The sequence below is a fragment of the Pelobates fuscus genome, chromosome 1, assembly GCF_036172605.1.
Source record: "Pelobates fuscus isolate aPelFus1 chromosome 1, aPelFus1.pri, whole genome shotgun sequence".
Lineage (NCBI taxonomy): Eukaryota > Metazoa > Chordata > Amphibia > Anura > Pelobatidae > Pelobates > Pelobates fuscus.
In genome coordinates this window covers 437040133-437184311 of record NC_086317.1, presented here as the reverse complement: position 1 = coordinate 437184311, position 144179 = coordinate 437040133, and the positions used below count along the sequence as shown (strand labels likewise).

General features: G+C 41.3%; 1 protein-coding gene across 1 annotated transcript; it reads right to left on the bottom strand.

Annotated features, from left to right (window-relative positions):
• Positions 1 to 23608: 23608 nt before the first annotated feature.
• Positions 23609 to 135472, bottom strand: LNX2 (ligand of numb-protein X 2). Its single transcript, XM_063429547.1, has 10 exons — positions 135286 to 135472; positions 60278 to 60758; positions 58129 to 58376; positions 49244 to 49443; positions 41816 to 42184; positions 37291 to 37428; positions 36208 to 36385; positions 34877 to 35105; positions 30289 to 30447; positions 23609 to 24732 (listed from the first exon to the last, which is right to left on the bottom strand). Exons 2-10 carry the CDS (start codon positions 60676 to 60678, stop codon positions 24597 to 24599), a joined length of 2058 nt encoding a protein of 685 aa, XP_063285617.1. The 5' UTR covers positions 60679 to 60758; positions 135286 to 135472; the 3' UTR covers positions 23609 to 24596.
• Positions 135473 to 144179: the final 8707 nt, after the last annotated feature.

The following is a 144179-nucleotide window of genomic DNA, read 5'->3' as shown; positions in this document are numbered from 1 at the left end:
TTTAACTGCATAGAGGTGCCAACAAGTGCCAACTTAAAGACTTTGCGGTTATGTAATTCATTAACGGTTTAACCCCTTCAGGTTAGCCGGCACGCAGGATCTACTTGCACCATTAAAACTCCATTGTAATTAAGTTGTTATGGTGCCCAGAGACTCCCTGCACCCTAAACTTTATACATATCACTGCCTCTGCTATTTATTTTTCTAACGAATGTGTCCGTCAGAAAACAAAACAAAAAAAATATTTACAGAGGCAGCAAACATTACACTATTTAATGTAAAATGTTTCCCCATCTCTCTTAAGGCCAAACAAACCTACCCGAAAACTGTATCCTAATTGGCCAATTAGCGCTAATGCTACATAGTGTTTTCTGTTTCGTTACTGCATATTATGTACAGAACTAATTGTAATGTAAGTAAATGAATGGACAAGAGACAAACAGGCTACTAGAAAGTTATTATCTGGAGTGTTTCTTTCTAGTGCCCGCACTGTCTATTTTATTTTAGTCAACAGCCTCTAAAGCATGTACAAAAAGTGGTATTTGTCATTTTCATAGAAACTTGATAATGACATTAATTTATCTTAATGGCCCGTTCTATTGTTATAAATAGTAAAATTAGCTCAAATTGTCTTGCTTTTGCTGGTTGTGGATGGCTCCAGAGGGCCCCACAACAGCAGATGAGTAGATAATTTGGTGTGCTTGACAAATTTCCAATAATTTGTTATGTGGAACATGAGTAATGAGAGTGCTATTAATGTTCATTTTCCTCTAAATTCATTACTGCCCTTTTCCCTTTTATCTTTGCAATGCTCTGGGCCATTTTTCTGTGTTTCAAGTGGAGCCACAAATCCTATTCATTCATTCAGCCAGCTATTAACATTATGCACACAGAGAACATCTTATGGAAAAACAAGTCTTTATGCTATGATTAGGTTGGTGGCTGTTTATGATGGACAGTGAACGGGATGGATTGTTTACAGGTATCATAGCACGTAGTTAGCATTAAATAGCCAAATAAAACCAGAAATAAATGTAAATGTTTATACAGAAGACATGGTTGATCACATCAGAATTCAATCCAGAAAATATTTTCACTGATAAACATTCTAGAATTGCACAATGACTTAATTATGTCCATCATGACACACCGATAGATTGCATTACATTAATGCAGTTGGCGGTGAACGGAATACTGCAGATGTTACTGAACTACATATCCCATGATGCTCAGTCATCTTACATGGACATAGAGAGTATAAGAAACAAATCACTAATTTACTGCACTGACTAAATAGAATGCTTAATACGTTTTGTAAAATGAAACACACACAGGGAGGGACTGGGGTGAAATTTTAGTTGACTTACTTATAACAATTTGTGCAACGGAAAAGTAATTTAGAACAAGAACTATGTATCTCATTTACACAGACTGATTTCTAAACACATTTATTGTAGTTTAAAGACACATTACTGTGAGTATTCTTGCAGTGGAGCTCTGCTATAACCTCAGACACACCAGCAATGTGGAGCTCCTAGAAACCAGAGACATAAGGGTAGAAAAGTGGGACAGAGGGATTGGGACCCAACATAGGAACTGTTCCTCCTAAATAGGTACTCTTGGGAGGTATGTAATGATTGGTTGGGAGCACTCAGCTGGAATTCTCAGCCAATCACTGCCTGCTATCTCTGGGGTGGTGTGAAGTTAAGCATAATGTATATTTAAGTGATTCTTTAAGCTAAGTTACCTTTTTCAAGCTGTTTTTATGAACGGGTAGTCACTGATTGGTTGAGACCATCAGCTAACCGCTCTCAGCCAATCAGCGGTACCGCTGCTCAAAGCTGCAAGAGCCATCCAGTTTACAGATTTTTTTGAGCAAATGGAAGGACAGAGGGGCATAGAGATCATGCATGGCTTAACCCCCAAAGATGAGCCAGAGTCAGAGTCCTCCTGGCACCATTACAACGCCATTTATATGAAGTAGTTAAGGTACCAAAACTTGTCCCTTAAGTCTCATCACACATAGAAACATAGAAACATAGAATGTGACGACAGATAAGAACCATTCGGCCCATTTAGTTTGCCCAATTTTTAAAATACTTTTATTAGTCCCTGGCCTTATCTTATAGTTAGGATAGCCTTATGCCTATACCACGCATGCTTAAACTAACATATATAAAACTTAATCACACACTTACAGTGTACATTACTATTGTAACTCACATCATGCACATGCAGCCTCAACCACAGATACGCAGATCCTTATACTGCTTTCATCACAGACAGGCAATTCTCAAAACACAAAATATAGCACATGGGATGCAATGAGCAAGGATATATCTAAAATGGGACTTCGGATATAGGAAACGAGGGAGAATATAAAACTTACAACATTGTCCAAATAAAAAAATAAATAAAAAAACACTATTTAGTAAATATAATCTATTAATGAAAACATGTATGCATTTATTACTGCATTTTTCATCAGGGTTTTATCTAAAAACAGCTTTAAAAAAACAACAGACGTTTTGTTTGCAGCCTTTTCAAGCCCTCCTCTCCATACCCAGCCCAGACTTTATGTGGCTGTCCAATGAGAGACTTGACAGCTCAATGAGAAGTCTTTGCAAGGCAGGTGCTCTGAGTAATTGCTACCTCTTGAGTTTAGGTAAACTGAGATAACCAAACCAGGAAGTAACAAGACCTGTTGTCTGATTGACAGCCAGGGGGTGTAACAAGGTCAAAGTGAACCTGTAGTGAAAAAAAAAGTTCCCTGAAATTGCTCCCATATATATTAAATGCACCATATATCACAAACATACATGGAGTATTCAATGTAAAATATAAATTTATTCACCCTTCCTCCATTCCAGCGCCGGTTCGTGGGTGTTACTCTATTCATCAGGGGTCTTCAACCTCCGGCCCCAGAACTACAACTCCCATATTTCTCTGGCTATCTATATAATTCAAAGAATCATGGGAGTTGTAGTTCAGCAACATCTGGGGGGCCGTAGTTTGAGGACCCCTGCTCTAAAACATGAGTTCTTTTGTGCTCCCCTTGTCAGTCAATGATGAGGCATTGATTGACAGCTGGGAGAAAAGCCTATTTTTAAATAGATTTTTCTCTTAGAAACATAGAAACATAGAAACATAGAATGTGACGGCAGATAAGAACCATTCGGCCCATCTAGTCTGCCCAGTTTTCTAAATGCTTTCATTAGTCCCTGGCATTATCTTATAGTTAGGATAGCCTTATGCCTATCCCACGCATGCTTAAACTCCTTTACTGTGTTAACCTCTACCACTTCAGCTGGAAGGCTATTCCATGCATCCACTACCCTCTCAGTAAAGTAATACTTCCTGATATTATTTTTAAACCTTTGTCCCTCTAATTTAAGACTATATCCTCTGGTTGTGGTAGTTTTTCTTCTTTTAAATATAGTCTCCTCCTTTACTGTGTTGATTCCCTTTATGTATTTAAATGTTTCTATCATATCCCCCCTGTCTCGTCTTTCCTCCAAGCTATACATGTTAAGATCCTTTAACCTTTCCTGGTAAGTTTTATCCTGCAATCCATGAACCAGTTTAGTAGCCCTTCTTTGAACTCTCTCTAAGGTATCAATATCCTTCTGAAGATATGGTCTCCAGTACTGTGTACAGTACTCCAAGTGAGGTCTCACCAGTGTTCTGTACAATGGCATGAGCACTTCCCTCTTTCTACTGCTAATACCTCTCCCTATACAACCAAGCATTCTGCTAGCATTTCCTGCTGCTCTATTACATTGTCTGCCTACCTTTAAGTCCTCAGAAATAATCACCCCTAAATCCCTTTCCTCAGATGTTGAGGTTAGGACTCTATCAAATATTCTGTACTCTGCCCTTGGGTTTTTACGTCCAAGATGCATTATCTTGCACTTATCCCCATTAAATGTCAGTTGCCACAACTCTGACCATTTTTCTAGTTTACCTAAATCATTTGCCATTTGGCTTATCCCTCCTGGAACATCAACCCTGTTACATATCTTAGTATCATCCGCAAAAAGACACACCTTACCATCAAGACCTTCTGCAATATCACTAATAAAAATATTAAAGAGAATGGGTCCAAGTACAGATCCCTGAGGTACCCCACTGGTGACAAGCCCAAGCTTCGAATATACTCCATTGACTACAACCCTCTGCTGCCTGTCACTCAGCCACTGCCTTACCCATTCAACAATATTGGAATCCAAACTCAAAGATTGCAGTTTATTGATAAGCCTTCTATGTGCAACAGTGTCAAAAGCCTTACTGAAATCTAGGTAAGCAATGTCTACTGCACCACCCTGATCTATAATTTTAGTTACCCAATCAAAAAAATCAATAAGATTAGTTTGGCATGATCTCCCTGAAGTAAACCCATGTTGTCTCTGATCTTGAAATCCATGTGTTTTTAGATGTTCAACAATCCTATCCTTTAACATGGTTTCCATCACTTTCCCCACTACTGAAGTAAGGCTTACTGGCCTATAGTTGCCCGACTCCTCCTTATTACCTTTCTTGTGAATGGGCACAACATTCGCTAACTTCCAATCTTCTGGGACTACTCCTGTTAACAATGATTGGTTAAATAAATCTGTTAATGGTTTTGCTAGTACACCACTAAGCTCTTTTAATAGCTTTGGGTGTATTCCATCAGGTCCCATTGACTTATTTGTCTTTACTTTTGACAGTTGAAATAGAACCTCTTCCTCTGTAAACTCACATGTAATAAATGACTCATTTATCCTTTTTTTTAACAGAGGTCCCTTTCCTTCATTTTCAGCTGTAAATACCGAACAAAAATATTCATTGAGGCAGTCAGCTAGACCTTTATCCTCATCTACATACCTTCCTTCTTTTGTTTTTAATCTAACTAATCCTTGTTTTACTTTTCTTTTCTCATTTATGTATCTAAAAAAAGTTTTGTCCCCCTTTTTTTACTGACTGTGCTATTTTCTCTTCTGTGTGTGATTTGGAAGCTCTTAATCTATACATTTGCTAGTAAAACTACTAGAACAATGTATAGATGGAATTTTATGCTCGATATAATTAGAATTGTAAGGGGAATGACAGGTCTATAAAAATTATCACAGAGAACACAGTCTTCACACATAAAGCACAAGTTAAAGTATTATTAGGTGTTTGAAGTGTTCCTTTAAAAGACTATATATGAAATTAGGTATTATAGATGCAAAATGAAGACTGATGTGTCAAATGAGCAATTGCATATGGAATATGGGGAATAAAATGTGCTATGGAATGAAAAATGTAAATAAAATTATCTATGGCGTATAAAGAATAAATGTGACATATGGTGATATGCAATGGATAAATATGGCATTATGAAATGAAATATGGCAAATGAGGTTAAAAACATATTTTGGGGCATAAAATATGGCATATGGAATTAAATACGGCAGAATACAAAATGGTTGCCACAGGCATAAGTTAAAATTGTAGGCAATCTGTTTTATAATGTCTGTGTTGGGAAAAGTTACTGTTTGCTGATTACTGGAATTTGACTTTTTAACAAAATTAATATATGAAGCTGAATATAGAATGTAGATTACAACATTAAATAAAGATTTAAGAAAAACACTATATCTGAATTATTAGGTTTTATTAATACAAATGCTGATTTACTTCTTTTAAATAAAAGAAAAAACAATAATTTAGCAACCATATTCATTTATATATTGCTTAAAAAAATTATATATTTCAGCAAAGGCCTACTTTAACTCGACATTTTCAGATTTTGAATTTTTATTTTTTTATAAGGTTCATGTTTTTAATTGTACATTTTTCATGAAGTCAAGTCTCTCAACAGTCCCGATTTTGGAGGGTCAGTCCATAATTTGGGATCCTGCCCCACTGTCCCGATTTGTTTACCAGTATCCCGCATCCAGGGACATCAAGTGTCCTTCGACACCATAGCGTCAGTGCATCATTAAACATACTTGAGCTGTGAATGGGCACTAGGTCTAGAGCAGTTCATGGTCCTTTATGTTGGGGGCCGGCCCGGCAGACTGTCACTCAAGCACGCCAGGCTGACATCCTAGTGGTGCCCCTTTCCCTTCCTGATCTCATACCTCCCAGTGTCGGGAGATATGGAATGCATCTACAAATTCCCATAAACCTCAGTGGTGATTTCTGTAGATAAATAATTTTGAAAGTTTTTCTAACAGCATTGAATTATTTGGAAACCTTGATTACACCCTGCTGAGCCCTACTCAAGCTGCAACTCAAAAGCTGTATCATGTGCATTTCCTTGGCTTGTGTATAAGAGAACATGGATCCTATCAGTCTCTGCAGGGAGTGTGGCAATTCTTTAAGGCCTAAAGTTCCAATAACCCCTCTTCCATGGATGTTCTGGCTCCTATGTCTCTGTCCTTCACGATACTCAGTTAGTTTGCGCTTTCTGTAGTGCTGTTTCTGTCACTGCCATTTCATTATGGGCTGTCAGTAGACTGCGTACATCTTCCTCTGGTAGTTGTGGTAGTTCTGCCTCAGACTGTAGTTAACTCTTCTCTCTTTGATGTCTGTTTTTGTGGCTCAGGTAGTTTTAAGGCCTGATGAAGGGCGATACAATCTTCTAGGGGTCAGAAAACCATCAAAGCTACTCATAAGCTACTCATCTGAGTAGGGCGCCATCTTGCTGTTTGGACCTGGCTTAGAACTTTGCAAACACTCCCCAAAACTTCTGGATGTAGAAGCCACAGCAACATGAGATTTCTTCACAAATTGTCTCAATGATGTTCTGCAGAAGGTGAAGGTGCCAACAAATTTTAGTATGAAGTGCCTTTCAGATGCTGAACCCACTCTACACGCGTCTGCGCAAGCGTTGGCGCCAACCCCTTTGCAATAAACGTTACTCGCCAGTTGGAGTAAACATATGGAATTAATAATAAAATTAATAACTCAAAATAATAACTTTAAAACCGAGTGTAAAGTCAGAGTCCACACTCTGATTTTGGCAATTCAATAAAATGTATTAATATAGGCTGATCAAACAAATAAACAATACATATATATTTGAAATAGGCTAGTAAATGTTGCTACCAAAACTAGTCATTGATTGAATGGAGAGTTAACTAAATTTACATAGTGAAACAGGCATAGACACGTGATACAGTTACCACTCCACTGATCATCAGCTGAGAGTACGATTTGAAAAGATGCTGTTGTTACCTTGTGCCATACTTGACTATATATCCTATATAGTGTTTATAGCTCATAATGAATTGCATGTTTTATGCTTTCTGTTTCTATAAAAATATTTAAAACCAAAAAATTTCCCTTAAAGGGACACTATAGGCACCAATACAACTTTATATTAATTAGACAGTTTTGGTGTATAGATTATGCCCATGCAGTCTCACTGCTCAATACTCTGCCATTTAGGAGTTAAATCACGTTGTCTATACAGCCCTAGTCACATGTCCCTGCATGTGCCCCTACAAAGCCTTACTATACACTTCCTGTAAAGAAAGATCTAATGTTTACAACTTCCTTAACTGCACATTCTGTTTAATTTAAAATGTATTATTTTGTGATGTGTTGATAGCCTTCCAGACCCTGCAGGAGCCTCATGTGTGTGTGATTAAAGTTCGATTTACAGAGCAGTAGATGCAAACTTCTAAAGCAAGTAAACATCTGATTGAAAATTAAACCATTTTTTTTTCATAAAGGCTGTGTGATTAACAGTAAAAGGAGGCATAAACAGAAACAAAGGTGTTTTAACTCCTAAATGGCAGAGAATTGACCAGTGAGACTGCAGGGCACAATGTATACACCAAAACCTCTTCATTAAGCTAAAGTTGTTTTGATACATATAGTGTCCCATGATGTGTCTGTTTTACAGGTGTCAGATACATAGCCCATTCTATGACTGCATTCTACAATAATTTGTTAAGCCTTGACTGTCCCTTATCCATCCTTTTTTTTTTTACCAAGAGATCACGTTTTCTCACAGAAGAATAAAAAACAAGAAACTGATTAATAAACTGATTTAAATGTATAAGCAAATGTTATGTCACTCTGCAAAATGAAATGGAAAAAGGAGCCTTCACATCAGTCCTATTATTTTTATATTTGAAACATAGATTATCTCTCATAGTGCTCTAAAACCCTGCATTACACTGAAGTATCCTGTTTTGGTCAATTAACTACACTGAGTCAACTTAGATATGGCTGTTATTAATTTCAATGACAAAATGAAATGCGGTTCATCAGCTGTAATTGCAGGGTGACTATCTAAAGAACCCGTAGAAGCTTTTAATCTGTGCTGTGCTATGATGGATATTATCAGAAATACATTTAACTTTTTATGAAGATGTACTATTACTGAAAGGTACAAAGCATGTAAAAACTTATCAACGAACATGGTATCTCAATGCTTGGAATCATTTCTCGGTGTACAGATATAACTCATTGTCGTTTGCTGGCCTTACTCTTAAAGGCAATTTATATGCATTTATATAATATATCGCTATTCCTATTTCAGACAGTGGATACTTTTTTGTAGTTTTATACATTGGCTTAGTTAGGGTTTTTGCTTGTGACACAGCAAGTACACAAACACCAGCCCATTTATAGATGGCATGTAAGGGCTGTAATTATAAAACAGGGGGAGCTAGTGCCCATCATGCCCCCACCAGTGGGCGGTGGGGGTTTCTAATTATAAAACAGAGGGGTATTACTTACCATCAGATGTCTTCCTTCTTTTGAAATCTTCTTTTCTTCAGCTCCAATAAAGGCTAAGTTAAAATTCATACTAATAGTATAGCATAAAATCAGTGCAAACAATTAAAATTCAGAAACACCCGATCAGGGCCGGCCTTAGGTCTGTCATATGCACACAGTTACAGACAGTCACAAACACAGTTACAGGCAGACAGTCACGCAGTTAAAGGCAGACAGTCACACACACACACACACACTTACAGGCAGTCATTTAGACACACAAAGTTACAGACAGTCACACACATACACACACAGTTAAAACAGTCACACACATTTACAGTCAGACCGACAGACAGACAGACAGACACACACACACACAATCACAGGCAGTCACACACACAGTTACAGGCAGACATTCAGTCATACACAGGGCCGGCCTTGGGTCTTTAGGTGACATGTGCAAAACATTTTCACTGCGCCCCTCCCTGGTCAAATCCACTCATCTATGTATCGTAAATGTATAAGGATGTAGTGTTTGTATAGGGGTATTTAATTTTACATTTCAGATTTTAAAAATGCATGTGGGCCCATGTGTGAATGCTAGTGTGTATTTTTGCAGTGTCACATGCACACAGTCCCACAGCCAGACAAACAGTTAGATGCACACAGTTATACACATATACTTTCAAATATAGCCACATGTACATAGTCCCAGGTGCATAGCCACTCGTTGCAGTCTTAAAGTCGCATGCATACAGCCAAACACGGTCAGAAGCAGACAGTAAGAGGTAGTAACATACAAAAACAGTTACAGGCAGACAGTCAGTCATACACACAGTTACAGGCAGTTACACACACAGTCAAATGCAGTCTCACACACACACAGTTACAGGCAGCCACAGGCAGACAGTCACACACAGTTACAGGCAGACAGTCACACGCACGCAGTTAAAGACAGTCACACACCCACAGTTACAGTCACACACACAGTTACAGGCAGTCATTCACACACACACACACACACACACACACACACACACACACACACACACAGTTACAAGCAGACAGTCCCATACACAGTCAAGGAGGACAGTTTCACACACAGTTACAGGCAGACAGCCACACACACTGTGACAGACAAACTGTCATATGCACACAGTAACAGACAGTCACAAACACAGTTACAGGCAGACAGTCACACAGTTTCAGGCAGACAGTCACACACACATACACACACAAACACACACACAGTTACAGGCAGTCATTTACACACACACACACACACACACACACACACACACGCACGCACGCACACACACACACACACACGGTTACAGGCAGACAGTCACATGCAGTTACAGACACAGTCCCACACACTGTCACAGACAGACTGTCAAATGCACACAGTTACATACATAGTTAAAGACAGAGTCACACACACACACACACACACACACACAGTTACAGACAGTCACAGGCAGACAGTCACACACAGTTACAGACAGACAGACAGACACACACAGTTACACACACACACACACACACACACACAGAGGTACCTTTCTCCATTACGCTCTGGAGGGGAAGGAGTGGGAGCACTGCAGTCTCTATCTAGCAGTTGTGAAAGCAGGAACTCCTCCCTGCTTCCCTCTCAGTGTGCAGCAAAAAATAGGGGCTTCAATTAGAGCAGTCTGACATGAAAGTCTCACTTCTCTCATTTCGTTGTGTATTTTGTGAATTGATTGTTTTTTATTTTCTTTTTTTTTTTAAATTCTTTATTTTTCATTCAATAGCACATGCAGGCGCACATCAGTTTACGGGCTTACGCAGAAGCCAACATTATCGACATTACGGAAATATACAGCTTTACAATCACAGTATTATAAGCCTCAGTTTTCTTATCAAAACCGATGGTGCCTGCCGGCCATTGAGGTGTTTTGTAAATTTTAACTTCACAGTACCCCTTGTTAGTATATACATATTTTAGCTCGACAAGGAAAACAAACTCTGTTAGGCTAAGGAAGAGGCCAAGGAAAGTACAGACCCTCCTTCGTAGATCTTAGTTCTCTGTATCATTGTATACGTGGGTCTGAACCCAGTCTTGGCACTCGCCATTTATAGGGGAAAATTATGTTAGGTACTTATGCAGGCCAGAGGGGTGAAAAAAACAGCTAACGTATGTGCCAGTTAAAGCCCTAACTGTACTACCTAGTTCCTCCGTTCGCTAGATCTAGCCTGAGGAAACAGTGCGATGCGTAAAGAAGAAAGAGGAGAGAAAGAGAAATGAAGAAGAAGATACCTGAAAAAGTATATAGCCAGGTCGGAGAAAGGGGGAAAAGGGGGCAAGAAGTGGGGGGGGAGGGGAAGGGGGGAGGGCGGCCGGTCCATAATCTCTCAATGTGAAGAGGGGCCCCGTCTAGCGAGGCCTCGCTGCGGTCCAAAACCATCAAGGTGCGACTCCGGAGCCACTCGAGCCTATTGTGCTGTCGTCCCAAGGCTCCCAGAGTTTCCGAAAAGTCCCGGACGTCCCCCTCACCCTTGCCGTAAGATCATCCATAATTCTACATTCTTTAATTCTAGATATAACTCCTGCGAACTATGGGCCCTCTGGAGTGAGCCACGCCATCGCTATCGCTCTGCGTGCACACATAGTCACCTTGTGTACCAGTCTCTGTTCCCGCGTTGTCCACCCTTCCACCGATCTGTTTAAAAGGTATATCCACGGATCCAATCTCAGTGGTCTACCAAATAACTGCAGTAATAGGTCTTCCACTGCCTTCCAAAATCCGCGTATCTTAACGCATTCCCACCACATGTGGAGATACGTACCTTGGGTCCCGCATCCCCTCCAGCAATCGTCGCTCTCTAGTTTGTGCATCCTATGCAATTGTATCGGGGTAGTATACCAGCGGAACATAGTTTTCCAGGCCTGTTCTTGTAAAGTGACGCACATTGAAACCTTAGAGTTAGCCTCCCATATCTCCCGCCACTCTATCCCCTCCAGTGTCTCCCCTAGGTCTCTCTCCCATTGAGTAGTATACGTCAATCCCCCCCATTCTCTGTTTTCTTCACTAATATGTGCATACAATAGCGTGATCAATCCCCTGGGGGCAGCTCCGTCCGAACATAATCTCTCGTAGAAGGTAAACGTCTCCAGGGCAGCTTTTTTAATGTGTGGCAATTGAGCGAAACCCCTCAATTGGAGATACCGGAAGAAGTCCGCTGGAGTGAGGTGGGTACTCGACTGCAGATCCGCAAATTGGACGATCTCTCCATTGCGAAACAGCTGATGTAGCCGTCGCAATCCGGTTCGTTCAATGTTGCGAAAGTCCCGGGGGGTCGTACCTGGCGGGAATTCCATGTTACCATACAGAGGGGTCAGGGGGGACGGGGACGATGCCAGCTTATATTTGGTGTTACAAAAGTCCCATATCCTAAATGAATTGAGCATCGTTGGGCTTGCACTCCGTATCGTTGGTCTGTGTTCCCTGGGGACCCACATTGTGAACTGGGGAAGGACGCCGTCCACCATCTGGGATTCGATGTCCACCCAACGCCTCTCCTCTGGGGCGGAGTGCCACATGGCCACCTGTGACAATTGCGCCGCTACATAGTAAAAGAAGAGGTTTGGCAGGCCCAAACCCCCCCTATCCCTACGTCTGTATAAAATCTGTCTAGAAGTTCTGTGCCTCTTGTTCTGCCAGACAAAATTCCCTATTGACCTTTGCAAGGGGAGCAATTGCGTCTTTGTGACTCTGATGGGTAACGCCTGGAAAAGGAATAAAAGGCGCGGGAGGACATTCATTTTCACCGAATGTATCCTCCCGATCCAGGATATGGGAGTATCGGTCCATCGCTCCATATCCCTCATCAGTACTCTAAGCATAGGGGCGTAGTTAGCATCATATAATCGCTCTGGTTCAGCCGTTATAGTAATCCCTAAGTATTTCAGGGAGTCCGATTCCATTCGAATGTGGTATACCTCGTGTAACCTGTCCGTGTCCTCTTGTGACTTTTGAATGTTCGCTTTATATCCTGATAACCCGCCGTATTCTGAAATAACTCCTTGAAGCGCCGACATTGTTGCGAGCGGATTTGTGACCGTTAAAAGCACGTCATCTGCGTAAGCTGACACTGTAAAGCTTTTGTCTCCCACTCTGACTCCCGTAATATTCGGATGTTGGCGTATCGCGTGTAGCAGGGGTTCCAATGCCAAGACAAACAATAAGGGCGAGAGCGGGCAGCCTTGCCTCGTTCCATTATAAAGCTGGAAAGGGTGCAATGGCGCACCCGATATCCTTATCTGCGCACGCATGTTGTGATACATTGCTTTCGTTGTAGTTATGTATTCGTTAGGGAAGCCCATGCACTTGAGCACAGGAAACAGAAATTGCCACCGGACACGGTCGAAAGCTTTTTCCGCGTCCAAGGATACAACCAATGTTGGAATCTTTGATGTCACCTGTTTCCATATTAAATCCACATTCCTCCTGGTATTTTCGAATAGTTGTCTAGTAGGGATAAACCCAACTTGATCCGCATGAATGAGAGAAGTCAGCAGTGGGTTGAGTCTGTCAGCCTGTATTTTCGCCAAGATCTTCAGGTCATGGTTGATCAGCGAGATAGGCCTGTAATTTTCAGGGTGAAGAGGGTCTTTTCCGGGTTTTGGTAAGAGTACTATAGTCGCCAGTGACATATCGGGTTCCAGTTGTCCGCCCTGCCGTAAGCTATCAAAAAGTCGGACCAGTTGTGGTGTGAGTTCTTCCCTAAAAGCTTTGTAATAAGAGCCGTCGAAACCATCTGGTCCCGGAGCTTTATTGCCATGTAGATTTGTAATGGCCCTGTCCACCTCCTCTTCTGAGATGTTGGCGGCCAGTGTGCGTTCTGCCTCTCCACTCAGTTTAGCCAACCCTAGTCCGTCCAGGTAACGTAAAATATGGTCCTCCTCATGCTCTCCGTGCGGACTTCCCTCCGGAGAGTGGTTGTATAGCCGCTCATAGAACTCCTCAAAAATCTTTGCAATTTCCGCTGGTGCCGTTCTCGTCGTGCCATCTGCATGTTTCAATGCTGTTATGTGGGTCCTTCCTTGTCGTGGCCTAAGAGTCCTCGCCAAGAGGGTGTCCATTTTATTTGCCTTTTCGAAGAAGGCCCGTTTTGACCACGTCATGGCTTTCGCCGCATCATCCAACATTAAGGTGCGGATGTCCCTTCTCACTGCTTCCAGTTTTGTAAAGATGCTAGCCGATGGTGTCATTTGATGTTTGTGTTCAAGGGTCCTAAGTTGATCCAACAGAGATTCAAGCGCCTGGTGTTTCACTTTCTTTTTTCTGGTGGCTAATTTAATTAAGGTCCCTCTTATAACCACCTTATGTGCCGCCCAAACTGTACTTGCACTGACATCTGGAGTGGTGTTCAATGCAAAGTATTCAACGATTCCTTGTCTGGTCTGCTCTAGAATCACCGGGTCCTGAAGTAGGGACGTGTTTAGTTTCCACGTCCACGGTGAAGCCACGCATAGGTTTCCCAACGTGATGGAAACGTCTGCGTGGTCCGACCAGGAGATGTTGCCCACCTGTGATCCGGTCGTTCGGGACATTCCAGCCGCATTAGTCAGAAAAAGGTCTATCCTGGAGTACGTCCCATGGGGGGCCGAGTAAAAGGTGTAGTCCTTGACCCCTGGATGTTGAGCTCTCCATATATCCACTAAACCCGTGTCTGCCATGAAGGCCTGAAGCAGACGATCCTGCCCGCCCCTACCCTGTGACCTAGGGGCACCCGTCTGCGAGCTCCTATCTATGGCCGGGCATGGCGCCGCGTTGAAGTCACCTCCCATAAAGACCATTCCGTGCGGTAGTGCCAATATTTTCTCCCTGATCCCTGCCCAGAACTCTTTATCTGGCTGGTTTGGTGCGTAAATGTTTATCAAGTGTATGTTATGGGAATGTAGGACGCCAGAGACGATAACGAACCATTCAGGCCCTTAACGTTCAAAGATAAAATCTTAAGCTCCATCATACCATCCAGTGAGAGCCTCATGGAGACCCTCGTAGCCTCTCGTCGTGGCACGTCCCCCGTCGGGGCTCCGTGAGAGATTTCTAGGTGGACCCCCGCCCTCGCCGCCCCCCCGGGGAAGAAAACAACTAAGAGGGATAGAAAGAGGGGTAGAAAGAAAGTAAAGTGTGAGAGGAAGAAAAAAACTGCATCTGGACACAGTCCGATGCGAAGAGGTTCTGGTCTTATCCAATGCCAGAACAATATGGGGAACGTCGTCCCATTTCCCTGCCACGATCAACGATGGGAGGAACAATGGATTCCCTAGCCCCACCACCTATGCACCGCGTTCGTGATATTTGGACCTCTAGAACAGCGGTAAATGCGATCGTCTTGATCAGGCTGTAAGAAGTCCCCCCTCCCCCTCCACCATCTTTAGCTCTAGCCTGATGTCTCAGCGTTGTTTCGTCGCCCACTTGGAGCCCAAGAACGGTTCAATATGTAGCTATTCCCGCTACCCTGCGGTATTTGGATCACTGCCCCCTTGGGCACACCCCGCTGTCCCCTCTGTCACACGTGGATACCGATTAATAAGACATAACATTTCTCTAACAGGTAATAGCTATGTAGCAGTAGGGCTCAGCCCCCAAAAACATTCAGAATGGAACTCTCTGGAAAAGGCAAGTGACAGTTAGTCGAAAATTGTTGCAGCTGTATACAGTGAACAGTACATTTAGGAACGTATGCTTTCAACAATAATATTCGCAGGATTTTATGTGTATAACTATCAGAAGCCTGAGATTTGGCATGTGAAGTCCCGGACAACCACCCTAACCCCTTTGATGAGCTTTATTGGGACTGGATTCAGTTTCTATTATCTGTATCATTTTTCTGGGGGCAGTTTTTAGTAGTTTGGGGCACGTCATTGCGCTCCTCAGTCATACCATTAGGAGGTTCCACCCCTGCTCGCTCAAGATTACTTATTTTATGTATATAGACATTGAGATATTTTTCGTTACGTGTTTTTTCTCTTCGTTTTCATTATTTTTGTATTTTTTTTTTATAAAATGTTTTTGTTTTTTGTTGGTTTTTGTTTTTAAACATTTTCACAATATTATGAAATAACGAACTACTTTTGCAGCAAAGTTTTAACCCTTGAAACGTGCAGTAATACCGTACATGTTTGATTATAGCTAATTTCACTCCGGCTAAAGTCATAGATATACGGCCCCGCCCACGACCCCAATCCCCCCCCACAGTGCCCCCACAGTATAATCCTACCTAAATCTCAGGGCTGCTCATCATCCCCAGCAGGGGCAGTCTAACCCCCCGTGGAACCTGGCCCTCTCCGACCACCACCCACCATCTTTGGTTCTGCGGGGGGGGGGGAAGGGCTGACAGGTCCGCAAAGAGAAATTCGCCGAACCCTCCTACGCCTCCCGTTGTGGCGCCCAGAATGTAAAGAAAGCTCCATGTAAACCACAGATGTACGAGTCCACTTGCGCCGCTCACTCACGGCCGAGCCCCCCGGGTATACCCCGTCCCCCTCTCTCCAAAGAGGCCGCCCACCCGAGCGGGCAGTCACCCCCACCGCCCGGCCCCGGACATTAGATACCCCAGACCGGCCGGCGGGGGCAAGCATCCGCACAGGGGGCTACCCCGCGGAAACCGAGCCACCCGGGGATGGCCCCGCCCACGGTCCCCCACTCGGATACGTGGGGAAGCACGCATGGAGAACATTGTACCATGCTGAATGCTCTCTCTCTGTAAACTACATCTACTGTAAATCTGCATGCGACCTGCTTCCCCTCACAAACTGACCACATTAGCGTGGGTTACACAACAGGGGTATTTTAGTGACAGTATCTAATGTGGGCCGTACATGTCAACCCCTCCAATGGCCGTCGCCACTCCCCCTATGAAAGCCTAAACAAGCTGTCCCGCCACCCTCTTATTGTCACTGTACCTCCCAAGATTCTCATTGAGGGTTGGCAATTTAACATTATACAATTTACGTTGTTAACATTATAAATTCTTGGTCGGTTAAACTCAATGTCACACTTTAGATTACATGTAACTACCCGTTATGGCGTCACGGGCTCGTCAAAACATGAGCCACAGTACCTTGAATACGGAAATTGGGAAATATTTGTGCTCACGGTTAAATCACAATTTGGGGAACGTGATTATTTATATACGGGGATGCGATTTGCTATACATATGGCGATTCTATTTACATTTTCGTTGTTATGCTTGTTATTTGTTCACTTTACCTATTCAAGTGCATTATTTAAATATCATCTGTTAATTTTCGTCAATATTTAATTTTACTCACTTTGTACCTTTTTTTTGCTTTTTTTTTGGGTTATTTGTGTTTTGTATTTTTTTATTTTTTTGGGAATGTTTTGTTTGGCATTTTCGCAACAAAGATTATCCCCTAAGGGAAGGGCAAACAGGTGAAATTCCCTGGTATCCCAACGAGGTAACAAAAACACATGGTACATACATCATAACGAGAAGTCTAACAAAAAAAAAACAGTAGTCCGGTAGTATCAAATGACGTTCCGGGCAACCATTGTTCCACAGGTCGACCCCCCAAACCCACCCCACTTGTGGGAAACCCCGGGGGGCTAAGGCCTCGATCCGGGCGTAGGGGTCTCGTCACCCGTAGGTGGGAGCTGCCGACCATCTGGGCAGTTCAAATGTAAAAAGGGGGGGTGTACTAGCGCTAATTAGTGGATGTGATAGAAGTGAATAAGCTGCTTCAAAACCAAATTCTTATCTTTAACAATAGTGAAACTGTGGATACAAGGTGAAGCGCTGTATATTTTAAACAATGTGAAATATAAAAAAATAGGCTGATACCTTAATTTCATACACAAAAGTCCGTATGTGACATATAGTACCTTGAAATAAAACACAAATAAAGACAAAAATAGTGTATCCTGTGATATAAATAAATAGATATAGGGTGAAATAAATTTCCCACTCACACTTTTAAGAGCTAATGGATATAGCTCAATAAAATCGCTTGTAGGATCCGTAAAGGCGATCCTAATCCCTTCTTTTTGGTGGGAATTCTTCCTCTTCCGTGGTCTCTAAAATCAGGAGAGGTATATGGTGCAGTACCTTAGATATAAAATCTATAAAAGGATAAAGTAAAAGGGGTACTTACAAACCCAGAGCCATCCAAATCGGCTCTGATCAGGAGTGTATGTGGTTAAGGACCACAATCCTTCTTTGTGCAAATGAAAGTAGCAGGAACAATGCCAGTAGTGTTAAAAAATATATATAAATACTTTATTTACATAAAAAAATATATAACATTATAAAAACACTTTACTAGGCATTAAAAAAGTCCAATTTCATGAAGACAAATGATCTCCAAAGTTCCCAGGACGCGTTTCGCTCTGTCAGCTTCCTCAACTGGGCAGTTCAGCTGAAAGGAAACGGGGGCCTCCGGAGGGCCCCCCCGCGGCAAGAGCCAGGGAGCCGAGGCATAGGGAACAGCCGCAAGTGGGGACACTAATCCCAGTGGGGGCGCCCACAAAGTGGCCGTTTAGGGGAGGAGTGGCCCCGTGTGGAACCCCGAGATCCCGGACCCCCGCCCACCCAAAACCTGGGGCCCTGCATGGAGAAAAAAGGGAACCCATTTCACATGCTCGATGGCAGTGAGCCTTCCAAGTGGGTGATAAAGTACATAGTTAGCGGTATGTTAAAGAAAAACCCTTGTGTACCACAGGCCCGTACCCCCTCCCAAGTTAAAGAAACAACCCTTGCGTAGCCTAGACCCGTATCCCCCTCCCAAATTAAAGAAACAACCCTTGTGTAGCATAGTCCCGTACCCCCCTCACAACCAACTGCAGGACCTTTCACCAGCCGCGGAACGGAGGAAAGATGCGTAGAGACATGGAGGCATACGATACCATATGGAATCATCGCTGGCTCCTGGGACCCGCAACACGCCATTCCGCCAGAAGGTGTGGAAGCTCCTCCGGCCCCATTGCCAGATCTGGTAGGTCTGAGGGCGGTGATATTCCCAGGCCCTGGAACAGGCGCTTCGGGTCGCCTCCCGGTGTCAGGATGTGGGTCCTGCCGTCACGGAAGACCATGAGTTTAAAAGGGAAGCCCCAGGCATACTTTAGGCCTGCACCTCGCAGAGCCCCTGTGATGGGCCGCCAATCCCTCCTCCTCTGGAGCGTTGAGGGTGCCAGGTCCTGATATAGGGAGATTGTGGCTCCGTTGTGCCGGATAGGCCCGTCCTTGCCCTTCTTCATTAACGCTTCCTTCGTCCCGAAGTATAGGAAGTGTATTATAACATCCCTCGGGGTGTTGGCGTCGGACCTTTGGGTTTTCAGCGGCCTATGAGCCCTCTCGATGTGCCACTGTTCCTCCGGGATATCGGGAAGGAGAGGCTTAAGTATTGTGAGTATGAGCTCTAGCAGGTTTTCGTCCGGGCCTTCCGGTAAACCCCTTAAACGGAGGTTGTTCCTCCTCGATCGGTTAGTGATGTCTTCCAGGGCGAGGTCCATGTCGACCACGTGTGAGGTTAGGCGGTTGACTCTGTCGGTGACCCCGTTGTGGGCCTGAGTGGTCGCCTCCATGCGGTCTTCCAATTTGGCTGTCCGCTCCCCCAGGGCGCTTATGTCGGCCTGCAGTATGGCTGTGGATCTGGTGATTTCCCCAGCGAGGAAAGTCTTCACCTCCGCCAGCTTGGCTAAGACAGATTGCAGGTCTGTAGATGAGGGGGCCCTGTCGACACCGGGTGAGGAGTGCGTAGATCCCCCGTCGCCATCTTGGCTGCCAGCTCTACCATGCCGGGGCGCGGTAAGGAGGGCCAAAACGGAGCCCCCAGGGTCCGTAGCCCTCTTAATTTGTTTTTTGGTAGGTCTCCTCTCCATAATTCCGTGTTAGGGGAGAGGTATTTGGCTGAATAAAGGTCGCTTTTGTAGTTTAAAGGTGCCGGTGGAGCGGAGCTCTAGCAAAGCACGACCGGTCTCATCGGCTGTCAGGCCACGCCCCCGATTGTTTTTTATTTTCAATAGTTTTATTGCATTATTATGAATATTAGTGTGCCCTTTTTTTGGGGGGGGGGGAGGGGGGAGGGGGTTGAAGATAAGAAGATTTATAAGAAAGCAATTTTACATGGGATGGTGCCTTTCCAGTTACTTGGTAGGGGCAAATAGTATTTAAAGTTATGTTTCTCTTCCAAAAAGCAAGTGAATGATAAATTGTGAACTTGCATCCTATGGGGTTTGGATGTGAAAGCACTGATTTTAATTCGGACCCCAAATGCATTCAGCCATTTGCTAAATTGGACTGACCAAATTCCGTCCGTATTAGGCTTTAGCAGATAAGAGTATATTACCATTCTGTTCTCTATTCACCCATTTTCAATGGATTTTGTCCATGCAGTGTTTAGTGAAATACCCTGTATCCTATTTGGGACAATTCTCCCATCTCCCCGGGTTAGTTCCCTGATGTCTGGCTGACCAGAATGTCCCCAGTAAGCATAGTGAAAGCACATCATTAAACACACTTGTACTTTGCACACGGAGCTTATGACATTGAATCAATATGAGAGAACTTCAGCAGTACCCTGCTCATGTGCAACTCATAGTGGGTCTGGCCAAGAGACTGGCCAAGAGACAGGGAAAGAAATCATCCAAATAGATTTGACAAATAAAATAAAAATGGTTCAGATAAACCAAGTTTTATTTATGTGGCATTTCGGTTCGGTCAAATTTCATCCATACAATCGCTTCAGGAGAAACACCATAGCAGAGCAAGGGTGAATTATATGGTGGCTTGTCAACACTTTCTAGCTAGCCACCACATACATTTTTTTAAAAAAAGCCTAAGGGGGTCAAAATGTACCCCAAGTTAGTGTAAGGGTGGTATAATACTTCCCTAATGCCCCCACCCGCCATGCCATGTGTGCATGTGTGGGGGCATGTCTAGACTCTGGCTGTGTTAACTGTACTTAAAAACTCCATCTGTGGCCATTGGATGGGGGTCCTATAATACAATAAGGGGGAGTGGAAAGGTTACTGTACTGGCTTCAAATGCAGGCCAATAAACATAATTAGAAGCTTCATGGTTGAAGAGTATAAGCACCCTTTTTACCCTCCCATGAAATTATCTGGGTCTTCTCTGCCTACTGCTGACACCCAAGATATTTCTAAATTACATTTCCCAGAATGTTCAGTCAGTTAATGGTTGTAATGAGGCCTTTGTCCGCTCATCGAGTGGATGAAGGTGTCATAAAAGGTTGATTTCTGTACCTAGTCCGCTCATTACCAATACTGAGGTATAACTACAAACTGCCTCTGGAGCGGATTCCTCTTCTTCTCATGTCCAGTTAAATATGTTTCTCAAAATTTTCAGGTGTGAGGTATAGTTGGCACTGAATAGTTAACTACAAAGACTCTTTTTCTCCCGTAGCTCCAGACAAGAGGACCTTCTCTAATAATGGCTTCTCCAGCTAGTCTTCCAGAGTTCCCTCAATGGACCACTAGTGCATTTGGGAATTCATTGGACAAATAACTGTAGATAGATATGTAATGGGCATAGAAGTTCTTCTAAGCAGATGGAAAATACCTTTAAAAATGCAAGTGTGTATATTTGTTTTTTTATTTAGACAGATAACCTCCCAGTAACTTCTAATATGGTCCCTGTGTTGAATAAGTCTCTTATTGATGCATGATGGCTGCTGTCATTTTCACAGACCTATATTGGGATGGAATTCCAGAAGGTTCTTTTCCACTTTCAAATGACAACTACTCCTCATCAGTAATAGCAGGTATTTCCAGTGGGTACATATAGAAACATAGAAACATAGAATGTGATGGCAGATAAGAACCATTCGGCCCATCTAGTCTGCCCAATTTTCTAAATACTTTCATTAGTCCCTGATATTATTTTTAAACCTTTGTCCCTCTAATTTGAGACTATGTCCTCTTGTTGTGGTAGTTTTTCTTCTTTTAAATATAGTCTCCTCCTTTACTGTGTTACATAGTTACATAGTTAGATAGCTGAAAAGAGACTTGCGTCCATCAAGTTCAGCCTTCCTCACACCTGTTTTTTGCTGTTGATCCAAAAGAAAAGAAAAAAACCCAGTTTGAAGCACAATTTTGCAACAAGCTAGGACAAAAAATTCCTTCTTGACCCCAGAATGGCAGTCAGATTTATCCTTGAATCAAGCAGTTATTACCCTACATTGAAAGATTATATCCTTGAATATTCTGTCTTTGCAAGTATGCATCTAGTAGCTGTTTGAACATCTGTATGGACTCTGATAAAACCACTTCTTCAGGCAGAGAATTCCACATCCTGATTGTTCTTACAGTAAAAAAACCTTTCCTTTGCCTTAGACGAAATCTTCTGTTGATTCGCTTTATGTATTTTAATGCTTCTATCATATCCCCCCTGTCTCATCTTTCCTCCAAGCTATACATGTTAAGATCCTTTAACTATATATAGATCGTTCTCCCTTGATTTGGGGTTATAAGGCGTATGGTCAGTGAATGAGGTGTTTCAACAGTGTCACAATCTTCAACACGGTTAACCTTCCATGTATACAGTATTCATCGATTAGAGGCATTCATTTAGCAGGCCTATTTAATAAACAGTAAACTAATATATTTCATCTGAAATGAAAAAATGAGGCTAAAACAACTTGAAATTTTCTCCAACCCAGCTATAGGCTCTGCGGAGTCAGCTAATTTAGCTACAATTTTGCTATTTGGATTTTGTCACCTTCTTCAATTTGAAGTGCAAAGGATAATAGTGGCTCAAGCCACTGCCCAGCATGGGTTTTATTTCTGTAGCAGAATATTATAGAGGCACAGACTATGGGGTCTATTCAAAGAAGGAACGGAGACAAGATTAGCAAATCAAAGGCAAAACTAGCTAAATTGGAAAAAATATCTAATGCTATATCTAGCAGACTATTTTGGCGTAAAATCTTCGATTTTCAATTTCCTTGTCATTTCACCATATTATATAATTTCTATATCAGAATATAAACCAAAAGATTTCTGATAACTTTGTGGAGCATGGCATATAATCCGGTTTATTAATAATTTAGAATCTGAGAAAGATTTTTTCTGACTTTTATTTGCAGCACTGAAAGTGCTTACAGGTTACTATGCAGGTCCCACATGCTGTAGGTAGGAAAAAGGGCATGGTGTATAGAGGATACTCAGTGTTGTACTCTCGTGCATTCACAAGAGTTAAAGCACTGACGTGGGCTTCTGGCAGAAAAGCACTAAGAGCTGAAGATGACTGTCAGGAAGACCATGACCGCGATTGGACAGGTTCATGTAAGTAGTGTCTGGTCCCCTTCCCCTGCACACTATGGCCACCAGACACCACAAGTGGAGCAGTCACTGTCTGGGGTCCTTAAAAAAATATGCAAAAAAACAGGTAGTGACAAATACACTTTAAGAATTTTACTGATAAACACTCTTCATCTGCTTTTTTTTTTTTTTTTTATTTTTTATCATTATAAGAAATAATATATCCCTACTTAATAAACAAGCTACAGGTGAATAATTTAGCTTTGTGTGATTTGTTTAATGATGAACAATGGATCTGAAGATCACATGGCAAAAATAGATTGTCTGTGTTATATTTTATTATTTTTCTGAATTTCGGTAAAATATGTAAGCTTTTATGCTTTGTAAAAAAAGCCAACTAACCTGAAAACCAAAAAATTATTTTTTCAATATTATGAATAAAATAAATTTCAAAAAATTAAAAAAACAAACAAACACAAAACTTTGTTGGATGTGCAAAAATATTTTTTGTTTTTTTATGTTTCAAGGTTAATATTATTTATGGTAATGATTATAAATATATGATTATAAAGAACACATTGCAAATATTTTATCATTAACAATTTATTCCACAAACTCTTACTATTACAGATCTGTAAGAAATTTTAGAACCACTTAACACGATTCAACATCAGAAGCATCAATGTTTTGCAGGAAAAGTACCAAAAAGTTGCTCATACTAAGAAAACGAACATTCATGAGGAAGGTATGCCTGCGTCACGCTGCCCACAGATCCTCATCTTTATATTGTTTATTAAATCATTATCTGACACACACATGAAAAAAAAATAATACTGTACAAGTACAAAATCCATTTATTAACAGTTGGCTTTGGCCCCTCGTATTGTGTGGAATTCTCAGCGCTAACATAAGTTTGTGTTGGGTATTATTTCCATGGATATCAGGTATCAACATTGTTCTTGTAAAGTATACCAACTCAAGCCTTACAGCAGCCCAATACTCAGATAACTGCAGCTATGGAAGAATTCACATTGTTTTTTTCAGAATAATATGGCGTCGGTAAGCATTTCAGGATAGTCGGAGATGGAATGGCATTTTGCTATCTTCTATGGTTGGTACCCAAAACCAATTACAATATGGCTTAACACAATCTCCTAACAGTGATACTTCGGGCAAAAGCTGACATTTCCAGCGCTGCCCAAGGTATAGTTCACAGATTTATGGACAATGTTAGAAAGTGAGCAGCAGTGGTTAGAGGCTAGATAACGGAAGGCGGAAGAGATGTATTGTATCAGCTCTTCTGATTCTCATATCACAGGCTGGGGGACACGTATTGTTCCATTCTTGCTCCATTCGTGTTGACAAAGATCATTCCAGTGGGAGTTGTAGGGTGCAACTTGCTCTACACCCCGGGTCCAACTACTGTCTTCAAAGAGTCTGTTGCATTGAAATCAGTGAATTGCAAGCAATAGCTGCACAATGAAATTCTTGACCCAGTCGGAATATCATTTAAATCGTAGTTGCAGTGATTTGGCCCAGCTTTTAACCAGCTATTTTGAGCAGCTATTTTTAAAAATATCAAGAAGGACATAATGAAGATGGTATCTATACCAGACTTCCAGGCCAGGAGATAACACTCAAAGTTACTTTGTTCCTTTGCTCTTTTAGCATTGGTACTAATGCCGAGTGGCTCATGCCCACTGTAGACAACGCATTCACAGCAACGATCATATCCCCACACCTAGGAAAGAAATAAAATTTACAACAGTTAAAATATTTAGATACAAATTTTACTCTATTCAGTGCAGGAGACACAAGGATTCCTGAAACTACTAAGCCGTTGTAATTATGTAAAAAGCCATTTCCAATACCCCAAAGCATAGCAAAATGGTAGTGGTAAAGATCAACTAAATATCACTGTCTTATAATAAAATCTATTTTAAATGTCATGGTGGGTGGAACTTGCTTTTAGGAAATTTCATTAAAAGAACTTTTTTACTTTTACTTCCTGTAACTATGTGAATTCAGTGACTTTAGAGCATACAGTCCTGTTGAGAAAACTATTTTCAAGCTATGTAGTTCAGCCTATTAAGGGGACACTCCAGGTACCCAGACCACTTCTGCCCATTGGAGTGGTCTGGGTGCCAACTCCCACTACCCTTAACCCTGCAAGTGTAATTATTGCAGTTTTTATAAACTGCAATAATTACCTTGCAGGGTTAAGTCCTCCTCTAGTGGCTTTCTATCAAGAACACGAAAAGTGTTTTAAGCGATGCTGGATGTCCTCACGCTATGTGAGGACCTCCAGCGTCGCTGAAATCCCCATAGGAAAGCATTGAGTAATGCTTTTTTACGGGGAGGTCTAATGTGCGTGCCAACCGACAATGGCGGGGGAGGAGAGTAGGCGGAGCCTGACCCAGCGCCGAGAGTCCCTCTGCGCTGGACTCCGGTAAGTCACTGAAGGGGTTTTAACTATTATGTTTTCCTGGCACTGGAGAGTTCCTTTAAGCAGGACTTGTCATGCTTTGGGATAAATAGAATAGTGGCCCATTAAACCTTGCTGGGTAAGGATTAACAGACCCAATATCCGAATTAGAGGATCCTGATTGGTCAAGTATCTTCATGGTCTGTAATAGGACTGTCTGATGTCATCTTGTCTGTGCAAGCCCTTTGGGAGCCTTACAGTTATTGTTTTTTTTTACTTTATGTACTTTTTTCATGGTCTTGCATTATATAAAATACATTAATAAAAAAGTCCATTTAATTACAGCATCTTCTACATAGCTAAGAACTATTGGGTATAGGTATTAGGAGTTACGTATCTTCATATCTTCATTATTTCTTATCACTGATCTGGATCTACTATCTATGTGAAAATATGTCACATACATGTGTTATTTATTTATTTTTTTAAAACTTTTGAACAGTTACGATAAAATAAATTCACAGAAGCACGTATGGATAAGCCCATAAAGCATTATAAAAAAAAAAAAAAAAAATCACCCATCAGTGTTTTATTCCACTAATTAGATGCCTTGAGATGTAGGGTAAAAGTGACAGGTGTACGAATTTACATACATTGAAAGAGTGATGACGGGGTGGAGGAATCACATTAGTAAAGTATTCATTAAGATTAATGGTGTATATAGAAAAACATAAATTCAGGCATTATTTGGACTGCAAAGCTTCAATGTGTTATACCGGATACAGGATTACTTGTTCAGCAGTGTTAACTAAATGGATACTCCTAGATGTATTAGACCAGGGGTTCCCAACCCAGTCCTCAATTACCCCCTACCAGTCCAGGATTTAGGGATTACTCTGTTATAAAAACACCTTCAACACAACAGGGTAATCTCTAAATCCTGGACTGTTAGGGGGTGCCTGAGGACTGAGTTGGGAACCACTGTATTAGACCCATTCTTTTTACAGTGTATAAAAATATGCAAATTCAAACATGAAAAAGGATAATCAAATATCACTTTAAGTATTTTCTGCAAATCCTCAAGTTTTGCAGCATCTTTAGTGAGCTTTAAGCAAGCCGTAAAATGACTGGTCGCTTAGCTTTTTACAGAGCTGCTGAGATTATCTGGCGTCACATAAATGTTTTCCACCGCAAGGGTTTCTGGGAGTTGTAGTTCCACTGTTGGCTTTCATCTGCCGAAAAATAATGGCTTAGCTACAACTCCTAGAAATCCGAGTCATACCATCCATGTACAGCAGTAAAAAGTGAAACACTGCAAGATGGAAAGGAGGGGATACAAAGCAAAATCAACCTTTTAGCTTTAAAATATTAAAACCCTACACATTACACCTACTTGTATGGAGACCTGGAGAACTAAATATCAATTTTTGCTATTCTCCCTTTTTAGTTCCTCAGTCTGTGTGTTGTAAACATATATTGTTAAAGTACCTGAATACCCACAAAAACATGCATTTGAAACTTTGGGATTGTGTCATCTTGAGGACCTATGACTTACGGTATTCACAAATAGCCACATTATTATTATTATTATTATTATTATTATTATTTTATTATTTATATAGCGCCAACAAATTCAGTAGCGCTGTACAATGGGTGGACTAACAGACACATAATTGAGATCAGACCACTGGACGTACAGGAACAGAGGGGGTTGAGGGCCCTGCTCAATGAGCTTACATGCTAGAGGGAGTGGGGTATAGTGACACAAACGGGTTAAAGTAGGGGAATTAAATAGTTTGTTAGAGAAGGGTTTAATGAGTGCTTGGTAGGTGATTTTTGACAGCTGCAGGAAAGGAGTCATGGGGTGGGGGATGAGAAGCCTGCTGACAGTTTAATTGATACGCTTTAACGAAGAAGTGAGTTTTCAAAGATTTTTTGAAGGAGTGGAGGCTGGGTGAAAGTCTGATTGAGGAGGGAAGGGAGTTCCACAGAATAGGTGCAGCCCTAGAGAAGTCTTGAAGGCGAGCGTCAGAGGTGGGGATCCGGGCAGAGGACAGGCGTAGGTCTTGGGATGAGCGCAGGGGTCTTGACGGGACATACTTGTGTATGAGGGAGGATAGGTATGTTGGAGCAGCATTATGTAGGGATTTGTAAGCAAGTGCCAGAATTTTGAATTGGGCCCTATATCTAACTGGAAGCCAATGCATGGACTGACAGAGCGTGGGAGGTGCGACCGGACAGGAAAATAAGCCTCGCAGCCACGTTCATTACAGATTGCAGCGGTGCAAGCTGGGAACATGTAAGACCGGTCAGAAGGGAATTGCAGTAGTCGAGGCGAGAGAGAACAACAGCATGAACCAATATCTTAGCCGCGTCCGGCGTTAGATATGGGCGGATGCGCGCTATGTTCTTGAGTTGGAAGCGACAGGATTTGACTATCGATTGGACATGGGGAGTAAAAGAGAGGTCAGAATCGAAAAGAACCCCTAGGCAGCGAGCCTGCGAGGTAGAGGTGATAGTAGTGCCGTTGACTTGGATGGAGACAACAGGAGTAGCAGCACTTGAGGGAGGAAAAACTAGAAGTTCTGTTTTGGACAGGTTGAGTTTAAGGAAGTGAGCAGCCATCCAGTTGGAAATAGCAGAGAGGCAGTCAGAAACACGAGTCAAGGTGGGCGGAGAGTGATCAGGGGAGGACAGGTAGATTTGCGTGTCATCTGCATATAAATGATATTGGAAACCAAAGGAGCTGATGAGTTTACCAAGGGAGGCAGTATAAATAGAGAACAATAGGGGGCCGAGGACAGATCCTTGGGGGACGCCGACAGAGAGGGGTTGGTGAGAAGAGGCAGAACCAGAGAAAGAAACACTGAAAGAGCGCTGGGAGAGCTAGGAGGAGCACCAGGAGAGAGCAGTATCCCGTAGACCAAAGTTACGAAGAATGTGAAGAAGCTGTTCATGATCAACAGTGTCAAATGCGGCAGAAAGATCAAGGAGGATTAGGATAGAGTATTGGCCGTGAGATTTAGCAGCAATTAAGTCGTTGGATACTTTGGTCACAGCAGTTTCGACAGAGTGACCAGCGCGGAATCCAGACTGAAGGGGGTCAAGCAGAGAGTTGGATTCGAGAAAGTCTGTCAATCTGGCGTACACAACTCTCTCGAGGATCTTGGAGGCAAATGGGAGTAGCGAGATAGGGCTTTTTCAGAATCGGGGTTACGGTTGCATGTTTGAAGGGTGAGGGAAATGTGCCAGAGGAAAGGGAGAGATTGAAAATGCTAGCGAGAGGAAGAGCAAGAGAGGGAGACAAAGTGCGGATGAGATGCGAGGGAATAGGATCGAGAGAGCAGGTGGTGGGGCGGGAGGACAGGAGCAGTGCAGAAACCTCTTGTGCTGTAGCAGGTGCAAATGTGCATAGGATGGCAGGGGGGGTGGGGTTGGGTGATATAATGATAGGGGAAGGAGAGAGATTAGAGATCTCTTTCCTGATTGTAGAGATCTTCTCAGTGAAATGAGATGCAAAGTTTGTGGCGGACAAGGTGGTGGAAGGAGGGGTAGTCACAGGGCGAAGAAGAGCATCAAAAGTGTGAAACAGGTGTTTGGGTTGATGGGACAGTGTGCTTATGAGGGTTTTGAAGTAGTTTACTTTTGCAGAGGAAAGAGCCATGCTGTAGGAGCGCAGCATAAATTTATAGTGGACAAAGTCAGATGCAGAGTGAGACTTTCTCCAGCAGCGTTCGGCAGTTCTGGAACATTTTTGGAGGTAACGGGTCAGCTTAGTGTGCCAGGGTTGTAGTTGGGGGCGCTTGCTGCGTTTAACTGTAGGAGGTGCCATGATGTCAAGTTGAGAGGAGAGAGTGGAGTTGTAGAGTGAGGTTGCAGAGTTAGGGCAGTTGAGATTTGAGATGGGTAACAGGAGTGTTTGGAGTGTGGTGGAGAAGTGCTGGAGATCGAGGGAGTTGAGGTTTCTGCGAGGTTGGAGAGGAGAGTTGATGGTGTTGAAATTTTGGTATGAGGTATGCAGATGTTAAATGTTAGCAGATGGTGGTCAGACAAAGGAAATGGATCAGTGGAGAGATCAGAGGTGGTACAGAGATTGGTGAAGATGAGGTCAAGAGTGTTTCCTGCAGTGTGAGTTGCGGAGGAGGAAATCTGTGTCCAAAGGAGGAGGTTACAGAGAGCAGACGGGAGGCATCAGGGCAGTTGAGCTTGTTGATAGGGATATTGAAGTCCCCAAGTATGAGAGAGGGAGTGCTAGAGGAAAGAAAATGGGGTAACCAGGAGGAAAAGTGTTCAATAAATAGTTTAGGGTGACCGGGGGGGCGATAGATGATGGCAATTCTTAAAGGAGTGGGCTTAAAAAGGCGTACAGTGTGAACTTCAAAGGAAGTAAAGGATAGGGCAGGGGCAGGGAGGACAGGTTGAAAGGTGCATTGAGGGAGAGAAGGATGCCTACACCACCTCCTTTACAGTCGAGTCTAGGAGTATGGGAGAACTGTAGACCACCGAAACATAAAGAAGCAGGAGTAGCGGTATCGGATGGGGCCAGCCAGGTCTCAGTGAGTGCCAATATTGTGAGCGAGTTAGAGATGATGAGGTCATGTATAGCTGTAGATTTGATGTTAGTACAAATGGAGCGAGCGTTCCAGAGTGCACACTGAATTTTGGTAGAGTTGGATAAACTGCAGGGTATTTGGAGGAGGTTTGCATGGTTTCTATTTATTTTAGTGTGAGCAGATGAGGTGTGGGGCCCTGGGTTGGGAGAGACGTCACCAGCTGCCAGAAGTAGGAGGAGAGATAGTGACAGGAGGTGTGAATGGGTTTTATATGGGTTTTATATAGCACAAGACAAGTCTAGACTGGGGTGTAACTTACTTTAGTCGACCGTCATAATAAGCAGGAGTTCCAAGCACAATGGTCTTGATGAAGAAAGGTTGGTTTGTGTGATTTTCCTCGTAACCACCTACAATACTGAATCCCCAGCTTCCCAGACTGCTTCTCCGAAGAACAACATCGTGGCAACTATGAAGGCAGCTGAAAAAAGGAGTTCAAATTGGTCATTACAATCACCAAATAACCAGAGAGAGAATTAGTCTTTAGAAGAGAAGTGATTTGCGCTATTCAATTCACTTCTGCTGTCCATCTCAGCATTTTTTTTTCTCCTCCAATCAACTTAATGTACTATTAGAAAAGCTCCAACTCCATTATACAGTGTATAAAATGGTTTATTTTTTGCAAAATAGTCTTTTCATATGGCAGGGCACTACATGAAAAGTGCTTCCCTGCCTTAAGTAAAAAAAACAAACAAAAAATAAAAACATTGTTGTAAGGGGAGCAAACTTTTCATGTCCTGTTTAGAAATATAATAAAGCAATTTTGTAGTAAAAATAATATAATAAAATTGGTAACATTTTACACTCTGCAGAGCAGCATTGAAAGGTACCGTATATACTCGAGTATAAGCCGACCCGAATATAAGCCGAGGCCCCTAATTAGACCCCAAAAAACTGGGAAAACTTATTGACTCGAGTATAAGACTATGGTGGGAAATGCAGCAGCTACTGGTAAATTTCTAAATAAAATTAGTTCTTTAAAAAATTATATTAATTGCATATTTATTTACAGTGTGTGTATATAATGAATGCAGTGTGTGTATGAGAATGCAGTGTGTGTATGTGTGCAGTGTGTGTATGAGTGCAGTGTGTATATGAGTGCAGTGTGTGTATATGAATGCAGTGTGTGTGTATGAGAATGCTGTGTGTATGAGTGCAGTGTGTGTGTATGAGAATGCTGTGTATGAGTGCAGTGTGTATGTATGAGTGCAGTGTGTATGTATGAGTTCAGTGTGTGTGTATGAATGCTGTGTGTATGAGTGCAGTGTGTGTGTGTATGAGAATGCTGTGTGTATGAGTGCAGTGTGTGTGTATATGAATGCAGTGTGTGTGTATGAATGCTGTGTGTGTATGAGTGCAGTGTGTGTGTATGAGAATGCTGTGTGTATGAGTGCAGTGTGTGTGTATGAGAATGCTGTGTATGAGTGCAGTGTGTGTGTATGAGTTCAGTGTGTGTGTATGAATGCTGTGTGTATGAGTGCAGTGTGTGTGTATGAATGCAGTGTGTGTGTATGAATGCAGTGTGTGTGTGTGTATGAGTGCAGTGTGTGTGTATGAATGCTGTGTGTGTGTATGAGAATGCTGTGTGTGTGTATGAATACAGTGTGTGTGTATGAATGCAGTGTGTGTGCATGAATGCAGTGTGTGTATGTGTGTGTGTAATGCAGAGTGTGATGCAGAGCCTTGGTGGGGGGTGGGCATTTTTATTTTTTAATTATTATTTTAATATTTTTTTTGATTCATTAAATTTTTTTATTATTATTATTTATTTAATTGTTATTTTTATTTTATTATTTTTATTATTTTTATTATTATTGATATACATACATTTTTTTTGTCCCCCCTCCCTGCTTGCTAGCTGGCCAGGGAGGGGGGGCTCTCCTTCCCTGGTGGTCCAGTGGATGGGCACTGTGTAGGAGGGGGCTGTGGGGGCTGCAGAGAGATGTTACTTACCTTCCTGCAGCTCCTGTCAGCTCTCTCCTCCTCTGCCGGTCCGTTCAGCACCTCGGTCAGCTCCCAGTGTAAATCTCTCGCGAGATTTACACTGTGAGCTGACAGAAGAGCTGAACGGACCGGCAGAGGAGGAGAGAGCTGACAGGAGCTGCAGGAAGGTAAGTAACATCTCTCTGCAGCCCCCACAGCCCCTGTCTGTATTATGGCAATGCAAATTGCCATAATACAGACTATTGACTCGAGTATAAGCCGAGTTGGGGTTTTTCAGCACAAAAAATGTGCTGAAAAACTCGGCTTATACTCGAGTATATACGGTATATAAAAAATGATGGGGGAAAAAATAAATAAAGATTTTAAGTGTCCGAAAGTACTGAGGAGGGGCGTTGGAGGTATTTATTTTAGCAAGTGGAATGTATCCTAAGTTAGCCAGCTGAACTGTCAATCAGGCTGTACAAATCAGCTGCTGGTGTTGTGTAGTACAATTAGGGTGTATGGATATGCGACAAGGGAACCTTCTATTTCTCATCCCTTCCCCTTCCTGTGAATTTGGAGATTATCTGAATTGTTATTTTCCCTCTCCCCTTCTTTCATGGAGATAGGACTGGGTATGTCCACATGTATCCTGCCTATTTAGAGGCTTTACCTGATTGAAGTTGGTGTAGGGCCATTTGTTCATATTCCATGATGGTTGAAATTTGTGTGAGTATTTCTCTTTTAGAGGGTGTAGCGGAGTAGACGTATTAACGGCAATATCTCCGCTGGTAGACTTGATCAACATTCAAATAAAGTGTAGCGTGACAATTCCAATCCCATTCCCCAACAACTGGACAAAACACAGCTTTGGGAATCAACTGATTTTTATTGAGCCACAGCTGGATTTTATACAATTCCCCATGCAAGGGATTTCTTTAATTACATTCCAGGGGTTTCCCCCTGGTGGACGTTGTGGAGGACAGGGAACAAAGACACATTTCCCATGATCCTTTTCTGTACTTGGAAGATAATTGTGTAAGGACAATTCTTTAATTAGATTATCACCCAAGTACTGAAAATTAAACAATATTTTAAAACATCATAACTCCCATAATATTATTAAGAACTCCACGAAAGAGTTCACTCCACTTCACCTAATAGCAGGGATCTGAGCGCCCAATCTGTCGAAATACCACTCAGATCCGTTCGGTAGAACAGGAAAGCCATTCGAGTAAAGTTTTAAACCGGTCAGCCACGAGGTGAAGCCCTAAAACAGTTCCATGCGATTGAATGTTTTGACTGGTCTTCTTTCGGTAATTCTCACAAACAAACTAACGAATGTAAACGTTCATAAACTGGGTAGTCGTGTGTCTGATGGATGTTCGTTCAATTTCAGCGGTGTTCGCGAGGTCGAGTGTCCGATTTTAGTTCCACACACTCGACGACCAAACACCGCAGGGCGTTCGTGCGCAAAGATGCGGCCACCCATCCGACAATTTAGAACCTTGCGGTTTTCAAGTGTTACAATCTTCAATTGGAGACACACGACCCCACTGGGTGGTCTTCCTGTTCGGTAGTTGGTTCGACTGACGAACAATATATCCATATTCTGTTCGTGAAGTAGAACTAGTCGAACCAACTCAGTCTCTTGTACAAAGAAGTAGCTAGTTTTGCCACAGAGGGAATGGATTGAGATCTCCAATTCCTCACTAATAGTAATGCTGCCGCCACAAGCGAGTGGTAAATAATTGTTAATTGGGTTGGGGAGGTTTTCAGTAAATATATACAGTAGGTATGTTTCCACTGATAGGGGAATATCAATGCCCGTGCAATCATGTATGGTGCTTGCTATCTTAGCCCAGTATGATGCTAGAAGTGGGCCTGTCCACCATACATGGAGTGCTGTCCCCAGGCCGATACTGCATCTCCAATATGTATTTTCTACAGACGCATATAGTTTCGGTATTTTATCTGGTGTAAGGTGCCAGCGGTAAAGCAATTTGCGTGTTCTCAAAGTGGGACGAGCAAGAGGACAAGCCCTTTGTAGAGGAGTATGCTCTAGCCCATGTTTCTTGTGTTAAGGTCTTTTCCAGGCCTGTTGGAAGCTCCAAAGGGAGTTAGGGGGCCCTGCTGTGAGAATATTATAACATTACGATAATAGCTTTTTGTGGGGTAATTTATTCAGGCAGAGTTTTTCGAAAACCGTTAATTCTAATGGCTCCAGTGCAGTCACTGACACCAGTGTGTAAATATGTTTTTTTAACATTTAAAATAAAAATATCCAGGACATAGCTAAAAGTTGCAATGTTATGGTATCAAAAATAAAATAAGTATATGCAAATAGGTTTGCATGTGTAATCCTATCTATTGGTATGCATTAATATGAACCATTTGTGCAAGCAAAGAGATGATGGTGGCACTTTCTTGCAGAATCTAATTTACATTTCCAATAAACCTCTGCTGTACTCCTCAATCAATTTAAAGAGAGGCTATGCTAAGACTCATGGGAAATGTGCAGTTGTGCATTTCCTTATAGATGTCTCTCTCAGTGTTCCGTCTTGGAAGTGATAACACAACATTGTACAGCTTAAGTGCAAGATGGTTTCTAAAAACTATGCTTTGATATCATATATAAAATCAGAAAGATTTTTTTTTTCTGCATGATGCTCTGCTGGAAGGATTTTTGCACATTTACCATCTAGCGTTTTTCTTTAAACTACACACAGTATTAAAATCTATAAAATATATATAGTTGAAAAAAAATATATATAAACTCTTGTTTATTGCCTGTAGAGAACACTCATTAAATATTTAAGTAATTGAAGTAACAATAGTTTTCAAAGGCAGAATTAACTATTAGTTTTCACATACAGTTAGACTATTATCTATAAATAATATATGCGTGTGTGATGAGTTATTCATACCTAGGTAGTCCTAGCCACATAACCCAGGAAGGAGACCAGCTGGCATCATATTCATTTTCAGTTATTGTGCTCATCTCCTCGTTGGCTTGTGATTGTTCTTCAGCAACTTCCACCTCGAGGGCTTTAAGTATGATCACGGAGGAGGTAGCGCTAGATTTAAGCATGGTAACCGCCTCACTGTGGCTGAGATTGGTCAGATCAATACCATTGATACTTAGCAGAACATCCCCTAAAGAAAACAAGAAACCAGCTCAGTGCTGTTATATAAAGAAAAGAAAAACAGTAAGCAAACCAAAAATTTTTAAATAAAACAATTTTATAGAGAATGGTAATGCCAATGAGTTTAGAACTTCTCAGATGGCTGCTGGAACCGATGGTGATGGAGATAAATCTTTTAAAGCAAGTTAACATCTGACTGACAATTAAACCATTTTTTTGTGCAGACTGTGTGTAAGTCACACCGAGGTAGGAGTGACTAGGGCTGCATAAACAGAAACAAAAGTGATTTAACTGAACGGTTAGACCACAGGGGCATTATCTATACGCCAAAACTGCTTTATTAAGCTAAAGTTGTTTGGTGCCTATAGTGTCCCTTTAACATTCATTCTTGTCATTTGGTTTCAAACTAATTGTAATTTTTGGTTGATTGGCAATCCTCATTTGTGATCAGGGATTCCGCTGAATTCTGCAACTCAGAAAAGCCATATAAATATATTACGAACCAAACAAGACAAGCAAAGGACTAGCTGTTTTGTTTGTTTCGTGATTTGGCGTTCTACATAAAATAAAACAAACAGTAGGCAGGGCATGTCTACTTCACAGTGACTAGCCAATGGCTGCTTTTTTAAAATTCAACAATGGAGGGTGGATAGGTCACTCTACACTCCCTGCCCTCACACGTGGCCACCAGTTGGGGGCTCTGTTAAAAAAGTGGTACATTCAAAAGTCTTTGCAGCACCCACCCATTGGTAGCAGTTGGGATGTGTCCCCACCAACTGGCCGCAGGAAAAATAAAGAAGGCAGTGAACATGCTTTGGTCCACCCCCATTACCTCCACCCATGAGCTTTGGGTCAGGGATATTAATGACAATGGATAGGCTGACATGATAATATCCACATCCCCACCCTTCATACCCATAGGCTCAGGATGGTAGAATATTAATGACAAATATTCCCAGGAAAGCCTGGTGACTTTCAGTATTCAGGCTATATTAGATAATTCTAAAAAAAAAAAAAATCATATTTATTTATAAATAGTTACTACACTGAGATGAAATTTAGTTAGTTGGATCCATCTTATTTAGTGTTTCTACAAAAAATTCATCCCAAACCTCGTTTTATTCTGCTGTCTCGTGCTAGACATCCATGAGGTTGCACACTTGTCACAAAGATAGGCAGTTCTCCACTCTTGCTGCCTCTTCCACCAGCTACAGTCATTCCCAGCGACTCCATGGGTGCTTTCTTTACCGTAATATGCTTTTCTTGGCATGTAACACATTGGGAAAGATCCTTAAAAAATGGAATTTAGAGATATATTAAATAAGCCAGTTATTTTCACATTCCTTATGATAACAAGTAAGGCTGTGATTCACAGATAGCAGATAACTCATTGGAAGTTGGAGATATTGTTTAAAAGTGAAGACAAGGTCTACTGCTTCCCAGTGGCTTAACGTAGTTTATTAGCTGAGCCTCTCTGTTTAAAGATCACTTTTCAAGGGCAGTTGCTAAACTAAATATCCCTAAATATACCCTCCCAACCGAATACTGATAAATATTTTGGCATACTAGTTGTAGTGTCATGGTTGGATACCCTTTTTGGATCCAAATTCACATCCAAATCTAGAGAGCTGTTGTCCAGTCTGAAGCTCTGCTAAATGAAGACTGCCCCAAGGTTTTTGCAGACGATATGTCAGGTAAGAATAGAGTGATGGCATGCATGTTTGGTTCTAACGCTGCTGTTGATAGAACTTTACAATTTTTCATGGTGGCTAGTGAGGTCACGTGATTGCCAAGTTTGCCCAGTTTTTCATGCGACCAATCATTTGAACTAGAGACCCTTGATAACATGACATTTTAATAATTGAAGAAAATAGGGTCTCAAATGTGCCACATGACTCTACTACTAAAAATGTCATACTGTTTGGTGCCATGTTGATGCTGCTTTCTCGCTATCTATACAATATATGAGACTCTTATTTACAAAAAGGGGAACAAGGTGCCAATCCGTGGACAGGGGGTTAAGACTGAGGGTTTAAGAGAGCCCAGAAAGCCCTACCAAAGGCAGCCTGGAAGCCATTATGTTGTCATATTGTGACACATTTATTCAACTGCATGCTAAGTCACTTTGCAAGGGTAGAGATATAACAAAAGACAGGGACACAGATCTCCCCCAGCCTTATTATTAGAGGACTTACCTTATGTGAACTAGGTCTGTGATGATAAACTTGCTGCATATGATGATGAAGCTGACTGTTACCCAATTCTCGCGGGATGTTACCTGAATGATGCTTTGCAGGTCGGGATACAATCATGTGGACACGTTCCCCACTACCCTATTAAAAAAAATTAAAAAAATAAAAAATCAAATAATTAAGAAACACCATCACAAATGCCATCCGTATCATGAAATTCTTCTCCCAATTATACTTTAGAACTGATTTCCTAAGCCTATGGCATCAGGAATGCAAACAGGAATTTCAACTGCTATTGTGTCCTCGTCCCTAATTAGGTTCAGGAACCCCGTTTTAAAATGGCAAAATAGGGAAAAAAAGCTTTTAATTTAACATTTTTTTTCAGCACAAGGATTCACTCTGTGCTGCTGGTCGCTTCTACTCAAACAGCGTCATCATGGACGTGTTCCTTCTTTAATGGTCATTCAATGCTTGGAGAAGCATTGGAGATGACATAAGGGGCAAATCAAATGCTTCTCATTGGAAAGCAATCAACATGGTCAGTGCTGTACAAGCGTCACTAGTGGCTTCCTGAGATGTGCTTAACACTGCAATCATAACATTGCCATATCTAGTAAAAACGAAAGGGCCAATGGACCCACACAATGTTATGAGATAATATGATAGGCTCAAAAATCAAGAGCCTAATGACAGAATATATTTACAATGAAAAATGTTCCTCTAGAAAAATGGCCTCACTGCGGGATGCTTTTGGAAAAATAACTGACTTTGTGTGCTTTACTATGGATACTGAAATCCCAAATAATTATTATTCTATATATTAATATGCCGAATGCTACATGGGTTACATTTTTAAAATAGTTATGATCTGAAACTGGCATTATGGATCTTGAGGGTTTTGGAAGAGGAGGACTGGTGAAATTTCACGGAATTTGGGATATCCGATGAAATTCCAGATATTTTTTTTAATTTTTATTGCAGATAGTTTTTTCTGTGCTTTAACCCCTTAAAAGCACCCCTTAAAAGCACTGCACGTTGCAAAGGGACTTGCTCTTTAAATATTAGTGCTGATATGCTCTTACAATAAATAAATACATAAATGAATTGTAGATTACACTACTGTGTCTTTCCAAATACATTTCTGGCCTTTTTAACTTTTCCATATTTTAACAATGTTTACCATTTGTCATTTCATCTGCTTGCTATTCTTGCAATCTGCTTGTATTTATTATTCGATGGCAAACTGCTGAATTGAGTATTGATAACTATAAAACTGTCCTCTTGTGAATTTAATGGTTCTATAAATATATTCCAATTCTTGTGCAGAGTTCTAAATGTGGAACAACTGATTTCACCAGAGCGACTGCTCCACTTTTAGAACTTAACTTCAGATTGCACTATTTAACCTGTGTGTGCTGCACATGAATCTGGCACAATTACTTTATCCAGAATGTTTTGCTGTCTATTTTTTTTTTTTTTTTTTTAGACAGAAGTCAAAGCTGTTTTCATATACAGTTGGCGAATAGCTGATTACTTAATAAGCCCATCTGTCACTAAGATTAATTTCGGTGCTCGCTGCATTATTTAATCTACTGTGATTTTTGTTATTTCATGATTTATTAATGAGTCATATAGTAGCATGCCCAGCTTGTTATGATCTGAAAAATGGCAATCAAATACCTTCCCAATAAATCAATTTTGTAATGCAGTGCATTAACACGGTGTGATATCTTGCACTTACTAAATAAAAAATAGACGCTAAACGTTATTTGATATAAAATGAGAAGGTCAACTTTCTACTTATCTTTTTACTGTTGCTATACAAATGCTCTGATATCATATTTGCCAACATTGTATGTTGCTAATAGTGATGAAATGACATAATGGACTTTTTATTATTGTACAGAACTATAGTAAGGAACAGTCCAACACTGATATCGCACAGTACAGTTCAACACTGATAATGCACAAAGCAAGCCGTGGTAGGCATCCTACAGAACCCTAGTGGCATCACCCCTGAAACTTGGCAGCATTATAGATGATAAGAGCATTATGGGAGCTGTAGTCCACAACATCTGGGTGGAGATGGAGGTGGTGGTAAGATTAGCATAGAGAGCAAGAAGTTATTAATTACATGTTAATCAAATAAAGAAACAAGAAGTGTAAATTTAAAGGGACACTTATAGGCACCCAGACCAATTCAGCTCATTAAAGTTATCTAAGGTCACTAAGGTGTCCCTGTCCCCCTTAGTCGTGCAATGTAAAACATTGCAGTTTTACACAGTTTACACAGTTACTGTGGTTTTGTTGGGACTCAGGACCCATAAGAATATTCAATTATCTTTAATCAGACTGAGGATGTGGTAAGAGTTAAGGCTGTTTTTTTTTAATTTTTTTTTAACAGTACTGTCTTTTACAACCGTAAAAATGATCAGTCAGCCTAATAGTTCTTAATAGTCTGATGAATCGACACCTGCCAACTAAAACGAACACTCCAGATCCTTAAGGCACTTTAACTTGATAAACAGCTTTATATGTGAAAAATGTGTCCTCTTTTTTCCTTTTACAAAAAGGGCAGATTTTAATAGAAATTAGCACTTTTATAAATTAACATTGTTACACCCATTGGCTGACAGACAACTGGTCCTAGTACTTCCTGGTTGTGTAGATGTCCAAAGGCTTTTCATTGAGTTGCATTAGGAGGTCAAATGTTGCAGACCAGGGAGCTGCAGCTTTTGCAAGCTGTTTTTAGATATACCCCCAATGGAATAATGCGTAATTCAATATATCTACTAAATTCTTTAAAAAGTTAATTATTTTTTTCCCCTTTGGAGTGTTACATTACACAATTTGGACATTTCCACTCAGGGGTGTACTCACTTTTTTTGCCAACCGTTTAGACATTAATGGCTGTGTGTTGAGTTATTTTGAGGGGACAGTAAATTTACACTGTTATACAGGCTGTACACTTACTACTTTACATTGTAGCAGAGTGTCATTTTTTTCAGTGTTGTCACATGAAAAGATTTAATAAAATATTTACAAAAATGTGAGGGGTGTACTCACTTAGTGAGATACTATGTATATATATATACAAAATAGCTCCTGCACTCACGCTCCAATACCCCTTTACGACCGGTGTTCTATCAAAAAACCCTACCCCGTGAAAATTCCCTACCCTCGTCACTTCCGGTGACGCAGCCGCACCGGAAGTGACCCTCATCCAATGGAGGAGGAGGGTGTGCGCCGCCGCGCAGGCGCACAACAACTAGGTAGGGATTTTTCACGGGGTAGGGGAAATGAATGCAACAGTGCGCACGCGCGGCAAAGTACTCCCGTCGGAGGTACAGCGCGCGTGCGCACGAGTTGCAAGGGAGCGCTTCACAAACCGCGCATGCGCAGTATAGGGGTAGGGAATTTTGATGGCTATTAGCCCTGTGAAATCTCCCTACCCCTATACTGCGCATGCGCGGACTCATCATCAGATTAAAGCCTCTCCCTGCTCCCAACACTCTCAGCCATCCAAGATTGAGGGTGAAGTATGGTGGGACGGTGGGTGTTTATGTGCATTATATTGGGGGGTCTGTGCAGACCCCCAATTCTGCACAGACCCCCCAATTCTGCGCAGACCCCCCCAATATAATGCTCATAAACACCCACTGTCCCACCATACTTCACCCTCAATCTTGGATGGCTGAGAGTGCTGGGAGCAGGGAGAGGCTTTAATCCGACGATCAGAGTTCGCGCATGCGCAGTATAGGGGTAGGGAGATCTCACAGGGCTAATAGCCATCAAAATTCCCTACCCCTATACTGCGCACGCGTGAACTCTGATCGTCGGATTAAAGCCTCTCTCCCTTGCCACTAGTGCGCACGCGCGCTGTACCTCCGACGGGAGTACTTTGCCGCGCGTGCGCACTGTGGCGTTAATTTCCCCTACCCCGTGAAAAATCCCAACCTAGCCTAGTTGTTGTGCGCCTGCGCGGCGGCGCACACCCTCCTCCTCCATTGGATGAGGGTCACTTCCGGTGCGGCTGCGTCACCGGAAGTGACGAGGGTAGGGAATTTTCACGGGGTAGGGTTTTTTGATAGAACACCGGGTGGCAACCAAAAATAGCTTCAATATCCAAACAATCCAAGTAGATGGCTGCACTCACGGGTTTAAAAGTCCAAAGTTTAATGAAAAATAGTTAAAACATCAGTAGATCAACGTTTCAGTCCATTACAGACTTTCATCAGGATCATGATGAAAGTCTGTAATGGACTGAAACGTTGATCTACTGATGTTTTAACTATTTTTCATTAAACTTTGGACTTTTAAACCCGTGAGTGCAGCCATCTACTTGGATTGTTTATATATATATATATATATATATATATATATATTTTATCTCACAAAGTGAGATATATATATATACACACTGTATGTGTATGTATATATATATATATATATATATATATATATATATATATATATATATATACATACACACACTGTATGAGCATTTGTCACCAGAATGTTCAAATACCTGGATAATCTGAGCAGCAAGTTCTGGAGTACCATGTTTCAAGTCGTGTCCATTGATAGCTAGAACCCTATCATTGCTGTGTAGTCTTCCATCCTGAGCTGCCAATCCTCCTTCTAAGAGATCCAAGATAAATACACCCGATTCATCTGTCCTACGCACAAGCTTGATGCCAAGCTGTTCATTGGAGCCTCGTTTGTTCAGCGTGACATGAAAACTCTCATCTCTCTGCGAGTTACTGTCTACATGGATGTGGGTTCTGTTTCCAAATCTCCGTTCTCGGAGGACAGTGAGATGAAGCACAGAAGATGGTTGCGATAGGACGGCCCTAGCATAGTTATGCGACACATTGCTGACATCATAATTATTAACCTTGAGAGGGAAATAAAGACATAAAAACATTTAGATATCACAGTGAATTTGTGATAAGGTTTTTTTTTTGGAGTCAACAACTGAATTGGAAGCTATTTTTACATTTAGATTTTTGTTGTTGTTATAATAGGAACGTGTTTTAATACAAAATTGGTACAGAATATAGAATACAATTTAATATTAGAAGCACTGAAGGAGATGTGAATTCACCAACAATTATATTGTTCCAGGATTTCTTTTATATTAAATTTATTTCAAATTATAGGAAATTTAGACAATATGAGTCATGCTGATGTTTGCCGCATGGCTGTATTTTTAAATATTGCATGGGGCCTCCGGACCACATGATTAACTAGGGGGGGTCACGTGTATGAGGTGCTGAAAAGTAGGTACCCTGTAGTTCTCCAGTAAACCCAGCAGTGTTCTTGATAATTTAGACAAGTAGCAATATCACATATATCATGCATCATTAAAATTATGCAAAGCTCCTTAACCTTTTCCAAAGAACATATTTTCTATTTTATCCTATGTACTATTGATTAGCATAAATACAACAGGTCCACTTTAAATACCAGAAGCTTTGATCTGTGAGTACGGTGTCTATGTACATAAGCTAGCATGCCCCAGTGGCCACAATAAAGGTCATTCTAGAGAAAGCAACAGGCAAATTTATTACACACAAAATCTATTACTTAACACATTATCAGCCACAGACCTACTGAAGTATCTAAAGGCATTGAATAACATGGAAACACCTTGCTGCACTGCAATTGTATGTGAAGAGAAGAAGATGCTAGGTATAGGACAAAAACCCAAATTCCATGTGAATGTGTATCTTCAAATGAAAAAGCAGTATGTCACTATATATAGATATATATTTTAAAACAATTCTCAAAATAGTATTTTAAGTCAGCTTAGTTTAATAATATAGAATATATTTCTAAATAGAAAATTGTGTGGTTGCTTTTTTTTTTTTTTAAGCAGCAGACCCATTTTTTTAAAATCTGAAATAATCTGCATGCAGGAAGAATTCTGCTAATATAGCAAAATGTAGGTACGTGGTGGTAGAGATGCAATGATCTAAATAGTAGAGAGTTATGGTAACCTTTGAAGAAAGATGGGCATTAATAGAGAATGGAAGGGATTAAACAAAATGAGTATCAGATAAAATTTGAGAGCCTATGAAAAGGAATTGTTAGGTGACAACGTGCCAAGAGATTAAAGCGACACTGTCATGCCGAACTTACCTTTCTCCTATTGATTCCTCTACTCTTCCGGTCTCAGAATCTGTTCTTTTCTTCCTATCTGATCTAGTTTTCTTTAGAACATAAGACAAAGAAGGGACTACTTTGTCTTATGTATTTTTCCTTCGGCAGGCCTTCTTAGACCAAATGAGGAGTTTAAGGTTGCTCTATTTCCTTTGGTCAAATACATTTTCCCACAACACTCCCCCTTTCCTTGCGTTGCCTTATTCATCGTTTGAACGTCCTGGCATATAGACAGGGTGCGGGAGATATCACAGAATTTCGTCACCCCTTTATAAGCCTTTTCCAGCCATGTGGAGCTCAGTCTGCGTGGAGCCCTCGCTGGTTGAAGATTAATTTATTTTTTAGAGTTGTTGTTTTTTTTTGCACACCAAAATTCGGTTTTCCTTCATTTGAAATTTCGATTCATTCATTCGTCTTTTGACGAATGAACGAATAGCCAAATTCCCTAGCGAATTTCGTACAATAGCGAATGCCCAAGTGTTTAACTGGGCATGCGCGGAAATTCAACAGCGCTATCTAGTGTGGACAGATGACTTGCCCCGCAGGGCCTTTATCTGCTCACACAAAGATGGCAGCTCCCAGGACCTAGGTTCGTGCATTAAATAAACAATTAAAAAAGGTAAAAAGGGGGTCAAATGGGGCATTTGAGGGTAAATCGGGGGGCAATAGTGGAAAAACTGATGCGGTAGTGCTGCTTTAAAAACATTCAAAGGTTCTGGACATGTTAGTGATGGAATTCACACCGTTGTATAGGAGTTGTGTGTGTGTGTGTTTGAGTGAGTTATAGCCTGAAGGTCTTCTACTGCTAGTTCTCACACTTGAGAAGAGTTAGGGTTTCTATCAGTGACGGCTCGTCCACAGAGGCCCTTACAGCAGCACAATACCGGGTAATTGTCAAAACAAAAGGAAAAAACATAGATTGCAACGGTAAAAGAGTACACTACTGACATTGTTGGGATTACCTCCTGGAAAGCATACACCATAAAGCACTACAGTGCTTACAAGGAAAGGTTAAAGGATCTTAACATGTATAGCTTGGAGGAAAGACGAGACAGGGGGGATATGATAGAAACATTTAAATACATAAATGGAAAAATTAGATATCAGGTGTATAGAATAAAAAAATATTAGGACTGGCAGCTACATACATGCACAAGCGTCTAAAATTGAGTGGTAGCTCAAAAAAGTATACAGAAGTATGTGCGCTCAAGGATGAATATGTCACAAACTAACTATTGTATAAACTGTGACTTAACACTTATACAAAAAATAGATATATTTATTAAAAAATCAAGCAAAACATTGAAAAAATCACAATGTGTGCACGGATCCACTAACAATGTATCAATCAATTCTCTTTGTAAAATATGTAACACCATACAAAGTATAATCTAGATATAGATCTGTCACCTAACTCTGTATAAAGAGTACAGAGTGTCACATACGGTATCAGAAACAGCTGCCAAAAAAATAATAAAAACCTATATATAAAGAATAAAAATTATAATGCATAAACAGTACCTGCCTCGGTGTGGGCCCCCCACCGAGGTAATAAAGGAGGACAACCCCCAAAAAAAGGAAAAGGGTGTAGAAGAGGGTTCTGTGCCGCCGGTATCCGATCCACTTCAAAGGGGGTCCGTAGAGGAACGGCGATATGCACCGCGGTCGGGATCTTCGAAAAAGACCGCGGTGAACGATGTAGCAGATTATTCACACAGGCACCTGGTGAGTCACTCACAATATATATATAGATGCCGCGGTCGGTATCTTCTCAAAAGACCGCGGTGTAGTTGAAATAAAGCCGCCTTGAATGAGTAGTCGCCAGTCCTCGGCCTCACTATATCCGGAGGTACAGTAACCCTCACTTCACTTAACCAAGGAGGTAGGTGGCAAGTGAAAAAAAAACCGAAAAAACAAAGGACAAATAGATAAATAAAACAAAAACAAGGAATCTGAAAACCTAGAAAAATAAAAAATGAATGATGATAAAATCTAAAAAACTGAATGATAAATAAAACAAAACAAATACAGGCAGCCGAAAGGGATCCGGTGGAACCGGCCACACATGCAGTCACGTCTACGCGTTTCGTCCCGCCCACGGGACTTTCTCAAGACTGAATAACTGCGGGATAATTGGCTAAAGGTTAAAGGATCTTAACATGTATAGCTTGGAGGAAAGACGAGACAGGGGGGATATGATAGAAACATTTAAATACATAAATGGAATCAACACAGTAAAGGAGGAGACTATATTTAAAAGAAAAAAAACTGGGGGGGGCGGGGCTGTACCGCTGAGCCGATCGGTTGCACGCCTGCAGAGCTCCTGCAACATTAAGCTTGAAACTCGACTAAAACCACTAAAATACACGGCAAACTGACTAATATCCTGGAAACGGGACACTGGAGGAGAGGCAGACCTACTCCGTTAACGGCATCCTGAAGCAACGGTAGAATCAGAGACACTCCGTGGTTTGCGGCCTAGTAGAGCGGAGGACAGGGTGGACGGCCGCCGCCCTGTCTTACTGCCACAGACCGAACTCTCGCTTGCAAGAGAAGGCTGCTGCAGGACCTGATCTCCCCCCCCCTTTTGGACCGGTGGGGGATATCCCGGTCCCCCCCCCGGCTGCCCCACTTACCCTCGACACCAACAAGTGGCGACCGCTGAGAGGGCCTAAACAGCCATGCGCTTCATTAAAAGGGCCGAAGCACACCTCGAGCCACAGCTGAATGAGCAGCCTAAAGCACAAGCGACACACACAAGCCTGGAACAGCAGCTGGATGAGCTCTTTGCCCGCTTCTGGGCGCAGTTGGAATCTCGAGCAGAGGCCGTCCAAGCTCGGAGCTGGAGGAGACCACGAGGGGGAAAGGAGCAAGTACCACAGGTACACCCTCAGGGCACTCACACCAAAAAAGCCACAAACACAAGCAAACACAGCCCTCCTGGGCCGAGGGCCAAAACTCAGAACCCAGCGCATCGCCCGCCACGACAGACAACCCCCCGCCACAAGCGACGTGAAAACTCCCGGTGCCACAGCCACACCCCACACTGGGAAGACTTGGGCTCTGACAAGTGCCCTCGAGTCGGTGGCCACTCAAGGCGGGCCCCTCGCAAGGCCTGGAGGATTGATACATGGTACACTGGCCCGACATCACCGCAGGAATACGCCCATCAATTCCCGAGCATCGGGGTGGGGTGAGCAGACTATCCCAAGCCCGGGACTGATGGACTGTTGCCAGCCCCCACCGTCAACCGCTACCGTGACCCGCATATATAATTGCTGCCTCCCCAGCCCTCGATAACCAGGACTCTCGATCCCAGACTAAGTGCAGGGAAAGCTGGGTCTTTTCACCTTTGGACATTGGCTAGGTACTCTGTTAGATCTTACCGGCGGCCTACTGGGTATTGAAAAAGGCTTGCTGCAAACCTAACGTATAAAAATGCTACCTAGTAGTTATCCTAACTTATAGTCCCACATGAATGTGCAAAATGTCTACCATCACTGGCTACTCGATATAGAAACATAGAAACATAGAATGTGACGGCAGATAAGAACCATTCGGCCCATCTAGTCTGCCCAGTTTTCTAAATACTTTCATTAGTCCCTGGCCTTATCTTATAGTTAGGATAGCCTTATGCCTATCCCACGCATGCTTAAACTTCTTTACTGTGTTAACCTCTACCACTTCAGCTGGAAGGCTATTCCATGCATCCACTACCCTCTCAGTAAAGTAATACTTCCTGATATTATTTTTAAACCTTTGTCCCTCTAATTTAAGACTATGTCCTCTTGTTGTGGTAGTTTTTCTTCTTTTAAATATAGTCTCCTCCTTTACTGTGTTGATTCCCTTTATGTATTTAAATGTTTCTATCATATCCCCCCTGTCTCGTCTTTCCTCCAAGCTATACATGTTAAGATCCTTTAACCTTTCCTGGTAAGTTTTATCCTGCAATCCATGAACCAGTTTAGTAGCCCTTCTTTGAACTCTCTCTAAGGTATCAATATCCTTCAGAAGATAGGGTCTCCAGTACTGTGTACAGTACTCCAAGTGAGGTCTCACCAGTGTTCTGTACACTGGCATGAGCACTTCCCTCTTTCTACTGCTAATACCTCTCCCTATACAACCAAGCATTCTGCTAGCATTTCCTGCTGCTCTATTACATTGTCTGCCTACCATATACCTTGCTCTTAGTGTGTCCCACTTTATTACTTACCAGGCAGTCTCCCTCCTGATGCCCACAGCAATGTTTAGCAAGCCTACTGTATACAACCGCATAGTATAAGCTACTATATTGTACTTATCATTGAACGGAGCTCCATGTTAACATTTTATGTTACCCATCCTTATTTTATGCCTAGCGGAACCCCCCAGTTGCAACTAAATGGTTAAAACCTGTTATATATATAAAAAATGTGCATGATCCTCAAATGTCACTTCACGTTTTAAACATATTGTACTGAAGCTTGTCCATGATGCTGTGACTTATAGAAAGCTTGTTTGTAATTTTCATAACTGCACGACCAAAATAAAGAATTAAAAAAAAAAAAAAAAGAAGAAAAACTACCACAAGAGGACATAGTCTTAAATTAGAGGGACAAAGGTTTAAAAATAATATCAGGAAGTATTACTTTACTGAGAGGGTAGTGGATGCATGGAATAGCCTTCCAGCTGAAGTGGTAGAGGTTAACACAGTAAAGGAGTTTAAGCATGCGTGGGATAGGCATAAGGCTATCCTAACTATAAGATAAGGCCAGGGACTAGTGAAAATATTTAGAAAATTGTCAGAGAAGAATGGTTCTTATCTGCCGTCACATTCTATGTTTCATTGTTACAGTGCTATCCACTTCCCTTCTTCCATCATAGCACAGACTGACTCACTGTCAATGAATGATGGTTGTCAAGAGTAGCTGGGCATGTGTAGTCTTTATTATTTCAAATTGGATGTTCCTACAATTAAAACAGTTGCGTATTTTAGCATAAGAAATGTATTATGCCAGAGCAGGAACAATGCACCCATTAGACATTTGCTGCATATGAAATGAAGATGTTTTTATTGACAGCCATTTTGACATATCATATAAATCCAATAGATTGGGGTGTAATTTCCATTGAGATTGGCTGAAGTTAAATTCCATTGGTGGGGTGAAGTACCCAATAATCTTACATCTTTACCAGCTGCCAGTGGTTGCTTGCAGTTTATTGTTAAGGGATCATCAATATTTAGTTGGTGAGTGTTTTGAAGTGTTGGTTGGGTGTGTTTGCACAGAATTACAAACTTCCCAATAAGGGATATTTTTTTATCACTAGGTGATCACTTTTTTTTTGCTCCTGGTGACAGGACTGAATCTCCCTGCAGGTTCTTAGGTAATGATACATTTGGCACATCCTTGTTACGGTTTCTCTATCTGTGAAGTGTCGTTCTGGTTAGTGTTAATGTGTGCTCGATATCAAAATTTTATTTCATGTGCAATGCATTTTGAATGCGCATGAGCGGCAAGAGCCACGCGCATTCAATGAGACCATAGGAAAGCATTTCTCAATTGATTTTCACAGTGAGAAGCGCGGAAGCGCCTCTAGCGGCTGTCAAGAGAGGCTGGATTAACCCTAGTGTAAAAATAGCAGTTTCTCTGAAACTGCTATGTTTACAGCTGCAGGGTTAAAACTAGGGGGACCTGGCACCCAGACCACTTCATTGAGCTGATGTGGTCTGAGTGCCTATAGTGGTCCTTTAAATTTGAAATTCAACTTGAAGTCTCACGTAAGTAAATAATCCTGAAAGTCATAACCTTACTTGAAGGATTTGGTCGCCAGCAAGAAGTCTTCCGTCCCGGGCAATGATCCCATCTCTATATATTTCTTGGATTACAATGTTTATTAAAGGAGTCTCATTACCACCAACGATGCTGATTCCCAACTCAATGTAAGGATTGGACCGGTGAATTTCTATTGTAGTAATTTCTCCCTCGGGCAAGCTAGGTGGTGGGTGCGTAGCTGTCAAGAAAAAAAACAAACAGCAGTGTCAATTTTTATTTTTATGGTTCAGTGCATTTTTAGATCAATACGTTGCAGGGATCGATACTAGTCCACATTCAGCAGCAACTTTATTTATTAAAAAACAGGTCCAAAGGCACAACGGTTATCTGGGATATATTCATTCACCATCTGCTCTGTGAAACGATCTACTCAAACACAAATACGTACTGGAAGATGTATCTATAAATATATATGAGATATAACAGTATCCCATGTACTATTGGATTAGGCTTTAAGGCTCTTTAAATCTTAGGACTGTATCAGTATATACATGTATATACAGCAGCCACCATTTTAATTCAGCTGCTCTCCAAATTGTGATAATTTAGGAGACGGGGTAAACAGACATTAACCAAAGTTAAAATTAATCTCAGGAATAATAGAAGGGTGACATCACACATAGTGCAGTATGGGATTTTTGTAATATGTGACATATAAATAAAAGGTTTGACAGATGTGTGTGTGTGTATACAGTCCAAATTACACCCTCTTTGAATTCTATGGTTTAACATATCAGAACAAAATAACAATCAACTGTTCGTTAGCAGGTCTTCAAATTAGGTAAATACAATCTCAGATGAACAACAGAACACGACATATCACACCGTGTCATGAGTTATTTAACAAAAATAAAGCCAAAAAGGAGACGCCATGTGTGAAAAACTAAGCATTTATTGTGTGTAGAGTTTTAAAGGGAAGCAGTCACTTTTAGTAATTTTAAGATTATGTTTAAAGGGACACTATAGTCACCTGAACAACTTCAGCTTAATGAGGTTGTTCAGGTGAGTGCTACAGCTCCCTGCAGCCCTTTTCTGCAGAAAATGCAGTGTTTACATTGGAAGCTTGGAACACCTCTTGTTGCAGTCAATCAGACGGCCACCAGAGGGACTTCCGAGTTCAGAGGCCCTAAAAAGTCCTCACGTCTGACGTATTCACGCATGGGTGAATACTTCAGACGGGCTATCAGCACACAAAGCACTGTGAACGCGCTTTGTGTGCTGAGGCTGTCAGCTCTACTGTGGGAGTGGCTAGAGCTGACAGCTGAAGCCCGAAGAGGAGGACCCACAGGGACTCTTTCTGGCCACAATAGTGGTTGAAGGGGAGGGGGAGGAGACCTACTCTCCTTCCCCCCCCCCCCGGCCCCCGCCCCAGGGCGGCGGGTGGGGGCCCTAAAAATAACAATAGGGGGGGACCTACTGTCCCCCCACCCCGACCCCTGAGCGGTGGGTGGGGGCCCTAAAATTAAAAATAAGGGGGGGGACCTACTGTCCCCCCCGGCCCCCACCCCTGTGCGGCGGGTGGGGGCCCTAAAAATAACAATAGGGGGGGACCTACTGTCCCCCCCGGCCCCCACCCCTGAGCGGTGGGTGGGGGCCCTAAAATTAAAAATAAGGGGGGGACCTACTGTCCCCCCCGGCCCCCACTCCTGTGCGGCGGGTGGGGGCCCTAAAAATAACAATAGGGGGGGACCTACTGTCCCCCCCCGGCCCCCACCCCTGAGCGGCGGGTGGGGGCCCTAAAATTAAAAATAAGGGGGGGACCTACTGTCCCCCCCGGCCCCCACCCCTGTGCGGCGGGTGGGGGCCCTAAATACAAAAGGGGGGGACCCTAGTCACCCCTCCCCCTCACAACAAAAAATAATATCTCCCTACCTACCCCCCTCACCCTAAAAATAATGAAGGGGGGGACCTTTAACTAAAAACCTGTAAAAAAAAAAAAAAAAAAAAAAAGATAAAAACAACTTAACATTCGATGTTTTCTTTCTTCTAAAATCTTCTTTCTTCAGCCCCCAAAAAGGCCAAATAAAAAAACATATTAACCGACGCAATAAAAAAAAAAAAAAAAAAAAAGCTCTACTGTGGGAGTGGCTAGAGCTGACAGCTGAAGCCCGAAGAGGAGGACCCACAGGGACTCTTTCTGGCCACAATAGTGGTTGAAGGGGAGGGGGAGGAGACCTACTCTCCTTCCCCCCCCCCCCGGCCCCCACCCCTGGGCGGCGGGTGGGGGCCCTAAAAATAACAATAGGGGGGGACCTACTGTCCCCCCACCCAGACCCCTGAGCGGTGGGTGGGGGCCCTAAAATTAAAAATAAGGGGGGGGACCTACTGTCCCCCCCGGCCCCCACCCCTGTGCGGCGGGTGGGGGCCCTAAAAATAACAATAGGGGGGGACCTGCTGTCCCCCCCGGCCCCCACCCCTGAGCGGTGGGTGGGGGCCCTAAAATTAAAAATAAGGGGGGGACCTACTGTCCCCCCCGGCCCCCACTCCTGTGCGGCGGGTGGGGGCCCTAAAAATAACAATAGGGGGGGACCTACTGTCCCCCCCCGGCCCCCACCCCTGAGCGGCGGGTGGGGGCCCTAAAATTAAAAATAAGGGGGGGACCTACTGTCCCCCCCGGCCCCCACCCCTGTGCGGCGGGTGGGGGCCCTAAATACAAAAGGGGGGGACCCTAGTCACCCCTCCCCCTCACAACAAAAAATAATATCTCCCTACCTACCCCCCTCACCCTAAAAATAATGAAGGGGGGGACCTTTAACTAAAAACCTGTAAAAAAAAAAAAAAAAAAAAAAGATAAAAACAACTTAACATTCGATGTTTTCTTTCTTCTAAAATCTTCTTTCTTCAGCCCCCAAAAAGGGCAAATAAAAAAACATATTAACCGACGCAATAAAAAAAAAAAAAAAAAAAAAAAAAAAAGAGCGCAAAAAAAAAAAAAATCCATCTTCACCCATGGAGGGCTCCGCGCAGACTGAGCTCTGCAGGGCGGGGGAAGGCTTATAAAGCCTTGCCACGCCCTGCAATTAGGCTAAGAACACTCTGATTGGCTGGTTTAAGCCAATCAGAGTGCTCTTTGTCATTTTACACAGCGTGGGAAAATTCGAAAGAACTTTCCCACGCTTGTAAAATGACACAGAGCACTGTGATTGCATGGATTTCAAGCCATCCAATCACAGTGCTCTGTGTCATTTTACAAGCGTGGGAAAGTTCTTTGGAATTTTCCCACGCTGTGTAAAATGACAAAGAGCACTCTGATTGGCTTAAACCAGCCAATAAGAGTGTTCTTAGCCTAATTGCAGGGCGTGGCAAGGCTTTATAAGCCTTCCCCCGCCCTGCAGAGCTCAGTCTGCGCGGAGCCCTCCATGGGTGAAGATGGATTTTTTTTTTTTGCGCTCGTTTTTTTTTGTGGGGGGGAGGGTGACTAGGGTCCCCCCCCTTTGTATTTAGGGCCCCCACCCACCACTCAGGGGTGGGGGCCGGGGGGGACAGTAGGTCCCACCCCCTATTGTTATTTTTAGGGCCCCCACCCACCGCAGAGGGGTGGGGGCCAGGGGGGACAGTAGGTCCCCCCCTTATTTTTAATTTTAGGGCCCCCACCAACCGCTCAGGGGTGGGGGCCGGGAGGGGGACAGTAGGTCCCCCCCTATTGTTATTTTTCGGGCCCCCACCCGCTGCACAGGGGTGGGGGCCGGGGGGGACAGTAGGTCCCACCTCCTATTGTTATTTTTAGGGCCCCCACCCACCGCAGAGGGGTGGGGGCCAGGGGGGACAGTAGGTCCCCTCCTTATTTTTAATTTTAGGGCCCCCACCCATCGTTCAGGGGTGGGGGCCGGGGGGGGGGACAGTAGGTTCAGGGGTGGGGGCCGGGGGGGGGGGCAGTAGTTTTTTTTTTGCGCTCGTTTTTTTTTGTGGGGGGGGAGGGGTGACTAGGGTCCCCCCCTTTGTATTTAGGGCCCCCGCCCACCACTCAGGGGTGGGGGCCGGGGGGGACTGTACGTCCCCCCCCTATTGTTATTTTTAGGGCCCCCACCCACCGCAGAGGGGACAGCCAGGGGGGCTCAGGGGTGGGGGCCGGGGGGGGGACAGTAGGTCCCCCCCCTTATTGTTAATTTGTGTGTGTGTGTGTATGCAAACACTATATATAGAGAAATCTCTATATATAGTGTTTGCATGCAAAGTTTGGAGTAGGAGGGGGGCGGGTATAGAAAGCGAGCTGAGCTGTCAGTCAGACAGCTCAGCTCGCAAACGCACATTCCGCGCACATGCGCGGTAAAGCGCCGAGTGTCTTCAGAGGGCGGCTGTCAATGCCGCTCTATGAAGAACGCGATTGGTGCAGCGCGAAGCCCACATCGCGATGACGCTTCTCTCAGAGAAGCGTCCGATTGGGCCCCGCGATTTCGGCATTTTGACGAAAAAGGGGGCGCGGCATGGCTGGGAGCTTTTTTGCAGAAAGTTCATATAAAAGCAAGAAGGAAGGCTGGGGGACCTGTCTTTCTTGCTTTTATATGTTGGCTATAGAGTCCTTTTAACTATTCTTATCTTTAACAAATATGAATTTGTGAGGTGTTCAAAATAAATTGTATAGAAATTCACAACTCTTTAGCCTGCAACAGGGTACCCCGCTCCCTGTCAATCATTATTATAAGGTCTGTCCTTTGACACTGGCAGTCAGCATAAAGAAAAGAAGGGGAGAAGAAAAATTATGTTTCTATTTCCCCTGCTCATTTGCCTGCACAGAGCTGGATCTTTAGTGTATAGATATATAATATATATAATACAGCATTTACATTAAAAAAACTAATACAAGTTACAGGTGATTTTCACTTTTGTGTACAATGGCTTAATTTCCAGAGAAGTGATAATCCCCCTCTAAGAGTGGCAAGTAAGAAACATATTACATTTTAATATTTTATATTATATTAATTGCCATTATAGTAAGATAGGATGACGGCACTAAAATCGTACCTTCATTTAGAGAGATCAGTAAATTAAAACAGCTTTAGATCCCAATTTTACTTATTCCATGAGATGGACTTACCTTATGATATCTGTATTTGTTTTCAAAGACGAATTATGACTGTGCTTATTTCCATTGCCACTTACAATCCCTATGATTACAAGATATGTGTATAATCACTCCTTATATTGATGATTTAGCTGAATGGTGCTAGCAGGCTTATGCAGTGTATTCCAGGAAAGAACATCAGTATTAATGAGTCTAATTGCTAAATTTCTATACACGTATTAACAGTGTATAGAGCATCTGTAATTACCAAAGTGAGAGAATATGACATGCATGATGTCTACTACTGCTGTCAAGAGGTTAATCAACCATATTTCTGCATATGTGTACATTATTTAATGGGAATGTTCTAAAGCTTTTGGGCACATCTATACACCTTGAATGATCCCAGTTAAACAATGTAACAGCTAGACCTGCTGCAGTCCCCAACACTGATACGGATGACAAGATGACTTACATCTCCATTCATTAAAGGAACTCTATAGCAGTACGAATACAAACATGTCTCACGAACACTATAGTGTTCTACTCAATGTTAAGATTTGTGGTTCCTCTAAATGCAATAAAAATAGTTTTACTCCCTTTTTTAAAGCAGGAGGGGACATTAGGAAGTTCCAACTGCTAGCAACAGGTGGGCAAGGGGGTGGGTTGTGATATGTCCACTCCCCATTATATAAGGTGTGTTTTAACTCTGCCACATCTACAAAAACAGCAATGTTTAACATTGCAGGACTTAAAGGGACACTATAGTCACCAGTGCAACTACATGTATTCCTGACCCTATAGTGTTAACACGACCATCTAGCCCCCCTGGGCCCTTCATGCCTCCATAAATATAGTAAAAATCTTCCTGTATTTAAGCCAGAAGCTGTAACTCTGCATGCTGTTAGACTCAGGAAAAACAAGCAATCTGCTGACATGTGACATGATACAAACACAGCCCTGGCCAATCAGCATCTCCTCATAGAAATGAATTGAATCAATGAATCTCTATGAGGAAAGTTCAGTATCTGCATGCGGTGGGAGGAGATACTGAATCACAGGATGCTCGTGCACAGCAGATCTAAGTGGATGGAGGCATATTATGCCTCCATCAACTCAGAAGTCCCTCTGGATCACTCTGAGTGACTGCAACTGGAGGTGTTCCTAGCTTTCAATGTAAACACTGTATTTTCTCAGAAAATACAGTGTTTACATGAGAAAGGCTGCAGTGAGCTATAGTTCTCACCTGAACAACCTCATTAAGCTGAAGTTGTTCAGGTGACTATAGTGTCCCTTTAAATAACAGGGGCCTTTTACAAGATATAACAGAACACAACACAAAACAATGCAGCCTCTTCTATGGGAGGTGTTCTACATGCTTTTGAGTAGAGCAAGTGCAAGGGTTTGGTTTTAATAGTTGCGGGATGGCTAGTGCCGACTTGTGGAAAAAGACATTCTCTGCCATGGTCTAAGGGTCTGTCTAAAGTACTCTCATTCAGATAAAGTGGTCTGGGTGCTTATAGAGTCAGTTTAGGTGTGTCTTAAACCTTTTTTTCATTTATCTTTTGTCTTGTTCTTTCGTTTAAAAAAAAAAAAAAAAAAAAAAAAGCATTATTATGGTCAAATTGCTTTGTGGTTAGTGTTTCAATTCTGTCTCAAGGTTGCAGGGTAAACCCAGCCTTTCATCCTTCCAAGGTTTATAAAACGACTGACACTAAGGCCATGACTTAATATTTTTGTTAAAGCTTTTTAAATGTTTTTATAAATTGAAAAATATTTATTAATATATTGATTTTTTTTTTTATATTTTAGTATTTTGAAAAAAAAAGCTTATCCAGAAATATTAAAATTAAGTTGGGTTATAATAACATAAATTGGGTTATAATAACATCTAGACTCCATGATGTACTTGAAAACTAGAAGTAAGTAAATTTGTGCTTCCTGCCTAAATAATCTGATATTATTAATATTATTGATATGGAGCTGCTATATAACTCCAGCATTCAGAGAATGTATTCGGCTTATTGTAAGAAACCCAGTGTAATAACCAAACTATAAAGGAAATTAAGCTGACCTTGAAGACAGGAATACTGCTAGCTGAATGACACGGAAAGTGTGATAACAAATGTTCTCATGAGCCACAAACACATATAATATTCAATACCCAAATAAAAAGAGGAAAAGGCATGTCAGCAGGCTATAACGAGGAAAGGGAAGAGGGTGAGACACCTTCCTATGTTTAGCTTAGTTGTACTGTTTACAAAGTTATTTACTAAATTCCAAATTAAAGCTAATGGAAATTCAAATGGCAAAATTCATGCTGATTTTGTAAAAAAAATAAAAAAAAAATTGTCACAGCATGACAATTTTTAGCCAGATTTGTTTAATATCCTACAAACTGGGGGAAAATGTAATATAAATTATAGATGGTTTTCAAGATAAAGTAAAACATGTCTTTGTGTTTGCAGCTTTAACCAAGTATCTCTTGGCTGTGACTCACACAGCTTCTATGAAAAACAAGTCTAATTTTTACAGCACAGTGTGTTTCTTTAGAAATTTGTATCTCCAGGTATTGAATTTTAATAGACAGGCGATTGACAGTGCAGGAGAGAAGACATTCTAAATTAAAGGACCATTAAAGGCACACAAACCGCTTAATCTGGGTGCAAATTGCAATGGTCCTTTAGCTTTAACCCTGCAATGCAAAGCCAGGGGAGATGTGGCTACAACTGCATAAAGTGATTTAACATCTAAATTACAGAGAATTGAGCAGCTACCAAAAACACTTCATTAAGTTAAAGTTGTTTTGGATATTCGGTTATAATCTAGAAGAATTGAATGCTGGAATATGGATCACTATCCATTACATACATTGCTCGTTTCCAATCGTAATATTAAGACATTAACACGTTTAGAAAACAAGGAGAGGTTTATTGTATTGCGCTGTGTTGTAAACACCATAACGGATAAATTAATTAACACACTGCAACTTCTCCAGCGAGCATACTGGCGCTTCTAAAATCAAAGACCTAAAATCAAGGACCTACTTAAACTAGGAAAAAGGCCATATAAAAGAGATGTGACAAAATGACATAAATGCATACAGGTCCAGTAAAAATAGCTCTGTTCTGAAGATCAGTTTAATAACATGAAGATACAAAGAAAAGAATCTTAAGTAACAAGTTTTAACTTACAGAAATGCAGTGGCATCTTTATGAAAGATGGTGTTATCAAATTCAATACTTATATTTTAGCAAAGCGGGATATACAGGACTCTAACAGTTTATATGGATTTTATTTACTTGCATCAACAGCAGCAGAAAACTGAGAGAAAGGCTGAATTGATGAAGCCAAGCTTTTCTACTATTCTATTATTAAGTTCCTGTAAGGGGGGAATCCCTGTTTTGTAACATTAGAAAGATGGTCTCGATTTAAGGTTTTCCAAATCGTAAAATACTGTTAGAAAAACTATCCAAATGATTTATCTACAAAAAGTTTAATGGTGGTTTTTGCTAATAAATCATTTGAAAAGTTTTTTTTAAACAGAATTAAATCATTTGGAAAATTAAATTGAGGCCTGTAGAACTATAAATAATAATTGATTTACAGCCATGAACTATTTAAATGTCAGCTGGGGATATAAGACTTAGGAATACCCCCTGCTGAGAGCCATTTTTTCCAAGAACAAGAAAAGACGAGAACCCAAGAGATGTCTTGTCCAGGAATTGTTGCACAGTGCAGCTGCTGTGAAATCACAAATCCCCGAATTCTCAGACAGACAAGAACTGTGATCTATAGCAAAGCTTTCATTTCTATGTTCATGTTGCCCTTCCCTTTATGTAAAGGGTATAAGATACATACGGTCAGCCACTGTGCTCTCCTCAATGTCTGAGTTATCAAGGCCTTGGTCATCAGACCACACAGGAAGTACAGACGGTGTCAGGTTCCTTTCCAACAATGCCGGGACGGTCCCTGCTTTTTCTACATCGGGTGAAACAGCTCCTGGATGATCAATCACAGGAGGACCATTTTCACCTTCAATATCAATTTGTAGCTTGTTGGCTCTCCGCTGGTCTAATACCTCTCTGCGGTGCGATGCTCCAGGACACCTAACAAAAAGAAAAAAAGAAATTGAAAGAATAAATAATCAAAATTCAGACAGCACAATGAAAAAGTAATAGATGGGCCATCCAATGATCACTCCGGAGGATCGAAAGATGAATGAAAACCTTCATCAACCCTTCATTTTTGTAGGATAGAGGTCTCCATCTCACATGATAGTGGGGCATGTTTGCAGACCTTGGCACCGGGGCAGTGCCATAGATGAGAAATGTATCTGTAATTATAACAATTGCTCAATAACTTTATAGCATTACATCTATCACAATGTGTAGATGAAAACAGGACACATTAAGTGGATATTTTTTTTAGCCATGTGGAATATTTATCAGTGCTAAATGATTATTCTGATTTGCGTTCTGCAGACACTGATAAAACGTAATGCAACCAAAAATAACTATTTTTATATCGGTGTGTGTGCTATTCTCATTATTTGATCATTGCTACCTTGATACCGTGTATGGAAGGAAAAAAAATGTGATGTCCTTTCTCTTGTTTCCAGTGTTACATAATCAGATAGTCAGGCAGTGTGCAGCGAACACGTTTTCTTATGTTTAAGGATTAGGATTCAATCAAAGCCTTGCTCTTTGACAGAGGATTGTCTGATTATATACAAGAGCAGCCAACCTCAGGTCATCCAGCTGTTGTAGATAAAATAGGGCTCTAATCACTAAATGGAGATTCAACAATACAACACACGTGCAGTTAAAAGAACTGGGAAAGATTTAATTCAGTTTATATTTCCAATTTTTATAACTTAGGAAAAAACTAATTTATCTTTGGCCAAAGCCATGTAACAATAAAAACAATGTTTTTTAGCAATGATGCTCATTTCTAGTCGTGCTTCATTCAACTGGCAACAGCCAGTAACCTCTAGCTGAGCACCATAACTACAACAGACCACTGTAGTGATTAATGTACCACGAGTAACCTACACTGCCCCCCATTGTAAGTAGCCAAACTGTTTCAAACTGGCTAGAAGTCACTGTTTCAGTTTTCTTACCTAGGTCCTCTGAACGCTGCTCCCAATCTTTCCTAATGACAACTGAGAAACAGAAGCAAGAGGTCCTGCAACATAGGGCTAGATTATTGGCTGAGAGCGTCAGCTGATCGCTCTCAGACAATGAGCTAAGCCCTGCACTGCATATCTTAGCTCCAACAGAGACTTTCTAACTCTCTATCATCAGTGGTGGAGGCAGGAAGTGGCACACAGAACACTTCATGTAGGAAGTCAAACAATTCTAAATGAACTCCTCTTGAGGGATAAACATCTAATCCCATACATTCCTGCTAGACAAGGTTTTATGGAAGAAAATCAGACCACATGGACCAGAACAATAGGCTGCTGATTGGATATCTCTTCCTGGTTAAGGACGGGTGTGCATGTACACTGCAAGCACATCAACTAAGCAGTGATAAATAAGGGAACTTATAGATGTATTTTAATTTAGACATGTATGTGCTTGCTATTTGCAGCTCTGTGAATTATCATAAAGCAGCACTGTCACCTTCTGGGGTCTCTGCAAATTATGCAAAAACCCACTATGGTGACATCACTACTTGGTATGTGGTGGCCCATGGGTGTAGCAAAGGTGGGTTTTACTTACCTGATGCTGTCACCATCTTGTATCTTCGGTTCTTGGCATTTCACGTTTATGGAGGATCCTGTGGGAGCCTCCGCAGATGTTGTCTTGCATTGAGCGAGACAATGCATTATTTTTCAATATTAATGAAATTCCAACACAGTGTTTATGAGCATTTTATAACGATCTTGTTTTATGGGTGACAGGGCTGCTTAATTGTCAATTCACAACATTTTCTTTATTGTTTTTACATAAAACAATCTCCCCCAGACCATCATATCTTTGTAAAAGGATCCTTGTTACCCTACCTGTTCTTAAGATGAGCTTCCACATTACAACGTTGCATGATCTCTTTGCAAGTGGTGGAGTAAGGACAGGAGACCACTAGCTTATCCAGCAACTTGTGCACCAGGATACTGGATTTTTTGCACAACTTAAAGTGCAAGCGTTTTCTGTCCAATGGGCAGAAGTCCTTCTCCTGTAAGAAGTTTCTGAGGCACTTGAAGCAGAAGGTGTGGCCACATGGAGTGTCCAAAGGATGCAGCAATGGTTGAAGGCAAATGTGGCAAACCAGGTCATCGTCCACTTCATTCTGATAATTGTACAGGTGGTTTTCTCTTGTCCAATGCTGCTGCCCACACTCAAAACACAAGGGATTCAGTGTAGAATCATCCTCTATCACAGCTAGCTCTTCAGTTGTGGTACCCATACTGAAAGTTCTATTGCACCTCAGTGTGCCTTTAGTTTGGTCATTGAGATCATGAGCAAGAGAAAGTCACAGCCATTTGCCTGTAAAAAGACAAATAAACACAAATGTCTATAGTTAAAAAACTCTCATAATACTGTAATATGATTAAAGGAACACTCCACGCACCATAATCACTACTGTAGACTGTAGTCTTTATGGTGTTCCTCCATCCAATGTAAGCAGTCAAACTGTTTTAGAACGGTTTGACTTATTACATGGGTTCTGTCGGGCGCCACTCTCTTTCTCTCAAGCCCAGCGGTTTAAATACTTATAGTGGGGGGAGCGGGCAATAAGGTGCAATAACCAGTATGCATACGTATAGTGTGTGGTAGTGGTTATGGTGCTTTGAGTATTTCTTTAAACCTCTGGTTGTTTTGGCATATAGGGAGAATGTATCCTAAGTGCAAAAATTGTATGATTTTGTTTCTACAGATTAGAAGATTTCTTTCTGAAAAATATAAGATTGACTTGTTTTAACAGAAAAAAAAGGAAAAATTCCCTGTACCCAAATCCCAGCCCCTAAACTTGTGACATCAAAATAAAGATATTTCACTTCTTTCTTATCTATAAAAACACTTGGACATCAATGAGTACTTAAGTTAAGAACTGAGATCCTGAAAGCACTGGGCTAAAGAATAATTTGGCTAAATTGTCTCCGCAGTTTTGCTGGTGACTATTTCAGCACAACTGATATATATGACACAGGGAGCACTAATCACCATTATCCCCGCGGAGAAGTAAAATTATGTCCAAATAATGAAACGAAAAAACAATAATGAAAATATTACAAAAGAAATTAAAGGAAGTGACGCATACCATTACTGTGATATAATTCCCAATGTTGCAAAGTTAATGAATGAATGGTTGATCTTTTTTATCAACCTAGATTAGTAGGTAAACATTATGTTTACACTTATATATTTATAAATCAAGAGAAATATGAATCTATATGAAAACCCAATAAAGTGTCTCGGTAACTTTTCAGTATTTTACTGATGCTGACTGCGTTGGAAGTTCATTGTTATTCCAAATGTAATCCAAAGACATCACAAGACAAAGTAGGCACTATTTTGTCTTTTGGACAAACTTGAAGTCGACAAAAGGTGAAGTTCCGCCTTTAACGTTTGTCCAATGGCAGCAACTGTCATAAGTGCATTGCTCTATGGAGACTCACATGGGTTCGTGGGATCCTTCGTAGACCCCAATGATGTACTCTTGCGCATGTACAGCACTGACGTGGTTCCTGGCAGATGAAGGGCCAAGAACTCAAGAGGATCCAGAGGATGAAGATAGTGAGGGACAGCTTCCGCTAAGTAAAATCTACATCTCGCGGCCACCAGATTCTAACCAGATATGTCACCTTTGGGGGTGCTTGCAAAATATGCCAAGACCCCCAAAAGTGACAGAACCACTTTACAGTAGCTCTGTCACAACAAAAAAAGATTCTTACCTCATTAAAAACTCTCTACGGTATCATAAAGCAATGTAGGATCTACTTTGTCTAATGTAGTACAGCATGAATAACCTATTGATAAAACTTATATTTTATTTATTCTACAATAAAAACCAGAAGAGAATTTGTGCTTGTTTTTTGAAAGTTAGAACTAGAATATCTTTCCCTCTGGTAGTTCTATATTGATCAGGATTTACGATCATCTCCTTCACCTTTGTATGCATTGTATGAAAGAAGCAAGGTCTAAGAGAATATTCAGTAATGTCTGTCAAACAATTCCCCATCTGATATCTTAATACTTGGAGTTATCTGAGTATACTGGTCAAATAGAAACATTGTTGGACATAAAAGGAAGATAGTGTAAGGAAAAAAGTTTGGCAAGCACTAGAGAAACTTACAAATTCCTAGAGTTATTTATACAAACCTGTATTCCTAACACTATAGTGTCCCTGTCCCGATCTAGCCATAAAAATATTAAAAATTAAGTTTTTGACTTCTCTTTTTGCAGTGCTGCTCTCCTCTATCCTTCCACGACATTATCGAGTAGGCATGACTTCCTAAAGCAGTGATCAGGAAGTATTACTTTACAGAGAGGGTAGTGGATGCATGGAATAGGCTTCCAGCTGAAGTGGTAGAGGTTAACACAGTAAAGGAGTTTAAGCATGCGTGGGATAGGAATAAGGCTATCCTAACTATAAGATAAGGCCAGAGACTAATGAAAGTATTTAGAAATATTGGGCAGACTAGATGGGCCGAATGGTTCTTATCTGCCGTCACATTCTATGTTTCTATCCGATCCAAGACTTCTCATAAGGGAGCATTGGTTTCCAGATGTGCATGTTAAATACAATGTTTTCATAAGAACTGCAACATCCTGTGACCAAGTTTTACTCACTCAGTGCAGCGGAAGTGCCTTTCGTGGGAAATATTACCCTTTCTGCTAAATATTGTTCTCTCTTTAAGAGTTAAACATACAGGACCACTGCATCCAGATCACTTCATTGAGATAATTTAGCAAGGTGACATATTGGTCACATGTATCCCACCACAAACACAAATACATTCTAGTACTGGATTATTTACTACATGTAGGGCATGATGCATTCAATTAGCTACATCGCATTATTTTATTTATTACTGGGCTTAAGGATATCCAATATTTTTATTTATTTTTTACCACATTCATTATTGAAAGTTGATCATTTCCTTACAGGAACTGTATAGGTAATCAGTAATGACACGCCCACAATGCCTGTCCACCAATGGCCATCCTCCAGTGATTCTCTATAAGAATAAGTAATGACACGCCCACAATGCCTGTCCACCAATGGCCATCCTCCAGTGATTCTCTATAAGAATAAGTAATGACACGCCCACAATGCCTGTCCACCAATGGCCATGCTCCAGTAATTCTCTATAAGAATTACCAGATTTTACTAATTACATGACGTAAAGTCATGATTTTATAAAGGACACGGAGGCGAATATTATGCTTATCTCTTTCTTTATTATACCTCAGCAGCAAAGAGAAGGTATAAACATTCATAGAAAAAAGTTTTAACAGGTTCTCTAAGGGTTAACACAACATTATACCCTTAGCCAATAGGAACAGTCCTTCTATCTATAACTACTCATGTGACCTTTCCTTTCCCTCTTTCTTTGGTCATGCCGAAGCTGTATCTTTATAACTTGAGAAGACACTGGAACACTTTATCCGTTGTGTCGAACATTCTCATATCGAACTTGTAGGAACTTGTCTGTGTGAACTGTGGTGACAACTGGTCATCCATGGTGTCGCTTATTGTGGATTAAGCTGTAATGGGATAGAGAAAAAAGTGGTAAAATGTGATCTTAGGAACTGTTTGTCACAATGGTAGTGACTAAATCTTACTATATGTATTAGATACTACAGACTCACAAGTATATAAGCAATTGTTGTTCTATATAAATGAATTAAGTCTAGACAAAAGAAGACACCACAATGACCCTTATTCTATTGTTTATTGGGTGGGAGTTTCCCTCTTCTTTCGCCGATAGAGGCTTGATATACTTACCGGGTGGGCCAATATTCGCCTCCGTGTCCTTTATAAAATCATGACTTTACGTCATGTAATTAGTAAAATCTGGTAATTTTATTAAAGGACACGGAGGCTCATATTATGCTAGTTCAAAGCTGTGCAATGACTGTTGATGATACGTGGTCTGTAGGGTGAAAATAATATTCCTTAAAGGTGGATTCTCGAGACCAATCTGCTGTCCGTAATAGGTCTTCCAGCCTGCATCCCAAGTTGAATACTTTAGATGCCATAGCTCCTCTAGTGGAGTGCGCTCCGTATACTGAGGTATCTATGTTTGCAGAGGTCATTATCCACTTCACCCATCGGGCTATCGTTATTGAAGATACTGGCTGATGTGGTGAGTTGATGGCCAGAAATAATTCATGATGTCCAGGGTTTCGAAATGCCTGTGTCCGTGTCTCATATTCTTTGAGACAGGCTATTGGGCACAGTTTTTTGTTGTGGGGGAATGCTGGATATGATACTGATGATGTCGCTGATTTAGTACGTCTGGAAATATTAAACGTTACTCCTGTTGGAGTAAACGTGCGTGCGTCGACGTCCAATGCCCTGACATCCGAGACTCTTTTGCAGGATATTAGGCATAAGAGCATGGCCAGTTTTGCTGATAGTTGTTTCATCGTGAGGTCAGAGTTCTGTGGCCATTGTTCCAAAAGGTTTAAGACCAAATTCACGTCCCATACTGTACTATATCGGGGTCGTGGTGGTCTTGCCAATCGAATTCCGCGTAAGAGTCTGCATACCAACAGATGTTTACCCGCTGGGAATCCTTCTATGCCCTTGTGTCCAGCGGATATTGCTGACCTGTATACATTGATGGTTCGGTATGCTAATCCTTGGTCGTATAGGTGTGTAATAAAACGTAACAGGTGGTTTACAGAGGCACATACGGGATCCACGTGTTGTTCCATGCACCAACCACTCCAGATGTTCCAAGCTTTAGAGTAGGATCTCCGTGTTCCAGGAGCCCAGGCTCCCGCCAGAAGTTCGAGAGTTGTTTGCGGAACGTTTGGCACGACCCAGGGTCCCCGGAAAGAAGCCATGCTAACAATTTGAGTTGTCCCTGCGTCATCAGAGGGTGTGGGTTCCCATCTGGGTCTGAAAGGAGACGTGGGTTCTCGGGTAGCATTCTGGGCAGATCTATGGACATCTCCATAAGTGAAGGGAACCAAGGCTGTGCAGTCCAGAATGGGGTTATGAGGACTAGGGACGTCCGTGCACGGTCGAGGTGTACTAGTGTTCGTGCCAGCAGCGCGAACGGAGGGAACGCGTATAATCGTTTGTTCGGCCATGGTTGTAGGAACGCGTCCGCAGCCAATGCGTCTGGGTCCGGTCTCCAGCTGAAGAACTCTGGGAGTTGTGCATTCAACCGCGACGCAAACAGGTCTATATACATCGGACCCCATAGTGTTTGCAATCGTAGGAACGTCTCTCGGTTCAGGCGCCAATCGCTGGTATCCCGTAGGTGTCTGGAGTTCCAATCCGCTACGGTATTTGAAAGTCCCGGGATGTATTCGGCCCGTACTGTTATGTTGCGTTCTAAGCAAAACTGCCAAAATTCTGTGGCTAAGTCTGCCAGGATTTTGGACTTGGTGCCGCCGAGGCGGTTGATGTACTGTACGGCTGATACGTTGTCCATCCTCAGGATGATGGAGCAATGTGTCGCGGGGCCCAGCAGGCTCTTTCGCGCGAACGATCCCGCCATTAATTCCAGGCTGTTGATATGTAGTGTCCTCTCCGCTTGGGACCATTTTCCGCCTGTGGAGGTATGTCCACAGCGCGCTCCCCAGCCCCGTGTGCTGGCATCTGATTCTATTACGCAATCCGGGTTGTTGCCGAAGATTGCTCTGCCGTTCCACGCTTCCATGTGCTGTAGCCACCACTTGAGCTCCTCCTTGGCTGTGTGATCGAGTGGCCCAGAGTCTGAGTAGGAGTGTCCTGAGCGTAGTTGTGCGGCTTTTAGTCTCTGTAGGGCCCTGTAGTGCAGGGGTCCCGGGAAGATCGCTTGTATGGAAGCGGAAAGGAGTCCAATTATTCTGGCTAGTTGTCTGACCGTGAGTATTGGACGAGCCAATGTTCTGCGGATCTCCTTCTTGATGATTTTTATCTTTGAGGGTGGTAGGCTTAGGGTCCCTAAGACCGCCCCTATCTCGAATCCTAGGAATTCTAAGGACTGGGAGGGGACTAGTACCGACTTCTCCCAGTTGATTAGAAATCCCAGGTTTTGTAAAAGTGTTATTGCCCAATATAAGTGTTGTTGTAGTAGTAGGGTGTCTTGTGCCATGATCAGCATATCGTCCAGATATATGATCATGCGAACCCCTCTGCTGCGTAGCAGCGCAACCACTGGTTTTAACAGTTTTGTAAAGCACCATGGTGCTGATGATAGGCCAAACGGTAGGCACTGGAACCTCCACGTCTGAGAGTCCCAACGGAATTGAAGGAGGTGTTGACATTCCTTCGCAATGGGGATGGTGAGATATGCATCTTGGAGGTCTAGCTTGACCATCCAATCCCCCAGCCTGAGAAGGTCTCGTAGGCAATGAAGCCCTTCCATTTTGAAATGGTGATATCTTACAAACGCATTGAGCGGGCGTAGGTTGATCACTGGTCTTACCCCACCGCCTTTCTTGGGGACCAGGAACAGGTTGCTCAGGAAGCCAGGGGAGTGAGGTGCGACCTGATAGATCGCTCCCTTCTCCTCCAGTGCTCTGATTTCCTTCGACACGAGTTCTCTGTCCCGTGGGGTGAACACCATCCGCCTTGGCATTACGGATTGGGTTGGGTCCTTTACGAATTCTATGTGGTACCCTGTTACTGTGTTGAGAATCCAGGCATCGGACGTGAGTCTGTGCCATGCCCCGATAAATTTGGAAAGTCTGCCCCCCACGTGTGAGGTACGAGAGAGGGAAGGGGGGAAAGCACTTACCATAAGGTCGTCGGCCGTATGTGGAACCCCTGTGTCCTCTGGGCTGCCACGATCTGCCCCTGACCGGGAAGAAAGGTGCGGGGGTTCTGGTCTCCGTCTGCGGGAACCTTGGAGTAGTGGGGCCTCGGTAGCCCCGATGGGAGCTCCGTGATGGGCGGCTGGACAGGCGGCCCTTGTACCTGCCAGCCCCTCCAAAAACCTTTGGGGAGAACACCCGTTTCAGGTTTGTTTGTGCCTTATCTATGGCTGTAAATGTGCTCACGTAGTTGCCCAGCTCTTTTACAAAATTGTCTCCGAAAAGGAGGCCTTTTGCCTGGGGTCCAGGCTCGGTTATGGCCATGTTGACCAGTTTAGGGTCTATTTTCATGAGAATTGTTTTCCGCCTCTCAGTACTAAGTGCGGCATTGGAGTTGCCGATGAGGCAAATAGAGCGTTGCGCCCACTCTCGGATCTCTAAGGGATCTAGTGGTGCGCCACCTGAGAGTGTCGCTTCGACTAAGTCGAAGATTTTTGCGCTGGGGCCCAAGGAGTCAAGCACCTTGTCCTGGCAGTGGCGTAAGGAGTAGTCCAGCCCTTTTTTGGCTTTCCAGCCTGCTTTACCCAGGAACTGGGCAATCTTAGGGTCCACCTCCGGTGTGGCGCAAGCCATATCGGGGACCGTTGGGCGTGGGCACTCTGCTCTTAACTTATTCCTGGTTGTTTTATCCAGGGGCTTCCTGATCCTGGCCGCTATATATTGGGCCACATGGTCAGCTGGGAACCAGTCTGAAGACCTAGGATGTTGGAGGTCGTCTGGGTTAAATAGGGGCTCACCCTGAGGGTCTAGGATGATGGAGTCATCCGTGGACCCTTTACCCTTAGCTGGTGTGATTGCCAGGTTGCGCTCAGGGGAAGAGTTCCCTGATTCCAAAGAGCCGATTTCTTCGGACTCACTCATTACCTCCTCTATGTCCGAACCAGAGTCGGATGTCTCTGTCTGGGCTTTTGCCCATTTCCACGTCCTCACCGTTTTTGCCCGGCGGGTGGCTCTCTTATGTGGGGGCCCCACGTCCTCAGTAGTGACAGGGCGTGACCTGTCCGTCATGCTGGTTTTGGAGGTGTGTTTGCCCGTATGGTGGGTCTTTTCCGTAGCCTTACGGCCGCTGAGGGGCGCAGGCTTGTCAGTTTGGGCCTTGGGGCGGGGGCCGCTGGGGTTGTTGTTAGACGCCAGTATGGCGTTACTAATAGATTGTGTCAGGTTCTCTGACATCGCCCCCATTGCCGTGAAAATGGCTTGGGTGACCGATTTGGTCATGGTGGCATCCAGAAGCGAGTGAAACTCCTCCGAGTTCAACTGCTCCATGGATGCCATGTCCTCTCTCTGTGGTGAGCATGGACGTGTTAACTGGGACACGTGTATGGTGTCCTTGCTGATATCAGTGGGTGTGGAAACCCCTTGGTCCCTGAGGTGCTGCATTACAGGCAGGTTATACAAAGTTCTAGGGACGTTGAGTTAGTAAAACAGGTATGTTAGGGTATACTGGATGACCCAGTGAATTTGCCCCAAACTGTAAAAAGGTGTGTGGAAAAAGGAGCTATCCCTTTAAACCCTGTGTAGGGAAAAGGCAGAAGTAACTACTTGGGCAGTGAGCTCTGCTATTTGCAAAGGGGATTAAGGCACAAACAAAGGCTGTCAGCTTACCGAGTGTTCCCTCCGGAATGGCCGCCAGGGAGCACTGGTAAGCTGCCAGCCAATGCCGATAGCCAATCCCTGAGCGTCCGCCCTCAGATACAGGGGGCGGGCGGAGAAAAAGCGCGGCAAGGACCAGCCAGACTGCTGGAAAATGGCCGCCGCGCCGTGCGACCGTTATTGCGCATGCGCGAGCGGTCTCTGGGTTCAGAGCGCTCGCGCCGGTAACGGCCGCCGCGATTCGCAGGAGGATGGAGTAGAACGGGTAATAAACTACCCGGGGAGGTGTGGGAGGGGGGTTAACCGCCGGAGGGGGAGGGAAACCCCAGTGAAGTCCTCTATCTGCACCAGGCGCCGATAGGCACCGGTCGGTAGCAGAGCAGAAGGATTAACATATCCCACACATAGGATTAAGACATGTAAATAACATAGAAAAATAACATTAAAATTAAAGACATCAGTAAAAGAAGCTTTAACAATCTAAATAAGTTGCTCTGAGGAGAGCTAAAGTTAGATGGTACTTAGCTGAGGCAGCAGCAAAGAAAGAGGGAAAGGAAAGGTCACATGAGTAGTTATAGATAGAAGGACTGTTCCTATTGGCTAAGGGTATAATGTTGTGTTAACCCTTAGAGAACCTGTTAAAACTTTTTTCTATGAATGTTTATACCTTCTCTTTGCTGCTGAGGTATAATAAAGAAAGAGATAAGCATAATATGAGCCTCCGTGTCCTTTAATAAAATCAGTAATGACACACCCACAATGCCTGCCCAAGAAATACTCAACTCAAGTTACACTACAAATGTAGCATTCACACACTAGAACATACATCACACACACACACACACATGTCCTCACAATATCATATAGTGTCATATGTTTATAATAAATAAATATAAAGAGACAGATAAACTCATACATACCTACACAGCCATGTGCTATCTATCTATATCAATCCATCTATCTACCTATCTCTTTCTTTATCTATCTATCTATCTATCTATATATATATATCTCTATATATTTATCTATAACTATCTATCTATATCTCTTTCTATCTATCTATATCTTTTTTATGGTTAGGGTTTAATCATTATTTACTGAGGAAGCCCACTGAAAGGTGAAATGTGATAGCACCCATGACGTAATCACATATGCACATCACTAGAAGGTGGACTAGTGAGTGACGCAAAACAAAAAAACATATTTTCTCTACACGAGTTTACATAACTTTCAATTCCTACCGCAACAGAAGTAAGCCTTGTGTTTTTAATTGATATTTATAATAAAATTGTGTTGACTTTAGACACTTTCGATGTTTTTTCTGGATTGAGAGACATGGGATATGAAGCGGTAGATTATTATTATTATTTATAAAGCGCCAACAAGTTCTGTAGCGCTGTACAATGGGTGGACAGACACGTATTTGTAACCAGACAAGTTTGACGCACAGGAACAGAGGGGTTATGGGCCGTGCTCAGTGAGCGTACAAGCTAGAGGCAGTGGGGTACAGTGACACAAAAGGTAAGGGTACGGTAGAAAAGTAGATTGCTGGGATAATATTTATTGAGGGCTTAGTGTTTTGTTTTGTTGACAGTTTCTGGAGAGGAATCAGGGTATGGGGAGGGAAAGCTGTTCACAGTTTAATTGACATGCTTTCCTAAAGAAGTACTTTTTCAAAGATTTATTGAAGGAGCGGAGATTGGGTGAGAGTCTAACAGAGGGGGGAAGGGTAATGCATAGGAACGGTGCAGCCCTAGAGAAGTCTTTAAGGTGAGCATCAGAGGTAGGAGCACGAACAGAGGTTAGACGTAGGTCTCCGGCAGAGCGTAGGGGCCTAGATGGGACATATTTGTGCAAGAGTGAGGATAAGTAGGTAGCAGCAGCATTGTGTAGAGATTTGTAAGCAAGTGTCAGGATTTTAAATTGAGCCACTATATCTTACGGGAAGCCAATGAAGGGACTAACAAAGGGGGGAGACGTGGGAGGTGCGGGTGGACAGGAAGATAAGCCTCGCTGCCGCATTCATTATAGACTGTAACGGGGCAAGTTGGGAACACATAAGACCACTGAGAAGCGGATTACAGTAGTCAAGACGAGAAAGGACAGCAGCATGGACAAGCACCTTTGCCGTATCAGGTCTTAAATAGGGTCGAATGCGCACAATGTTTTTGAGATGGAAGTGGCAGGATTTGGCGATTGTTTGGACATGATGGGTGAAGGAGAGGCTGGAGTCAAAGAGAATACTTAGGCAGCGAGCCTTAGAGGTAGAGCGGATGGTACCGCCATTGACTTAGAAAGACACAGACAAGGGAGTAGCAACACTTGAGGAAGGGAAGACAAGAAGTTCTGTTTTGGACAAGTTCAGTTTAAGAAATTGAGCAGCTATCCAGTTGGAAATAGCAGAGAGGCAGTCAGAGACACAAGTCAAGAGGGGTGGTGAGAAATCAGGGGAAGACAGATAAATTTGTGTGTCATCTGCATAGAAATGATACTGGAAACCAAAGGAGCTGATGAGTTTACCAAGGGAGGCAGTGTAGATTGAGAACAATAGGGGACCAAGGACAGACCGTTGGGGAACACCAACAAAGAGGGATTGGGGAGAAGAGGCAGAGCCAGAGAAAGAAACACTGAATGAGCGCTGGAAGAGGTAGGAAGAGCACCAGGAGAGAGTGGTATCTCGTGGACCAAGATTACGGAGGATGAGAAGAAGCTGTTGATGATTAACAGTGTCAAATGCAGCAGAAAGGTCGAGGAAAATTAGGATAGAGTAGTGGCTATGGGATTTAGCAGTGATAAGATCATGTATACTTTGGTCACAGCTGTTTCAACAGAGTGAAGAGCGCGGAATCCAGATTGAAGTGGGTCAAGCAGAGAGTTTGATTCAAGGAAATCTGTCAATCCCGCATACATATCTCGCTGAAGGATCTTGGACACAAACGGCAGTAGCGAGATAGGGGGGTAGTTGGACGGGTATTGGGTCAAGGTTGGGCTTTTTCAAAATCGGGGTTTCTGTTGCATGTTTGAAGGGTAGAAGAAAATGTGCCGGAGGAGAGGGAGAGATTGGATATTTTAGTGAGAGGCAGAGCAAGAGAAGGAGACAAAGTGCGGATGAGATACGAGGGAATAGGATCGAGGGAAAAGGTGGTGGGGCAAGAGGAACGGAGAAGAGCAGAAATGTATTCTGCTGTAGCGGGCGCAAATGAGCATAGGATAGCTGAGGGAGTGTGGTTAGGGGAAAGGTTATATAGATATCCAGCAAGTCAATGAAAGTAACTGGACACCTTTCAGCTGTAACAATTGAACAATATTGGATGGCTACTGAAACAATATAAGTGTTGCATTAAGGGGGATTATTACATTCTGTTTAACGGAGAGAACGTTCTGTATTTTTCTTGTTCTATGAATATATACTGGCTCATCTGAGATCTGTCTTACCCTTAATGGAAATATAAGTATCGTGATTTATATATATAGCACATGAGATTTATAATGATAACAAGGTAGAAGCATTGAGGGAAGAAGTAATTGAATTTGTTCATGCAATGCCTACTTGTAGATTCTGATTTCTACTTAGTGCCTGCCAACATTTTGCCTTATCCTATATTCCTATTATTTGCAACATTGTTTCTATTCGGAAGAGTACTCCGATAGCTAAACCTATTATGATGCTGGATAGGGAGTTCCTGAATATTCTTTTAGAACTGGTTACTTTCCTACATTCCATGCAAATTATCCCACAAGGAAAAGGAAATGAGGATAGATAAATATTGATCTATAAATTAAAACTAACTATAGTCACTTGGTTTCACAATACAAGCACCCATACACATACAGACTGATTATCAGGAATACAGTGAGACCCATACACGTAGAGTGTAATAATTAGAAAGGATAAACGTGTCCCGGACCTTTGAGTGGGCGTGTTAACGTACGTAAGGATAGAAAAGGGGCAAGCAGTATTCCGGGAAACCAGAAATAACAATATAACAACAGCCGAGTCAAAGGAAAATAGAAGGTAGAATAGTCAAACAGAGCCAAAGTCAGAACCATGGTAATACACAGGATATATAATGCGCTATTGGAAACAAAACTTGATCTACAACAGGGCAATGACCTATGCCCTAGGAATCCTTTTTATAGCATGTGACTTTAAATTGATAGCCACGCCCCCAAACGATTGAATTCAGCGTCATGACGTCGACGCGCATGTGCCACGTCATAAAAAGGTGGAAGAGCTACAGTGGTCAGCGTTGGAACTACTGATCAGAGAAGAGGGAACATGAGGATGGTCCACTTTCCCTTGTAGGACGTCCCAAGGGTGTGTCCCAGGCTGGGCAACAATTAAAGGTAATGGGACAGTGATATACAGACTAATAAAAGTTATGTTTTATTAAATGTGTTATTCAGTTCCAACTTCACTTTAGAATTCTGTCCTACAAAAAAAATTAGGGTTCAATATTCTGATGGAAGTTCTTTTTTTTCCAGGCTTCAGCTCACTTGCTTTGTGAACCACAGTGTCTCATAATCAAGCTTAAGGTAAACAAAATTTAACAAAAAGTGGTGTTCGCGATACCTCTAAGAAACATTGGCAGGAGATGAAAAAGGAAGAAGGACCCACGAGGAACAGCTTCAGGTAAGTAAAACTACTTTTAGATTTATGCCTGGGTTGCCGCACACCAAGGAGAAATGTCACCTTTGGTAGTTTTTTTGCAAAATATACAAAGACACCTGACGGTCACAGGACCATTTTAAAGAACACTATAGCGTTAGGAATATAATACTGTATTTCTAATGTTATCGTATCCCTATGCCTGCGCCCCATCCCTGCCCCAATGATTAGAGGGTTATAAACCATTTTTTCTACTTACAGTCTTCTCCTCCAGAGAGGGCTCTTGATGGGAGAACCTAATGCGCATGCACAGCAACTGCCACGTGCATTAAAGCTTCCCCACAGAAAAGCATTGAATCAGTGCTTTCCAACTGGGATTTTGAAGATGCTGAACAGGACGTCCAACGTCATCTCAGGAAGTTAAACTCCGTTAAAAACCAGGAAGTGCCACTAGAGGCAGTATTAATCCTGCAAAGTAAACAGCAGTTTATCTGAAACTGTAATATTTTACATTGCAGGGTTAAGGGGACAGGGACACTACACCCAGACCAATTCAATTATATTAAGTGACCTTGGTGCCAATAGTGTCCCTTTAAATGGACACTACAGCATCATAACCACTACAGCATATTGTGCAGATTTTCCTGTTGAGTCTGTAAACAAACTTTTTAATCTCTAATAGAATCTTTATGTGACCATCTTATAATTTATAAAATTCATGTATACTGTCATTTTTGAACAAAACACTTACCTACATTTCGAATTTACCCTTTCCCTTCCTACACACATTTCTAAGACATTTCTCTCAATGGGAGGCCAGTGATAGGCTTATAGTGTCAGCTAACACCATCCGCCTTTGACCGGAGGAGGGAGCAGACTGGCCACCGTGAGCACTACTTTCTGGTTAAACCATAAACCCATAGGCTAGACAGTGAACAAGACTTCCAGACACAATAATGACGTAATTGAGATGACGACACTATGGTTTCAGAGTGGTCCTTTAACCCGTTAAGGACACAACTTCGGAAATAAAAGGGAATCATGATGGAATAGTTCCGTCATGTTTCCTTAAGGGGTAAAGAAATCAAAGGATCACAAATTTCGAGGTAATTCCCATTGATCATCAAAATAATAATCCGATCCCTGAAGTCAGGGAGATTGGATGTATCTCTGCCAGTCTATCAGGTAAAGAAATGCAGATTTCTATGTAGCTATCATGATACAGTGCATATGTTTCAAATGCCAAAAAAGGACACATAGCACAGTACAGGATTTCAAATCACGATCTATCCTTACAAAAACATGCAAATCATTTAAAAGCATACAAAACATATTCATTGTTTATCTTCAGAGTCTAGACAACCATTTGTGTTTTTAGTGACACATCCCTTCAAGGACAAACAGTTTCTTATTGTCTTCCTGTTAAAATCAATTCAAAGAAAGACACTCAGGAAAAAACCTTATTATTATTATTATTTATATAGACACTATCATAGCTATATCCACTACAGCTTAGTAGTAGAGGTTCTGGGGCATATAGCCTGTCCTAGTAATGTCAAAAGTGTAAAAGCTGTGCAGTGTTTACACTGTTGCCCATTCCCACCACTAGTGGCTGCACACACTCACTAGGGGAATACACTCACCGGGGTGCTTCAAACTAGGAGAGCCAACTCCAATTAATCCAACTGGAACAAATACATATGTTTGTATACACCCAATGATTTCTTATGAACAGGCAGTCTTTTATTTGGAGTTCAGAGGAAAAGACGACATTGTGTGACTTTGACAAAGGCACAATATAGTGCCCAAACATTGTCTTTTTCTGCTGAAGCACTAATAAAAGACTGCCAGTTAATAATAAACCATTGGGTGTGTCCACGCATGTATTTGTTCCACCTCTAGTGGCTGTCACTCTGACAGCCACTAGAGGGACTTCCTGGGTTCTGTCCTGGAAAAATTGCAGTACACACATTCAGTGTCTCCACACTCTCCATGCTCCCCTTAGAGATCCACTGATTCAATGCATTTCTATGAGGAGATGCTGATTGGCCCCAGCGTGGAGATTTGCCGACATGCGCACAAGCCTCCCAATGGGTAAGCATTGGATTGGATTGGATTAGATCACCTTTATTTACTTTTCATGTACTGGTATTTACATATATATATGTGTTTTTTTTTAATAATTGGCCTCTTTTTAACATATTTTGCCAAATGTATTCATTGACAATTATTCCCTTTACATTTTTTCTTCTGGTTTGCCAGAGAAGAGGGACAAAGGAGGAAGGGAACATTGTGACTGTTCTAGTTAAAAAATATGCCCTTCGGATGGTAAACTCTTCCAGCCAGATCCTTATTATTCTGTAATATTTCTTTATTAGCATTTATTGTGCAGCACTGCAGTGTATATTAGTGTTATATATGTACCGTATATACTCGAGTATAAGCCGAGTTTTTCAGCCCATTTTTTGGGCTGAAAAACCCCAACTCGGCTTATACTCGAGTCAAGGTCTGTATTATGGCAATTTGCATTGCCATAATACAGACTGGGGGAGAGGGGTGCTGGCAGAGCTGTACTTACCTCTCCTGCAGCTCCTGTCAGCTCTCTCCTCCTCTGCGCCGTCCGGTCAGCACCTCGGTCAGCTCCCAGTGTAAATCTCGCGAGAGCCGCGGCTCTCGCGAGACTTACAGTGTAAGCTGACAGAAGAGCAGAACGGACGGCGCAGAGGAGGAGAGAGCTGACAGGAGCTGCAGGAGAGGTAAGTACAGCTCTGCCAGCACCCCTCTCCCCCCACTGAACTGCCACTGGACCACCAGGGAAGGAGAGCCCCCCTCCCTGCCATATATCAAGCAGGGAGGGGGGACGAAAAAAAAAATATATAAATAAAATAAGAAATAATAATAAAAAAATTATAAGAATAAAAAAAAAATTAATAATAACAAAAAAAAGGGGTATAAGGACCACTATGGGAGGGGGGGGGGTATAAGGACCACTATGGGAGGGTGGGGGTGGGTTAAGGACCACTATGGGAGGGAGGGGGGTATAAGGACCGCTATGGGAGGGAGGGGGGGGGGATAAGGACCACTATGGGAGGGAGGGGGGGGATAAGGACCACTATGGGAGGGAGGGGGGTATAAGGACCACTATGGGAGGGAGGGGGGGATAAGGACCATTATGGGAGGGAGGGGGGGGATAAGGACCACTATTGGAGGGAGGGGGGTATAAGGACCACTATGGGAGGGAGGGGGGGTATAAGGACCACTATGGGAGGGAGGGGGTGGGATAAGGACCACTATGGGAGGGAGGGGGGGTATAAGGACCACTATGGGAGGGAGGGGGGGGGTATATGGACCACTATGGGAGGGATGGGGGGGGGATAAGGAACACTATGGGAGGGAGAAGGGGGATAAGGACCACTATGAGAGGGAGGGGGTGGGATAAGGACCACTATGGGAGGGGAGGGGGAAGTAAGGACCACTAGGGGAGGGGAGGGTAAGGACCACTAGGGGAGGGGTGAGTCAGGACCACTGGGGGGGGGGGTGAAGGAACACTGGGGTGGGGAGGTAAGGACCACTGAGGGAGGAGGAGGGGAAGTCAGGACATATGGGGGGGGAGGGGGCGGCAAAAAATTTTTTGCCTACGGCGGCAAATATCCTTGCACCGGCCCTGCACACACTGCATTCACACACTGCATTCATACACACACACACTGCATTCATGCACACACACACTGCATTCATGCACACACACACTGCACTCATACACACACGCTGCACTCATACACACACGCTGCACTCATACACACACACATACGCACACACTGCATTCATTATACACACACTGTAAATAAATATTCAATTAATATATTTTTTTTAGGATCTAATTTTATTTAGAAATTTACCAGTAGCTGCTGCATTTCCCACCCTAGTCTTATACTCGAGTCAATAAGTTTTCCCAGTTTTTTGGGATAAAATTAGGGGCCTCGGCTTATATTCGGGTCGGCTTATACTCGAGTATATACGGTATATAAAACTATAATACAACAAATTAATGTTTCTGTTTTATTATATGAACCAATATTTTACCGCAAAATGCTTTAAATATCAAATACAAAATTATTTTGAAAGGTAAAATAGATTATCAACCACTTTATTGTATGTTAACAAAATCCTAATCTATTGGAATATTCACTGTAACTTCGCCTTGCTTTTTTTTTTTTTTTTTTTACAATTACACATTAAACTACAAATGAAAAGCTAGTGTTAGCGATTTCTGAACGTTAGTCACACATTCAGTATTACTCAGTCTCGCTGCATCCAATTTAATGCCTTAGATACTGAGTTATAAATGTATCCTTAAAAAAAAAAAAAATGAAAAATCATAAATCTTTCAAATCTGTTAATAACATCAATTGTTTATACATCATTTTCAAAGAAACTGAAATTCGTGCAAAAAAAGAGAAAGATTCCTGTTAACAGATCTATAAATATTTAATTTTAGTGCGGTATATATCATGAATTTATAGAGTACAATGCAGGAAGGAAATGATGGCGCAGTTTATAGAGGGGTCAATGCACTCGTATTGCATGCTATGATTCGGCTGCTAGCAGTGTGGATATTTAAAAAAAATAAATCCTGCACTGGCAAAAAGTGGAGAATTAGCACTCACTGGACTTTAGTATAACTAATTGATTAATTTAAAATATTGCAAAAAAGTTGTAACATATTCCCATCTTTTACCAAAATTTATATTTTGCTTGATAAAGGCTGTGGTTTATGTTTTTGCATTTTGGAGTTCGATACCAAATTTCAAAAAAATGTGCACCTTCCATTCACTAGGCATTTGACATCACACATGTTCATTAAAGGAACACTGTAACATTAGAAATACATATACGGTATGTATTCCTAACACTACTGTCCTGAAGTCCCTAGATAGTTTAGGTCCCCTCTATATGTATAAAATAAATAAATATATATATATATATATAAAAGAATAATTCACCTTTTTCCAGCACCGAGTTTCCATCAGCGCGGCTGCAATCTCATTCTCGGGTAGCCAATCCAATGCTCTTCATAGAGGAGCACTGGAGAATCTACAATCCCTCCACAGAGAATCATTGAATACAATAATTCTCTATGGCCAACCGTGAAGGCACTGCGCATGCACATGTGACATCACAGTATGTTACATTATGAGAGTAAGGAAGTAAGATTCACAGCTCTTACACTCAGAGGGTTTGGAGGTGTGGTTAAAAGCCTTGCTTCCAAACCTTCTATTTAGTTTAATATTGCGTTCTGGGGAGCTAGGACAGGGGTGGGCAGGACTGCAGGCACTATAACAACTTAAATAAGATAAAGTTATTAAAGTGCTTACAGTGTCCTTTAAGGAACCCTTAAAAGTCATAAAGCACTTTAGCTAGTTGAAATGTTCTAGGGTTAATAGTGTCCCTTTTTCACACCTTTCAACAGAAATTCACACTTTTATAAAGATGCTAAGCTGCACCCTCCCAGCTGTCTGATTACCAGGATGCTCTGCATTATTCTGCTTCTCTACGCAAAGCATTGAAGGCACAGTGCTGCGATTGCTACGTATGATCTATGCTCTCTAATGCTTCTCTATGGGAAGCGTTCTATTGGCCAGGCAGGAGAGGTAGAGTTGCAGAGAGCACTCTCTGCACTGCATTTAATCCCTTAAGGACACACGACATGTGTGACATGTCATGATTCCCTTTTATTCCAGATGTTTGGTCCTTAAGGGGTTAAAGGGACTCTACAGTGCCAGGAAAACAAACCCAATTTCCTGGAACTGCAGGATCCTGCAGTGCCCCCCTCTCTACCACCCTCCATCCCATTTTGCTGAAGGGGTTAAAACCTGAATGTCCCTCGGCGCTCGATCAGGCTTCGCCCACGCTCCTCCCCCACCGACGTCGGAGATGCGTGCGCATTAGACCACCCCATAGGAAAGCATTATTCAATGCTTTCCTATGGGGATTCCGGCGACGCTGGAGGTCCTCATGCATAGCGTCAGGTCGTCCAGTATAATTTAAAACACTTTTCGTGTTCTAAGAAGCAGGAAGACCCTCTAGTGGCTGTGTGATAGACAGCCACTAGAGGAGGACTTAACCCTGCAAGATAATTATTGCAGTTTATAAAAACTACAATAATTACCCTTGCAGGGTTAAGGGTGATGGGAGTTGGCACCCAGACCACTCCAATGGGCAGAAGTAGTCTGGGTGCCTGGAGTGTCCCTTTAAGTTAAATAACCCTTCATTTATTTGAGCAGGGGACCCAAATCCAGTTTTTTATTAGTAATGCTGCTCCTTTAATGTCTGATGCTAGACTTTGGAGACGTACATGCGTGCACAACAGAGAAATAACTGTCAGCATCCAAGAGTTTAATTTTTATATAATTACAGCTGATTGGAGAAGTGGCGGCTACCATGTTCCATTCGCTATAGTCTATCCTGTGCAAAACATACAGATATTGTTAAGTTTTCAAGTTGGTCTCCTTCCGCATGTTGGTGGGATGTGCGAATATGAATGTGTTATTACAGTTTTCCGTGGAAGTGCTTCTTCTTGCGTTGCTAGACTGACCATAAAAAAATGCAAGCATAGAACAACAACGCTATATGTTGAGAGAAGAGAGGAATACTATGGAGCGGGTCAAATCCACACCTAGATTCCTGAGGGGTTACAGAGATATCAGGGGGCATGAACCCCAAACACTAGGAGAGAGAAAAGATTAAAGTGGAACAGTAACACAACTACAGCTGAAACAGTAGGGTGTCTATTCCACTAGATGATATCTCTAAATATAAAGTAAAAATAATTGTGGGATATACCCTTTATTAAGCCGCTTGCGGACAAAACAGACACACAGTGATGGTGAAACACTCGTGTAAACTAGAAGTGAATTAAAAACTGGGTGGATGCGATATTGGATATTGCCCAGTAGCAGTAAAGTTAGTAGAGAGGGATATCTGAGATATAGTATTGAGTAGATGCGGTATACAGTATGATCTATATTCAATCAGATATTTATAACCCCCTCACCCTTACGTGCACGTAGGGTTTAGTAGATATCCTGGCTTTTTAAACTTAGAATGACAGTTCCTATTTTTAGACTCTGTTTAGAGATACATATAATTGAGAACGGACACACAGAATCTCTGTGTGGACATGTCCGTCCAAAAATGCTACTCTAAGTATACAGCAGTATGGTAGTGCGTACGGAACTGTTCAGTCAATGGGGACAGGAGTCAGAATCCATTAGTTTATATATATCTCTAATGGGTACAAAATAGGAGCCTTGGTATCGAATTTAGTCAGGTTTAGAGTATCTCAGAGGCAGACTTCATGTTTTGTCTAGTAGCCTCCGGATGGTAGAGGAGTAACCTAGTCCCCACTAGCCTTTATAGTTGTTTAGATCGAAACACAGTTTGTGAACCCTGCTGAGCAGCTGATGCTACAGGGTATGCCTGGACAACTTATATGAAGCACATCTATATACAGTCTCCCCCAAGGAGGTCAGCGATAGAATTAGCAATTAAAGTATATATACATATGTACAACGGTGGAAGGTATGTAACACAGCCGGTCCAGTGTTTATATACACTTAGTTAAACTGCTGCTTCGAGGCAGCCTGCCGCTAAATTGTGCAAGTAAGTATTCCAGCTAGCTATGATATCCTCACCCTACGGTCTGACTCATGAGTATATTTGATTTAAATAGACTGCTGCTTCGAGGCAGCCTAGCGTTAGATAATCCCCACTGTCTGACTGACTAAGGAGGTATAGACTGCCTCAAAGGTCGTCTAATTATATATATAAAGGCATAAATTGCAAAGCCCCCTAGTGCAATGCACTGCCAGGACTGGATATTGCTGTTGCTGATTGAGAGATTGCTTATCACTCTGGTCGAAGCCCAGTCACCCAGTCCAAAACATTAGCATACTTCCCCCATTATTAAGTTAGCCAAATGGATCCCCCAGTATTAAAAACAAAATACGGCAAAACGCTCGACGCGCGTTTCGGCGTGCTCACACGCCTTTCTCAAGAGCTACTGGCACAGCTGAGGGGAAATGAATATATACCGAGGCAGATCCCGCCCTCCTACCCGTGTCTTCCAATTGGCATGGTTGCAGGCTGACCGGGGGCGGGGTTACACCTCGATATGCGTACTCATTGCTCATAGGTTCATTCATTAGGGAATCAAAAGTCTCCAACCTATCAGTTGCGTTGGCGGTCACCATGGTGACATACGTCGCTTTGTGATGTGCGCGCGCAGTGTCTAATAGCTGCACATAGTCCTAGATTTTAGAGACTCGGTTCCAACATTCAGTCACCACTAGATTTGTCCTAAGAAGATAGCGAGATAGCTGAACTGACTCCCGATCTTTCTGGGGGGGTTAGTTCTAAGAGTCGATCCGCTTGTTTTATAGGGGAATATATATTGTAGTTATCCCGATCTAAATAGAAAAGGTTAGATCGCTATATCTATTCCCGATAGGATTCATCAGAGGGCTTCCGCTTACCAGGGCAGTCACTCTAGTGGAATGCTGATGTGTGTAAATGTACCTTTGAATTAGCGCTCACTATTACTGGTGAGTTTACTGAAGTTCAAAAATAAAAATAAATATAAAAATAAAAGATAGCTTTACATTTATTTTATCATTCATTTACATACGTTGACTAGCATGGTAGATTTGGCCAGACCTTACTTGAATCGTTTTTCAGTGATGGACCCAAGTGTACATAGATCTACCTATCTACTTGTCATTATCTTAGTATTTTGAACCTGTGCCAGGTACAGGGTATACATAGTATAAAATTATTATATACAAATCAAAAAATTATTATAATTACAAATTGACAATATATACAGGTGAAGGTTTATTCTTAAACAGAATGGTGCCATTCATTTTCTATTATTTTTATCATTATTTATGTTGGCTGAAGAGATGGTGTTTTACATGTATGTGTTGCATGATTAGAGAAGTCACAGAATTGGAGGTAGATGGATCTTGTGTAGATGGTTATATATAAGGGGAGAACGAAAAGCCTTCATTCAAGCCTTTTGGGCTCAGAGTCTTGAGTTTATAAATCCACCTACACTCCTTTTGGCGTAAGAGCTTGTCAAAATCGCCTCGTCTCTGATCGCGTTTTACCCATTCCAATCCGCAAAACCTAATCCCACTCGAGACACCTTCATGAAAATTCTTCAGATGTCTGGAGATTGGGGTTTCCATGCGGTTTTTTGGGGACCTTACGTGCTCTTTTATCCGTTCCTTGAAAGGTCTGAAGGTTTTACCCACATATAGCATACTGCAACTACAAACTAGAAGGTATACCAAACCAGCTGTGTTGCAGTTGAAAAAATGGGTAATCTCAAACTCTTGTTGTCCGTCACTATCTTGGATTTTCTTTGAATCGCGTAAGATATATTTGCACGCGACACATCTGCCGCACCCGAAAGAGCCACATGGGGGATTGCGTCCTAACCATGTTGTTTTACTCTGTTTTATTGAAAAATGGCTTGGTACTAGCATATCGCGGAGGTTTTTGCCTCTACGCGCTGTGATGGTTGCTTTAGAGCTGAGGACGTCTTTCAGGTGGACATCCTTCAAAAGGATGGGCCAGAATTTCTCAATAGAGTTCTTCACTGTGTTCCAACCTGTGTCAAAAGTACCAATCATACGAATGAGTGTATTAGATGGTGTAAGGGTGAGGGGGTTATAAATATCTGATTGAATATAGATCATACTGTATACCGCATCTACTCAATACTATATCTCAGATATCCCTCTCTACTAACTTTACTGCTACTGGGCAATATCCAATATCGCATCCACCCAGTTTTTAATTCACTTCTAGTTTACACGAGTGTTTCACCATCACTGTGTGTCTGTTTTGTCCGCAAGCGGCTTAATAAAGGGTATATCCCACAATTATTTTTACTTTATATTTAGAGATATCATCTAGTGGAATAGACACCCTACTGTTTCAGCTGTAGTTGTGTTACTGTTCCACTTTAACGCTATATGTTCATAACGTTCTATTATTATTTCCACAAAAGATCACATCAAAGGCAGAAATGTCCAATTCAATGGGAAAAAAAGAGTTGATATTGTCCTAAAAGTAGGCATTGTATCCAAAATCTTGGGTGAACTATAAGGAAATGGGCCAGGCTAAATAGTGATATAAAAATAGTTTTTTTTTTATCAGAGCATTTGTGTCCTGAGAAATGTTACAATGTTGGATGTCACAGCTATTGACATTAAATACCCACAAATGCATAAAGTTAGCTATCATTTTTTTCTTTCTATCACCTAAATAAAAACAAAAATGCCTTTGTTACGTTGATATGATATTGTGTTGATGTTAAGGTTAAGGCCACTGAATAATAAAATTAACATGCGTACGATTTTATTCTAAAATCTCCCAATGACGAACATTTTATTCGATTTTCTAAGAACAATTTAAGTAATTGCATTAAGCAGGCTGTCAGATAACAGTCTAGATTATAAAACTGGTTTATTACTGGCCTCCCATTTACTTCTACATTGGCTGATTGTCACCAGTTAATTGTTTTTCCGAAGGCAGGAGAAAAGTGATACGAGGCATTTCTGAGAAATTGGCACTTTTATTAGGAAAGTAGATGGCATCACCAATTCAACTAAATTTGAACCTTGAATTGTGACTACATGCTCTGAATTACATTCATTTTAAATATGCAATCATGATTTCAAAGAGGACTGTATGTGCCATTTAGGGAAAGCCCCTCCAGTCTGATAAAAGTGGAAGCCAATATTTCTGTATATCATACCTGCCAAAATAGCATTCTGCACAGAGCACTGTGCAGGGGGGCAAACTCTCCAATCAAAGGGGGCAGGCCTGCCCCTACAGAGGGTGGCAATGATTACTGACCACCTGCCTTCTCAAGCAGACCATGAACAATGAGTGAGAATGAGTGCTGTGCTGCTTAAGTGCTCTGTGCAAGGTCCTAACACTCCATCACCTTCACAATCTACATATCTGTTAGTATATTTCAAAATGTGGGACAGGTCCCTTGGGTCAGGACTGTTTCAGGAAAACGTGGTACTGTTGGCATCTATGTCAGACTCCTACCTGGTTTAAACAGTATTCATTTGCGAAAAGTGTCAAGTGAGCTCACCTAATGAATACTGCTTCAGCATGGTATGAATTGGTATGACTATGCGTCTTTTTAGCAGACCAACAAAAACTGGAAGGAACGCAGGTGCCCAAAACGGCAGGATACATTTGAAATAGTTTGTAAACGATTTGACAGATGATCCATGGATGGCACCCAGGTACTCCCTTAACCATAACCAGTGGTGTATTCTGGATTTGTGCTGCCTTAGGGATGACTAAATTCGGGAACACCCCTAATCTAAATTTGCCCCACCACTTTGTATCTAAGCCACTTTTTTGACTCACAGACGCATGCCGCACATGCACTGACATACACTCACAGACAGATACACAGTCATTGTCACACACATACAGTCACTGGCACCCACACTGTCAATCCACACTTTTACTGACACACACTTTTACTGACACCCGCTCACTGAAAGGCACACACACTGACATACACTCACATTTTTTTTTTAAATCCAACCAGCCTCCCTACCTTTGGGAGAGCTGGTATGGATCCTGTACCTGACTTATGCTGGACTCACTCCTTGCCGGGGCTGCTGGCTACTCCTGGCAGGCTCCTTCTGGCTGGGCTTACAGGCTCCTTGCTGGGGCAGCTGGCAAGCTCCTTCTGGCTGGACTTACAGGCTCCTTGCTGGGCTGGGCGAGAATGAGTGAGCAGGTGCTAAATGGAGGCGGCGAGAGAACTGAGCTCTTTCTGTTCTGCTCCCTTGTGCACCGCCGGGGGCCGAAGTGACGTCATATTCCAACTCTCTGCATCACAGAAGGGCGCGCGAGGGAGCAGTAGGAGCTCAAAGGACTGCGTTCCCTCGCTGCCCGCCTACACTCTAAGTATCTGAACGCATTGGGGGGGGGCTCTAAGGTAGCCAGCAGGCCACCTCTTGGGTCTCCTAGGATAAGGCAAACACTGCATTTGCCTGGGCACATGAGGCGGCATTTTTTTGCCTCCCCTGAAAGTGACACCCTAAACAAATGCCTTGTTTGCCTTGCGACAAATACAGCCCTGACCATAACCGCTATTGCTAAATTCTGTCACATATGGCTCTAAACAAATCACAGTTAAATGGAAGTTTAGTGCCTTTTTAAAGGGACAATCTAGTTTTTCTAGTTCCTCTACACTTATATCAGCACAGCCTGCACAGCGATATCCTCTTTTTTCCTCAGTTTTTGATTGAGTGAAAAGTTCACAGGAAGGTTTTTAACAAAGCAATAGTTTTTCCCATTATTAATAATTGACGTCTTACAAAGAAGTTTTTTGCTCAATAGCTAAAAATTATTGCAACGACTTATCAAACTGACAGTTCCCAAGAAGGTAAAAAGAACTCTTTGTTTCCCATATCCTTCTGGCAGAAAATAAAAAGGTCAGAAATATGAAGAGCATTTCAAAATGTTTCCAACATCATTCTTTTATGTATTGCTGGCCACTCTAAGTAAAAGTACATTAAACTAGCATTTTCTGCAAAGCTGAGACCTCTTTAAATTTTATAATGAAACAGATAGGAATATGTTTGATTGATTTTTGTCACAGCATTGGCAAAGCATTTTTATTCGTATAGAGATTCCCCTTCAAATCAGTCAATACATTAGCCAGTAGTTTTATATTTTTGATCAATGCACCCAGACATGGATATTTATATTCTAATTGAGACTATGAGGTTTATCCATAAAATTTTAGATAAATGAAAACAGCGTTAATATATTAAGACTACAGTGGAGTTGGAGAATATTTCAAAATCAGCAAATTTGTCTAAATTTTGCCAATCAGTTTTTAAGTTTCTACTGCGTGGTGTACAGGTATAAGGAATAAACTCTGTTGTGTGCTAATGCAAAATAGCAGTGGTGTATAGTGATGTTTTAAGATGGTGTGGTAGCAGATCTGACTCCTGGAATCTGACCACACTCCTTTTGCAAAATTGAGAATATTGGGAGATATGGTTTGCAAAAAGAGTGTACATTGTACTCTTCACCGCAGCAAAAATAAAGAATGACAAAAAAAACCCACTTAAATATAGGACGTCGTTGCTGAAATGTACCAAAGGATTAAATGGGGCATTTAAGAAATTACTTATAGGACCAGATTGAGCATGTTCGATGTGTACCCTTACATTTCTTACAATCCTAACAGCTTTATCTAATTAATCAAGCTATTCCTGCTATGATAAAATAAATTATGCTAAAATATGAAATTCTAATTCGAACACTTGTAATTAGAATTAGAACACTTGCTGGCAGGGCTGGCGCTTCCTATAAAGCGAACTAGGCAGCCGCCTAGGGCGCCATATAGGAGGGGGCGCCCTGCGCCCCCATTGCCGGCCCTTTAAATGTTGCAGCCGCCTGAGCGCTCTACAGAGAGCGCTCAGGTGGCTGCCGCACTGCCTCACCTCCCCTGTAGCGTGGCAGGAGTTTCTGTTTCCTGTCAGTCCGGCCGGGTACAGGAAACAGAAACTCCTGTACCGCGGACCGGAGAGGAGCTCGGCCACGCTACAGGAAGGGGAGGTGAGGTTAGGAGGAGAACTGGGGGAGAGGGGGTTAGAAGAACTGGGGGAGGGGAGGGAGATAAGAAGAACTGGGGGGGGGTAAGAAGAACGAGGGGAGGGGGGTAAGAAGAATAGGGATGGTGTGGGAGTAAGAAGGAAACAAGGGAGGGGGGAGTAAGAAGAAAACAAGGGAGGGGGAGTAAGAAGAATACAAGGGAGGGGGGAGTAAGAAGAAGACAAGTGGAGGGGGCTAAGAAGGGGAGGGGGAGTATGAAAAGGGGTGGGGGGAGTAAGAAGAAGAGGGGTGGGGGGAGTAAGAAGAAATGGGGGGGAGTAAGAAGATGAGGGGAGGGGGGGAGTAAGAAGAAGAGGGGAAGGGGGAGTAAGAAGAAAGGGGGGAGGGGAGGTAAGAAGAAAGGGGGGAAGGGGAGTAAGAAGCTGGACAGAGGTGGCAAATGGTGTCCCTCAGGGGTCTGTTCTGGGACCGCTTCTATTTAACATGTTTATAAATGATCTTGAAGACAGCATTGAAAGTCATGTTTCAGTGTTTGCAGATGACACAAAACTTTGTAAAATAATACAATGTGAGCAAGATATTACTTTGCTGCAGAGGGATTTAGATAGATTGGAGGACTGGGCACTCAAATGGCAGATGAAATTTAATGTTGAAAAAATGCAAAGTTATGCACTTCGGCGTAAAGAATACACAAGCAACGTATACCCTTAATGGAAGCGAATTAGGGATAACAACACACGAAAAGGACTTGGGAATTGTTATAGACAACAAACTATGCAACAATGTGCAATGTCAATCAGCAGTGGCCAAGGCCAGTAGGGTATTGTCATGCATGAAAAAGGGCATTCATTATCGGGACGAGAATATCATTTTGCCTCTTTATAAATCACTGGTAAGACCACACATTGAATATGCTGTGCAATTTTGGGCACCTGTTCTAAAGAAGGATATTATGGCACTAGAAAAAGTGCAGAGGCGGGCTACAAAATTAATAAAAGGAATGGAACATATCAGCTATGAAGAAAGGTTAACAAATTTAAACCTATATAGTTTAGAAAAACGTCGCCTGAGAGGGGATATGATAACATTATACAAATATATTCGAGGCCAATACAAACCATTGTGTGGAAATCTATTCACAAACCGGACTTTACATAGGACACGAGGTCATGCGTTTAGACTAGAAGAAAGAAGATTTTGTCTAAGGCAAAGGAAAGGTTTTTTTACTGTAAGAACAATCAGGATGTGGAATTCTCTGCCTGAAGAAGTGGTTTTATCAGAGTCCATACAGATGTTCAAACAGCTACTAGATGCATACTTGCAAAAACAGAATATTCAAGGATATAATCTTTCAATGTAGGGTAATAACTGCTTGATCCAAGGATAAATCTGACTGCCATTCTGGGGTCAAGAAGGATTTTTTTCCTAGCTTGTTGCAAAATTGGAAGTGCTTCAAACTGGGTTTTTTTGCCTTCTTTTGGATCAACATCAAAAAACATATGTGAGGAAGGCTGAACTTGATGGACGCAAGTCTCTTTTCAGCTATGTAACTATGTAACTATGTAAGACAAGTGGAGGGGAGGAGTAAGAAGAAGAGGGGAGGGGGGGAGTAAGAAGAAGAGGGGAGGGGGGAGTAAGAAGAAAGGGGGAGGAGGGAGTAAGAAGAAAGGGGGGGCAATAAGAAGAGGGGAGGGGGGGGAGTAAGAAGAACACAGGGAGGGTGGAGTAAGAAGAACACCGGGAGAGGGGTGAGGAGAGGGGAAGGCGAGAAGAAAACAGGGAAGGGGGGTGAGGTGAGAAGAACACAGGGAGGGGGGAGTGAGAAGAACACAGGGAGAGGGGGGTGAGGAGAAGGGGAGGTGAGGAGAACACGGGGGAGGTGAGAAGAACACAGGAGAGGGGGTGAGGAGAAGTCGAGATGAGGAGAAGGGGAGGTGAGAAAAATACACAGAGGGTGGGTGGGTGTGAGAAGAGACCCCCAGGGGAGGATGTGGGCTCTTTCACACTACATGCACACACACACAATGCATCCCTATACATACACAGAAACACACAATGCATCCCTTACACACACATGCAAACACACACACACACTGTTTCTCTTACATACACACAGAAACAATGCATTTCTTACACACACTCAATGCACACACTTACAGACACACACCTTGCATCCCTTATGCATACAAACACAGATTCACACAATGGATCCCTTACACACAACCAGAAACACACACTGCTTCCACTACACACAAACACACTGCATCACCTACACAAACTGGTATGCCTATACACTACATTCCATAAGCACACACATTAGATCCTCTACAATAACACATCCCCTACACACTACACTCCCTGTGAGCGAATTTAATGGGTGGAACATATAGGTGGACTTATGGGTGGGCCTTATGGGAATACTCACCGTCAGGCCCTGGGGCCCAGACCTTGAGCTGCTTCCTGTTCTCCCAGAACATTGAATTTTGTGACCGCAGTTACAAACAGCCTCCAGAGATCCGGTTCTACACCAGACCAGTGGAGCCAAACTGCAGCCAGTGCCCATCACCATCTTCATCTGGTTGTAAGTAGGCAATCTAGTATATTATTAGTGACACTAATCTCTAATTAACCTCACATTAAAGGGACACTATAGTCCCCAGAACCACTGCAGCTTAATGAAGTGGTTCCGGTGTCTATAGCGTGTCCCTGCAGGCTTTTTAATGTAAACACAGTGTGCAGCACTGGCGTTAGTTCATATGGCAGATCATATGGATGGGGCATTGTGATGTCACATGGGGGGGGGGGGGCGGCAAATTTTTATTTTGCCTAGGGCGGCAAAAATCCTTGCACCGGCCCTGCTTGCTGGTGAAAAAAAACAACTTAATAACCAAGTGATGCATGTGCGTTTAACAATGTCATGGGCTGAGCTAGCGTGTTTGCTTTCTTAACAAATAAGTAAATACAGCTAGCTATATATCAAATTTCTTTGTCATTAGTTGTGCACTTGTATATTCCATTTCGATATTTTAGTCTGTTTGAAGGTACATCTGAAAATCAAGGAAATATGTGCAAATCTACTTAAGAGATGTGTGTACTCCTCTGGAATTTTAAAAATGGCATTAGTCTTGCATCTTTTTACTTGGGCGATGTGTGTTCCTATGGTGATAGGTCAGATCACACATTAATACTGGCTTCTATCTACATTTCAAGGTCATTTGTTGAATTTCACATCCTGATAAGAGTCACACAAGATGACATAGCAACATGAATGATGATTCTATCCTCAATACCAAGGTCGTTGGTTTGAAAGCTGTTGTTTAAAAATTATCCATGGCATACAGGAAGAAAGACATGGTATAAAGGGCTTATTTATATTCCATATCCAACCTGTTGTCCCCATGTTCCAGACATTTCAATATCATTGTGAGACACAGTTCTGTTTGCAAAGGATTCTGGGAGTGGCCCCATAGACAATGATACCTGATGTAATTACTTATTTTAACGGATGAAATATAATGGCGTCCTTCAGAGAACCAGGGACAAAATTTTCATCTGAATGAACCTCATGATATCTCGTAAAATGACAGTGCTGAAATGAATATCCCGAAGAGAAGGACAAATAATATACGTGCAGTTTAATCAACAAATACACAAGTTAACGACTGAAAATCTACTTTAAGGCTCAGATATATTACTGAACTGGTATGATTTTAATGTGGGCTAATACATTTAAATTAAAGTATGAAGTCTTAATTTATGCATCATTAACTCTTCAAAGAATATCTTTTTTGTAGTACCCAAATTAGATATTTCCCAATTACCACACGTGCAGAGGATTGTTAACTAAAATGTGAGTTTTCAAGAATTTAAAGAGGAATCGTCACTTGCAGAGAAGAGACAGTTTATCGTTCCTTCACCCCAGTAACAATATGAGTGTTTTAAAACATTAAAAAATATATAATGATGATGATTTTATCAGTGAAAGTGCAGTTTTGTGTAAAAAAATGCAAAGAACTAATATTAACGCTAACTTTGGCTAGTGTTTGTGATTAAGTGGCTATTAAAAAAGACTGAACATACCCCATTTTGAATACCCTGAATTGTCTACTTTTGCAAATGGTATGCCATGATGGGTGCAATTGTCACTCCTGGGCTGCCTATACGGTCTCAAAGGCAACATAACCAATCTGGCAAATGTCAATGTGTAAAAACTGAAATGGGCAAGTCCTATATTTGACAATGAAACTTTCCAAAACCCCATAAAACCTGTATATGGGGGGTACTGTTGTACTTGTGAGACATTGCTGAACACCAATATGTGTATTTTATTGCAGTAAAATCTAACAGTATTATGACATTCACAGCTAAAATGCCATGCAGAACTAAGGAAATAAAAAAGTCTTAATTTCACAGACGTTTTAGGATTTTATTTAGATTTAAAAAAAAACCTCACAGACACATTTTCAGAGAAAATAGTGTGTTTACATTACAGCCTGGGGATACCTCCACTGGCCACTCCTAACTCTGCTAGAGGTGCTTCCTGGAGCAGTGCTGCACAGTGTGCAGCACTGCCATTCAGTGTCTCCACCCTCTGCATGGAGACACTAAACTTTCCTCATAGAGATGCACTGATTCAATTAAAGGGACACTATAGTCACCTGAACAACTTTAGCTTAATGAAGCAGTTTTGGTGTATAGAACATGCCCCTGCAGCCTCACTGCTCAATTCTCTGCCATTTAGGAGTTAAATCCCTTTGTTTATGAACCCTAGTCACACCTCCCTGCGTGTGACTTGCACAGCTTTCCATAAACACTTCCTGTAAAGAGAGCCCTATTTAGGCTTTCTTTATTGTAAGTTCTGTTTAATTAAGATTTTCTTATCACCTGCTATGTTAATAGCTTGCTAGACCCTGCAAGAGCCTCTTGTATGTGATTAAAGTTCAATTTAGAGATTGAGATACAATTATTTAAGGTAAATTACATATGTTTGAAAGTGAAACCAGTTTTTTTTTTCATGCAGGCTCTGTCAATCATAGCCAGGGGAGGTGTGGCTAGGGCTGCATAAACAGAAACAAAGTGATGTAACTCCTAAATGACAGTGAATTGAGCAGTGAAATTGCAGGGGAATGATCTATACACTAAAACTGCTTTATTTAGCTAAAGTAATTTAGGTCACTATAGTGTTCCTTTAATCTCTATGAGGAGATGCTGATTGACCAGGACTGTGTTTGGCTTGTGCTGGCTCTGCCCCTGCATTGTGATTGGTATTGAGCAACACTTCTGATGATGTCAGCCAAGTAGGCAGATCAGGGGTAGAGCCAGCAGCTGCAGACTGGAGTAAAGGTAAGATTATACTATATTTAGGGAGGGCAAGGGTAGGCCAGGGGTGCTAGAATGTGTTTTTAACACTATTGGGTCAGGAACACATGTTTATGTTCTGACCTGACCCTATGTGCAAATTTTAGGTTTTGATTTTTTTTTTTATATGAACTTGTATAAATGCCTCCATGAGGCAACACATGAACAAACACTGTAACCATTTTTCAACTTATACATTTGTGGAAACTGTATACCTCGATTGCGATGGGACCAGCACAATAAGCTTTTATTAGCTATTTGGTTATATAAAAATTAGCCAGGTGACAGTTCCTCTGTAAAGTGGATTCCATTCGAATTTCAAGCCAGCAGAAATAGAATTAGAAAATGTCTCCAATTTCCCCAAGTGGTCAAGTTGGCTACTTGAAATTAACTTTGAATTCTTGAAAAAGTATACTTTATACCTGACAAGGTTAGGATTACAAAATAGGATCACGAAACAGGCAATTTTCAGGAATGGATCAAGAAATTGTACATTTAAGTGCAAAATATCCTGGCAAAAATGCTGTGTTGAATTTAAATTTTCTAATTTGGATATTCTGTTCTATAATTTGCAATGTCGTGGGCTTACGTACATTGGAAGACATTATGTATTCAGCAAAGGACAGCTCACACAGACTCAGGGCAGGGAGCTAAATTTATTTCAATCCACTTCATGTCTGTGTCCAGGTCTCACACAGTAAATAGTTTAGTATCACTGACAATTATTCCTCCAGCCTCAGAGCAGTAAGACAGGCAGAATTCTGACAGGCATCGCATGATAGATTACAGGGGTGTGTGTGTCTGTCAGATACTGTCCGAAGAGGTCAGACAGTATATTACGCAAAGCAGTTTTGCTGGTTTGTGCAGTAGATTGCGTGATATTTTCTGACCTCTCCTGATACATGTTAGTACTTCAGGATGTTTAAATCTTTTTTGCTCAGACTAAACAGACCGGGAAGCGGAGAGAGCACCTGGTTTCATGTCCTCTCCATTATTCAAAGTTTTACAATGGCCATCCCCTGGGGATACAGAGGTAAGCAACCTTTGGCATTCCAGATGTTGTAAACTTCATCTCCCATAAAGCTATATGTAGATGGAAGGCAATGGATGACTTTTAGAAACATTTCTTGGTAATATGCAGGTCCTGGGAAATAATATGATATAGTAATGGGTGTCACACAATATTGTAACAATAATTGGACTGAAGCTACATTAAATAAAAATAAACATATTAAGACCTTTTGGTAACAATCCGTCAGCCGTCCTCTTTGCATGTCCCCTTACACCTTTCTTTTCCATTCAACACACAGTATTTCACAACTTAAATCAGAGGACTTAAAACAATCCACAACGCTCTCCGTGAAAATATTTCTAGACAGAACATAGGAAATCTAACGTATACCTTTTGCCTTGGATGGTTTAAGAGGGCGTGCATTTAATGCAGTATTCTTAAACAATTATTACTACATGAATCTAAAGTGATACTCCAATCACCATGACCACTTTCGTGATTTGAAGTGGTCATGGTAGTAGGAGTCCGGATATTACATATTCAGAGATATTTGCACTTGTGTGCCGGAGGCTAGTTACCCAAGGCAGTCTAATGTACACGCTAGGCATATTTGACATCTGTCGTCATCACACGCAAGGTGCTGACAACAGAGTTACTAATCTTCTCACATTCCCCTCCCTCCATGTGTGCACTCCCTCCCACCTTTTTATTTATTTATTTATTTTCATTTTTTTAATTTCCTCAAAGCCTGTGCTCTGAGCCGGTGAAACAGTCTAATCAATGTCTTCTCTATGACCCGGTGACTGGATGAAGCAAGTACAGGTATGATGTTGGATGGAGGAGAGAGATCAGCTCTGGGAGCTTTGCCCAGCGTTTTATGTCAGGTAAGTTTAAAACCTTTTTACAGGTTTGGGAGGGCAGGGGCAGCTGCTATTAATGCCCCATAGGACACTGGAAATTTAAAAAATATATTGTTTTAGAAAGGGTTGGAGTAACCCATTAAGTTTTTGCATGTCCACACTGATTGGTAGTTTGTATGAGTCTGAAAACCCTGTCTTTAATACCAACAACAATATAATGACCTGTTACAGAGGCACGTGCGGCTGTGATCTAAATGCAAAAACATCTGGTTTGAATAATTCAAGATACAATGCTACAATACATTTGCTAGATGAAGTCCTACATGAGAGAAAGACATCACAAACCGCTTACATAAGAAAAGATCCATCATATAAGTTGTAAAGTCCAAAAAGAGCTTCTGTTTCAAAATGTGCTTTTTCATTTAATTAGGGATTTGAAGCAGAGCAGCAGTCTCCCCCAGCTAGTTCCCATTTAGCACAGGATATCTCGCGCAGATCTCTAGTTGGTCAGCAAAGTGACACGGTATGATGTCTCCCCATTGCTTTTATTTTCTTTGCACATGCAACAGAAATATTTAATCGCTGCTAACCCCCCACTGTGATCTCAGCCAATCTTCGCTGTCCATATTAGACAACAAAATGTTGGAAGACAGCAATAGCCTCTTCACCATATTCATCACACTGAACTGCAGTGGTTGTGGTGCCAGCTGAATTCAACTGAAAAATATTTATAAAGATAATCAGCAAAACGCGTCTTAATTGAACTAGGAGGACCTGTGGACAGCATTTATCTTTGTTAGTATCTGGTTTTAAAGATTTTTTAACTGCACTGTTGTTGTTTCAGTACTATTAGCTAATTTTAGTCCTGTGGAATTCTGGTACCTTGCTTCCATCCAAAGAAGGGTTGTGTCCCCTATATTGACACATACGCTGATGCAGTAAGAGCCAAGTATATTGGGCTCTTTACAAGGTGAGCAGTGACCTGCATTTCTTTTTATTGACCTAAAACCAGACAGTTTTACACTAGGGGCTGTATTCCTCTCTTTTTTGTCTCCTTATTCTGGGACCCAGCATTTATCTCATCCACAGAAGGGAGTGCCCCCTCTACTGGTACAAATGCTAATATACTAAGCGCCAAGTATATTGGGCTCTATATAAGGTGAGCAGTTACCTATATTTTATACTCATTACACCATTATAAAAGGTTTTACACCATTTTGTTTTGTCTTTTTATCTGAGGTTTCTTGCATTGAACACAGAGGAGGCCCTTGTATTGCCATAATTTACCAACGCTGGTGTGATATAAGCCTATCCTTGTTAGGCTCTGCTCCATATACGTGCATTCATTACCCAACATTCTAAAATTCTCTGTGTTGGACTTATTACACTATTGCACATATTTTCTCTTCTCTAGAATACCCTATTAAGATCTGTATTTGCTCCCTTATTGTTTAAGGGTAAGTTGTTTAAATTTAGCGCTGCACTGGGTTTATGTGAGTGGGTTAATATCAATCAGTTCACCTACTTCTTTTTCCAGCTGAATTTTGCCTAGATATACTTCTAAAGAATCTAAAGATTCTCTTACAGAAAGAAAGGAAATTTGCCCACACACCTATTGTTTATCTGGCTTAAATTATAAAACAATGAGCGCATTGTATGGAACAAAGTATTGTTATGATAGGGTATTAAACATCAGAATAATGAATTGACTGGTTCTAGTGTTTCACTTAGCGGTAGCTAATATTTATTTTTGTGGCTTGCTATGTCTCATGATACAGCCACCAAGCAGTTTCCCAGCTTTGTCCATATTGGCTTTCAAGTTAAATACATTCTTAACACATCCTTTTATGGAAAAGGAAGCTGTGGTATTTGGAAGGTATAGTTATTAAACATTCCGAGGCTTGGCATTTTGCCATGCACGAGTCTTAATTTAAAAACAGTGGACTCCCATGGGGTGTAATCACTAAATTGTGAATTATAGAGAACTGAAAGAATATTAGCAAAATCTGGGCTACAATAGTTAACTTGTGATTATAGCAGAATCACAGAATTTTTAAAAACCTGCCATTTTGACCCAAATTTCAATTTCCTACAACTCTGAGTTTAATGAATAAATCTCTATATTTATAAACTCAGATTGAAACCTAGAACATATAACAGACAGGGGAAAAAAAACATCTATTTGCTCAAGGGTTTCAGTCTAGACCAGAAGTAACACGATATCTTTGATTAATGTCAAGGACATTATAAATTACATGCTGAATAGATATACACTGATTAAAGGCTTCAAACTAAAGAGTAAGATTAACTACACTAATAGCTCAGTTTGAAAAGCATAAATTGCAGTCGCTAGATTGTTAGGGGTCATATGGTACAACACTACAAATCCCACAATTCATTGTCAAGGGCTGGCAGAGAATTATGGGAAATTCCATTCTGCAATAGCTGGATAATTACATTTGGAGCAACTAACCTATAAATGCTGTGGACTATGGACAATTTCTACTGACCAGGGTTGAGGGTTAAATTTGACATTTTAACGGGACACTATAGGCACCCAGACCACTTCATCTCATTGAAGTGGCCTGGGTGCAATGTCCTGTCCCCTTAACCCTGCATGTGTGAAACTGCTATGTTTGCATTGCACGATTAAGACAACCTCTAGTGGCTGTCTTTTACATAGTTACTAGAGGCACTTCCTGGATTTTCACAGAGTTTAAATACATGAAACTACGCTCGCTGGAATTCCTCACACTGTACGTGACGACATCCAGCATCTTTAAAATCCCCACGGGAAAGCAATGATTCAATGCTTTCCTATGGGGAAGCTCTAACGCGCATGAGGTGCTCGCTGCGCATGTGCATTAGGTCATCCGGCATTACATCACAGAATGAGAAGACAGAACCAGGGCTAGAATTAAGGGGAGTGAAAAATGTTTTTTTTAATATACGTAATTAGTTAGGGATAGGGGCATACTATTGCGTTAGGAATACAGTTTTGTATTCCTAATGCTATAATGTTCTTTTAAGCCCTTCCATAAAAATACAGATAAACAGATCTAATATGTTATTTATTAGCGGCTATTAAGGAGCTGGTTCATGGTATCGTAATTTCTCACACTGAGTACTGTAATTCTATCCTAATTGGTCTCTACAGTCAACATACAGTCCATAATGAATTCTGCTTATTTTTCTCTGTTACCGTTCCTCTAACATGTCACCCCTCAGTCCAGCTTTTCATTGGCTTCCTGTACCCTGCAGGAAACTATTCAAAATATTAACGCTTACCTACAAAGTTCTCAACAACTCTACCCTGCGCTACACTTCTTCTCAGCCACTTGTTCTGCCAATGACATTCTCCTGTCCACTGCTCATACCCATACTGCTAACTCTTGCTTACAGGTATTTTCTTGGTGGCACTATTCTTATGGAACAATCTTCCTTATCCCTTCAGATTCTACTCTAGCCGGTAATAATGATTATACAATAATATCTGCGAAACAAAACACCATTATGCCCAAAATACTCAATGTACCAAATGACAGTCCAAAAATACACAATTTGCAGGCCTATCCAGTATTTGATGGACCAATGCAAAACCATTGAGTAACGTCAGAATTCTATTAAAATAGGCTAAGCATGTCTGATGTGTCTATATACAAAGAAAGGGGCATTCTGTCAAAATCATCAATAACGTGGGGTGCAGACTTCAGAACTAGTGACAGGTACTGCCCCACCTGCCCCTGTGGACCAGCCTTCTCTGTTCAAAGATAGACAAAGATGTCAAACGCTTCAGAACACATTCAGCAATATCGTATCAATTTTAACTATCGTATCAATATCAACTAAAAGAGAGTAAACGAAAAGTTCCAGGAAGCAAGGTTTGGTACCCACAGGCAACACAAAAGCCTAAAACATTCTTATAAAAACAAAATAATCTGGTTTTCACACATTCTAAATGGTGTTTTAGGTTAACATAGAAAAACAAAACGTTACACTGCCATTAAAACAAGCAAGAATCTATTTTGGTTAAGGGACATAAAAGGAAACAAACAAAGCAGTTTTACACAATAAACTATATCCTGCTAATGACAATAGAAATGCACATGTAACTCGCTGTGCAGGTTAACAAGTGTTTTTAACCTCTTACTTTGTTATACATTTACTATCGGATTTTGTCTTTTTATATTTGTGCTTGATACAGTAATGCAACTTGTGAACAATTGTTCCACACAAAAATATGCTGTTATTCTCTCTCACACGCGTATGCTTGATTTTGTAGCCAGATGTCAGGAAAATTGTTTCCAAGTTGATTGCATAACATAAAATTCCACTTGTACAACATGTTAAACTTCACCATAAATCCTTAAATAACTGTGTATGCTTTGTCCACAGCCCATTACATTTACACCTCCAAGACGTGGGATTAACAGAGAATGGCATTGATTACTTGTTTCATATAAATGTTGAAGTTATATAATGTATATTTTACCTATTGTAAGATCGGAACAGGTATTTAGCAAAGAAAATAAAAAAATAGGGAAATTTGGGAAGCAAAGGCGATCGAAATAAGAGGGGGGAGGGGAATTGATGTCGAGATTTATTCTCTAAACACCAAATTAAATACCAAATTGCAACATTAAGTCCAAAATAGAAGAAATAGAAACATTTTAGAATTCATCCTTTTCGCCGCTTGTCTATTTTAGTCTACATCAGCGGTTGTCAACTTGATCCCTACGGCCCACTACTGTGCGTTTCAGGATTCCAGGTGGGTGGGAGTGGGTTCTACAGTGAGATGAACGCTCTGTTCATCTCTCGTGCAGTCAATGGTTCGCAGGAAGTGCGAGCATGCAGATGCGAACACACGAACGTGCGCGTGTGCACATGTACAAACGGGTGCTTGTGCGAACGAGTGTAACACGCGGGTAGAGGAAGAGGAGGAGTTGGAGTAGAGGGATACACAATAGCAGGGAGCGGAGGACTTGTAAAATAGGAGAAAGAAGGAGCAGAGTACTTGTAAAAAAGGAGAAAGAAGGAGCAGAGTACATTTAAAATAGGAGAAAGAAGGAGCAGGGTACTTGTAGAATAGGAGAAAGAAGAAGCAGAGTACTTGTAGAATAGGAGAAAGAGGGAGCAGATAACTTGTAGAATAGGAGAAAGAAGGAGCAGAGTATTTGTAGAATAGGAGAAAGAAGGAGCAGATTCCTTGTAGAATAGGAGAAAGAAGGAGCAGAGTACTTGTAGAATAGGAGAAAGAAGGAGCAGAGTACTTGTAGAATAGGAGAAAGAAGGAGCAGAGTACTTGTAGAATAGGAGAAAGAAGGAGCAGAGTACTTGTAGAATAGGAGAAAGAAGGAGCAGAGTATTTGTAGAATAGGAGAAAGAAGGAGCAGAGTATTTGTAGAATAGGAGAAAGAAGGAGCAGAGTATTTGTAGAATAGGAGAAAGAAGGAGCAGAGTATTTGTAGAATAGGAGAAAGAAGGAGCAGAGTACTTGTAGAATAGGAGAAAGAAGGAGCAGAGTACTTGTAGAATAGGAGAAAGAAGGAGCAGAGTACTTGTAGAATAGGAGAAAGAAGGAGCAGAGTACTTGTAGAATAGGAGAAAGAAGGAGCAGAGTACTTGTAAAATAGGAGAAAGAAGGAGCAGAGTATTTGTAGAATAGGAGAAAGAAGGAGCAGAGTACTTGTAAAATAGGAGAAAGGAGGAGCAGAGTATTTGTAGAATAGGAGAAAGAATGAGCAGAGTATTTGTAGAATAGGAGAAAGAAGGAGCAGAGTACTTGTAAAATAGGAGAAAGAAGGAGCAGAGTACTTGTAAAATAGGAGAAAGAAGGAGCAGAGTACTTGTAAAATAGGAGAAAGAAGGAGCAGAGTATTTGTAGAATAGGAGAAAGAAGGAGTAGAGTACTTGTAGAATAGGAGAAAGAAGGAGCAGAGTACTTGTAAAATAGGAGAAAGAAGGAGCAGAGTACTTGTAGAATAGCAGAAAGAAGGAGCAGAGTACTTGTAAAATAGGAGAAAGAAGGAGCAGAGTATTTGTAGAATAGGAGAAAGAAGGAGTAGAGTACTTGTAGAATAGGAGAAAGAAGGAGCAGAGTACTTGTAAAATAGGAGAAAGAAGGAGCAGAGTACTTGTAGAATAGCAGAAAGAAGGAGCAGAGTACTTGTAAAATAGGAGAAAGAAGGAGCAGAGTATTTGTAGAATAGGAGAAATAAGGAGCAGAGTACTTGTAGAATAGGAGAAAGAAGGAGCAGAGTACTTGTAGAATAGGAGAAAGAAGGAGCAGAGTACTTGTAAAATAGGAGAAAGAAGGAGCAGAGTATTTGTAGAATAGGAGAAAGAAGGAGCAGAGTACTTGTAAAATAGGAGAAAGAAGGAGCAGAGTATTTGTAGAATAGGAGAAAGAATGAGCAGAGTATTTGTAGAATAGGAGAAAGAAGGAGCAGAGTACTTGTAAAATAGGAGAAAGAAGGAGCAGAGTACTTGTAAAATAGGAGAAAGAAGGAGCAGAGTACTTGTAAAATAGGAGAAAGAAGGAGCAGAGTATTTGTAGAATAGGAGAAAGAAGGAGCAGAGTACTTGTAAAATAGGAGAAAGAAGGAGCAGAGTACTTGTAAAATAGGAGAAAGAAGGAGCAGAGTACTTGTAAAATAGGAGAAAGAAGGAGCAGAGTATTTGTAGAATAGGAGAAAGAAGGAGCAGAGTACTTGTAGAATAGGAGAAAGAAGGAGCAGAGTATTTGTAGAATAGGAGAAAGAAGGAGCAGAGTATTTGTAGAATAGGAGAAAGAAGGAGCAGAGTACTTGTAGAATAGGAGAAAGAAGGAGCAGAGTATTTGTAGAATAGGAGAAAGAAGGAGCAGAGTATTTGTAGAATAGGAGAAAGAAGGAGCAGAGTAATTGTAGAATAGGAGAAAGAAGGAGCAGAGTACTTGTAGAATAGGAGAAAGAAGGAGCAGATAACTTGTAGAATAGGAGAAAGAAGGAGCAGAGTATTTGTAGAATAGGAGAAAGAAGGAGCAGAGTAATTGTAGAATAGGAGAAAGAAGGAGCAGAGTACTTGTAGAATAGGAGAAAGAAGGAGCAGATTACTTGTAGAATAGAAGAAAGAAGGAAAATACAAAATATAGGAAGGAGAAGGAGAGAATTGTTGTTGGCTAATAATAGTAAGTGGGCTACCTAACTCAGCCTTCCTGCTGGGCATTGCTATAAGGAAGGTAAAAGAGAATAATGGAAAAGGAGAAAAAAAAGGAAGAAAAAAACTGAAAAAAGGGGGAGGGGGAATTGAGTAGGGGAGCTGATGCACGAATGAGAAAGCGGGGACAGGCAGAAGCATAGTTTGTAGAGTGGCTCATGTTTTGGCAAGCTAAGTTTTGTTTACTTATAAAATAAAAGAAAGAAGGAAAATAAATAAAGAAAGGAGAAGGTGAGAATAAAGAGAATTAACCACTAGTTAAAGGTAATTTCAATTTACTTTATTGTTTCATCACTAAACTTTATAAAGTTAAAAACATTATAAACATGCATAAAGTAGAAATAAAAAGATACATTTAAGTATTTTTTGTTGTTGTTTTTTTTTTTTAATGAATAATCCTGTGGCGTCTCATGCAAATCTTTGCAATATGTTATTAAACAGCCAAAGCAGGTATTTTTTTTCTCCACTTTTAATATATTTTATTTTACCAATCAGCTACTATCCTAATCTTCATCAATTGCTATATTAATGTAACTGACCCTTTCAAATACATACTACTCACACAATTAAATATGACATTAGAAAAACATACATACGCTGCAAAAGTGTTAAATTATTTTTACCATTTATTTAGCGCCATTCCACAGCACTGTACAATTTTAAAAAGGTGTTTATTAGAGGGGGGAAAAGGCCCTGCTCAAACAAGCTTACTATCTATGAGAATTTGAGGCAGGTGGATATATATCATTAGGCTTCTTTCCCAAGGGCACTTACTGGTGAGGTGGAACAATAACTTTTAAAATGATTTTTTTCAACATGTAAAACCATCATAAATATATATATATATATATATATATATATATATATATATATATATATATAATATAATACAATACATGTAAACAAATGCATCAATAATATAAAAATAGTAAAATATTTTTTTAAATAAGAAATCGTTTTAAAAGGTTATCCAAAAATATTAAATAAACTAAAAGCTTATAAAAAAAAAAACAATACTAAATCGAGGCCATGGTCATTTCTTGCAATCTTGGCCAAATTGATAGGCACAGTATAAGCAACAAAATCACGTAAGCAACTTAAAGGACCACTATAGTGCCAGGAAAACATACTCGTTTTCCTGGCACTATAGTGCACTGAGGGTGCCCCCACCCTCAGGGTCCCACTTCCGTGGCGCTGAGGGGGGAAGAAGGGGTTAATCCCTTACCTTTTTTCCACCGGCGCTCCCTCGGCGCTGGGGACTCTCCTCCCTCTTCTGACGTCCCTGGCTGAATGCGCATGCGCGGCAAGAGCCTACCAGTCTCATAGGAAAACACTAGCTGGACCTGGCACCCAGACCACTTCATTAAGCTGAAGTGGTCTGGGTGCCTATAGTGGTCCTTTAATTATGTGGTTTGGGGACATAAATGCTGAGTTTTTAGCCTTGAAGATTACAGAGAAATGACAATGTTTAGATTTTGCAACTCCCACTAGAAGCTTCAAGCTAAAATAAATTAAATAATTAAATGAATTATCTCTGGCATCAACATACAGATATGTGTGCAATGATGCTCTATGTGGGCAATGACTCTGGCTAAGCAGTTATTGCTGTGCACACACTTTGTAATGGATACAAGCCATCAAGCTTGAGTACGTCACTATAAGAGTAGTGGCCTGCAGTGATGAGTCTGAAAAAACAAGTTTAATTTTGGCCTTAAACTTTACGTTTTTACAAAGGTGTTCCCACTAATCTAATCTCTTGAAGGAACACAATGTATATTTTTTAGAATAAAGGTGTTCCTTTAATAATCTCTCACTAACCTCATGAAACACTTTAATTGTTACCTGCAGCACTAAGTACTGGCACATATTTTTAAATTCTAATGGACCAATGGTTCTCAACACCGTATACCGTGTCCAAATTATTTACATGGTATTCGCTTGCAGCTGCAAAAATTGGTTCAGTGACTAATTTTTAAGTTGTGATTAATATACAAATACACAAAAAGAATATTCTTCAAGCAGTCTCTCTTTAATTTAAAGGGACACTATAGTCACCAAAATAACTTTAGCTTAATGAAGCAGTTGTGGTGTATAGAACATGCCCTTGCAGTCTCACTGCTCAATTCTCTGCAATTTAGGAGTTAAATCACTTTGTTTATGCATCCTAGTCACACTTCCCTGCATGACTTACACAGACTTCCTAAACACTTCCTATAAAGCATGGGTGTCCAACATTTTGGCTTCCCCGGGCCACATTGAGCACAGAGGAATTGTCTTGGGCCCCACATAAAATCTATAATATAATTAATTTATATAATAAAACTTAAAAACCCATTTTTATTAATTGTGTTTAGTAGATAACTCCCTTGCCATGTTAGGGAGCTATCTACTAAATACCTACACATGTATATACATATGCACATAACCACAGATATACACACACACAATCCTATACACACATAATCACAGACCTATACACACATACAATCACAGACCTATACACAGTCACATCCGCACACATAAATCACAGATGTACACACACACAATCATGGACCTATACACACAATTACAAATATACAAACACACTCTCACGGACCTATACACACAGTCACATACATACACACATAATCACAGATTTGCATACACACACAGATATACACACAATCACAGACCCCCACACAAACACACATACAAGCACATGCATACACAAACAATCACAGACCTACACACACATACAATCACAGACCTATACACACAATTACAGATACACCCACACAATCACAGACCTATACGCACAATCACAGACCCCCACACAAACACACATACAAGCACATACATGCACACACAATCAGACCCCCACACACACATACAATCACATACCTATACACACAACACATAAATAATCACAGATATACACACACACAATCACAGATGCATACACACATAGTCACCGTCCTATATGAACAATTACATACCTACAAACACATAATCACAGGCACACACACACACACACACACATAATCACAGACATACAAATGCATAGACCTACACACATAATCACTGACTTACACAAACACAATTACAGACATACACAGACCCCCCACCACACACACACAATCACTGACAAATCATACACAAAAATTACATTAATTACTGTGCCATGTAGTATACACACACAAACACAAGCTCACTGACACACACATGCTCACTACATCCAAGCTCACAACATACCAGCTCACTGACACACACACATGCTCACTAACACACACACACACACACACACACGTTAACTACACACAAGTTCACGGACATACAAGCTCACTGACACACACGTGCTCACTACAGACAAGCTCACTGACACACAAACATACAAGCTCATTCACTATCGAGCACATACACACAAAATCACTGACAAATTAGCTAAAGCTTACCTGGCACTGAAGACTGTGGGAGCCATTTCTTTACCTTTTTCTGCTCAAGTGTGGGGGTGGGGGCAGAGCTAGCATTTGGGGGCGGGACTTATGTGCGGGAGGTGGAGCATAGAAACGGAATTGCCGAAAATTGTGAAGGGAGCCTGACAGTGCTCCCTGCGGCTGCCAGCACCCCCCCAGTATCCCAATCATTAATCCCCTCATACTGACACAGGCTGCCACTGTCTGAGGGGAAAATTATTTCAATGGAATTTATTTTATATTTAGAGCTGTCTGCCTGGGTGGGCCAGTCCTTCCCTCTCTACCCAGACTGCAACTGGGCCACACTGCTAGTGGTCGTGGGCTGCGGGTTGGACACCCCGGCTATAAAGAGTCCTCTAATGTTTGCACTTCCTTTATTTCAAATTCTGTTTAATTTAGAATTTCTTATCTCATGCTCTGCTAATAGCTTGCTAGACCGCCTCCTGTATTTAATTAACGTTAAATGAACAGAGCAGGAGATACAAACTTTCAAAGTAAGTTACATCTGATTAAAAATGAAATCATTTTGTTTTCATGTTGTCTGTGTCAGTCACAGCCAGGGGACGTGTGGCCAAAGCTGCATCAACAGAACAAAAGTGATTTAACTCCTAAATGGCAGAGGATTGAGCAGTGAGACTTCAGGGGCAATGATCTATATACCAAAACTGCTCCATTAAGCTAAAGTTGTTTTGGTGACTATATTAGCTCTTTAATGTTGCAAGATTGTAAGCTCACGGGCCATATAGCTAAGCACTTTGTATAAAAGAGCTCCAATGGCTAGATATTAGCTTACGGGCAGGGATTTCTCTACCTCTTGTTTTTGTCTGTGCATATTGTACGTTCTCCACTAATACAGCGCTGCGGAATCTGTTGGCGCTTTATGAATACCAGTAATAAATAAATAAGTAGATGCTACAGGGATTATCAACATGCTGCAGCACTCTAAATACTACCCCGTATATACTCGAGTATAAGTCGACCCGAATATAAGTCGAAACCCCTAATTTTACCCACAAAAAACTGGGAAAACGTATTGACTCGAGTATAAGACTAGGGTGGGAAATGCAGCAGCTACTGGTAAATTTCTAAATAAAATGATATCCCCAAAAAATTATATTAATTAAATATTTATTTACAGTGTGTGTATATAATGAATGCAGTGTGTGTGTGTGTATGAATGCAGTGTGTGTGTGTATGAATGCAGTGTGTGTGTGTATGAATGCAGTGTGTGTGTGTATGAGTGCAGTGTGTGTGTGTATGAGTGCAGTGTGTGTATGAGAGCAGTGTGTGTGTATGAGTGCAGTGTGTGTGTGTGATGCAGTGTGTGTGTATGAATGCAGTGTGTGTGTGTGTGTGTATGAATGCAGTTTGTGTGTGTGTGATACAGTGTGTGTGTGTATGAATGTAGTGTGTGTAATGCAGTGTGTGTGTGTGTATGAGTGCAGTGTGTGTGTGTGTGAGTGCAGTGTGTGTGTATGAATGCAGTGTGTGTATGAGTGCAGTGTGTGAGTGCAGTGTGTGTGTGTGTGATGCAGTGTGTGTGTGTGTGTATGAATGAAGTGTGTGTGTGTGTGTGTGTGTGTGTGTGTGTGAATGCAGTGTGTGTGTGTGTGTGTATGAGTGCAGTGTGTGTGTGATGCAGAGCCTTGGTGGGGGGTGGGCATTTGTATTATTATTTTTTAATTATTATTATTTTTTTTATATTTTTAATATTTTATTTTTACATTATTATTTTTTTAAATATTATTAATATTTTATTTTTACATTATTATTTTTTTAAAATATTATTAATATTTTTATGTTTTATTTAAATTTTTATGTTATTTATTTTCGTCCCCCCTCCCTGCTTGTTACCTGGCCAGGGAGTGGGGCTCTCACTCCCTGGTGGTCCAGTGGATGGGCTGTGTAGAAGGGGGCTGGCAGGAAGCTGTTACTTACCTTTTCAGCAGCTTCTGTCAGCTTCCTTCTCTCTCCTCCGGTCCGTGCAGCTCCCACTGTAAGTCTCGCGGCCGCGCGGCTCTCGCGAGACTTGCAGTGGGGAGCTGCATGGACCGGAGGAGAGAGAAGGGAGCTGACAGGAGCTGCTGTAATGGTAAGTAACAGCTTCCTGCCAGTCCCCAACAGGACCGCCGGGCTTGTAATGAGCCCGGCGGTCCTGGTTTGTATTATGGCAATGCAAATTGCCAAAATACAGACATTGACTCGAGTATAAGTCGAGTTGGGGGTTTTCAGCACAAAAAATTAGCTGAAAAAAACTCGACTTATACTCGAGTATATACGGTAATTGTGATTGGCTGGGGAATTTCCACACACCAAAACTTACAGATCACTTGGGGATTATTCGCAATATGGTTGTTTTGAAAAAAACTCTCTAACTCATCCATAGATACTACGTGGCTATTTTAGCCTACATTTTGTAGTTTTGTTTTAAATTCACCATCATAAGGTGTTAAATAAACCCCTCTATGTACCATTTCCTATTTTCCATTTAGATTGTTAGCTCTGTGGGGCTCTCCACACCATCTGTCTGAAGTTTTCAATTTGTCACAATACATATACCTCCCGCTGTGTAACACTATTCAATCTACTGCAACTTGATGAATAAGTGATGATAACAACCATTTGATAATTTCTGAATATTCATGTTTCAAGGAAAATGTAATTTGCAATGAACACAAACAGAGTAAACCTTCCAGTAAAGTTCATTGTTTCAGTATTTCATGTATTTTTTCTGTCTGGCGGCTGAGTGCTTTGTTACAAAGATCATTTTATATTTGAACTTGGAAAGACAAGAGGCAATTAGCTGACAAATTCTTCTGTGTGAAAAAGGTCAGCTTTTTGCAGCCTTAAAGGATAATCCCATGCTCCTGTACAATGTTCATAAACCTTACGCAGAACAAAATGTAGTGAAATTAAAGCATGACTTATTATAACTGATGTATAATCGTAATGCATTAAAATATAACTATTGCAACCCAATAGTAATAATAAAAAATTATGGGTTCAAAATGTATGTAAGGAGATGTATGCATTTCTAGGTTTACAAAGACAGCACCACACAGGGACTTAAAATTTGTAAAAAAAAAAAATATAAACACAATATTAATTTACATTCAAATCGTAATAGAATTTAGTAAATACGGATAATGACACACTCCTCAATGGGCATGTCTTGAGCATCATATAGACAACTAGCCGATAGGCAACCTTCGGCACTCCAGATGTTGTGTACATCCCCCATAATGCTCTTACACCCATAATGCTGGCAAAGCATCATGGTAGGTGTAGTCCAAGACATCTGGAGTGCAGAAGGTTGCCTATGCCTGCATTATGCAGTGACTCGGTAAGTTGAATTTGCTTTCATAGACTGGAGGACAGCCATTGACACAATTTATTAATTATTAACACAGCTTATGCCACTTCTGGAGAAAATCGTCATTGGAACATTCTGATGTTCTCTAGACCAAGGAGTTGAATCACCAAAAATGCCCTGATAGTGACAAAATGATGCTAAACATGATCCCATGTAGGTGGTGGGCATGTGCTATGTGCCTCCATGGGCCGGTGAAGGAGATCAAATATCTCCTTCACCGGCTCACAGGCAGGGAGGCAGGCAAGAGAGGAACCGGGGAGCTCTAGCCAACAGCTCCGCCGGGTTCCTCTCACGAGGTCGGAGCGGCAACGCTCAGGTCACGCAAGAGTGAACTCTAGCCCCGCAGGCTAGAGTTAACTCACTACTGGACCACCAGGGATCAGGGATGGCAGCAAGGATCCCCCTCCCTACAAAAAGTAAGAAGGGAGGGGGGCTATTAACTAAATGATCCCCCACCCCCACACAAACAGCACCCACACACACTAACAGTACCCTCACACTAACAGCAGCCTTACACATACAGCACCCTTACACACAGCACCCTTACACATACAAACACACTAACAGCACCCTCACACACAGCACCCTTACACACACACACACACACACAGCTCCCTTACACACAGCACCCTAACACACAGCACCCTTACACGTACATACACACACACTAACAGCACCCTCACACACACAGCACCCTTACACACACACACCACCCTCACAAACACAGACACACAGCACCCTCACACACACATCACCCTGACACATACACACACTAACAGCACCCTCACACACACACAGTGCCCTCACACACACACCACCCTCACAAAACACACACAGCACCCTTACACTCACACAGCACCCTCACACACACACACACACACAGCGCCCTCACACACATACACACACACTGCACCCACACAGCACCCCCACACACAGCAGTGTATGTGTGTGTGTGTGTGTATATATATATGTTTGTCCTGTTGAAATTTGACCCTGAAGAAGGTCCCGAGCGGGGACCGAAACGTTGGTCGCAATTTTAATCAACTTTGAATAAAATTTGGAACTTTTAAGCCCGGAGAGCAGCCTATTTCATTTGGATTTTTATCTGTTTTGGAGCTTTGGTCTGGCGCCCGGCATTGGCTTTGGATAAACGTGAGTGCTGGGGATTTCAAGTATTTTATATATATATATATATATATATATATATGTGTGTGTATAATACACAAGATCCAGCGCACTCACCTATCTTATGTATTGTATAATTTGGCCCCCAGTAGCACCCCCATTTATGCATGTTCAGGTGAGTGCAGCCAACCAACCCTTGTTTTCTATATATATATATATGTATATATATATATAAATATATATATAGTAATGTAATAAACCCCTCCACTCCGACCAAAAAAATCAATAGTACCCGGTGCTCTGCTGGCTAAATGATATAAATAGAAAAAAGAAAGGCACTCCAAGGTTTTCCAATACACGTTCTTCTTTATTCTGAATGATACATCAACGTTTCAGATCTCTTAAGGAGCTTTCATCAGGACACTCTGATAAAAGCTCCTTAGGGGAGCTGAAACGTTGATGTATCATTCAGAATAAAGAAGAACGTGTATTGGAAAACCTTGGAGTGCCTGTATTTTTTCTATTTATATATATATATATATAAAATGAACAGTATGACCAGCACTCACGGTTTTGTAGAGTAGATAAAAAGTATAAACTTTATTCTGTTCCTGTTCCTGATGAAAGTCCTAGAACAGGACTGAAACGTCGAGCTGCCATTTTTTAACTATGTTTGAATAAAGTTTATACTTTTATCTACTCTACAAAACCGTGAGTGCTGGTCATACTGTTCATTTTTGATATTTAAATCTACCCTGGATTTCAAGCACCCGGACCTTAAAGCTACAGTCAGTGTGCAAGGAACCTGGATTACTATATATATATATATATATATATATATATATATATATATATATATACGCCACATGTGTGTTTGTGCTTTACGGTGCACACCCTTATGCAATAGGCTGCGCACGCCTATTGTGGGGTAACACAATAAGAAGAATCTTACCTGATCATTAGGGATACAAACCATCTACTGTTTCCGGGAACATAGCTTTCAAATATGGCTGCCACCATGACCGTGACGCCCTCCACTTGCAAACTTGAACCTTACATGCCCCATTAAGCTGTGCCCATTACTACATGTATCTCTTTAGTTTTAGGGACACTTCTATATGTTGACGCATTCCTATGTCTGTTCTATATTTTAGAAACTTTTTTTGTGATCTCGTTCTTGATTGCAATATTTATCTAAATTGCCAAAAACTATAAAAAGCAACACTCATCAAAATATATTATTATTAAAAGTAATAGAGTTTCTTTACTGTGAAGGCATGTTTACAGCCTCTTGACAGAGGACATCCCCCAGTTAAATGCTTTGTTTTTTTCACTACACTCGACTTTCTCACAAGGTGATTTTGAAACACGGATGTTGTACTAATATATGAGTCTATAAAGACACATTATTTAAAAACGTCTTTTTGTGTGCTATTTTTATTCTCACGATGGAACCAAGATGGGATTGTAACTGTTTCAACTCAAAGTTAGATGATGACAGGTTTGTTATAACATTTATAAAATAAATATTTTTTGTGCATCTAATTTTAACTTCATCACAGAGTGAAAAAAAAAACACAACTGACACAAATGTGGATTCCAGACATTATAGTGCTGGAATACAGCATTAGGTTCCTGTCCCCCTCCCTCTCTTTTTAAACTTACCTTTTCTCCCACGCCGAGCTGGTCTTGCCTCAGTGGCTGAGACCATCGATTTTGATTTAACTCAGCCAATTCAATGCTTTCCCATAGGAAAGCAATTGGAGGCTATTGGGCATGCATGGCAAAATGATGTGCTGCACCAATCAGCATCTCCTCATAGAGATGCACTGAATCAATGCATCTCTATGGGGAATGTTAAACGATCACTATAGGGTCAGGAACACAAACATATATTCCTGACACTATAGTGTTAAAACCACCATCTAGCCCCCACTGGGCCTGTCATGCCTCCACAAATATAGCAAAATCTTACTGCATTCAAGCCTGAAGCTGTAACTCTGCATGCTGTTTGCCTTAGAAAAACAAGCAGTCTGCTGACATCAGCAGAAGTGGTAGCCTGATCCAATCACAGTGCTTCCCCATAGGATTGACTGAGACTGACAAAGAGGCAGATCAGGGGCAGAGCCAGCATGATTCAAACACAGCCCTGGCCAATCAGCATCTCCTCACAGAGATTAATTGAATCAATGAATCTCTATGAGGAAAGTTCAGTGTCCGCATGCAGAGGGAGGAGATACTGAATGTTTGGATGCATTTTAGGCAGCCATGACCCATGAAGGATCTCCAACAGCCATCTGAGGAGTGGCCAGTGAAGTTATCACTAGGCTGTAATGTAAACACTGCATTTTCTCTGAAAAGACAGTGTTTACAGCAAAAAGCATGAAGGTAAGGATTCTACTCACCAGAACAAATGCAATAAGCTGTAGTTGTTCTGGTGACTATGGTGTCCCTTTAAGCACCTCCATGCAGAGAGTGGAGACGCTGAATGTAGGTGATGTACACTGTGCAGCACTGACACAGGAATCACCTCTAGTGACCGTCTGAGTGACTGCCACTAGAGGTATAACTAGCCAGTAATGTAAACACTGCATTTTCCTTGAACATGGTTGCAGGCTATTGACACCAGAAACACTGCTTTAAGCTGTAGTGGTTCTGGTGACTACAGTGTCAGTTTAAATTACTGACAGTTAAGCTACTGGTTAAAACACTGAAGTGCCCATTTAAAAATGTGTAGTTCATGAAGATTTACAACCAAATTAGCCAATGAGCAACAAAATAAATAGTTTGGTGCCCCTCACTTCATTTTTCACATAGGGATGGTTAATGGGCCAGGTACAATTATGGTTCAAGGTCCCTGTCTAACCCCTAGACCCTAGTCAGCTGCCTAGGGTCATCTTATGGTTAATCCTGCTCTGGTGAATACATACATGCAATAAAAATACCTTCCAGCTTAGTGTGTCAAGAAACTGTGAATCAGGAGGCTATTAATTTTATTACAGCAGTAGGGCATACATGTCCAGGGCTTCCTGAGATTGTTGGGAGTCACACTCTCAGACAGCAGCAACTAATAGGAGAGAGAATTAATGTCAGCAGCCACAAACTACAAATCTAGCCGCTGTGGTACAAAATGCATCAAAACCCAATTTTTTTCCCTTTAAACATGCATTATATAGAGATTCATGAGAGTAACATCTCAGGGTTCTGAACACAGAATTATAACACATAGTTAAACCGTAAGGCAATAGTTATTTCAAACCTTCTATGAATAACTAAATACTGTATCCCCAAAAAATTCTAGTCTCTTTCCTTAACACAGTCCCATTTTTACAAGTCCCAAATGTATAAGATTGTCTATGAACACATCTTTCATGCAGCTATTCTTCCTGTCTACACTAACTTATCAAATATAATTTGACTGGACATGATACAGAAGAGGTTCTCCATTTAAACACGGTCTCTTCCTGTGTTTACTGTAAAGTAAAACACTCATCTCTAGCTGACACTATGGTTGAATAATTTAATAAGGTTAAACGAATTTCCCAGAGCCTTCACGGACACTTTATTTCCGACAGAAAAAAAACCCTAGGGACAAGATTTCAAACTGACATCTGTCCGAGGTAAAATCCATATGGTTATAATTCAATACATCTTCAAATGTATCTGCAGGTACTACCAACAAATCGTCTTTCTAAATTACCTACTACACTAGGTAAAAAAAATAAGTTTTTTAAAAATGCGCTGCAATCCAAAGGCCAGTGACGCAAATTATGACGCTGAAAGACCAACATAAGCAAACACTAACAGACGAGGTATAAAGACACCTTTTGGCACCTAGCAAACAACTGTCAATGCTTCTGACCCATAAGAATTTCCTAACCTAGCAGAAGTCCAAAAGAATGTTTTATGAACATTTAAACAAAAGCAGACGATTCCTAGTGCGCATACTGTGGAAGCAACAGACGAGGTTCCACATACACAGATTTACGGTGAATCCAACAGACTACACAATTCCCGAGTGACATAGCCTCAACCTTTCACTGCTATTACACTTCGTTGTACAACATACACCACCAGTGGGTTGCTGGGCGGGAGTAGGAATGGACCTTACAAACAGAGGAATACCCCTCTGCTCACATCACGGCAACACTGCCCCCCGAACAGGCAGCTTCACTAGATGCTGTGAATTTCACTTTACAATTATTATTTCAGTTGTAACTGGCTAATCCATGTCTTCCAAAGTATTCCCTTAGCTGTGCCCCAGCTTACATCCATTTGTGGTCCATATCAGCTGCTTAGAGCAGCGCTGGTGTCACTTCATTAGAACTGGAGATCCTAGGTCTGAATCTCAATCAGGCAAGACACCTAGCGATATACATCCGCCTACATCAAATCTTCATAGATTGTAAGCTCACTTTCGCAGGTCCTTTTATAATTATAAAGTGCTACGGAATATGTTGGCAGGCTATAAAATAATAATACTTGATCAGTATTTAAAGGAACATTACGGGCACATTCAATTAAGTTGTTATGGTCAGTTGACTGCTCCTAGCCATTCAGCCGCACCACTGCCCAAGCCTTCCAGTTTCCATAATTTGAGCAAGCGAAAGAGCAGAGGCGCAGAGGGACCCGGCTCTGGAAGGCAGACTTCATGGTTAAACCTATACACTCAATTTAGTTTTTAATTCACGACATTATGGCGTTAAGTCTATTTATGGATTTATATTACAGAAACAAGGCCAGCCATGCTTCAATGTGTGTGCTTCTATTAACCATGCCTTCACAGCACTTTATTCAGAATAACATATTAAGTTCTTTTTTAGAAAATGAAAAATTACTGTTTTTCTATATAAATGTTCACGGCTGTGCCTCCTCAGCAAGCATGGAGAAAGCCATTTATTTTCTTCATAGACCTCTGCTTTTTTTAATTCTGCATCTGTGCTGAGGTCAGTAAAAAACCGGGTTCTTTGCTTTTTATACAAAGCGATCTATAGATATTATTCAGATTTATTTATAAATGCAAAAAAAAAAATAAAATATTACTGTATATTTTTAAATTCTCTTCTTTATTGGCCTAAATTGTGCATGTGTGTTGTAAACGCACTACCACTGAAATTCAAGTTGCAAATTCCAACCTAAAATAGTTGAGTTGGTAAAGTTCTCTAACTCACATATAGTCATAGCTTGACTATTTTAGCCAGAATTTAGAAATTTTGTTTTCAATTCACAGTTTACAGGATACACAGGATTTACAGGATAAACCCTCAAATGATGATGCATTGCGCATATCAGTTTGCTTGCTTTATAAGACTCTCTTATAAAAATGCTTAAAGGGACACTCTAAGCAACCAGACCACCTAATGGCAATGACCCTAGTGACCCTGCAATTCTGCTCCCGCAATTTAACTGGAAAAAAGGGGGCACTGCATTCTAATGGGGCCAACACACTGTTGGGGCAAAGAATTAACAGATTTAGTTTAACTCTTCAGTGTTCCCATACTAATACAGTATTTGTGCAAGAGCCACTGTGCTATGCATCTGGATCAGATTCAATATAATAACAGTAAAATTCTAATAATCTCCTTTATGTAATCCTTTTCTCCCCAAGGTGCTTTAAAGTATTTAGCATTTGACGCCATATTTCACAATCTTCTTCTGTTCAATGGGTATTTTTATTACCTTACTTAAAGGATCACTATAGGGTCAGGAACACAAACATGTATTCCTGACCATATAGTGTTTAAACCACCATCTAGCCCCCCTGTGCCCCTCATGCTTCTATAAATATAGCAAAATCTTACTGTATTCAAGCCTGAAGCTGTAGCTCTGCATGCTGTTTGTCTCAGAAAAACAAGCAGTCTGCTGACATCATCAGAAGTGGTGGCCTGATCCAATCACAGTGCTTCCCCATAGGATTGGCTGAGACTGACAAAGAGGCAGATCAAGGGAAGAGCCAGCATGATTAAAACACAGCCCTGGCCAATCAGCATCTCCTTATAGATATTAATTGAATCAATGAATCTCTATGAGGAAAGTTCAGTGTCTGCATGCAGAGGGAGGAGATACTGAATGTTTGGATGCATTTTAGGCAGCCATGACCCAGGAAGGATCTCTAACAGTCATCTGAGGAGTGGCCAGTGAAGTTATTACTAGACTGTAATGTAAATACTGCATTTTCTCTGAAAAGACAGTGTTTACAGCAAAAAGCATGAAGGTAATGATTCTACTCACCAGAACAAATTCAATAAGCTGTAGTTGTTCTGGTGACTATAGTGTCCCTTTAAAGTGGAACCGTCGTTTCCTGGGAGTTTTAACATTATGATTACTTATATTTAACAAATACATGTTTGTGAAGATTAAAGAATACAATTAAATGTAGAAATCCACATTTGCTGTCCTTGAACTCATCATCCTTGAACTGTTAATCTTTGCTACACACTCTTTGTCCCTGGAAGTCATCAGGAACAGAGCATAGGGAGAGGAGGAGACACAGAATCAATGTTTTTTTTTCCTCTGCTCCAATTCAATCTTTGCCCTGGCTGTGTCTGGACTAAACCGGATCCGGATGTCATTTTCTAAACCTTCCAAATACATTTAAAAGAAAAGGGATATGGGGCGGAGCTTGCAACTCAACATGAATGGACGCCATATCTAACAGCTCCCAGACCACACATAAAAAATCCACAAAAATCCCCACTTTCCTGTAATCATCCAGCCACAAAATACACCTAGACGGCTACAGCACAAAACACTGCACCTCTGGGCCTACCACGCACCATCAAGCCTAGGCCTCGAGGAAATCCTACACGGACATCTGGCGAAACACACAGACCAGACGAACCTGCTGGGCATCCCTGACATACCGGACCACACCCCGGCCATGGGACGCCGCTCCCAAAGGCACCAAGGTACCAGAGATGGGGATATAGGGGCCATGTTCCAAAAGCCCGCCCAAACCCGCCGGTACCTACGGCCGCACCGCCGGAGCATATCCAGGTGCCCGCCCACACACAGCAGTGCCCAGACCGACCGGGGAGCCCCCACATGAACCAACCAGGCATGACACCCAGGGCAGCAGGGCAGGGACCCAACCTCCAGGGGCACTCCCCAATGCAGCAGCACGAACAGCCACGCACTATGGCACCACAGAGCCAAGACACACTGGGGTACCCTCATGCAACACAGCAGGATAGGGCACAATCCCTAACACAGCCCAGACCTGCCTCACCCAGAAACCTACAAACAACGCAGTCACCATTAGTGGAGACGGAGGATGATTCAGCCCCAACTACTTAAAGGGGCCTGAAAATCCTGTTGGCAGACATCAGCTGTCCTCAAGACAGAATTAAACAAGGTCACGGAAAGGGTGAGCACCACAGAGAAAGAGGTGGTGTCGGTCCACACTCACATGAACAAGATGGGAGAAGCTATTAAACAACTACAACAACAGCAAACTTACCTATAAATCAAAATGTCCACCGTGGAAGACCGACAACGCCGCTCACACATCAAAATACGGGGCATCCCCATGACAATATCAACCGAAGAACTGCCGCAATATATCAGGCGCCTGCTTAACACGGTGCTCCCACACACAGTGGTAAAGAAAATAAACATAGACGGTATATACCGCTTGCCAGGACCCCCCCACCTGAAGAACAAAGCAGCCAGAGACGTCATCCTCAGATGTGTCACAGTGCAAGATAAGCTTCACATAATGGCAAGCCTGAAAGACAAGACACCACTGAAGTTCGAAGACTCTTCACTAACGTTTTTTCAGGATGTCTCGAAAGCCACCCTCTTATGGTGCAAAACCTCCGATCAGCTGGTATCGCCTACAGATGGGGCATCAACGGGACTCTAGAAGTAACCCATGAGGGAACTACCCATTTATTGACCTCAGGGGAGGAAGCATCTCCCCTTCTAGCAACCCTGGGACTGCCTAACCCGACGACTACACATCAGAGGAGCCCACTCGAAGCGACATGGGGCCATGAAAGCACTACTCAGCACGAACCGAGACCCAGTGGATCGCAACATCCAGTGCCGTGAACATTGGGAGATGCTATTACTAGCTTAGACAATCCAACAGTTGCACACCCGTGCCTTCGAGTTCCTAATGTTTAATAACCTAACGACAAACGTTTATGTCAATAGACATACAATTTCCTCTTCTTCCTATACCGACACACACGCTTTAACACCACAGGTTAACAGATAATTAACCCATCCACAGAGACCCGGGCTGCACAACACGCCATAAGCCCACACACAGCAAACCCAAACACCTGGCGTCCACCATACGATCACACTCCCCTCCCGCCACCCCCTAGGTCAGGGGGTAATCAAGTTAGATAAAAAACCACTACCGACAAAAAGCGCCACACCACTAAGGCATGTAGGCACTCATTCAACTCTGCACACAGGGCTAATCTATAAAACTTGACTACACCACATAATGGCCTCCTCATGAACAGCCCAACTACCACACACTCACGCAAAGTGCTAACATCTCCAAGACTATCGCACACATGTACGGCAAAAACACACCGTGCCTTAGTGGACACCCAAAAACACAAAACAATTGTGTAACACTGTTCTTCTCTCTACATATTGTTCAAATTGTTAATGTTATACCTGAATTGATAATGCTTGACCCAAAATGGTGCACATATCACACAAAAAGATCTCTGTCACAAATGTATGAAAATGTGATTTGATGCACCAAAACGAAAAAAAAAAAAAAAAGTAAAGGGATATCATATGGAAAAAAAAAAAGTTTAAAAGGACACAACAGCGTTATAAACACATATCTGTATTCCTGACGCTATAGTTTTAATTTCCCTAGTTAGTTAGGGCTGCCCCATTGAGTGCTTACCTTACTTATCTTATCTCCAACGCCGAGTCTTTCTTTGCGCTTCCACAGGCTCCTTCTCATGTGATGTCATTCTTGGACCTCCAGAATTAAGGTCCACTCCAGTGCTCGTCATGATGCACCTATGATTCTGCCATAGAGAATCCCCCCATGCAATGATTCTCTATGAAAGATGTAACATCACCTCGCATCCATGTGTGATGTCAAAGTACGAATGTGTTTAAAAGCCAAGGAGGAACAGACCTGGCTCTCCTACCCAGAGGGCTTGACAGCATTGCAGGACAAGGGTAGTAGGACTGAAATCACTATAACAAGTTAACAACTTCAAAAAGATGAAGTTGTTGTAGTGCCACTGCCCACAGTGTTACTTTAACACAAGTTATAGATTTTGAATGTTTCCTTCAATTGTATAATTTCATGCAAATTGCTGCATTAACAGGACTGAAATATATTTTGGATAATCAAGTAGACTGTAATTATTTTATGATTTCATTAAGTCAATAATTATTTTTTTTAAATGCCAAATTACACACATTAAAATCATAAAAGCTGAAATATATATTAAAAAATGTCTGGAATGTAAGCTAACATTATATATAGTATAACATTTTATCTAATGTGACAAAACAGCGTTTGAATTTAGTTGATTGATATAGGCTCCTTTCCATCACAATTATGCTCCAACCATTTATATATATTCACATTCACCACCTCCTCTATTGACACGTTCTAGAGGAGGTGTTAGGTTGCTATAGTAACGTCACATGCTGTATAAGTACATCACATATTAGTTGCTGCCACGGCAACCCAAAACCTCCTCTAAAGCCTGCGAGTGAAAAGGTACCAGAGATGGAAACAAAGAAACCAAGCATCGTTTGTCTTAAAAATATTCTGCTTTTATTATGTTTCACAGGTATTGGGTACTTCGACTTTTTCTAAAACAAAAAACATAAATGTAAAACCTAAAACACTCTATACATCACAAAACATACATACACATAACCACTACAACCAGGGTCCTTTTTCCCAATTCCCTGTCATTCTATTTTAAAGGTTTGACAAAAAATGGGGCTGGTACATGACATCCACAGCATGGAACCTCTGTGCCCACCCAAATAATGAGGTTCATAGTGATAAATAATATATTTTATTGATTAACCCCTTAAGGACAGGACTGTTTTTGCGATGTTGTACATTTGCGACCAGGCCTCTTTTTACACTTTTGTGGTGTTTGTATTTAGCTGTAATTTTCCGCTCTCTCATTTACTGTTCCCATACAAATTATATATTGTTTTTTTTCAGGACAAAAAGGGCTTTCTTTACATATCATTATTTATATAATCTCATGTAATTTAATTTAAAAGAAATTAAAAAAATGATGAAAATTTTTTAAAAAATACATGTTTTTTTACTTGAAAAATCTTTTACTCATCTACAAACGCTAATGAAAAAAACTGCTAAATAGATTCAAAATGTTGTCCTGAGTTTATTACCCAGTGTTCGCATGCTTTTTTTCGCAAGTTATAGTGCTATAAGTACAAGTAGGATATTACGGTTTCAAAACATACATTTTTAAAATGTATCAATAGTGACATTGTAATACTATTATCTGTCATAAATCTCTGAATAACACCCCACATGTACATATTTTTTTTAAAGTAGACAACCCAGGGTATTCAATATGGGGTATGTCCAGTCTTTTTTAGTAGCCACTTAGTCACAAACACTGGACAAAGTTAGCGTTCATATTTGTTTGTGTGTGAAAAAAGTAAAAGACTAAATTGAATGCTAATTTTGGCCAGTGTTTGTGACTAAGTGGCTACTAAAAAAGACTGTACATACCCCATATTTGCAACACCTTGGGTTGTCTTCTTTTGCAAATGGTATGCCATCATGGGGGTAATTCTCATTCCTGGGCTACCATACGCTCTCAAAGGCAATGTAACCAACCTGGCAATTTTCAATGTAAAAATATTTGACCCACATATTTAACCCTGTAACTTTCAAAAACGCTATAAAACCTGTACATGGGGGGTACTGTTATACTCGGGAGACTTTGGGAAACACAAATATTAGTGTTTCAAAACAGGAAAACGTATCACAACAATTATATCATCAGTAAAAGTACTGTTTGTGTGTTACAAATGCAAAAAAGTCACTTTCACTGACAATATCCTCGCTGTGATATGTTTTACTGTTTTGAAACTAATATTTGTGTTCAGCAAAGTTTCCCGAGTAAGACAGTACTCCCCATGTACAGGTTTTATAGCGTTTTTGAAAGTTACAGGGTCAAATATATGGGTCAAATATTTTTACATTGAAAATTGCCAGGTTGGTTACATTGCCTTCGAGAGCGTATGGTAGCCCAGGAATGAGAATTACCCCCATGATGGCATACCATTTGTAAAAGAAGACAACCCAAGGTATTGCAAATGGGGCATGTACAGGTTTTAGGGTGTCATAGAAAGTTACAGGGTAAAATACAGTGCTAGCAAATAAAATTTTCAGGACTTTCTTCCTGGGTTGTCAGGCAGGTCCCTTAAATTGCAATCAATAAAATTACTTAATTATGTAAAAATATTACATAAATACGCACGTAGAATTGAAATACATATGCATATTTATATATTTGAAGTCTACGTGTATGTTTATATAATTATTTATGCAATTTTGTATATGGACATATGTATATTTCGTATTATTTTTATTTATTATATAGACATAGATATATATATACAATTTCATTCTAAGTGTAGTTTGATATAAATATATATATATATATTAATATCAAAATACAGTTAGAAAAAAATGTCATATAGATATATAATTTTTTTATTATTTAAAAAAAAATATTTAATTTACTTATTTGTATTTTATAATAATATATATATATACATACAATACATATAGTTATTATATACGTGTGTAATTGAATTATAAGTGTATTTTTACATAATTATATTTTTTTTAATTAACATTTACATGTTTTTTGTTTTTTTTACACTAACAGGGAGACTGCCTGTCAGCACAGGCAGTCCCCCTGCAGGCAGACACTAGGACACCTATTGTGACCATGTGATCGCTCCTAATCCGCCATGGGGAGACTGTCTGGGCTACAGGCAGTCTCTCCACACCGGGAGCACCGCCGATCGCCGCCGGGGGAACGACAGCGATCGGGTAAGTACATCTTACCATTGTGACGGTTCAGGACCGTCATCGGTCGGCAATGCAAAAATGCAGATGACGGTCCTGAACCGTCACCAGTCCTCAAGGGGTTAAGGAGATATTAAAAGATCACTTCAAGCACCATAACCACTACAGCAGATTGTTAAATACTTAACTATTTCCCAGCACTGACAGCATTGCCATGATTGTTGATGGGTGTTCTAATATTATTTATTCTGCTCCCACACAGCCTACAAAAGGGTTCTCTTGTTCTACCCCATTACATAATTGGCACAGCGTTCTACTTAGAGAATTGACTGACATTTTAGAGGGACTTATTTTTTACAGATTTTTCTTCAAATCCATCATGGATTCTGATAGCACAATCTATAGATAGACTGTAATGTTCTTTAATTGTATTTAGACTTGAGTTTGCCATATTCAGGTACACTTGAAATTATTTTTTGCATTTGATGAACCTGGAAAAATTCCTGAAATTCTGCAGTCAAGATTGCTTAAAACTAGTGTTTACTTCCAAATGACTGTACATTTAAATTTCAGGTATAAAATCACCAGGACGAACAGCTGAGAATCTTGTTTTTATCATGTAAAGCAAAACTTAAAGTAAAATTAAAGTTTAATGCCCCCTTAACTATTTACTTACAGTTGCTATTACGACAACCAGGTTGCAATACATAATGCATGACAAAAGTCTGAACTCAAAAGGCATCCTGAACATTTTGGACTGAGACTGCTTAGCCCAGGGCTTGACAAATTTGCTTTCAATCTAGGAGCCAGCTAAAAAAGTTAGGAGCCGTTTTTTTTCCAATGACAAAAATACAACTCTTAAAGAGACACTATACTCGCCAGAACTACTACAGCTTAAGGACAGATGACGGATATATTCCGTCATGATTCCCTTTTATTCCAGAAGTTGTGTCCTTAAGGGGTTAATGTAGTGGTCTCTTGTCCATAGGTTGTCCCTGCAGGCTTTTTAAAGTAAACTCAGACACACACACAGACAGACACACCCACACCCAGACAGACACCCAAACCCCCAGACAGTCACCCACACCCCAAGACAGACAGACTCACACACACACACCAAGACAGACTCCCCCCCACACACACCCAGACAGACCCACACACAACCATACCCAGACAGACCCACACACCCAGACACACACACACTGACAGACAGACACACTCTTACACAGTCACAGACACATACACACTGACACACACAGTCACAAAGTATAATTTGATACACTCAAATGGATACACACACACACACACACAAAGATTCGTAGATACACACAAACAGGCATAACAGATATACACACACAAATAAAAAAATAACTATTTTTAGCCACCCTCCTGTTTCCTACCTTTTGGGCTCGGGGGGGTGGCTTCCCTGGGGTCCCGTAGGACTGGGCCGGAGCAAATGACAATAGGTTAATGGGAAAAAAACAATAGTGTGATACAGTATATACAGTGAAAATGTGCGCTTAAATGGATGCACTCACGAGATAGTAAAGGTAAAACAGCATTCAAGGTGCCTCCCCAGGGAATATGGGGGGATGCTGGTATCCTTCGGTAGTGTCTAGCAGCCAAATGGGACACAGGACTCCAGGTGAGTAATGGTAGAAAATATTTGTAGTTTTATTTTCTTTAAAAGGTGATACAACACCAAGCAGATAAAATATAAAAGTGCAGCAGTAGGTCCAACGCGTTTCGTTCAACACAGGAACTTCATCAGGGACCGCACAGTAAAAGAAATCAACAGCAATATTGCAGATTGTAAAAAAAATACACATCCTCAGGATGTGTATTTTTTTTACAATCTGCAATATTGCTGTTGATTTCTTTTACTGTGCGGTCCCTGATGAAGTTCCTGTGTTGAACGAAACGCGTTGGACCTACTGCTGCACTTTTATATTTTATCTGCTTGGTGTTGTATCACCTTTTAAAGAAAATAAAACTACAAATATTTTCTACCATTACTCACCTGGAGTCCTGTGTCCCATTTGGCTGCTAGACACTACCGAAGGATACCAGCATCCCCCCATATTCCCTGGGGAGGCACCTTGAATGCTGTTTTACCTTTACTATCTCGTGAGTGCATCCATTTAAGCGCACATTTTCACTGTATATACTGTATCACACTATTGTTTTTTTCCTTGTATGTTCCCTATATAGACTGTACAGCCGTATCCCACTTCTGCTTGTGGTTCTATACATATATATGATCGTTTTGTGGTGGATAACGATCTTGGGAGGCTACAGACTAATTGAAGTTAAGTAATCGATATTTAACACACAACAACGTAGTTGTTTTGTTTTTGCAATAGGTTAATGGGGGCTGGCTGCGGCTGATGGGAGCAGCTGCCGCTGTTCCAGACTCCCCCTCCTCCTGTCTCCACAGCCCCATGCAGGTCTCTGTGCGCCAGGAGGAAGTGAAGGGAAGTGTGATAACTTCCTCCCGGCGCACAGGGGAAAGGGCGGGCAGCCGGCTCTGCTTAAAGGGGCGCAGTGGAGGGTTGGCTCTGAGGGATGCGTGCGCCTGGACATAACACCAGCTCTGAGGACAGCGGCTGGGCCGGCTCTGTGGGATGCGGGCAGCCGGACATAACACCGGCTCTGAGGACAACGGCCGGACATAACATCGACTCGAGGACAGCAGGCGTGCCGACTCTGAATAATGGCAGTGGGCGGGCTCAATGTGGGTGGGCGGCTCAGTTGAACTCGGGCAGGCGGCAAGCTAGCCGTCTTTAAATGCTGCCCTTCAAGCTTGCAATTCCCCTGCGGGAGTAGGGAGGAAACGGGCCGACCAATTCCAGGCGCCAAGGGAAAATTCTTACTCGCCATGGCGACCTGGCATTTTTCGAGCCCCGGCTTAGCCCACCCTTGAACATGGAATTTTATCCACATGTTAATAAAGAATCAAGCATTAATCAGGATATAGCATTACACAGCAGGGTAATCCTTCCTTATTAAAAAAAATTGTATTGTATCGATAGGCAGCAAGTCGTGGGTTCAGAAAACCCCCACCAGCAAATTTAAAAAAAAAAAACTATCATTACAACCAAAATGTGTGCAAGAAATGCAAAATTTAAACTTCTGCATTATTTTGATTGCAATAGAAAGCCCTGGGGTTTGGGTGTCAGTGTTAAATCACTATTTAGGTAACTTACCCCATTAGAAAGTATTACAAACTTATTTCCTGTTCTCCAAGGGTCTGCAGGCACTGGCTTCGCCCATGATCCGCATCTTTGGCTTACATAAATCAGAACTGATGAGCTCAGCCAATCACAATGCTTTCCCACAGACTAGATGGGCCGAAAGGTTCTTATCGGGCGTCACATTCTATGTTTCTATGATTGGCTGAGATCATAAAGGAGGCGGGGAGAAAGGAGGTGGGGCTGGGCCAAACGTCACCCTGGCCAATCAGCGTCTCCTCATAGAGATGCATTGATTCAATTCTGATTATATAAGCCAAAGAGGAAATTAGGAAAGTTTACTGTCTCCTGCAAACTCTGCAGCACTGCCCCAGGAAGCACCACCAGTGGCCATCTTTGAAAAGGCAGTGTTTAGGCTGTATTTGTTCTGGTGGCTATAGTGTCCCTTTAAATAAACCTCTTGAGTTTGACAAAAGCTGAAGGGGCTGCACCCTAAGACGCTTCCACCAACAAACACTACTGTAGTTGCTAAGGGACTAAGAGTATCATTTAATGTAGTTACAATGTAATATCATATGATATAGTGTTCCCTTGTAGGACAATTTACTATACTCCCACCCACAGATTTAAAGAATTACATCTACTGTGAGATAAACTGCTATACAGCAATAACATGTGCTCAGTTTGATAAATCTACAATCTCCAAGTAACAATCATCCATATTTTAATACAGGCTAACAATTTCAAAGGAAAGAAAGGATTACTTACGGCATATTAAGTCACTTAACAGATCATTGGAAGCATATTATATATATATCTGTCAAGATTTACTATTTCCCTGAAAACCTTCATTTCAACTGAAGGAATGTTGCTGTCTCAACAGATAAGCTAGACAGCCCATTAGAAGCAAACAATATGAGCTGTATTCTTCAGCTAATCATCTGGACTAATTTGTAATGTCTAATATAACTAAAAGGTCGGGCAGGGAGATGGGGCACAAAAATAAATCTGTATAATCTGTGTTATGAATCCCTAATTCTGGGTCACGGGCTGAAACAGTTTAGTAATTAATGTGTAGAACACCGCTGTTGTCCTGGCGTGTTCTAACCGCATCAAGTCAAGGCAAACCACAAGATACATGTAAGATATCACAAAAATGCCTTATCAGCAAACCACTACCGCTGCAAAAGCATCAGAATGACAGGAAAATGACATACGGTGTAGGCTCTTTATTGGGTTTCATTAGGCAATGAGAATCAATAACTGTTTGGCCAGTTCCTCTGTGGGACTTTTTACTTGACAATCTATATAACTGGCATGTTCACTAAGAAACATGGGACTCACATTATCATCAATGAGAAATAGCGCACGGTTTAGCTTAGCTAGACAAAATATAATTAACTCAATGTGCGAATTCATGTAGCTTATTCTAAAGAGTCTGGACTTGTGTGTAGTCTTGACATATGGTTTGACATATACAGGTTTATTCACTAAAGATAGAGTTGTCAGAAACTCTAATTTATTTTAAAATTCACGGCTAATATAGATGAGAGTTTCTCACTTCAACTATTTTGGCTTTAAATTAAATGATGCCTTAGACTTGATCAAAGAAGGAACTCTCGAGCTTGTCACAAAAAATGTCCGACCAATTCAAAAAAGAAAGTGCAATAAATTATTTTGTATCTACATCCCTGGACTACTGCGACAACTCAAATATCATGGCCTTAAATTTGAAAATCACTAAATGTTTGAGAATTCCCTAGTGAATAATTTTTTATTTTTTACTGGCATCTTTAAAGCGCCAACAAATTCCGCAGCGCTGTACAATTGGGAAAAGGGACAAAACACAATACAAGAACACAATACCGATACAACAGGTAGAGAGGGCCCTGCCCATGAGCTTACAATCTAAAAATCCATTATATCTACATCTCTCCTCCTTAGTGAATGGGATGGGATTTCTGAATGTATATTGTATTTGTGTGAATTGCAACATTCATCAAAAGCCTTAAAGGAACACTATAGCGTTAGGAATACATACATGTATTCTCAACACTATAGTGCCATTGTCCGTAGTTGCATTAAGCTTCCATAAAAATTAAGAAAATTGAGTAAATTGCAACTTGTGACATAGACGTACACACAAACATACACCCATCACCAAGTGAATGCTGTAGTTTTGTAGGTATGTCCGTGTCACACACTTGGGTCGGGACGAGCCATGCAATGTAAGTTATTTTTAAGAAAACTACTCAGAAAGGATATGCATCTTATAGATTAATTTACAAGTCTTCTGAGTGCACCATGCGATTTGATTTTGAGAACCCAGGCACAGGCACCAAGGACTTTTGAATTTTTCGGTACAATTTAATCTGAATACATTTACCTTAGATTTCCCAATGCTGGTCAACGGCTTATTGTTTGTCATTAAGAAAATTGAGGTTTTACTTACTCCTTTCCAGCGCCAAAGCTCCCTCAGAGCTGCTCACCTCTCTGCCTCATGTAACGTCTTCCAGGAGGCATAGCCTCCTCCGGTGATCGTTCAATCAATGCTCTTCATAGCGTACATACATTATTGTAGTCAATGCTTTCCTATGGGCTTCCCCATCAAGTGATCGAGTTTTACTGTGTCAGTACAGCAAAAGCACATCTTCTAAACAACTGCATATGTTTTATATTGCAGGGTTAAAAGGTCCACTGCACACAGTCCACATCATTGAGATTAAATTGTTTGGGTGACTTATAGTGTTCCTTTAAATGTAAAAAGCGTTATCGTCTGTAAAAGTTAATATCAGTTGACAAAATACTCTGGCCTTATAAATTGAGAGAGCACTGGAATCAGTCTTAACAATGACTAACAACACTTATAGGTCAAACAGTAGCTCTGCTTCATATATAGAGTACAAATACAATTCAGATTATTTGTCTTACTACTTTTGTCATTACTGTACTACAACTTTGATAACACTTGCAGCATGGGAATAAGTAGATTTTTTTTTATCAGCCATCACCAAAAAATGCATGCGTTAGGTGTCACTCTAGGCGCCATCACATCCTGTGCAACACACATAGCATATGGTACAGAGATGAGCCCTTTGTCTTTTAGGATTGATTAAAAAGGACACTAAGCACCAAAACAACTTTAGCTTAATGAAGCAGTTTTGACGTATAGATTGTACTCCTACGCAATGTTCTGCCATTTAGGAGTTAAATCACTTCTGTTTCTTTACATGAAGCTCTAGTCACATCTCACATCTAGGCACCCATGGAAAAAAAAGAGGTCCATTTTCAATCAGATCTTACAACACAGTGTGTTTACTTCACAAGTTTTTATCTTCCTCTCTGTTAATTGAACTTTAAACACACACACAAAAGGCTGTTGAAATCTTTAGCAGGGAATTAACACGAGATAAGAAATTCCAAATGAAACACACTGTTCAATAAGAGAAGCTAAAAAAATAGATTTACATTTTTTTTTATTATTATTATTGGTAGTTATATAGAGCCAACTAATTCCGCAGTTAGTGTCCCTTTTTGGTGGGAGCTCATGGCATAAGGTGCAAACCATGGGATAAGTATGTTTTTGATTATTTAACTATTACTATTATATTATTATTATTTAACTATTGCAAGTTAACTCAATCCTGAAGCAAGGCTGCCAGACCACCTTGTTTATGTTGGACACTGATGGAGATAAAGTGACGCGATAGCCTCCCCTGAGACTTAACACAGATTCTCTGGCAGAGGTGATACAGGACTACCGAGAGGGGAGAAGAGGGAGAAGATTGGGGGAGAGCCTGGGCCGTGATTTCCTGGCCATCTATTGCATTTAGAAGCTGTAAGCTTTTACATGTCATGCCGCAAATTTGCATTTTGTATAGTATTTCATTATTTTTAATTTAGCATTTTTCATTCATTTTAATGCATTATTAGCATAACGACTTCAAAATCAAAGGAACAGTTTGCTTCCAGCCTGAACCGACGCTTTTTTCCCCAGACGTATCGCGCAAGAAAAAATAAAAATACTCAAAACAAACGCAGTTGATAATTGGCTTGTTCTGTAAGAACACAACTGATACATGCTTATAAAACAAATGTGATGTCTTCTGTTAACCCCATTCAACCGCATCAACAGTTAGACTGCATAAAATTAGAGAGAAGCAAACACCTATTTAATAGAGACAGTTACTGCCTCTCTAACACATAATGTTGTGGGTGTTAAGGCAGACATGTGTAAAAATAATGCTCTACTTACAGGAACCTTGCAGCTTTTCCTACACTATAGCAATATTTGACATTACCCCCCTTCCCTCCGTGCCTTTGAAATTAGAGCTAAGGTGTCTCAGAATTAACCAAGCATTGTCCCACATTGCACCATTTTAGATATTTGTGTTCGTAGCTCCGTTTTTTGTTGCTAGGGAAGAAAACGGATGTAGCTCCCTGGAGAGTATTTTAGCACAATGAACAATAGTATTGAGGTCATAGCGATAACACCTATCTTACCATTAAACGGCTAAGCAGGCTAATAGTCAGCATTTATATACAAATCCAGATCTATAGCATCAGTGAATAGAAAACCAGATTTCTTTAGCCTTGCCATATAGACGATTCAAAAGAATACCAGCGACTTTTCTTTTGTTTAAAGGCCTGAAGAATTTAAATTGCAATAAGCACTTCAGCTAATGGGTAAATGTAGTAACTTAAATGTATCTGTTCTCTGGATAAAGTGTCTGAAAACACCTTATTGTAATAGAAAAGGAAGCTAATTTGTTCTAAGGGCTGCACGTTTCTCATCTTGTCTGCACTGAAATACTTATCTTAGTATAATAAACAGATCTTTCTGAATAAAAGAGTATATTAATGATCCCGTGCCATGACATGCAATTAAACATAATAACATTTTCAGATAACAGACAGACTTTTCCATAATAGCTTTTATTTCTGGATTAATGCTTTGCTTTTCTGTTATGCTGTGTTTTCATTACAGATGCAATATTCTACTGTTATCATTGTGTGAATAATAACTAATGTCACGGGATCTGTATCTGTGATTTAGACGATTAAGTCACAGCCTCGGGGCTGAAAGAAACAAGAAGACTTGGATTTTGAAATTATTCTAGCAAGTTCCTTTTCTTCATAAGTGCTTGATATATACTTCGTCAAAGACCTTGTAAAGCCTATAGATTGGTTCTTAAACGGACACTAAAGGCACCCAGACCACTTCGGCTTCGTCAAAGACCTTGTAAAGCCTATAAATTGGTTCTTAAAGGGACACTAAAGGCACCCAGACCACTTTAGCTCATTGAAATGGTCTGGGTGTAGTGCCCCTCTCAGTTTAACCCTGCAATGGTAATATTTGCAATTATCGAGAAATACATCAGCTCTGGACCCAGATAATCCCCTTAGGGGGTGGGGGGAGGCGAGCGAGGGGGCACTGTAGGCTAGAAAAAAAATAATTTTGTATTCCTAGCCTATAGTTTCCCTTTTCTCTTTAAATATATATGGATACATTAATTTAACCAGGAACTCTATATAAATTACAAAGGAACAACAAATGTTAAACTTAAATTCTCCAGCCCGTTGTTTTTACAGCTTGTGATATGTATTTTGCCACAACTCCCTTTTTTGTGAATAAATCCCATTTATCTTATCTACCAAGAAAAATCTTTTCGAGGAAGTTTTACTTCAAGCAACAGACAAATTTTTTCAACAATAAGCAAACATGAGATTAAAAACACATTAATTTAATAGATTATAAATGTAATAATTTTTTTAACCAAATTGTCTTAATATGTACACTTTAAATGTAAATAAAATGTTACTGAGATATTGTTTAAAAGAAACACTCCACATACCGTTGAACACTACAGTGTGCTGTATTAGTTATGGTGCCAGTATGTAATATGCATAGCCTTCCTAAATACTTCCTATAACGTTAGTTCTAATGTTTAAACTTCCCTTATTACACAGTCTGTTTAATTTAGAATTGTGTATCTCCTGCATTGTTAATAGACTGCTAGACCTTGCAGGAGCTTCCTGTATGTGATTAAAGTTCAATTTACGGAGCAGGATATAAAAAACGTCTAAAGTAAGTTAAAATCTGGCTGAAAATAAAACCTTTTTTCAATGCAGGCGGTGTGAGTCAAAGCAAGGGGAGGTCTGGCTAGGGCTGCATAAACAGAAACAAAACTGATTAAACCCCTTAATGGCAGTGAGACTGCAGGTGCATGACCTATACACCAAAATTGCTTCATTAAGCTAAAGCTAAATTTGGTTACTACAGTGTCCCTTTAAGTATGTTTTTCTATTTTTTTTGTTCAACCTCATTATCTAAATGTAATGATTCTGCCCATAAATATGGAATAAAATATTGGAAAATAATTCATATATTAACTAGACTATAAAACATATGGTTCTCCAATGATTCGTTTCTACTGCAGACAATTTGTGCTCTTTTCTATTTTCCCGTGGATATATTAGAAAAGTACCATATCTTTGTTCATAGCATTCTACACATCACACTGTAGACATTCGGAAGCAGTCTTTGAGTATGTATAACTTTTTCTCTATAGGTTTTTTGACAGTTTTACAAACAGAATTTGTAGATTACATTTTATATGTAACAGGCCATGTCACACTAAAATTTGGGAATTAACTGATCCTTTTATCATTTATCAAAACTGTAAGCTTCCCATTATATTTGATAAAGAGCAAACAAGATACCCAAAGTTTTGTTTGGGAGAAATATGTGTAGCACATACTACAAATACTGATAACTTAAAGGAACAGTCTGGTCACCATAACAACTCCACTGGAATGAAGCGGTTATAGGGCCAGTTGGTCCCTGGCACCTTCTTACCTTTAGGGGTCAAACCATTGACCAACAGTTGAAACCACAAGACCTGAATCCAGTGCCTGAATCTCAGCTCTGCCCTTCCGCTTCTCTGAGAATTCTTGAAAGAGGAAGCCTTGGACAGCTTCCGACAGGGGTGCCACTGATTGGCTGATAGCACCAAATGACGTAGCCCCCCCATTCAAAAAAGCTACTTGAGAAAATTAAACGTAGAATTCTCAAGGCGGTGTAAGGCTTCCTTTTTCAAGAATCTTTGAGAAGCAGAAGGACCAGGGACACAGCATAACGGAGCTAGATTCAAGATGTTAGGTCCCAAAGATAATCCGGTGCTAGGGTTCTCCTGATGAAGTTGTTATAGTCTCACATAGAACTATTCCATTAAACCAACATTGTTTTTGCTGCTTAGAGTGTCCCTTAAAATTAATGATTATACCCCCTGTCCATTGGCTTAACTTATAATTTTTACCTATTCTTCCTTTTACCGGATCTCTGGGCCTGGGCGCAGCCATTTTGTACTCCTCTATCCGTGATATCTGCTGTTTGCCGTACCGTTGAATGCATTTTACTGATGGATTGTGGTTAAACTTTATTGGCAACTGAAAAAGAACCTAAGCTCCGCCTCTTTTCAAGTTTCGCTAACTTGACTGCTATGCACAAGGAAAAATTGTCCCTACTTTTCCTTATGTGTTTTATGACAAGTAAAGCAGGTTAGATAAAGGTTAGTTTGATGGCAGAGTTGTTTTAAAGGGAAATGCATCACTTGACATTTGTTTTTTAGAGTAGCAAACACATTTAAAGAAATATACAGCAAGGAAATTTGAAAAGTATATAATAAATGTTATAAATATGGGCAGATTGCTAGGGTTTTTTTTTTTCAGCGTCCCCCAACATCCCTCTTATTCACCCAGTTCCGTTTTAGACCAGTTCAATAATAACAGAAATAGGGCATTATCGTGAAGCAGCAGCAGCAGAGAGGAAACAGTGGAGCCTGCTCTGCATGATCACACTTACCTCTCTTTTCCCCCTGTCAGGATTTTGCATGGTGAAGAAATCAACTGCACATATGTAAATGTGTCAGGCATGCCCAATACACTTTTCCAGCATTCCTAGGGATAGGACACTGATTGGTTAGATCATGCCTCTCCTGGAGTGGGTGTGGAAAACAAATCATATTTACCTACTTTTTCAGCATGCAGAGTGAAGTAACTGTCTCAATTAAAGCTAAAGCTTATGAATGGGAAAATGGTCTCAAAGTGATGCATGTCACTTTAAGGTCAAGTTGAAACAGGCCTACAGTAAAGAAGTAATGAGTATTTACACAAACATTAAAGTGCTATGTATGCAAAAAGGAGGACAAACTGACAGGTTAGATCTATATTCTACAATATAAATAATTTTTTTAAAACTACATGACGTAATAATACACAGCCCAGACAGCAGGTATGGGCACTGTTTTGAAAGCAAACATCACTTTATGCAGTACAAACATAGGCACTCATATAGACACAGAGCGAAAACATGCAAAACAAACAGGGGTCACTTCAAATTTCTGTAGAAGTGACATCTCAATGGAAACTACTGTTCCGAGGGTAGATGCCATTATTTGCCATGGCACCCTGTCAAGGATACTTGCTGTTTTGTGCCCTTGCACTGGTACCTTCTCAAGAGAAATAGCATTTTGGTACAAAGGCATTCATCACATTTTGGCAAAAAAAGTGAACCTTTTGAGAGTAGAGCTACATATGACATTGTAAAAGGTAAATATTCACAAAAAACACCTCAGGGACTAAAGGCCCACAACATTACCAGGTCGCCCAGCAGACAGAAATGTATTTCGACCTACATCTGCTGGGCACCTTACCACAGTAAACGCCTCTATAACTTCGACCTAGGTTATAAAACAGAACAGAAACCCGCAAAAAAGATAACAGTGCCTATTTCACGAAGTTAGGGACTAATTGTAGCTAAAAATGTGGTTGCCAGGCTCCAGAGCATGCCACTCTCTGCAATAAAGAATAAAGTGAATTGTCAACGTAATGCTATGATGTTTTCACTCCAAGCCAAATGCAAAGTTTATAAGCTTAGTTAGTATTTGCTAGGATAAATGCGAATGTTTTTTTATAAATGTGATACTATGCTTCGACAGAAGCTTCAACCTTCCTTGTTATTAGGGAATAAACAGTATATTCAGTAAGCAATAAAAGAGGTATGCCACAACCCATTCGATATTAGCAAATTCCAACTCTATATTAAAAACCAGGAAACTATACACAGAAAATGCACCTTTAGAAATGTCACAAATAGGTCAAGGCATTGACCCCTTACTCTTCCAGAGGTCAGATCATCATCAACCTACAGTGCCTTTGTTTTTGCTTTGCCAACTTCACAACAGAGAATACAGGAGTCAGGCACCTTTAAGGTTAATAAAAATGAGTATATACATAGAGAGAGAGATCTGTCATCTTGCTCCATCCAGCAGATTGTTATCTGGAGATCTTTGCACTGTGCTTCGCATTACAATGTCCCATTTAAGCTTTTCCTGATTCCTGATTCCCATTATAAACCAGATGATAATCTCAAGGGTTGTGAAATGGGGACAGCACTACACGTACTGCTCATTTTATTTTATATTTATATCATTGAATGGCAGGTACATATTCCATCAAGGGCTGGATCTCCTGCTTAACAGACCAACAAAAAATAAATAAAAAAATAAATTAATTTAAGCATGACTGATCCCCAGCTTATTGGCATAGAATTTCTTATTGTATGCAGAGTGCCCAGTTCTGGATCCTGGTTTGGCAGACACAGAGTCTTGAAAAATCCTAAAGATTCTATCTCTCTGAATTAATTTATGGCTAGGTTGCAATCTTGGAGTCCAGTTACACTAGCTTAGTGCGAAGTTACCTGATGACAGATTGACAAGGTACACTGATAAAAAAATAAAAAAAATAACCTCTGACACTTCAGCAGACATGGAATGCAATTCTCATTGAGCTAGAAAGTCAAAGGCTAGTGTATCACACATATCTCCTTGGCAAAACCACACTGCTCCCCCTGTAACACCAGTGAAAGTTCAGTAAACTCCGTTAGAACACTGGCACCTCCTTCTCTAGCTATGTATCAAGAGCAATTCTGCGACAAAGTTCTAAAACTAGAACAATCAAGGAGGTCCTGCTTGGTAGAATACCTATGATTGGTTTGCCCCTCACAATCCCTCTCTGTGTATTCTAGATTTAAAAAAAAAAATGGATGCAAAGAAATTAACAGAGACACATTATTTTTTTTAATTAAATATATATATTAAAAAGATTTTATATATATATATATAAAAATAAATAACATATTATTATTATTAATTATTATTATTATTATTATGTTATATATATATATAAAAATAAATAACATATTATTATTATTAATTATTATTATTATTATTATGTTATATATATATATAAAAATAAATAACATATTATTATTATTATGTTATATATATATAAATAAATAACATATTATTATTATTATGTTATAATGTAAATATATGTTAATATAAATTTAAAAATAACATATATCATATACTGTATATATATTTAATAGAAAGGTACTAGTACCTAATAACGAAAAATAAAATGCACCTTAAACACACACCCTCCACCTTATGCAGTCCTCCTCACACCAAACCCCCAGAAATAGCTTAAAAGTTATCTCACCCCTGACTGCGATGTCCCCAGCCTGCAGTGACCCGGCGCTGTGCATTCAGAGGACATGCGTGTGTTAGCAGCACAGGGAGGTCCTGATCTTCTAATGTGCCTGAATGGAAGAGGTGACGGCCAGTCCTCACTCCCCCCCTACCTCCTCCTTGCTCTCCCAATTGCTGCTGCTTCTGCTGCTGACACACTCCTGCCAAGGCACCGCTGCTGTTCAAGCCAGACTGCAGTTACCTTGGCAACCCCGGTACCTCCCCAATGTAGAACGCACAGAATGTCCTGCGCTGGATTGACATTCCCTCTCATCCAATAGGAGCAGGCCTGGTATTTATGGCCGTCCTTTCACACTGTTGCCATTGCATTCTCTGAGCAGTTTGCCCATTCCTGCAGAGTTGGCTGATGTTTTGCAGTGCACACCCCCGTCCTCTGAACGGGGCACTCTTAAAGGAACACTATTAATAGATGTATATATTTATATTTATTTATTTATTATAAATTAGAAGTGCTTCTTTTGCTATTGAGACCTATTTTTTTAAATTACAAAATCCATTAAACTTTTGAAATGAAAGGCATCTCTGAGGCTGATTACCCTCCAGTGAAGTAATGAATCCTGATCATTTGCACTTGCACAGCTAACCGTCCAGATTTTCGACAGGATAGTTTTTTTAGGTCATGTCCCACTGTTCCGTATTTGTTTCCTGATGTCCTGCTTTTGGGGACACTAGAGAACTGTCTCTAACGAGCATAGTGCAAGCTCATCATTAGAAACACTGGAGCTATGGAAACAGTGCTCACTGCAGGGTCAGTCCTCCGCGGGGCGGTCTGGATGTGTCAGAATTACTTAGTTGATCCAGCACGTAGAACTTTATCGCACCTAGGACTAAAAGGTAACGTCTTACCGGGTCTTAGAATGGCCGGACGTAAGGGAAGTCAAAACGAAGCCAAAGTCAATAACCAGAAATAAACGCTCAGGAACACACTCTCGGACAACCACTAAGGGAAACCACGACAGGGCATTGAGGAAAAGTAAAATTGTCTTTAAATAAGCCCTTTACAGATCTAATTGGGCGAAATTGGCCTTTGATCCCAGAACGTGCGCTTCGCTCGTGACGTCACACACACGCCAACGTCGTCATCAACGTGGGCGGACGTGGGGCTATAATCACGCTCCGGCGTTCATCAACATGTTGCAGGAGTAAGGTATAAAGACGCATGGCCGCTGAGCGCAAATACTGCAAGGTGAGGATGAATATGTTAAAGGATGATGGACAGGTAGCTTGGTGTGCATTCGCGCAACCTGACTTGCTAATCCTTTGGGTGGACCCGTCCTTATTGGGTGGCTCCAGTGACGCAATTGTGTCCCTGACCTACCCCCTCATCCACTTGCCTCCTGATTCCCTGTCACAAGGTCTGTGCTTCTGCAGATTTTGTTTAGCATCATGGCAAGTAATGTTTCAGCTCAGCTATAGAGGCTTTCCCAAACCTAGCGATACACTCCCATTTAGAGATATTGATAACACAGTGATAAAGTATGTGTAACACTCACGTGAATAATGCCGTCAAAGAAAATACCCCTTAATAGTACAACTTCTGAGCAAAAACCCAGGATTTGTAGGTGCTTGTGCCACCATAATTTAATTTAAGGGTTTCTCTTTAAAGGACATAATAGGAATGGCAGATGGATCACTGTAGGATCTGGTAGACTTAGAGTTGTGGATAAAAGGCATATTGCACAGTCTGTTGCTCTACACAATTCATTTTCTGCACTTTCAGAGTGTAACGGTGTTATGGAGACAGGCACTGAGGGTAGTGGTGTTGTGGAGAGAGGCACTGAGGCTAGTGGTGTTGTGGAGAGAGGAACTGAGGCTAGTGTTGTGGAGAGAGGCACTGAGGCTAGTGATGTTGTGGAGAGAGGAACTGAGGCTAGTGTTGTTGTGGAAAGAGGTACTGAGGCTAGTGGTGTTGTGGAGAGAGGCACTGAGGCTAGTGATGTGGAGAGAGTCTTGGAGACTATGGTGAGGCCCAAAAGAAAGCAGTTGTTGTTGGGGGATTCCATAATAAGAGGTGTGGAGATGGACAATGGTGGTCTTGTGAAGTGTCTTCCCGGAGCTACTGCTTACAGAGACAGGAGACGTATCTGTAATATTGTTAAGCGAGCAAAGCAGGAAGGGGAATTGGATGTACTTGTCCATCTAGGGACAAATGACTTGGCTTGCAATGAGGTTTCAGAAGTTAAGGACGTTTTTAGTGTTTTTGCCAATGATATACGGCAGGTTGATTCCACACTGTCATTCTCTGAAGTTCTGCCTGTGCATAACACTCAGAACAACAGGCGGATGAGTATTAGGGACTTTAACTTGTGGCTTGGTGAATGGTGTCGGGAGCAAGGATTTGGCTTTATTTCTCATGGTAGCTCTGTTTGGAATGGAAATAAACTGTACAAAAAAGATGGTTTGCATCTTTCTCAAAAGGGAACAAATGTTCCCAGTGAGCAGTTCAGAGGTTTTGCTAGGATGTATTTAAACTAGGAGGGGGAGGAGGGGGCAAAAGGGTGATAAAACATTAATCCAATTGTCCCCCAAAACAAGGACAGAAGGTGCCTGTAGCAAGTGTGTTAAAAAATGATAAGCTTAGAGTCATGTCTACAAATGCTCGCAGTTTAGGGAATAAGATCCATGAACTTGTGGCAATAATGGCAACTGATAGTGTAGATTTAGTCGCTGTTACAAAGACATGGTATAATGAGAAAAATGACTGGGACATAGCAATACCAGGGTACTCTTTATATAGAAAAGACAGGGAAGGCAGGAAAGGGGGAGGGGTGGCCCTGTATGTAAAGGATAGCATAAAATCTAGCCTAATAAAAGTTAGTGAGGTGAACATAGAGTCCGTTTGGGTTACGTTAGAATTTGGTAACCACACAGTAATTCGTGTAGGTGTGATTTATAGGCCCCCAGGACAAATTGAAGAGTTAGATAATCTACTAGTTGAGGAAATAGCTAAAATGACGATGAAGGGGAAAGTTATCATCATGGGTGACTTTAATCTTCCTGATGTGAATTGGAAAACAAAAATAGCTGCTTGTGCCAGGAGCACACATATTCTAAACTCCCTACTGGGATTGTCTCTAAAACAAGTCATTGAGGAGCCAACTCGTAAAGAGGCCATACTAGATTTAGTGTTAACAAATGGAGATTTGGTGTCCGATATTACTGTAGGTGAAAGTTTAGGATCCAGTGATCATCAATCAGTGTGGTTTAATATAAGAACAGTGACTGAGTCACACCACACAAAACAATAGTTTTAGACTTTAGAAAAACAGACTTTTCTAAAATTAGAATATGTGTAAAGGAGTCATTATCAGACTGGAGCAAATTAAATGGCATCCAAGAGAAATGGGATTATTTAAAAGTTGCACTACTGAAGGCAACATAAAATTACATTAGGCTTGTGGCCAAAATAGTAAAAAACAAAAAGTTAGCATTTAGTAATTATAAAAAAAACTAGAGTGAGGAAGACAGAATGATCTATAAGATTAGGCAGAAAGAGGCTAAGCAAGTTATAAGAGCTTCCAAATCACACACATACGAGAAAATAGCACAGTCAGTAAAAAAGGGGGACAACAATTTTTTTAGATATATAAATGAGAAAAGAAAAGTAAAACAAGGATTAGTTAGATTAAAAACAAAAGAAGGAAGGTATGTAGAAGAGGATAAAGGTCTAGCTGACTGCCTCAATGAATATTTTTGTTCGGTATTTACAGCTGAAAATGAAGGAGAGGGACCTCAGTTAAGAAAAAGGATAAATGAGTTATTTATTACACATGAGTTTACAGAGGAAGAGGTTCTATTTCAACTGTCAAAAGTAAAGACAAACAAGTCAATGGGACCTGATGGAATACACCCAAAGCTATTAAAAGAGCTTAGTGGTGTACTAGCAAAACCATTAACAGATTTATTTAACCAATCATTGATAACAGGAGTAGTCCCAGAAGATTGGAAGTTGGCGAATGTTGTGCCCATTCACAAGAAAGGTAATAGGGGGGGTCGGGCAACTATAGGCCAGTAAGTCTTACTTCAGTAGTGGGGAAAGTAATGGAAACCATGTTAAAGGATAGGATTGTTGAACATCTAAAAACACATGGATTTCAAGATCAGAGACAACATGGGTTTACTTCAGGGAGATCATGCCAAACTAATCGTATTGATTTTTTTGATTGGGTAAATAAAATTATAGATCAGGGTGGTGCAGTAGACATTGCTTACCTAGATTTCAGTAAGGCTTTTGACACTGTTGCACATAGAAGGCTTATCAATAAACTGCAATCTTTAAGTTTGGATTCCAATATTGTTGAATGGGTGAGGCAGTGGCTGAGTGACAGGCAACAGAGGGTTGTAGTCAATGGAGTATATTCGAAGCTTGGGCTTTTCACCAGTGGGGTACCTCAGGGATCTGTACTTGGACCCATTCTCTTTAATATTTTTATTAGTGATATTGCAGAAGGTCTTGATGGTAAGGTAGGTCTTTTTGCTGATGATACTAAGATATGTAACAGGGTTGATGTTCCAGGAGGGATAAGCCAAATGGCTAATGATTTAGGTAAACTAGAAAAATGGTCAGAGTTGTGGCAACTGACATTTAATGTGGATAAGTGCAAGATAATGCATCTTGGACGTAAAAACCCAAGGGCAGAGTACAGAATATTTGATAGAGTCCTAACCTCAACATCTGAGGAAAGGGATTTAGGGGTGATTATTTCTGATGACTTAAAGGTAGGCAGACAATGTAATAGAGCAGCAGAAAATGCTAGCAGAATGCTTGGTTGTATAGGGAGAGGTATTAGCAGTAGAAAGAGGGAAGTGCTCATGCCATTGTACAGAACACTGGTGAGACCTCAGAGTTCAGAGAAGGGCTACTAAACTGGTTCATGGATTGCAGGATAAAACTTACAAGGAAAGGTTAAAGGATCTTAACATGTATAGCTTGGAGGAAAGACGAGACAGGGGGGATATGATAGAAACATTTAAATACATAAAGGTAATCAACACAGCAAAGGAGGAGACTATATTTAAAAGAAGAAAAACTACCACAACAAGATGACATAGTCTTAAATTAGAGGGACAAAGGTTTAAAAATAATATCAGGAAGTATTACTTTACTGAGAGGGTAGTGGATGCATGGAATAACCTTCCAGCTGAAGTGTTAGAGGTTAACACAGTAAAGGAGTTTAAGCATGAGGCATAAGGCTATCCTAACTATAAGATAAGGCCAGAGACTAATGAAAGTATTTAGAAAATTGGGCAGACTAGATGGGCCGAATGGTTCTTATCTGCCGTCACATTCTATGTTTCTATGTTTATGTTTCTATAAATTTAACCCCTTCCACCCCCTAGAGCCCAGCCTTGGCTGGTGAGCTTATATATTCAAATGGCCATTGGAATTAAACTAAAGAGCCTCCATTTTGTTTAAATGCACATGGGGATTTAGGCCAGAGCGCAGGTAACGTTCTCTTTGTTTTTACTATGTATTTTAAGCTGTTGGATACTAAGCTACTGCTGCTGTAAGCGCGGTGCTTTATCTTTGAGCACTTCCTTTAAGTCCGGCCAGCTACAGGAAACAGAAGCTCCTGTACCGCGGTTCGTGCTGCCCGGCCACGCTACACATGGAGGTAGGAGGCACACAAGGGAAAGGGAGATATCACTAGGGGAGGGGGGAGAGAGGGGAGGTACCACCAGGGGAGAGGGGAGATACCACCAGAGGAGGGGGGGAGGGGAGGTACCACCAGGGAAGGGGGGGAGAGGGGTGGTACCACCATGGGAGGGAGATAGGAGGTACCACCAGGGGAGGGGGGAGGTACCACCAGGGGAGTTGGGGTGGGGGTACTACCAGGGAAGTGGGGGGGGGAGGGGGAGGGGAGAAGGGAAAAGAGAAGGGAAAAAACACCAGGGGAAGGGGGAGAGAGAACACCGGAGGAAGGATGGGGGAGAGAGACCACCGGGGCGGAGAGAGAAAGAGACCACCATTGGAGGGGGGGAGACCACCAGGGGAGAGAGAGGGGAGTGACCACCAGGGGAGAGGGGGGAGAGGGAGAGACCACCAGGGGAGGAGAGAGTGAGACCACCAGGAGAGGGGGAGACCACCAGGGGAGAAAGAGGGGGAGAGAGAGAGACCACCAGGGGAGGGGGAGAGGAGAGACCAAAAAGGGACAGGGGAGGGGGGAGAACTCTAAGGGAAAGGGGGGCAGGGGAGAGCACTAAGGGACAGGGCAGCAGGGGAGATCACTAAGGAATAGGAAAGCACGGAAGAGCATTAAGGGACAGGAGGGGACGGAAGTTTACTATGGGACACAGAGGGGTTCAGGAAGGAGACACATAGAGGAACCTGGGGGTGGGAAGTGAAAGACAAATAGAGGGGCCACAAACCCTTTCTTTTACACTACACACATACACAATGCATCCTTACACATACACAGAAACACATGATGCATCCTTACACACACACACACACATAAACATACAATGCATCCCTACTCACACACTGAAACATACAGTGAATCCTACACACGCACAGAAACACACCATGCTTCCCTTACCCACTCAGCCTTACGCACAATGTATCCATTACACACACACACACACACACAATGTAGCCCTTGCACACAAAATGCATCCCTTATATACAAAAACACACAAAGCATCCATTACGCACACACACAAACACACACTGCTTCTCTTCCACACACAGAAACACAATGCATCTTACACACACTCAATGCACTCCTTACATACAGAGAAACACACATTGCATCCCTTACACACACACACACACAGAAACACACAATGCATTCCTCATACACAAACACAAACTGCTTTCTATCCCTTACACACAAACACACTGCATCCCCAATACACACACTACATCCCGTACACAAACTGGTATTGATACCGGAGAAACTGACGGAAGCCAAGCACAGAGAGATGGACACAGGTTTCTTCAGGAAGGAAGAGATTCTTTATTCGGTTCACCGATCGGGACTCAGAGGGACTAATGTCACCAAAATACAACAAGTTCTGAGCCCCGGACAATAGTGCAGGCTCCTTATATAGGCACATAACTCCTCCCATATTAAGCTCCACCCGCACATTCTCTTGACCAATCAATACGAACAAGAACTAACTTCCTGCTTGACCGCATGGCTTGTCCAGCACAATGGAGGAGGGGAATACTACATCCGGTATTCCTGCACATGCTCCGTACACTACTGATCGTATCTTGCCTCGTGCAACCAACCGACCGATACGTCAGCATATGCACGTACACATGCCACATGGTAATCTCGGCCTACTAAATTTATTTTTACCGAGATTCCACCACATTCCCCCCTTTGATGCCTCTGATATTTCATAATTACTTGAGGCATCAGTTAACCTTGGTTTGCGTACACCTCAGGTTACCATGAACCAGACCAGACTTTTCTTATGATGTGAATCCCTCAACACTCCTCTTCCTGCATTGGTTCTCCCAGATCTAGAGCCTCATATTTATATATAGCCATTATCTGTGCTGCAGCCTTCCTTTCTGCTTTATTTTCTATCAGGCTTTGCACAGACCTAACTACTAAGGGAATAAGACATGGCAGGAGCAGACACAACATTAAAATCAGTATGACTCCGCCTACCAATGCCTTAAGCCCTCCAAACTGCTCATACCAGTTACCAAACCAACTACTTGGATTGTACCCTTTCCATACCTGAGTAGGCACATGCGCTAGTTTAACCATATGGCTAGTAAGCTCTGCTATTGCTTGCCCTTCGTCATCTATTTGAAGACAGCAATTGCTCAGGTTAAACTTCCCACATACACCTCCCTCTACTGCCAATAGGTAATCCAAGGCTAATCTATTTTGGTACACTGCTGTCCTCATCCTGGTATTATGCTTCGCTAGAAGATTGAGCGCTTGTGAGGTCTCATTAGTAATTATCTCAACCACCGCCTGTAACCTTATAATGCGGTTGAGCATATAAATTGGGGTTCTATATCCGAAAGTACCATCCTCTGCCCATGTGGCTGGCCCATAATAATCTATAATACGCTGGGGAGGCCATTCATCATCTTCCCAGGCGCCTATCTCTATGGGTCCCCTTTTCTTCCTATGATTCACATCATACACTTTAACACCCAAAGTCTCACCTGTTTCAATAGGTAACAAGAAGAAGGATGGTTTGAGCATACCCAACACACATGCCCCTTCCCAGTCCTGTGGCAACTCCGAATAGGCCTTCTTACCACTGATCCAGTACAAATTTGCTGGGGCTTTCCAACTAGATGTGATAGATAAATCAAACCATACGTCCTTTAAATTGGCATATCTTACGGGTTAGATGGTTCTGAGACATTTGAAGCCGACCACCAAGTTGTATTCTTTGTATCATCATCATAAGCTTTTTGCCCTAGACAAGTTAACTCTCCTACAGAAGTATTAAACATCATTCCTTTCCTTGCTATGCAAACATAACCTATGATGGAGGTCTTTAATCTCCACTCAGGTTTACCTCTAACACTCATCTGATAATCGGCTTGTGAGGATATTAATTGTTCAACTGCCTCAGAACCGGACATTACCTCCTTTGCTTCCCAAGGCCATTGGTCTCCCATGTTAGTACCTCCACACACATAGCAGTTAGTTACATTAAGACTACCGGCAATACTCTCAGCTAAATCTATGAACAGGTTTTTAGCGTTATGGGGGATCTTATTATCTATACTCATCTCTTCATAAAACGAATGGAATACCTGATGAGTTTGGGAGGTTACCGTATCGGTCTCTATCCCTATAAACAATACTGTCCCAGGGTCTAAACCCGTCCCGTATATTTGAAACCCAAATAAATTACCAT

Excerpts from the sequence above, each read along its gene's own strand:
- LNX2 (XM_063429547.1), bottom strand. The coding sequence starts at position 60,678 with ATGGGTACCACAACTGAAGAGCTAGCTGTGATAGAGGATGATTCTACA. Across the intron at positions 42,185-49,243 it reads CTGGCGACCAAATCCTTCAA|GTTAATAATTATGATGTCAG; the intron begins GTAAGGTTATGA and ends TTCCCTCTCAAG. Across the intron at positions 36,386-37,290 it reads ACAGACCTAGTTCACATAAG|GATCTTTCCCAATGTGTTAC; the intron begins GTAAGTCCTCTA and ends CCATTTTTTAAG.